The sequence below is a fragment of the Leucoraja erinacea genome, chromosome 26 (assembly GCF_028641065.1).
Source record: "Leucoraja erinacea ecotype New England chromosome 26, Leri_hhj_1, whole genome shotgun sequence".
NCBI classification, from domain to species: Eukaryota; Metazoa; Chordata; class Chondrichthyes; order Rajiformes; family Rajidae; genus Leucoraja; species Leucoraja erinaceus.
Window position 1 is genome coordinate 19,944,346 of NC_073402.1, and position 144,179 is coordinate 20,088,524.

The 144,179-nt window shown below is 42.2% G+C and overlaps 1 protein-coding gene across 1 annotated transcript; it reads left to right on the plus strand.

The window, feature by feature from the left end:
- The first annotated feature begins 4,617 nt into the window (after positions 1-4,617).
- On the plus strand, positions 4,618-108,045 carry clic4 (chloride intracellular channel 4). The gene is made up of 6 exons (XM_055656318.1): positions 4,618-4,981; positions 51,380-51,489; positions 71,183-71,308; positions 97,272-97,378; positions 103,682-103,863; positions 106,725-108,045. The coding sequence occupies exons 1-6, from the start codon at positions 4,913-4,915 to the stop codon at positions 106,887-106,889; spliced, it is 759 nt and encodes a 252-aa protein (XP_055512293.1). The 5' UTR covers positions 4,618-4,912; the 3' UTR covers positions 106,890-108,045.
- The last annotated feature ends 36,134 nt before the right edge of the window (positions 108,046-144,179 follow it).

A 144,179-nucleotide genomic window follows, 5' to 3' on the forward strand; every position in this document is an offset into this window, starting at 1 on the left:
GCATCTCCAACATTGTTCACAAATTCAGGAGTCTTTGAGATGTCTTCAGAACATTTTGGGAGATGGTATAAATACATTTACAGTGGTATGGGTTTATTTACATAGAGCACAAAAGTTATAGAACACAGTAACAGACCAACTTGTCCATGCCAACCAAAGTGCCACATCTATGCTAGTCCATCTATGTGTTTGGCCCAAAACCCTCTAAACCTTTCCTCTCCATGTACCCTTAAAACTGTTGCTTGGAATAAATATCTATGAAAGTGTCTTTGACAATGTTCTAATATTGAGAAGCAGTGACTGCAATGCCCACATGGTTATTTTTCAATAAACAAGAAATATGTTTGCATACATTGATACAGGAAGCTACATGGTGAAAGATACAATACACACTGGGTGCTTATGCCCTCTCTGGACTGCAATACCCTCCTGGATGACTGTCCTCTTCCCACCTTTCAAAATCCTAACCTTATCCTCAACGTTGCCACCTCGTACAAACTCATGTGAAGTTCCATTTGCCATTGTCCATGGGCCTTTTGAGCTATTCTGGGAGCCATTCCACAAACGTATTAATTTGCAAGCTGTCCACATTATGTACATGTTTCACAATGTTAGTGTCCCATCCCAACTCTCCGCTTCTTAATTTCTTGTGCATTCCCACTTCCTGCCCTCCACAGGGACAGCTCTTCCTGCAGCCACCTGGTGCCTTAATTCTATCCCCGAACTTCTCTCTACTCCATCTCTCTTCAACTTTAAGACACAATTTTAAACTTGCCTCTTTGAAAAAAGTTGAATTACGTGTTGTAATGCTTCCTCCGCCCCTCTGTGTTAATGCATGGCTGACTGCAATGAATTTTGGAGATGTTAGTGGTGTTAAATAGCTGCTATAATGTGACATTAATGCGGCACGGTGTCACAGCGGTAGAGTTGCTGCCTCACAGCACCAGAGACCCGGGTTCGATCCCGACCATGGGCGCTGTCTGTTTGGAGTTTGTACATTCTCCCCGTGACCTGCGTGGGTTTTCTCTGGGTGTTCCAGTTTCCTCCCATACTTCAAAGATGTACAGGTTTGTCGGCTAATCCATGTGGTGAAATTGTACATTGTCCCTAGTGTTTGTAGGATACAATACAATATGGTTTTATTTGTCACATTGCACATATAGTGTTAGTGTGCGGGGATCGCTGGTCGGCAAGGACTCAGTGGGCCAAAGGGCCTGTTTCCGTGCTGCATCTCTAAACTAAACTAAGCTAAAACTAAACTACTATTAAATTCATCTCTGGACTGTCTAGTAGCGCTGACGATTAAATGGGTTTGTGTTAATGCTACTACAGCATAATGCCCACCTCAGGATTGCTGTTTAATTTCCTGTGCACCAAAGAACCAGCCCTGGTTGCCACCGGCCTTTATTTTTCAAGATGAAGTTAACAAACATCATATTTTTTAACAATGTATATAACTTTGTTTCCCAGTGACGTCACCGCTTGGAATTCCAGACCTCAGTATAAAAAGATGTGGACATGTAGCACAAGGAACTGAAATACATTGTTGAACCATTTTGCGATGGATCATAGAGAAGAGATGCAGTAATCAATATGTCTGTAGAAAATAAACCAGTAAGGCACACAGATAAGAAAAAAGAAATTGTATTGAAAAATATAAAGTATTGCAACACTCGAGAGAACATACTTAGCTTTTAATTTTTGAGAAGTGCCGCAAAATGTTTTTCTCACTAGAGTGTCACTGGTTCACGAATGAAGCTCTTTTTAATTGCTTGCCCTCATGGAGGATCCTGAGACCTAAAACTAAATTTGAGATGCAAAGTGAAGCCCCTCCAAAGTGCATGATTAACTGCGCCAAATTGCACCACACACATAAGCCATATCCAACTAGCTTAACAGTGGGAACCAGGGCCAGGTCTTTGCTGCACAGGGACGTACTTACCATTTTGGAGGTGGGTTTGATGTTGTAGGAGCATTACCACAAGCTCATTCACTCTGCAGTGCTGTTGTGCAGCCCACAGCTGAATCTAATAGCAATGTCACATTCTAACTTCTCTATAAGTTCATAAGTTATAGAAACAAAATTAAGTCATTCGGCACATCGAGACTACTCTGCCATGATTCAATCATGATCCATCTTTCCCTCTCAACCCCATTCTCCTCCCTTCTCCCCATAATCCCTGACACCCGTACTAATCACAAATCTGTCAATCTCAGGCTTAAAAATGTCCATTGACTTGTCCTCCACAGCCTTCTGTGGCAATGAGTTTCACAGATTTACCACCCTCTGACTAAAGAAATTCCTCCTCGTCTCCTTTCTAAAGATACATCCTTTTGTTCTGAGGCTTTGGTCTCTGGTCCTTCAAATGTCCATTCTAATTTGAAAAGGGGCAATTTATGCATCATCTTTAAATGTATTAAAAAAATTAATTCTGTACAAATATAAGTATGTAGATCACCTCATTAAAAAAAATTGAATAGCTCTAGCAATATCTTTGTGATGAAACACAACGTGCTGGAGGAACTCAACGGGTCAGGCAGTACTAGGGAGGAAACGGATCGATTTGAGTAGAAGGTAAAAAGCTGGAATGGAGAGGTTGGTGTGGGACAAAGCCCAGCAAGTGATAGGTGGATACAGGTGAGATGGGGTATGATGAGCAGATAGGTGGTGTAAGTGACGAAGGCTAGAGGTGAAAAGGAGTCAAAGGGTGTCAGACTAAGAGAAGAGAGGTGGAGTGAAATGTAAAGCCATAGTGTCTCATACAGCATGGAAACAGGCCCTTCAGCCCAACTTGCCCATGCTGACCAACATGCCCCATCTACACTAGTCCCACCTGCTTGCATTTGCCCCATACCCCCCCTAATCTATCCTATCCATGGACCTGTCTAAATGTTTGTTGATCGTTTTGATAGTACCTACCACAACTCCCTCCTCCGGCAGGTTGTTCCATACACATACCACCCTTTGTGCAAAAAAAAAAGGTTGTCCCTCAGTTCCCATTAAATCTTTCTTCCCTCACCTTAAACCTATGTCCTCTGGGTTTGACATCCCTACTCTGGGTAAAAGACTCTGTTAGTTTACCCTATCTATTTCCAATTCCAAGCCAGAAGGAAGGATGTGGATGGAAGGAGACAGGTAGGAGGCATAAGGACCGGTGTTACATCTCCTGCAGAGATAAGGAGGAGGAGGAGGAAGCAGGTTAGATGGGAAGGGATGAGTGACCCAAGGAATTGCAGATCAAGAGTTGCAATTCAAATATGTCTGAAGAACATGCCTAAAGCTGAAACTGATTTGTGGTAGCACACCAATGTAAAATATATAAAATAATAGGGGGGTTGCAAGTAAGGTCATCGGGTCAAAGGGCGTGATGCACAGAGCCGCTCAATCCATGTGGAGTACAGAGCAGCCTACGGCATACATTGTTAATACACAAAACGCGTACTTTTGTACCTGTTAAAAAATGGCAAAATGGTCCATTTTTTTGCGCTGTAAATAATTATGGAAATCGCGGTAACTGTGAGAGACATCTATCCTACTTCAGAATTCTAAAAGTGAGGAGAAATGATGATAGAGAGAAGCGAGAGCTGAAGGGACAACAACAGCTAAAGTGGTTGGCAAACATTGGACGTGCAGATATCAAGATTGAAAATATTAGCAATTATCGCAGACAACAATGCTGGTGAAACTCAGCGGGTGAGACAGCAACTATGGAGCGAAGGAAATAGGCAACGTTTCAGGCCGAAACCCTTCTTCAGTCTGAAGACGTTTCGGCCAGAAACGTCACCTATTCTGCAGTTGTATTAATGCAATGATATCATTACCAAAGTAAAGTATATTTTGATTGATTGAGTTGAAAGAAACAGCATGGAAATAGGCCCTTCGGCCCACCGAGTCTCCACTGACCACCCGTTCTCACTTGCTCTATGTGATCCCACTTCCTTGTCTGCCCCCTACACAGTTGAGGAATTTTACCGAGCCAACTAACCTACAAACCTGCAAGTCTTTGACATATGGAAGGAAACCGGAACTCCCGGAGGAAGCCCACATAGTCACCGACAACGTGCAAACTCCGTACAGACAGAATCGGAGGTCAGGATCGAACCCGGGTCTCTGGCGTTGTGAGGCTGCAGCTCCCCTAGCTGCGCCACTGTTCCACCCTTCTACGGTGCTTCATAGAACAGGAAAGAGAAAGAATGCAAGAATCTAGAGAGGAAATACTGTTATTTCTGGGTTAAACTGTTGACCTGTTAATTAATTTATAAAATATGTAACAGTGAGAGATTAAAGTTTCTGTTCAGAAGTATGTGGGATTTCCCCAGCTCCCTTGACCTTTTTTCCTCTGATCATTGAGCTGAAGAGGAATTACAACGGATAAGTTTAGGAGCAGCCCAGACTCACACATGCTTTTTGGTCCAGCTCTATCTGATTTGTTAACTGCTCATGCTTTGTGCTTTGACGCTGTCTCTCCACAGGCCTGCCCTGTACCGCATGACATCACCAGCTTTAAATATTCCAGCTGGGTTTTTTTTCCCTCCCTCTAGCGAGTTAGTGCTTACACAATGACCATGTAGAGTGAGCAAAGGAAACTGCACAGCGCTAGACTTCACCACCCAGTTTCCCAGGACGTGGCTAAAGAAAGCATCTGAACTAAGGAGGAGGGGAAAGGGGGAGAGAGAGGGAGGGAGGGAGAGAAAGAAAGAGAGAGAGAGTCAAATTACTAAAGACAGACAGATTCTGAACAACACTGAACAGGCTCAGAAACGCAAAAGCGAATCTCTTTATTACCGGAGTGTAGCTCGCTGCAGTTGCTCTGAATCGAGACAGAGGGAGGGAAAAAAGGAGCAAGATTGCAAACTTGGGCAGAAAGTCAGAGGCAGCAGACTATTGAAGAGAACTCGAAGTTGCTTCAACATGGCTCACTCAACCCCACTGAATGGAGTGGACGGACACAAGGATCCTTTGATAGAGTTGTTTGTTAAGGTAGGATCTGCCAGAATCTGACTCTTTATTCCACAAGCAGCCTGCAGACAACTGTCTGGAAACCTCGACTTTGCCGTTTATTCCCTTTTAAAAAAAAAAAAACAACTCGCAATTTACTTTATATTTGGACAAGACTGATGATTGTAGTGCAGAAAACTGACTCGAGTTGATTGAATTTCTGCTCAAAAATAGAACTGTAGTCCGCGCTGCATCATTTGTACCAATACAGTTAGGAATTTGACACATTGTTTTTATTGGTGTGTTTTGTAGTGCTGTCTTCCTCGTGTGATATTCTCAAGCTTGTGTGAATGAGTTGTGGATCAGTAAACATTTTAATGAATTTTATTCATGGCTGTCAGCCAAATCATCGCGAACCAGTTATATGGAACGCATTGACTGTTCCCGCAGAATCGTTGCTCTTTGTGTAGAAGTTGTGCTGACAAAACTCATTGTGTTGAGAGAGTGATCCAAGGGCTGTTTCTTCAAGAACTTGTTTCTTCAAGAAGTGGTTTTGCAGATGGACTGTGGCGCTAAATCTGTACCTGGTTGATTAGAATTGGCGCTTTTCCCTAAACTCTATCTCGTCAGCTGGGATCGATGGACGATGTATCCTTCTAGCTGAGAGTGATAACGTTAAATCAATGAAAGCACTTTTTGAACATGCATAAAATCATTAACTCAGCCTTCAGAAAATGCTCTGATCTCAGTCACCCACTACTGTACACACAGCTGTGATTTCAGATTTTATTGTGCTATCAAAGAATTATGTTAATATCAATATTGCCTGTGAAAAATCTTTGGGTGTGGTTTATAAACAGTGAGATTAAATGCATTGCTCACAAGCAACCATCACTATCATTTATGGAAGGGCATGATAGAACAGTAAGGCATTTATTTGGCCTGTGTTTCATTAGTTTTTTAATTTTTTATTTTGGAAGAACTTAATCACGTAAGCTCTTTGTCATGTTTTCTGGGAAGTAATTTGCCCGGGCAACAGGCATCTTATTGAAACACTAGAATGATTAAGTACAGCGTCTGGACATTGAACTGAGTCATAGAGTCTATGGGGGCCGGGCTGTGTAGATCTCAGCTTATATGGGGCTAACAGACATTTCAGTTGTCATTGTGTCACTAGGGATGGCAAGGGAAGGGAAGTTTAGGCACGTTTGCTCTTTGTTTCTGTCCACTATTTTTGGAAAATATGTATTTATGAGTATTAACAATGCACCATTTGGGCTTGCCAGTGAGATTGCCATTATTGAAAATCTTAAATATTGATATAATTACACAAATATTGGAAACACTCAACTGATTGGTGCAGCAGTAGAACTGCTGTCACACAGTGCCGGAGAGTTTGATCCTGATCTTGGGTGCTGTCTGTGTGGAGTTTGCACCTTCTGCCTGTGACTGCATGGGTTTCCTCCCACATTCCAAATACCTGGTTTGTGGTTTAATTAGCTTCTGTATATTGCCCCTTGTGTGTGGGATATGAAAGTGGGATAATACAGAACTAGTGTACGGGTGATCCATGGTTGGTATGGACTCGGTGGGCTGAATAACCCGTTTTCATGCTGTATCTCCAAACTAAACTAAAGGTCAGACAGCAGCTGTGGGAAGCAAACACATTGCATGTTTCAGGTCAAAGATTTTTCGCCAATTCTGATGAAGGAACTTTGACCTGAGACATTAGCTCACCCTCCCTCTTTCCACAACGCTGCCTGATCTCCTGGGTATCTCCAACATTTTCTGTTTTGGTTTTAGGTTTCCGACATCTTCAGTATATTGATTTCCACTTCGTTAAGAACAAGTTTTTTTGTTGCACCTTATCACTAACCCAGTATATTTAGTGATTGTGAAGACAAGGATATGGGCAAATTCAGGCCATTGTAGTGCAGTTGCAGAAACAGTGTTGATAGGAAGATCAGGGACAGAGAATGAGATTTAGTTTATCGTGGCACCCTGTTTGGCACAGACATCGTGGGCTGAAGGGTCTGTTGCTGTGCTGTACTTTTCTATGTGTAGAAAGGAACTGCAGATGCTGGTTTATACTGATGATAGACACAAAGTGCTGGAGTAACTCAGCAAGTCAGACTGCATTCCTGGAGAAAACGTATGGGTGATGTTTTGGGTTGGAACCCTTCTTCAGACTGGGTGCTGTCTATGTGGTCTGCAGACTGATGGTTGGTTTTGACCCTAAACTTTTTCTCCAGGGACATTGCGTAGCCTGCTGAGTTAGTCCAGTGCTTTGTGCCTATCTTCTGCATTTATCTATGTTCGATGAAGATCCCACATTCAGCAAACAAATGAATAATCAAATCTGTATTATTGATGGGGATTTGGGGACGATTTTGGGACCAGGAACTCTGCCGTGGAATGATTGCCCTGGACAGGACAACATTTTGACGTGCCATGGACCTGGTTGAATCCATTTGAGTGGACACACTGGTCCTTTACATCTAATAAATGGCATCTCCATCAATGCTGAGCTTCTGAACAAACATATCAAATTGGACTGTATGTAATCTGTAATGGGATCCAGACTGTCAAACTTTTGACTCGGAGGCAAAATACCACCAAATGAACCAGGTTAACTTTGTGTAGAGGAGAGGCTACAGCCAGCAACCTTGGCTCGCACTAGCATTTACAGTATTTGTCTCTCAGTCGTAATGACATCCAGCTGCTCAGCTTCTTCCCAGCTTGTCAGTACGCTTCATGGCCCCAAACTGAACTCTATAGTCTACTTCAAAACCCATTTTTCCACCTCCATAGCTTTCTCAGCTTTTCAGCACTTTCCCCAGTGTAGCCATCACCAAAGCATGCTTCTCGCAAATTGATTTCTAGATTCTCATCAAAGCCCCTGGGATGCTATGTTGCTGAGATCAGTGATTTCTTCGTAAGAGTCACCAGTTTAAGGCAGTCCTGGCTTGACACTGTTTCAACGCCATCTTTAGACCATCAAAGGTTTTGCTCTAAGAAAGCAAAGACCAGATGATGGTGAATTCTTCTTCCTGAAATTGTAGGGAAGGGACCCGAATGATCCAACCATGCCTTGTACAACCTGGACTGGATCTTTGCATTTTTCTACTTCCTCCCTGCTGTCAAAAACCTGCTCAGTTCTTTGGCCTATTAGCTGAAAGTTTTATTTAACATTTTAGAGCTACAGTGTAGAAACAATCCCTTTGGCCCACCAAGTCCTCACCGACCAACAATCACCTGTACACTAGTTCTATCCTACACACCAGGGACAGTTTACAGAAGCCAATTAACCTATAAACCTGCACATCTTTGGAATGGAGGAGGAAACTCACACATGGTCACGCGGAGAACTTACAAACTCTGTACAGCAGCACCCGTAGTCGGGATCGAATCGGTATCTCTGGCGCTGTGAGGCAGCAACTCTGCTGATGAATTTCCACGTTCATTTTGGTGACGTATTTCTTTGTGAAGCTTTATTGTAATTGAGAAGAAAATGTGTGGAGTATGAACATAAGGATACACTAAATTGGCTTCACTTTGAGTGTTAGGCTCTGTTTATTTCTCAATAGGGGTTGAAGCCCAGTATTTACAATTAACAATATGTAAGGAGCTAAAATAAAGATGATCTATGACTCTATGATCACTTCCAATAACGTATCACATTTCTTATTCACGTCATTAAGAATCTTAAGCATTTTTGACATAGATTACAGAAATCCTGTTCATCAGATACGTTTTTTGCCTTCCATCACAGTGAGGAGGAGATGCGCTGTGATGGATGTCTGTGTAAATTGTGTTGTGTCTTGGTTCTTTTTCTTTTTGTATGTATGACTGCAGAAACGACATTTCATTTGGACCTCAATGAGGTTCAAATGACAAATAAAATTGTATTGTATTGTTAAAAGGAATGTTATCAACACTGCAAGCACTAAATATATGAGCACTAAATATATGTGCACTCAATAAAAACTTTCCAAACTGTTGTATAGATTCACACCAGGATGAAAAATTGCATTCAAAGTACAGTAGCAGTAGCTTTATATTTAAACGTCAATAAAACACTGCAGTTTTTTTCATCAGGCTAACTGATTCCACACAGTCAGGAAGTCTAACATTTAGCTTCTTATATCTTTGGTGCCCTCTAATTCAAAACACTAGGGTGAACGTCAATATTAGTAAAGATATCTATGATTTATATTCAAGACATTAAACATGGTTTTACAAATACACTACAGATAGCACCGCTTAAATCTTCTTTATTGATTGGAGAGCCTAGGCGACAGTATGTCTGCACCTGAGAGAATAATCCATTAAAACATTTGATTGAATGTATACAGTAAGCAGAAGTATCCACACCTTTTTTTTCTATCCTAGTATCATGATAGTTTTTAGAAGAAACAATTGCTAAAGAAAAGTTGTTTTATAGATGCTGAATTCGATTGAAGATAGGGTCATACAGCACAGAAACTGCCGCTTCAGCCCATCTTGCTCCAAGATGCCCATCAACACGAGTCCCACTGCCTACATTTGGCCCAAAAACTTTACTACCCATGTACATGTCTGAGTGTTCTTAAAATTGTATTATGGTACCTGCCTCAACTACCTCCTTCGGCAGCTCAGTCCATATCCCCACCACCCGTTGCATGGACAACGTTGCCCCTTCAGTTTCCTATTAAATCTTTCCCATCTCACCTGAAGATATTGGTTTTGGAGAAGAACATTTGCTATCCTTTTTTGTCGTGTGCTATCCAGTCAGTGAAAAGCCTGTATGTGATTACAATCAAGCTGTCCACCGTGTACAGATAAAGGTAAAGGGTATAACATTTAGTCATGTCATTAGGAATAGGAGTAGAATCAGGCCATTCGGCCCATCAACTCTACTATGCCATTCAATCATGGCTGATCTATCTCTCCCTCACCCGAGGTCAGGATCGATCCAGCTGCGCCACTGAGCCATTCAGCAAAACAGCATCGCAAAAGTACATTCATTTCCACCAAGTGGGCAAATATAGACGCTAAAAATGTGTCCAATTAAATATTTGAAAACATAGTTAAGCAGAAATTTTAGCAGCTCACATTTCCCATACTGTTACATTCCAATGTGTGTTCCTCCTGTCCATCGTGGCCTTTACAAGGTCGAATGGCCTAATTCTGCACAGGAAATGTCTGCGATTCTGTGATTCTATAAAATAATTCACTTTCTTTGTTACTCCAAAACAGAGATCTGAAGCTTATTTTTTCCTGGCGTCTGCCAATAGAATTTAAACCTTCACTTTAACTACGGCATCGCTATTGCCATAAAAAGTGCCCCTGCTTCCAAGTTTCCATCTATGGCAACACAGCTTAAAGAAGGCACTGTCGTATGCCTGTTAGAAACTGCACGCAAGTCAAGATAAACTGGCATATTTTAGGTTTCCTGGTTTATGTTGAAATATTAGGGCGTAAACCTTTACACACGTTACAAAAATGGGCGCCTCTTTCAAGTGGGATATAACAAGAAACTATTATTGACTGCTCTGATGTTAACCAGCTTAATTTAGGACGACATCACCAGTGCTTGTGAATTCAACCTTTTTTTGGAAGCAGATTTAAAACAGATGGCAATTTCATCATCTTGTCATTTATGGCTGAAGAAAATTCTAGCTGCATTATGTGACAGCATTTAAATCTTAATTCTTTCGTGTTGTGGGATGTTTATCAATTGGCATAAGGGAAAAAAACATATTTGGAACAAGCTCTTTTGGAGATAAATTTCCACTCTTGTGACATTTATGTATTCCAATCAATTAAAAAAAATATCAGTGAGTTCTTTCAATAAATATTGATTACAAAATGGATGACACATTGATGCAATTCAGTGCCCAAAGGGAGAGCTGTTTAACAGTGGCGTTGGTCGTCAGTCACCTTCTGAAGCATCTAATTACTTTAAAAATACTCGGTACTATTTCACTGCTAATCCAATCACTTCTCAGATCTAGAGTGTGAAGTGGGTGATGGTTAAATCATTAATGGACCACAATACGTTAATACCTTCTGTAAAATCAGGTGAAGTCTGGAGCTGTTGATCATTTCTCTTGCATAAAAATCAGAAAATGCTGGAAAAACCCAGCAGGTCAGTCAGTATCTGTGGAAAGGGAAACAGTCAATGTTTTGGGTCCATCACCCTTCATCAAATGATAACTCTTTCCACAGATGCTGGCTGCCACGGTGATTTTTTTCTGTTATTTTCTGCATGTTTACTTCAGATTTCCAGCACCTGTTTAAAAAAAAATATTATCTGCCTCTTCTTATGAGGGGTAGGAGGTGAGAGTGAAAATGAGGCATTCATAAATGTAACAGTTAAATTTAAAGTCATCAGTGAATGATGTGGTGTCTTCATTTGAGGCCGAAATTATAAAAGGTGATGTCAAGAAAAGTTTTGCTGCCTCTGTTCAGCCTGATTATCAACACATTTGCTTATGTTTGTGTTGTTTGTATCGGAGCAACGTGGCCGTTCTTTTCACCAGCATCTCTTGGGATGTGTGCGATATGTGTGGATTCTAATTTACAGTGGTGCCTCAGTCTCACGCGAGTTGTGTCTGGTATGCCCAGAAACCTCACCTGTGCTCATTCAGTGCCAGAAACGAGATTGATTTTGGCTCATTTGTAAATGACTAGCAGCTGATTTTATTCCAGTGGAAATTCATCGCAAGCTGATCTGGTGACAATGACTTAGATATTGCTCTGGGCATGATCCAGACGGCTATTATTGTTCAGCTTTTTGAAACCAATTAACCTATGCACAAGCAAAATAACTTTTATAGCTCAGAGAAGGATGTTACGGGGAAGGTGTACAATAGAAAGGTCAGGAAATATGACCTTATTCTTTCATAAGTTTGTGTTCATGTCATAGGAGCAGAGTTACGTCATTCAGCCCATCGAGTCTACTCCGCCGTCCATTCATGCCTGATCTATCATTCCCTCTCGACCCCATTCCCCTGTCTTCTCCCTTTAGCCTTTGACACCCTTACTAATCAAGAACCTGTCATTCTCCGTTTTAAAAATATCCAAAGACGGCCTCCACAGCCATATGTGGCAATTAATTCCACAGATTCACCACCCTCTGGATAAATAAATTCTTCCTCAATCCTCTTTCTGAAGGTACATCCTTTTATTCTAGGGCTGTGCTCTCTGGTCCTAGACTCTCCCACTAGTTGAAACGTCCTCTCCACATCCATTCTATCCAGGCTTTCCATTATTCGGTAGGTTTCAATGAGATCTCTCCTCATTCTTCTAAACTCCAGTGAGTACAGGCCCAGGGCCGTCAAACACTCCTTATACGTTACCCAAATTCCTGTGATAATGATCCTAAACCTCCTCTAGACCCTCTCCAATGTCAGCTCCTCAACACCAGCTGAAGTAGGGGGACCTCTTGGTTATGTGAACACTGTTATTGCCCAAGTAAGCAGATACAGGCTCTAAGCAGACTATATTTATGTTGTGAATCATTGCTGAGCCCTTTGTTCCTCTCATCACCTCATGTCCAAACACACTTCTGTCATGAATTGTTTCCTAGCACATGGCTCTCACAACCTGGCCATTTTAGTCTTGTTAATGAGGGAGTGAAAAATGAGGGAGTGATTACTCAATGAGTTAACTCCGCACAGCCCTGGGAGTTGAACCCCAGAGCTTGTAGTTCAAGCTTATATTTCCACGTTGCCTTACAACATAGAAGGAGGCTATTCGATTTGTCAGCTCTATGGCAGCTCGTAGAACAATTACATACCCCAATTAATTTGCCCTGTAGCCTATCCTCCCCACATTCCTGCCAACTTCGCCACATCCAACCATTCATCCACACTTGAGGGTCAATTTACAGTGGCCATTTGATGTATCAAGCTGCATGTGTCTGGGGTATGGGAGGAAACGAGAATCCAGAGGAAACCTATAGCCCACAAACTGCTTACATGTGCAAACCTCTTACAGATTTGTACAAACAGAGTTTAGGGCCCAGAGGTTAGGATTGAACTGGATCACTAGAGCTGTGAGGCAGCTGTTAGGGCTTTCTTGATTAGTACAGGTGTCAGAGGTAATTGGGAGAAGGCAAGTGAATGGTGTTAGGAGAGGGAGATCGATCAACCGTGATTGAATGGCGGAGTAGACTTGATGGGCCAAATGGCCTAATTCTGCTCCTAACACTTATGGCTTTATGAACCTGGGCTAGATACCATCGTACCGTGGTAATTTATCCACATTAATGCTCTTCAAGAGTAGACTTGATGGGCCGAATAGCCTAATTCCACTCGTATTCCTTATGACCTTATGAGCTCGTTCACTGTGCCACCCATTGTTGATCCCTTGTGAGTTTTGTTGTAGTGGAAGACTCATTGAAGTATCTTTTTTCTTTTCACCCTCATTTTTATTTACATTAGAAAAGTCATTTCTTTCTTGAGATCTCTGGCAGTGGGAGATTATTGTCGTTGATTCCTCCATTATCTGTGTCTGTGCACACAAACCCGGTGCACTGTTTTAAGACTTTGCTATGGTGACAGTGCATCTGCAGCTCTTTACATCAGGTGCTCTAATTGATGGTGTGATATCCGTGCATCCTGAAGCAAATATTTAATCATTCCAATAGCTGATAATTGAAAAAGCACAAACAATTCCGGCTCATTGTGTGGATGTGTACACATGTCTCCTCGTGTGTTACTAGGTGAACGTACATTATTAATTCAAAAGATCTGGTGCCTTTGTTTAACGAGATTAGTTGAAGCTGCGCTTTTGTGATTCAGGGCATGGTCTTGGTTATGACAGGTCAGTGGGCAGGTGTCTGTTGCTCATTAGATTACACCCCGTTCTGTTAAGTTTAAAATGTTCACGCACTGGCTTTAAATAATAGTTAGATGGTACCCACATTGTGATATTGCACTGCTATGTAATCTCTATTTCCTGTTACAGGTATTCAGAGGGGATATTCACTGCTGGCTCATCATTTTTCTGCAGGGAGCAGCTGAGCTCCTCGGCCCCAATGGTCTGAGATTTGAATCAATCCCGTGTTGTGTCAGCTTATCTCTGACAAGCCAGGAGCATGGACACCAAGTGATTTCAGCAGGGAGGGAGAGGAGTATCAAGCAGGGCGCACCCAGGAGTAATACAGGGAGCAAAGTCTCTGACATCTTGGGCAATGGCAACAGTGACATTCAAGTCTGTCACTGGTGGAGCTGCCCACTGTGACCATGACCATGTAGGTCCTGGACTTCCTTAAACAGGGGGAAGCCATTTCACACCAGTTGTCACATGGAGTGGACAATGGTTTGTGTACACGAGCACACTCGCACAAATGCACTGACACTGATGCACATGCCTGCACGTCGGCACACACGTGTGCACACTCACTCAAATACATCGACCCCATGATATGCAGACACTGTTGTACATGCAAACGCATGCACACTCGCTCAGACACAGATATGCACATCGCACACAGATACAGACACTGATGCTTACACATACATACACACACACTCACACTCACACACACAGTCACTGGTGGCCTTGTTTATTGCCACCACCTCGTCTCCCCCCCCCGCTCGCACACTAACTTCTGGAAGTCTACCGCTTTCACTTTTCTGACCTGAATCTCTTCCTTTACCATGTCCTCCCCTACTCTGGTTCCATTCCTGTCCTCCCCTACTCTGGTGCATCCTGTCACCTCACCCCCTATTTCCCTCAGTATGGGTTCTCTTCCTTCCATTAAATTCCTATGTGACACCCTGACTAAAGTTCACAGCACTAGGTCTGGCTGGAAGGCGGGGCTAATTGATGGTGTTGTCCAGGTCTAAGAGCAAGGCAATGGCGCAGCTTTTGGAAGGACAAACCAGAAACAAAGCACTGTCTTCATTGGGTAAATGTTGCCTTCAAGAAATAATTAGTTTAGCTTGTCATTGAATCACTGGATAGGATAAGTCAATGTGTCAAGTCCCTTCAGCCCACTCTAACAAGCACTACAATCATCACCACATCCTCCCCAGCTCAGGAGGTACTGCTGTTGGACAATCAATACTGATGGCCTCATGGTCCCTTCAAAGAAAGTGCTTCAAAGACTGAACCCAAAAAACAGGAGACACAGAATAATCAGGACTGCCCTGGAATCAAACAGCATGAAGGTTACACAAAAAAGCATGAATTTTGGTTTCTCTACCAGAAACCATCAATTTTGGTTTCTCTACCAGAAACCATCATGTTGATGACAATGACCAAGAGCTAATTAACAGCATAAATGGAGCGTTCTTGGATTGTAAACTCACCCATAACTATGGGATAAAATAACAGGTCTGCAGGCATCTGTATGGCAAGGATGAACAAAACACACATGATATAAGGACAGATGATGAGTGGAAAGAGCATTGTAGGCCAGCAATAAATCTAACACATAGATCTCCAATTCATTCAAAGCCATGCGTAGCCCAAACATCCAAGGGTGAATCCCAGAGAGACCCAGGAACTTGGAAAAGGATGGAAGGAGCAGATTGAAAAATCCTCAGCCGTGGCTCAGTCCTTAGGATGAGCACCCTTGGCTCCATCCCACAGCAAACTATCCAGAGCAACTATGCTCCCACTTAAAACGAAGATTGAGAAACAAGGCCACGGGAGCAAACGGTATTTCTTTTGAAGTTCTGAAACTTGGCAGAGAGGAACCTGTCATAATTTCACAACCCACACAGCCCGCCACAAACCTTTCATGTATTTAGCAGCAGATCATATTTCTTTGATGATTTCGAGAGAGCTCAATAGGTTTATTTTCTGGATGAAAAGCAGATTATCTTTCTCAATGTTTCAACGCCTGCCTTTTGATTAAAAGGTGCAGCATAAAGAAGTTTTAAAAAGGATAATTTACTGTTAAAACACAAAGTACCTGGGCTATAACACCAGGATAAGCACTCAACCAAGAAAGCCAAGCCCAATGCCAAAGTATTATCTAAACTGCCTGTACACACTGATGATATATATGACAATAACCAGCCCTATAATGCCATAATCAGTAAATAGGAAATAAGAATTTTTATCTGATTAATTGCCTTCATTATTTCTGATGGTAATTATTTTAAGAAAAATAATGAACTCATCAATATTTATATGTAATGCATAATTAAGTTCCATCATGGCATTCAGGGAATTTAAATTAAATTAATTGGAAATTAAGAAAAATTATCTCAGTAAATGAGAATGAAACCAGCAGACTGCCATAAAATCTCATCTTGTTCATTAATGTTTTTCTAGGAAGGAGAATGCCCATCATTGCCCTGTCTGGTCTGCCTGCTGCTCTAAACAAATAACAGTGTGGTTGACTCTTAATAGTTCTTGCAATGCCCAGCAAGCCATCCTGGTGTATTAAAGCAGCTGTGTTGCAACATAATTGGAGACAAAGAACTGCAGATGCTGGTTTATTCCAAGGATAGAGACAGTGCTGGAGTACCTCAATGGCTCAGGCAGCATCTAGAATTTAGAAGATTGAGGGGAGATCTTATAGAAACTTACAAAATTCTTAAGGGGTTGGACAGACTAGATGCAGGAAGATTGTTCCCGATGTTGGGGAAGTCCAGAACAAGGGGTCACAGTTTAAGGATAAGGGGAAAATCTTTTAGGACCGAGATGAGGAAAACATTTTTCACACAGAGAGTGGTGAATCTCTGGAATTCTCTGCCACAGAAGGTAATTGAGGCCAGTTCATTGGCTATATTTAAGAGGGAGTTAGTTGTGGCCCTTGTGGCTAAAGGGATCAGGGGGTATGGAGAGAAGGCAGGTACAGGATACTGAGTTGGATGATCAGCCATGATCATATTGAATGGCGGTGCAGGCTCGAAGGGCCGAATGGCATCCTTTTTCTCCAGAGGTGCTCCCTGACCCGCTGAGTTACTCCAGCACTTTGTATCTATCTTTGAAAGTGTACAGACAGACACTCAACATCAGACACTCAACGATACAAGATCTGAGCAAGGAGAAGTTGTTTCCAGTTCTGCCAACTAGCAAATTCTTCATCTTAATCAACTGATGTTAATCATTTGATGTAGACTGATGTTAAACTAAGGAGTACTTTTCCACAGGCTTGACAAACAAAATCAGATATGTGTACTCTACGAATTATACAGAACATGTCAGTTGCCAGCATGGAATCCCTGTGAATGTCCCTGTGGGACAGACCCGAGAGGACTACATTGTTTTACTGGTGAAGGGGGGAGAGGCCGAAATTCATCCACATTTACTTCACACCCCATGAAGTCTCACGGCATTGGAAGAAGGAAGAAGTTTGACAGCAAACCATGCCTACACAAAATATAAATCTGAATCCAATAGAAAGGGAATACCAAATAAGCAGAGATCTGTTTGTTGTCGCTGTGTAGACAATGCAAAGCTTTACATTGTTTGTAGTTCTCAGGACTTAGAGTCATAGAATCACACAGCAAAGAGCCTTTCGGCTTAACTTGTCCCTGCTGATGTAGATGCCCTATCTACACTAGTCCCACCTTGCCTGCATTTGGCCCATATCCCTCTAAACCTGTCCTATCCTTGTACCTGTCCAAATGTTTTTTAAATGTTGTAGCCCCTGCCTCAATATCTTTCTGCTAATTCTGTGCTCCCAGTTCAATGTTCTGCTTGGTGGAAGCATTAGTTGGATACCGAGTTACATTTATGGTAGAGTTCTCCAACCCTCAATTCCTCAAACTCCAGGTAGCCACATAATCTCAAAATCACCCCTTGTATCTTTTAACCTGAAGGGTTATTTGATTGCCTGCGGTCCTTTCCCCTGAGATGATAGCATTTTTGTTCACTTACTCATAAATGTAGCATATTTTGCTAATCCAAAGTACTATAACATGCAGAAGCAAATATTAAATTGTATAATTTTTGGTTGTATTGTAAGTGCAATAAGAAAATAGAGGAAGATCTTTTCAGACTTTCCAGAAACATTTCTAATGCGTACTTGCCATTATGCCATTTATGCCATTAACCACATTATTGGATTTTTGATTTAAAAAAAAACAACTTTAAAATGTGGCATTGTACAAATTGGTAGTTTGGGTCAGGTTTGTGTCTATTACAATAGCCACTTTTAAAACACATACCTTTGGTGCTGCGGGTCTATAGAATAAAGCTAGTGCTTTAAATTGAAACAGTATTGCTGACTGTGACTTGTAATACTGAGCAGATTATGATGCTGATTTCCTTTAAAGCACTGGTCACATATATCTAGTGCCTTTATCCAGCAAGAAAAACCTCTTAAATGTTATCACATTGGAGCATGCATTTTGGTTATTTTCAATAATAAAATTAATAACTAAGTTTCACACATAATCTGTACCTCGCTATGATAATGTTCAATAAAAATAATTAGCAAAATGATGTGAGGAATCTCATTGGGACTCCCAGTGCACTAAGTAACTTACAGTGCAATTTTCAGTTTCATTACTGATAGATAATTGGCAAAGTAGATGCTGAAAGGTTGTTTCTTGAGACCTGGAGAATCTGGAGCCAGGAGGCATAGCCTTAGATTATTTGGACTATAAATCTTTGAAATTCTTTACCCCCGAGGGCTTTGTTAGCTCGGTTATTAACAACAGTCAAGGTAGGGTAGGGTAGAGAAGGTCGATGAAGTGCATGAGGGGCAGCACAGTGGCGCAACGGTAGATTTGCTGCCTTATAGTGCCATAGCCCTGGGTGATCCGGCCAATGATTGCTGTCTGTATGGAGTTTGTACATTCCACCTGTAGCCCGCGTGGATTTTCTCTGGGTGCATTGGTTTCCTACCACACTTCAAAGATGCACAGGTTTGTAGGTTAATTGGCTTAGGTAAAATTGTAAATTGTTCCCAGTGTGCAGGATAGTGTTTAGAGGGATATGGACCAAATGCAGGCAAGGTGGGACTAGTGTCGATCAGGCATCTACATCAGCAGGGACAGGTTAAGCTGAAAGGCTCTGTGCTGTGTGACTCTAAGTCCTGAGAACTACAAACATCTTAGTCTAACAATTACTTTTAATCTAACGAGAATTCTGGGACTAATGTTAAGTAAAAACAAAACATCATTCTGATATTGGTGATCTGTGCAGAATGCCCACAATTTGGATTTTCAGAAAAAATAAAATATATATTTATTTAAACACAATCTTGGGAGCGAAATGACTTTTTTCTCAAAAAGGTTTAGCCTTATAAAAAGAACAGAAGAAATAAAAGCAAGTCTTTATAGATACAGCACCGAAACAGTCCCTTCAGTTCACCGAGTCCGTGCTGGCCAGCGATCGCCCCGTACACTAAGATCTCGGGTGAAATATTGTTCTGATTTCAGCACAGCAAGATTCCTTCTGGATATTAATGACTGGTAATCAGAATAGTTAAGATGCATTCAGATCATCTTGTGGGCATGAACAATTAGATTTAATTTTAGATTCAGATTCAACTTTATTGTCATTGTGCAGTGTACAGTACGGAGACAACGAAATGCAGTTAGCATCTCCCTAGAAGAGCGACATAAATATGAGCAATAAATAAATCTATTTACGTGCCCAGAATTTTATTATGCAAATAAATAAATAAATATTTTAGTCTGGAATCCAAAATACCGAGTCACAATGTAACCTCCAATTCTGAGCAGACGAGGAGTTCTGATCCAGCAAATTGACCCGAAACATTGATTAGCCCTCTGCCTCCACAGATGCTGCTTGACCCACTGAGTTCCTCCAACAGTGTGTTTTTTCCCGTTCCATAGCCAGTCTGCCTGGCTCAATAGTATCAATAGCTTTAGACTACTTGGTTATCATTTATAATGATTGGAGTTCAGGTGTCATTGCCAAGTTACTTGTGACTATTCCATGATAAAGTGTGTGGATCTTTTGGAATCTATAAATGTGTGCTTTGGCAATCTTACAAAAAAGATCACACAGAGGGTGGGTATATGGACTGAGCCACCAGAGGAGTTAGTTGAGACAGTTACTATAACAACATTTAAAAGGCATTTGGACAGGGACATGGATAGAAAATGTTTAGAGGAATACGGGCAGGTGTGACTAGCGTTGTTGGGGCATCTTGGTCGGCATGGATAAGTTGATTGGAGTTTGGACTGTTTCCACGCTGTGTGACTAAATGATCATATTGTCCCGTGGTAGTTTCTAGTGGAAATTGAAATAAAAGGGGGTATAAAAATCATGACATTTCGACATGCTTGTTGCAACATTACAACAGCTTGTTATGCTGTTTTTGTGTATTTACCCATATACAACATCTTGGAGCTTATGTTTTTTCTGCTGTGCTAACAACTAACTACAACATGGCAGCAAAGTCATACAGTTGAATTATGTGTGACATGTGTTCTTTGATGATAAACTGCAGGCAAGCTCCTTGTTGCACATAATAGATACTGCAAATGCAAAACATGTGAAGTTATACTTCCAGGATACAGGAAGCACTCTGCTATTATAAAAAAAAAGCCAGTATGCACTTACAATGACAACAATGTTGCTATAGAATAAATAATATAGGAAAAAATGGCAAATGTTGTAAATGGGAATAAAAGATGAGTGCAATTCCCAGAACAATTAGGTTGTTGTGAGTCATTCAGCAGATGCATATTTACTTGTGCGTTCATGCTAATTTGCAGTAATTTGGAACAAAGCGGGAAGTTGTTCACATTTTTTGCTGCAGATTTTGTGTTCGATTTAAAAAATAAAGCTGATGAAGTTTTGCAGTTTCTCTTACATCTGTGGAACTCTTTCCCCAAACAGCAGTTTTGTCCTGAACAGGCATTAAAAGGCATTTGGAAAAGGACATTTTGTCCCGAATAGGTGGCACAGTGGAGCAGCGGTAGAGCTGCTGCCTTACAGCGCTTGCAGAGCCAGAGTCACGGGTTTGATCCCAACTACGATGTTGCCTGTATGGAGATTGTACGTTCTCGTCGTGACCACGTGGGTTTTCTTTTTCGGTTTCCTCCCAAACTCCAAAGACGTACAGGTTTGTGGGTTAATTGGCTTGGGCTTGTATAAGTGTAAATTGTTCCTAGTGTGTGTAGGCTTATGTTAATGTGCGGGGATCACTGGGCGATGTGGGCTTGTTGGGCCAAAGGACCTGTTTCCATGCGGTATCTCTAAACTAAACCTAAAGAGAATGGACAAAGGCAGACGTTATAAAAGGTGCACGTGGTTTGTTTCGTGTGGCACAGACAGGCGCTTGGCCCCATGTTTACTTTTGTATTTCAGGCTTTGGATTCCTTATTTTATCCAAAAGTACCCTGCCCACCAAAATGATCAGTTGCGTACCTGTTTTGCACTTTGTAAATTAGCGTACTGCCTTCAAATCTTTCAGCTTTGCCGCCCTGATTAGTAGATGCACAAGATAATGTTTTGGTTCAGAGGACTTTTGGGTTTACCAGTGTTCAATAAATAGTATTTTGCGTAGGACTTGATGCATAGTATTTAGAGATTCATACTTGTTTACACTTATACCAATTATACAAACCCAAGCCAATTAAGCCACAAACCTGTACGTCTTTGGAGCTTGTATAGGGTGATTTCACGAAAGGTCACTGGAGCGTAGATCCGCACCCACGTGACCGAAAATTTTAACTGGAGGACACTTGTCACTTCCGGTACATGTTAGTGAATGGGAAAACACGCACATTCACACCCGTTAAAAACATCGAAAACGGACAGTTTTTGAGCTGCAATTTACTGTGCCAGTCGGGGTGACCGTGAGGCACAGCTACCTAAATTTACAGTCCAAAAAAAAGATAGAAACTAAGGTAAATTCAAGAGGGAGCTGAAGGTGCAAAAACAGCGGAAGTGCTTAGCGGACATTTGTCGTGGAGATTTAAAGATCCAAAATATCGGGAATTATCGCGTTTGCTCGCTGCATTTCATCAAAAGTAAGGCATTATTGACTTTTTTATCTTTATTCATTTGTTATATGAAAAGTTTTAAAAGTGAAAAATCCGTCAGTAAAATTGCAAAATCGCCCATGGTTCTCAGGTGGGTTTTAACATGCAAAATGAAAACGCTTCTGAAGCTACATTTACCATTTAAATAATCGTAAACTATCAATGCGTTTTGAAATAAATTTTACTCAGATGCAAGCTAAGGAATGGGATAATTGTCAGCTGTTAGTTGGACAAAATTAGGACATTTTATTATTTGCCAAAATATATTTCTCAATGTTTCTTGTTTAAAGCCTGCACAATCACCCAAATAAATAAATAAATAAGCAGTTTGGGAGATTGTGCAGGCTTTGTTTGAATGCTGTTTCCCTTTACAGCAGTTTTTACGGTATAGGAAGGATGTCAACTGGTTATGCTAATCAAATCACATTTGCATTGATTATGCATTCAAAGTGTAATTACAAATATGCAACACAAATATTGCCACCTTATTTTACTTTTGTTTGGTTTCTGGTGCATAACTAATCAAGGATTAGACTTGTTAATATCTATGGACACATCATCAAAAAACTCGTTTAGGTTTGTGAGACACAACCTCCCAAGCACCAAACCATGCTGACTATCCCTAATCAGCCCTTGTCCATCTAAATGTGTATATATCCTATCCCTCAGAATACTCTCCAGTAACTTTCATGTAATTCTCTAGTAACTCCTACATATCTGCAAGACCAAGCGTAGGCTCTGCAATCCCTCCACTCAATCCGCCAATTCCTACCTGGCCTCCCGGTTGCTAAACACTTGAACTCCCCCTCCCATTCCCATCCCCATCCTGACCTTTCTGTCCTGGGCCTCCTCCATTGTCAGAGTGAGGCCCAGTGCAAATTGGAGGACCAACACCTCATATTTGGCTTGGACAGCTTACACCCCAGTGGTATGAATATTAACTTCTCTAACTTCAAGTAATCCCTGCTTTCCCTTTCTCTCCATCCATACCCCCTTCCCCGTTCTCCGACCAGTTTGACTATCCTCATTTACATTGTATCTCTGTTTGCTTTGTTGTTACCTTCACCGAGCTAACTATGATCTATTCCACAAGAGGGGTTTCGACCCGAAATGTTGCCTATTTCCTTTGGTGCAAGCTAAGGAATGGGATAATTGTCAGCTGTTAGTTGGACAAAATTAGGACATTTTATTATTTGCCAAAATATATTTCTCAATGTTTCTTGTTTAAAGCCTGCGCAATCACCCAAATAAATAAATAAATAAGTAGTTTGGGAGATTGTGCAGGCTTTAAACAAGAAACATTGAGAAATATATTTTGGCAAATAATAAAATGTCCTAATTTTGTCCAACTAACAGCTGACAATTATCCCATTCCTTCGCTTGCACCAAAGGAAATAGGCAACGTTTCGGGTCGAAACCCCTCTTCAGAGGAAGAATGTGAGGTGTGAGGGGAGGGGGGGGGGGGGGGGGGGGGAAGAAGAAAGGAGGAGGTGGAGCCGCGGGCTGAGGGAGAGCTGAGAAGGGGAGGAGAAAGTAGGGACTACCTGAAATTAGAGAAGTCAATGTTCATACCAAATTTTATATTGAGTTGCCTAGTGCACCACATGGCTTCATTGCTTTAAACATGTCTTTCAAATCTCCCCTTAATATGTGTAAAGCAAAAACCTGCAGGTGCTGAAAGTCTGAAGTAAAATGTTCAGTTACTGTGTATGGAGAGAGAAATGGTCTCCATTTCTGGTCACTGACTTTTGATCAGAATTGATGTTGATGAGCCTGAGATGTTACATCAGTTGCCTCTCTCCACAGATCCTATGTGAGCTGCTGAGTATTTCCAGTGTTTTATAGTTTTCTTCCTTTAACCCTCTTTGGTCCATCTTCATAATTGTCATCCACACATTCTCAAGAGCAGTTCAGCAAATCTCTTGTTCACCCTCTGCAACTGCATCCTGTTGTCCATGGTTGAACATGAGACAAAGAGCTGGAGTAACTCAGAGGGTCAGACAGCATCCCTGGAGAAAAGGAATAGGTGACGTTTCGGGTGGAGACTGTCTGACCTGCTGAGTTACTCCAGCTTTTTGTGTTTATCCTTGGTTTTAATCCAGCATTTGCAGTTCTTTCCTACACCTTGAACATGATACTACTCCAGCTGTGGTCAAAATGGGGTGTTTCATCTGGGTTCAGCATTTGTATTGTAAATGGGGTGATTGAAAACGTGAAGTAAATCTCAAGCTGTTTCCTTTTACACGTTGTTGTAGTTATATAGTTCTCACTCCTCAGCCAATGCGGCATTTTTATGAACACTGAGTCAAGGTTTTGTTCCTGCTTTAGTTTCCATTGATTATATTGTCAGATTGGTTGATATCTAGCAAACTTTTTCTTTTGGAGCATTCAGAATGCAATACTTTATTTATCTATTTCAGCTTTGCATATTGAGTCAAAATGATTTGTTTGAATGCTGTTTCCCTTTACAGCAGTTTTTACGGTATAGGAAGGATGTCAACTGGTTATGCTAATCAAATCACATTTGCATTGATTATGCATTCACAGTGTAATTACAAATATGCAACACAAATATTGCCACCTTATTTTACTTTTGTTTGGTTTCTGGTGCATAACTAATCAAGGATTAGACTTGTTAATATCTATGGACACATCATCAAAAAACTTGTTTAGGTTTGTGAGACACAACCTCCCAAGCACCAAACCATGCTGACTATCCCTAATCAGCCCTTGTCCATCTAAATGTGTATATATCCTATCCCTCAGAATACTCTCCAGTAACTTTCCAGTAACTCTCTAGTAACTCCTATATATCTGCAAGACCAAGCGTAGGCTCTGCAGTCCCTCCACTCAATCCACCAATTCCTACCTGGCCTCTCGGTTGCTAAACACTTTAACTCCCCCTCCCATTCCCATCCCCATCCCCATCCTGACCTTTCTGTCCTGGGCCTCCTCCATTGTCAGAGTGAGGCCCAGTGCAAATTGGAGGACCAACACCTCATATTTGGCTTGGACAGCTTACACCCCAGTGGTATGAATATTAACTTCTCTAACTTCAAGTAATCCCTGCTTTCCCTCTCTCTCCATCCATACCCCCTTCCCAGTTCTCTGACCAGTTTGACTATCCTCATTTACATTGTATCTCTGTTTGCTTTGTTGTTACCTTCACCGAGCTAACAATGATCTATTCCACATTATCCGTTCCCCATCCCCTTTGTCTTGTTTTCACACCTTACACTTCCTTATCTCTGTATCCCTCTCCCCTGACAGTCTGAAGAAGGGTCTCGACCCGAAACATCACCCATTCCTTCTGTCCAGAGATGCTGCCTGTCCCGCTGAGTTACTCCAGCTGTTTGTATCTATCTCTAGTAACAGTTGTCAGGACTCTATGGCAGAACCATAGGGAGAGGTTGAGCAGGCTAGGACTCTATTCCATGGAGTGCAAGAGGATGAGGGATGATCTTATAGAGGGGTACAAAATTATGAGAGGAATACATCAGGTAGATGCACAGAGTCTCTCGCCCATAGTTGGGTAGAACCTGAGGACATGGGTTATAGGTAAGGAGGGAAAGATTTATTAAGAACCCGAGGTGTATTTTTTCCCCACAAAGGGTGGTGGGTGTATGGAACGAGCTGCCGGAGTTGAGGCTGGTACTATCGCAACATTTAAGAAAGATTTGGAGAGGAAACATGGATAGGACAGGTTTAGAGAGATATGGGCCAAATGCAGGCAGGTGGGACATGTTGGTTGGTGTGGGCAAAAGTTACGCTGAAGGGCCTGTTTCCACACCATATGACTCTATACGTTCAGTAGTCTGCTAACAGCGAGGAAGAAGTTGTCCCTGAATCTGGTGGTGTGTTTTTAAGCAACTGCCTGGTGGAAAAAGGGAGAAGAGAGAACAGAAAGGGTGAAAAAAAAGTCCTTGACTATTTTGACTGTTTTCCTGAGGCAGCATGGAGTCAATGAGAGGGGGGGGGGGGGGGGGGGGGGGGGGGGGGGGGGGTTAGTACTGGCAGGACAGTACACCAGCTCATGGGAGGACCCTTCAGATGCCCGATAACAAAGGGGGATAATCTGCTCCTGAATCTGATGGTGTGCACTTTCAAACCTCTTGTATCTTCTGCCCGACAGGAGCAGGGAGAAGAAGGAATGACTGAGGTGGGACAAGTCTGATTATGTTGGCTGCTTTTTCCAGGCAGCATTCAGTGTTGGTGGCATCAATGTTGGATGTCTGATCTGTGTATTGGACTGGGCTATATCTACTACTCTCTGCACAACGTTCTTGCTGGCTTAAGCAGAGCTGTTCCCAAACCAAGCTGATGTGCAATCTGACAATATGCTTCTATGGTGCATCTGTAGGCAACCTTCCTCCGAGATCAGTGGGGCCTATTGCACTCCCTGTGTTTATATCAGAGTACTGGTTAAGCAATCACATAGGCATTCGAGGATGAATTGGTGAATTCCCTTTGATGAATTCATTCTTGGGTCCTACCAAAAGGATATTATTCATCAATTGGAGCAATTGAGGGTTACCTGAAAGTCACAATCAAACTAAACAATTATGAATCGCACAACTATGGAAATGCTACCCAGTTTTGATCATTTCACTGTGTAGTTCCAGTTCATTCATGTACTCCTGTCTAACTGGAAGGACAACATGGGGACCCAGAGCCTGGAATCTCTCAGCCACGGCAGGGATGGTGGTGAACATCAGCAGCTTCATCCAGATAAGCGGTGGATGGAAATGCTACCTGCAGGGGCGGTAGATGACAGAAAGTTACCTTTTGTAAGGAGCCTGCCAAGGCGTGTTCTTCAAAGCTAACCACATGATCCTCTACATCCTCTAATCCTTAACACCAACATCGGATGCCAAAAGTCAGATGAGAGAGCTCAAATGATGCACAAAATCCCTTTACACCCTGCCCTGCAGGCCTGACAGTGCTGATAACACATAAATGAATGGAATCCTGATTCAATTACTTAATGCCTTGAAACAATATCTCTGTATTTCACGATGTGTGGCGGTTGCCTTTAACAATAATAAACTTTGTACAAAAAACCCACTTTGTACCAACTTAACTCTGCACGAGTAATAATCGGTTGAGAGTTTAAACTCCTGCTGCTCAACACCAATGGTGACCAGTCAGTGTTATAGCCAAAGATAGGCACAAAGTGCTGGAGAAACTCGGTGGGTCAGGCAGCAGCTCTGGAGGAAAAGGATATGTAGCATTTCAGGTTGGGACCCGACCCAAATCGTCACCGATCCTTTTCCTTCACGGAGTTGCTCCAGCACTCTGTGTCTATCTCCAGTATAAACCAGCATCTGCAGTTCTTTGCTTCTACGAGTGTTATAGCCGATGCGGCTTAGTAATGTACTCGCTGTATACAGCTCATATTGGCAAGATGGGTGGGGAGATGCACTGAGTGGTTCAGGTTTCAAACCTATGGAGTCCACACTCATTAAGCAATGATAACTTCCTCATGGGACTCGATGAGCCTTGCCATTATATTCATTGACCATTTCCAGATACACAATGGAGCAGATCAGCTGAAGTCTCGGCAGTGGAAGTACCGCGTCTCAGGAATTGTATGTGATTGATATTTTTGCACGATTTTCTGCACAGGCCAACACTGTCTCAACGCATCCTGTTGAGTAAGGAGGAGGAAGGACGTGAGCTCCTATGGAGCAGGACACCAAAACACATGTTTCAATTCACAATGCAATTTTATCTTCATGTGGGACTTGTTCCCTGGGAACGTGCAATTATGAGTTTGACAAAACAGAAGCAAGATGGAAGAAGTATTGTGAGATGGAAATTAACATCAATTTGGAGGTCATTCACGCCATTTGCAGAATATCATGGCAGCAATGGCTTAAATCACATTTATTTTACGGTCATCTGTTCTGCTGTAGTGAAACTATCACTTTTAATGGGAAAACATCACTCACTGTCTGGAAGCAATTAAGGTTTTTCTTAAACATGTTCACATGGCTCACATTACACAAGGCATCATTAAGTTGGTAGTTTTGTCAACTGCCATACTAGTGTGATTATTCTCTGGGCATGATATGCTTCACATACGAACACCTCTGAACTGTTGCTTGTGTTTTGATTTATAACATTGAAATAAGTCAATGCGTATTTGATTATTATTGTCGCGTGGTACTGGGGTACAGTGGAACGTTTTGTTTGCATGCTATCCAGTCAAATCAGACTATGCGTGAGTGCCATCACACCAGACACAGCTACAACAGGTGGTGCAAAGAGAAAATTACTAGAGTGTAGAATATGGTGTGGCAGCATAGTGTTGCAGTTATAGAGAAGTCCACAATGAGGTAGGCTGGAAGATTGGAACTACACCGTAGCTAATGGGTGGACCATTACATAGTCTGATAACAGCAGGGAAGATGCTGTTCCTGAATGTGGTGCTTTCAAGTTTATGTATCTTCCACCTGACGGGAGAGGGGAAAGTAAAGAATGACTGCGGTGAGAAACGTCCTTGTTGTGAAATTTGTCTCGGAAGTTGTATACCTTATCCTTTTGTCAGCCATATGAGTTAATTTTGATATCCCAATGTTATGTTCCATTATTCTCTCTGTGACTAATGCTTTGTTGCTGGAAGATGGATTTCCTTACCTCTGAGTTTGCATGGATGGCCTTTAGGACTTGGAACAAGCTCTTGCCTTCGATGGACTCGCTTCATTCTGAGCCTGGCAAATTAAAGGAGTGCTTCGAAGTCACGGTTGTCGGCTGCAGTTGCATATGTTGCCCGTGAGGCTGTAGTTGGTGGTGAATTGGTGTCCTTGAGAAGGGACATATCAATGACTTGAACATGGACTGGTGTGCATCGTTCTGACGTATTCTGCTCATTTGTCATGATGCCAGCTACTGTGGGATGTCGGGTCTTGTGAACAACAGCAGCCTTCATCGTTGTCATTCTTTTTGCTCCTCTCCCCCGCTCTCGGCAGCAGCTCCCGATGTTTTGGTGAAGGGAAAGGGCCGGCCTCTCTTCACACCCTGCCAAGGTGAAGCAGAAGACACAAGAGACTGCAGATGCAGGAATCGGAAGTGAAAGAGACTATCTTCTGGAGAAACTCAGTGGGTTGGGCAGCATCTGTGGAGGGAGATTGATAGTCAAGGTTTTGGGTCGAGACCTTTCATCTGAACCAAAAGATCGGAGGGAAGATAGACAGTACAAAGAGGTCCGGGAGAAGGCTGGGGGCAGAGCTGGCAAGTGATGTGAATCCAGATGAAAGGGATTGATTATTCCATAGAGTCTAGTGGGGGAAAGATAAGTGGAGATAACGAGAGACTGGGAGGTGATAAGTGGAGATAACAAATGATGCAGGTTATGAAATCTGATAAGAAAGTAAAAGTGGAACACAATAAAGGATGGTATTAAATGGAAACATTGCACGTTGGGGATAGGGGACAAGTAGGAGGAGTGTGTGGGAGATGGGGCAGAGAAAGAAGTTGGGGGTTGGGAGGGTGTATTGGAAAGTAGAGTATGCATAATAAGATATGGGTAGATTAGAAGGAGAGAGAAAGGGACAGAGAAGGATCAGATTACTTAAAATTGGAGAAATCAGGCTTTATGTCATCATGTTCAGGGCTACCCAGGTAGAATATGAGGTGTTGCTCCTTTGGTTTGCATTTTGCAGTTCCTTTAGTTTGCACAGGTGCTCAGCAAAGAGGTTGCCTGGTGTGTGTGGGTGTCACCGATGTGGAGGAGACCACATCGAGAGCATCAAATGCAAAAGATGACGTTGGCAGAGTTGCACGTTTAGTTTAGTTTAGAGATCGAGTGAGGAAACATGTAGTCCGCGCCGATCAGCGACCCCCCTACACTAGCACTATGTTACACACGAGGACCAATTTACAATTATACCAAGCCAATTAGCCGACAAACCTGTACATCTTTGGAGTGTGGGACGAAACTGGAGCACCCGGGGAAAACCCACGCGGTCACAGGGAGAATGTACAGCACCGGTAGTCAGGATCAAACCCAGATCTCTGGTCCTGCAAGGCAGCAACTCTACCACTGTGTCACCCAGTATGGCAAGAGCTGGCAAGCGATATGTGGAACAGAATATAGTTGCACGTATAAATTGCCAAATTTTTCTCCAAATCAATGCAGCTTTAGCAGTAAGGGATGAATTGATAGATGTTGGATATCCCCTTCATCACTCAATATTTGGAGGCAAATCTTGGAGAGGGATGGGGCGGGGATAGGTAAAAGGAGTAGAATAGCAGTGATTGAATGAAGATGAGGTGCGTGTAGAAAGAAGGTGTATGTATTGAAGAGGTGTTTTTAAATAATTGGACAGTAGTTTTTGTGTTGCACGGCTCATCGTGACATATTTATGAAGCCATGAAGTTTTTTGATCATTGCCCCACTATTCTGCGGAGAATATTCTCGCCATCTCCTGCTGGTCCTTTGCATTGATCCCAACGGGTGTCTGGGTTTCTAGTATAGGGGACCTCCTCCTGGGATGTATCATGCTAGTGAATACTCCAATGCCCCTTTCTGAGAATCTGTACGTTATCTTCCTCTATCCCCTTGCGTCCTTCTCTTCAAGGGCAGCCATAATATGTGTGGTGTTGGTGTATGGTTGCCATGGGGAGTGCCTCTGATTAATGGCTGCTGTTCTTTGACTGCGGTGAAACAAGAAGTCAGCAACAATGCTGAATGGAGTTATGTTGGGAACCACACAGGTTGTGTTATGGTGTTTCTTTCTGAAAGCAGAACACTTGAATGGTGTTTCAAATAAGTGTTTTTGACCAATTTCCTGATTTATTTATTTTTGATAGGTAACTGATTTGGCATGAGTGCTAAAGGCAACATTATTTCAGTGTGCCAGAAATAAAGAAATTCCTATTTCTACGCCATTTGGATTTCAAAAAAAGCTATTTTTGGTTCTAACCTTTGCCTTTAGCTCAAAACTATATCTGTTCCCCTCTGAGCAGACCCTACGGTTACCACAAGCCACACTGCACCCTAGTATTTTAATGGGCAAATGATCCCAGATTTCCAGCTTGGAAAACATTCTCCATTCAGTGGGTCGGATGTCTGCTGTCAGACTCGTAGATGCCCGTTCTCAAAAGTGGTGGATAAACGTGAATGATAAAGAAAGGCAGACACACAATGCTAGAGTAACTCAGCGGGTCAGGCAGCATCTCTGGAGAAAAGGAGTAGATGGCATTTTTGGTCGAGATCCTTCTTCACTCAGTCTGAAACGTCACCTATTCCTTTTCTCCAGAGATGCTGCCTGACACGCTGAGTTACTCCAGCATTTACTCCAGCATAAACCAGGGACAGATATGATTGGATTTAGTCCACTGACTGAGTCTGAAGAAGGGTCCCACACCGAAACATCACCTATCTATGTGGTCCGGAGATGCTGCCTGACCCGCTGAGTTACTCTATCACTTTTGTGGCTTTTTTTTGTAAACCAGCATTTGCACATTCCTTGTGTCTCTGATTAGATTGTGATCTTTGGTGGCTGTCTAACTGGCTTGCAGATCTGAAAATTGTTAATTATGTAAAAGTAACGACAACTTTGCAAAATCTAGAAATAACCTTCAAACTTATCGGAAAATAAGTGGTAAAGGATTTCACGTTGGAGGATTATTCAACATTCTGAAATTCACCGCTAGTGGCAAAAGGTTTCCACTTGACTTTTTTTAACAAAATCCCATTTAATACGCTTGCTGTTTTGAGGTCAACATCTGAGTTGGTAATGGCAAAGCATGGGTAGCTCCAAAATTGCACGCCCCATTTCAATGTTCTGCACCACACCTTAGCTCGGCAGACTGATTATGAAACACAGCAAAACCCTTTCATAATTCTGCAGACTGTGTGCTATTTTTAACACTGCAAAAATAACTTTGACCAGAGACAATAATTACCTCTGTGTGAGTTATGGGTTTTCTATTCCCCAGTTAAAAGTGTATTTTTCAATCTTTTAAGCTGCAGAGGGATATTCTTTTTTAAAACCCCATGTTATATTATTTGTACTCAAGAGTTCATGTGCGCAGACTAATAACTGGCTCAGGAACAATAAGATGACTAGTGAACCAATTTAATTTTCTTTCCCTCAGACTCCTAATTGATTTAACCACATCAGATTCACTCCTCAGCTAAGCTCACTTAGAGGGTCACCCATTTACTCAAGTTGTATGGTAAAGGGCCTGTCCCACTTACGCGATTTCTTTCGGCGACTTGCTGGCACCCTTCATAGTTGCAGCAGGTTGCCGAAAATTTGCAACAGCTGCGACCATAAAAAGGTACGACTCTTTGGGCGACTACTCACAACCATACAGGCGTCACTCAATGTAATTTAATGAATGTAAATTAAAAGATACATTCTAAGCACAGGCCAATGGTTTTGTTTTGTTCAGCTTGGATATATTATTGGTTGGTAAATTGCAAATTATGTTCAAACGTAGGAGTATTTTTGGATTTCAGAATTGTGGTGCATATTACTACTTCAGCGAGTGACTTTCCCATCTAAACAAGCCCAGGAGGGTAAAAAGTTATTTGTGATTACTGACACCAAACAGATGATATATTTCTTAGTCACAAAAAAAATGGAGAGCAGCTGGAGGAACTCGGCGGGTCAGGCAGCATCTGCGGAGGAAAATGGGACAGTCAACGGTCCGAGTTGAGACCCTTCATCTACACCAGAATACTATCACTATGCTCTCTACTGATGGCTTCCACTGACCTTGTGGAACAGGACGAGAGGGGCAAGCATTGACAACCAATAAAAAACAAAGATTAATCTTTACTTCTGACTCCAAGAGGTGAAGCCCAAGAAATATTTGTTCTGTGGTGAACTTACACTCCAATCTTAATAGAAAATACAATTGATTTTACTTCATTTCTTTCAAATAATAATTTAAATAATGTTTTTCTTAATTCTGATAAATCAATGTAGAATCTGAAATAGAAGTTGGGACATCAAGTTACAAGATGTTTGTAAGGACACATTTGGAGTACTGTGTTCAATTTTGGCCACCCTGTTATAGGAGGTATGTTATTAAGCTGGAAAGAGTGCAAGGAAGATCGACAAGGATGTTGCCAGGAATCGAGGGGCTGTGGTCTAGGGAGACGTTGGGCAGGCTAGGACTTTATTGCCTGGAATGCAGGAAGTTGAGGGTGGTCTTATAGAGTTCTATAAAGTGATGAGGGGAATAGATAGGGTGAATGCACAGTGTCTGTTATCCAGGGCTCAAAGACTAAACGTCCCAAGTAAAGGTGAGAGTGGCACGTTTTAATAGGAAATAATGGGCAACCTCTTTACTCAGTGGGTGGTGGCTATATGGAGTGGGCTGCTGGAAGAAGTGGTTGAGGCACTAATGGGGCGAAGAATGGGGTAGATGCAGGAAGATTGTTCTCGATGTTGGGGAAGTTCAGGACAAGGGGTCACAGCTTAAGGATAGAGGGGAAATCCCTTAGGACCGAGATGAGAAAAACATTTTTCACACAGAGAGTGGTGAATCTCTGGAACTCTCTGCCACAGAAGGTAGTTGAGGCCAGTTCATTGGCTATATTTAAGAGGGAGTTAGATGTGGCCCTTGTGGCTAAGGGGATCAGGGGGTATGGAGAGAAGGCAGGTACGGGATACTGAGTTGGATGATCAGCCATGATCATATTGAATGGTGGTGCAGGCTCGAAGAGCCGAATGGCCTACTCCTGCACCTAAGTTCTATGTTTCTATGTTTCTATGATAGATCAGCCCCATGATAGGGAGAGATAGACCAACCAGTATAATTCTACTCTTATAACTTATGAACCTATGCAGTTGATTGTGTACTGGAAAGCTTTGTTAATTTACCTTGGCCAATCCCCGTTCAACTGCATGTTTCAGTGTCAAATATTGCTGGGTTAATCCGATAAATTGTATCAGACAAATTATTGATTTGTGTTTTCAAAAAACATGATATTTTTACTGAAAGGCGAGTATCTTAACATGTATGAAGCCGTGCAAAGTAATTGTGAACCTCTACTTTCCTGCCATGTTGGATTAAAATATACAGAAAATAGTACAGGAAAATCATTAATGTCATCGGGTGAAAAATATAAATTAGTAATGCACAAGATCTGGGACAGAGATCTGTACCATATGCATCTGATGTGAGTAAATGGCATATTTTGCTTTGAAAGACCTGGACCTGGAAAGGTGGTCACCTCTATTTTGGAGTGCGGGTGTGGAGTGCTTTATTGAGGCCTTGTTTTTAAGGAGGACATATAGAGATTAAGAGGCAGATCCAATAGTGATGTATTGATGAAAAGCAAACTGATATTTTCTGGTGAGTTGGACATAAAGTGCTGGAGTAACTCAGCAGGTCAGGCAGCATCTCTGGAGAAGAATCCCAACCCGAAACGTCACATACGTTTTCTCCAGAGGTGCAGCCTGACCCACTGAGCTACCCCAGCATCTTGGATCTATCTTTGGTATAAATCAACAGATGCAGTTTCTACCTAATATTTTCTAGTGGTGGACCTCCGGTGGGTGAAATAAAGTCTCGCTGAGCAAAGGAGTAGCTTTTGAGTCTCAAAGTGGGAAAGAGAGGATAAGTGATTTAGGGAGGGAATTCTAGAGCTTAGGCTCTTGGCAGCTGAGCACACAGCTGCCAACACTGGAGCAATTAAATTCAAAGCTGAGCAAGAAGCCAGAATTAGACAGTAAATATCTTGTAGGATTATGTGATTGAAAGAGATGAGAGAGGCAGAAAAGGGCAAAACAATGGAGGGATTTTGAATATAAGGACGAGAATTTCAAAATCGAGATGGAGGCCAGTCAACAAGAGGGATGCGCAAATAAGACGGTGCGAGTTACGCCGGGACAGAAATGATTTGGATGATTTCAAGTTCACAGGTAGTTAGCCAGGACTGAGCGAGAATAAAAGTGAGGAACAAAAATATGATAGATAAGGGTTTCAGCTGAGTTGGGGCAGGTTAGACTACTGAGATGAAAATGACAAATGCTTTCAAGTAACATATCCAAACTTCACCCCTGGGCCAAACTTTATACCAAAATTACAAAGAGTCTGTTCATTTTGTGAATTCAGTGCCATTTGTTTTTTGTGAAGAACCGTTTGTAGAATAAAGCAGCTATTTTAATGCAACCCACTGTGTTATCATGTTTAAACCACACATGAATGAAGGATTGAGTTTGGTCTTCTTATGATTTTGAGATTATGAATGGATGCTATTTTGTTCTTCTCATCCCATCACGTGCTGCACTCTACCAACGTTTATTTGTGAATTATATGCATTTCTGTGGTTCCAGGTAGTGACAGGATTTTTTAATACAGAGCGTCAGTCTCCAACTGCCTATGACAGAGAAACCCTTTGTGCATAACGACAGCATTTGAATCCTCCGTGTTTAATTAGCAATTTATAGGTTTCCACGTCATTCCCGGTGAAATAGATTGATTATAATGAGACTCCCAGTCACTGGCATTTAACTGTTTTTTCTCCCTTCAGGAAAAGGAACTAGCTTCCAACTAGCACCTGTTTATAATTTAAATAGAGCCTATGAGACTCGTCTTAGCAGGAAAATCAGAGCAATTCTTAAAGATATGGTCTCCTTTCATTGATTTATTACAAGTATAGTATGGTGCAAGACAACTCTGGAAAGTAACCGTTTGTGAACTGGGTGATGGGTTTGGCTATGGAAGTAGGGATATCCCTTTTCTGTTTCTGTTTCTTTTCTTCTTTTTTTTCCTTCTTTTCTACTTTTTTTTTTTTTTACAATTCTATGGGTTTTTCTCTTCATCTTTCTACAGGCTATCACTTGCTAACCCCGGGAGTTATACTCCAGGGGTTTACACATCACCACTTCCTTCACTCTTTACTTTTCTCGCTTTCTCTTTCTTGTGTTACCTTTCCCTTGCTAAATTTAAAACAGAAGTTGTACACAAAATGTATAATGTTTTATGCCATGGTTTAGACTACTGTCACTGCTCCTAATAAAAATACAAATTAAAAAAAAAATAAAAAAAATTTCAATAGCCATACCATCTTTCTATATTTACCTAATTAATTTTGAGACATGGGTAATGCTGGCATGTATTACTCACTTCTAAATGCCCTCGAGAAGCTAGTGGTGAGCTTTCCCTTTAAATCCTGCAGTAATTCTGGCAAAAATGGTTCCAAGATACTCTTGGGTAGGGAGTTGCAAAATCTAGAGCTGGTGAAAATAACCAGCAATTTAGTTATAAGTCAGGAAGGAGTTGTCGAGTTATGCTTGTAATAAGGCTCGTACGACGACATAAACAGAGTATACCTTTAATCTGTACAATAACAGCAGCAACTGCAACAGCCTCGTGTAAGCCCAGGCCTCTCTCTAACTGCCCACACCCTGGGTTCCAGTCACATCCGGTTACTGGAGCCTGGCTTCTGGCAGGGTCCTAGTGCCCCTCTGCTCAGCCTTACACTATTATTGCATAATACCACATCTCCCTTTCTTTGAGAACAAAGGGTGGACTACCTTTGTCTCTGCAGGTCTTAAGGGGTTTATTCTGCCCTTTTGCTGGAAGACCTGTCCCTGATCTAAGCATGCAAAATACAAATAAAATAACTTACACGTTACCATACTGTGAACTATTCTTTCAGGTTTCAGGTAAATGTAACAGGTTTACAGAACATTTTCACATCACATTTCACTCTCTCTTTTTCTTTATTGTAGAAAACAGATCAATAAATCACAAATCAAGTCTCTTCGGCTGTCTAACCTCTCTCCCACACCTTGTCCGCACAGTCTCTGTGGTGGGGCCCTCTCCGCTGGGTGATGCTGTCACTGGTGGAGCTGGGTCTGGTGGAGCTGGCTCTGGTGGAGCTGGCTCTTCTCCCACCGGTGGCTCATCCGCATCGACTACCTCACTGTTGGTCTGCAGCGGCACCAAGTGCTGCCGGTTCCTCCTCAGTGTGCCCTGAGGCACCTGGACGATATAAGAGCGAGGTGCATTGTGTGTAGATAGCACTTTGCCCTGGACTCGTGCATCGGTGATCCACACATCCTCCCCAGGTATTAGTGGCTCCAGATTTCTCGCTCCGTGCCTCTTGTCAAAGGATCTTGCGTCGTTCCACCTCTTCTCCCTTTCTTTGGCCCCCAGCGCGTTGTAGTCAGGCAAAACTGGATTCAGCAGGGTTGGAAGGGCAGGAACTGTAGTGCGGAGGCGGCGCCCCATCAACAGCTCGGCCGGGCTATAGCCGTTCCGTAGAGGGGTTGCTCTGTAGGCCAGCAATGCAAGATATGGGTCTGACGCCTTTGTTAGCAGGTTTTTCACGGTTTGTACAGCGCGTTCCGCCTCCCCATTGCTCTGAGGAAACCTGGGGCTGCTCGTGATGTGCATAAAGCCATACTCTGCTGCAAAGGATTTAAAGTGGCTACCTGAGAACTGGGGCCCATTGTCACTTTTAAGAAATTCACAAATTCCATGACGAGCAAATATGGATTTCAGGTGCACAACCACATCTGTGGACCTTGTCGGTGATAGCAGCGCAACTTCCACATATCTTGAGAAATAATCTACGACTAATAGATAAGTCTTGTTTTTCAGCGTGAATAGGTCAGCTCCCAAGGTTTGCCAAGGCCTGTCTGGCATCTCCGTTGGCATCAGCGGCTCTTTGACGTTCCTTCTCTCTTGGATGCAGGTTCTACATTTCAGCACCATGTCATTCAGCTGGCTGCTGAGTCCTGGCCACCATACCGTCTGTTTGGCCCGGCCCCTGCACTTTGTCACCCTCAGGTGTCCCTCATGTAGTCTCTGCAGCACATCACCTTGTAAGGCTGATGGGATGACGAGCCTCGTGCCCCGCAGCAGCAGCCCATCGTGCACAGTCAGCACTGCTCTATCAGCCCAGTAATGTCTCAGCACTCCCTGCAGTTGGCTTTTGTCGGGCCAGCCGTCTGTGCAGTACTCCATCAGTGCAGAGCATGTGCTGTCTGCCTGTAGGTGCTCACGTAGGCTGCTCAGATAATCTCCACTGACAGGAATGTTGCTGATGACAGAGTTTACATAGATGTTGGTGTCCTCTGATCCCAAGGTGATGCCGTCAACCCTGCACACAAGCTGAAGCCTTTCTATGGCAGGTCTTCCCAACAGTGCAGTGTGGAGGTCTTTTACTACATAAATGTCCTCTATGGCTGTCTTGTTGCCTCTGTGCAGTGTTTCTCTGGCTACGCCCAGGACAGAGAGTGCATTGCCCCCTGGCCCAAACAATGGGCGTGTCGACACTGCCAGGCACTTCACATCATGCCCCCCTGTAATGTCATGGTACACCTCCGCTGGCATGGCGGTGACATCAGCACCAGTATCTATTTTAAAGCACACTTTTTTTTGTCTCACTTGTAGCTGCACCGTCCACGGGTCTTTTCCAGCATCCACGGATCCCAGGAAAAAGCTCTCTTCTTCCTCTGTAGTGACAGCATTGAGAGATTTTGCACTGTTTCTGCACACTTTGCCATAATGTCCCTTTTTGCCACAGTTGTGACACACAGCATCTTTAGCAGGGCATTCCAATTTTCCATGCGAGGGCATTTTTCCACATCTATAGCAGGCCTTTGAACCTGGCTGTGGCTGTGTATTAAATTTATTTTTGCCTGGTGTTTGTGCTTGTGGCTGAGGCTTTGAGGGAAATTTGGGTTTTCTGTAGCTTTTAGCATGCACAGCATCAACATTTGAGCACTTGCTAGCACCGCTATTTTCTCCTCTTAAGTCAAACCGCTGTCGTCTAACTTCTTCAGACTGCCTTGTCTTTGTTATAGCCGTTTCAAGGGTTAGGTCTCTGTCTAGCTGTAGCTTTTCGGACAATGAGACGTTTCTCAGCCCAACCACTAACCTGTCGCGGATCAGCTCGTTCTGTAACTGTCCATAGTTGCAGTGTTCAGCTAATCCGTATAGAGCAGTGATGAAGGAATCCACCGTTTCTCCTGGCAGTTGCACACGCTGATTGAACTTGGCTCTTTCATAGATTACATTCTTTTTAGGCACAAAAAATGCATCAAAGCCTGCCTTGACATCCGTGTACACCCTCCTCTCATCTGCAGTTAGCGTTAGCCCCTTTAGCACATCTTCTGCTTCATCGCCCATGCAATACACTAACGTGTTCACCTGGTTTTCTGCCGACGTCGCGTTTAAATTGCTTGCAAGCCTGAAGCGGTCGAATCTCCTGATCCAACGCTCCCATTCTTGAGGCTTGGTAAAATCGAATGGCTCTGGAGGTTGTATTGTGAACGTAGCAGTGGGTGTAAGTTGCGCCATATCTGCCAGCTCGTCTCCTATTTCCCGCCAAAACGATACACCGTCCTCTTCTTCTTTAATTATTTTCTTGCTTACAAGTCTCCCAGTTCTGGCACCATGTCGAGTTATGCTTGTAATAAGGCTCGTACGACGACGTAAACAGAGTATACCTTTAATCTGTACAATAACAGCAGCAACTGCAACAGCCTCGTGTAAGCCCAGGCCTCTCTCTAACTGCCCACACCCTGGGTTCCAGTCACATCCGGTTACTGGAGCCTGGCTTCTGGCAGGGTCCTAGTGCCCCTCTGCTCAGCCTTACACTATTATTGCATAATACCACAGGAGTGTGACTCGGAAAGGAATCTGCAGGTGGTGATGTTTCTAAGTACTTGCTGCCACAGACCTTCTCAGCAGCCTGCCGTGCAGTTTGTCAATGATGCACACTTGCCGCTCTGTTGTCTAAGTGGTAGGAGGAGTGAATGGGAGATAGTGGGGGTAGGTTCTATGCATTTGGCCCATATCCCTCTAGATCTTTGCTATCCATACATATATATTGATCTGCAGAGCGATGCATAATGATATTTATCATGTGCACTATGCGAAAGTGCTGTTTCGCTCATGGATTAGAATTTATATCATTGCTAGTTCCATTGTGTATGTTAATGTGTGTGTGTATATATACGCACATGCTCACATGCACACACACAGGAACTTTCAATGAATTCATTCTAATCCATGAAGAAAACAGCACGTTCTCATTGTGCACATGGTGCAGTATTATTATGTATCCTTATGCAGATCAATAGTTGTACATGGATAGGAAAGATTTAGGACATGGGCCAAATGCAGGCAGGTGAGACTTGTGTAGATGGGGGATCTTGGTCGGTGTGGGCAAGTTCGGCAGAAGGGCCTGATTCCTTGCTTGTGTGAGTCGGTGACTCTAAACGTGGAATGTATATCGAGTCAGAAAATGAAATTACAATGTGATCGGCTTTTGTCTGTTCGACTGAGTCAATAATTCCCAGGAAATTGTGGTTTAGACATAAGAAAAAAAGTTACACATGTGCAGTGCATTGCTTAAGCCTGACCAAGAAAGGAAAAATAATCAGAAAGCAAAACAATCATCAATTCTGATGACTCGGGCAGGATTAATTAGGGCATCAGTGGAGAGTCTGAGAGCTGGCATTACACAGGAAAACTGGCAGCCACTACAGTCTGAGCATGTTCCTTCCATCCCATCGCACAGTCATATTTCTGGCGCGAGCTATGAATAAACCTTTCTGCCATTTATCTCACACCTTCTAAACTAACTCTTTCAGCACCACTCACGAACAAGTTCATAGTTACTTGGTAAAATTATTTATACTCAGTCATTAACTGTTTCAGTATAAATTAAATAATTGACAATGTTTTTAAAGTTATTTTGATCACAACATTTGTTTCTCTTTCCCTCCCTTTTTCTCCTCACTCAGCCATTTTAGACATTGTACTTCCTATTTTGTTTTACATTTCCAGAACACGTTTCCTGTTGGTCCTAAATAGTTTCACCTGACACTTGTAAATCAGTGCTCCAACTAAACCAAGTAAGAAACAAAGGGAGCTGTGACCCTCACAGGAAGCACAGGAAATATAAGAACGTAAAAAAACAGGACCAGGCTATTTAGTCTTCTGTGGATATTCCACCACTCAGTCAGTTCCAGGCCGATCTTCATTTTTTTTAATGTTGTTTTAGTTTTACAGATACAGCGTGGAAACAGGCCCTTCGGCCCACTGAGTCTGTACCGACCAGTGATCCCCGCACATTCACACTACCCTCCTCACACTATGGACAATTTAAGCCAATTAACCTACACTCCACACTCTGTATGTCTTTGGAGTGTGGGAGGAAACTGAAGATCTTGGAGAAAATCCACGGGGAGAACGTACAAACTCCGTACAGATTAACGCCCGTTGTCGGGATTGAACCCGGGTCTCTGGGGTTATAAAGCAGCAGTTCTACCGCTACGCCACCAGGCCACCCAGTAGATATATGACCAAACTTTCCATTTTTTCCCTTGAATCCCTTAATACCTGTTAGCAAACAAAAATCTATCAATCACGCATTTAAATTAACAACTGATCATGCCTGGTTTTTATAGAAACTAATCCAATATTTTTATGAATCTCACTCCTGAAAGATCTGGCTGTAATTTTTAGAGCAGCTTTAAACTTCCCAATCAGAGGAAATCCACCTTAATATCTGAAACACTTCAATTTAAATCTTAATGTTTCACGATAGAAGGAATAAAACCCCACGGTGTGGATTTTCTTCTTGTGGTTTGACTTGGAATTTAGAAATGATTTTGATAAATCTATACTGTATTATTTAGGAGCACAGGAGGGTGAGGAGTGATCTTATAGAAGTGTATAAAATCATGAGAGGAATAGATCGGGTAAATGCGCAGTCTCTTGCCCAGAGTAGGCAAATGGAGGGCAAGTGGACAGAGGTTTAAGGTGAAGGGGAAAAGATTTAATCAGAATCTGAGGGGTAACCTTTTCACACAAAGGGTGGTGGTGGTATGGAACAAGCTGCTAGAGGAGGTAGTTGAGACTACCCCAACATTTAAGAAATAGTTAGACAGGTACATGGATAGGACAGGTTTGGAGGTATATGGACCAAACGCAAGCAGGTGGGACTAGTATAACTGGGACACGTTGGCCGGTATGTGTGAGCAAATTGAGCTGAAGGGTCATTAATGTAAATGGTCAATTCTCAGTACAACTGCTGGTATTGTTAATCTTTCTCTGACACAGAATGTAGTTGAGGCCAGTTCATTGGCTATATTTAAGAGGGAGTTAGATGTGGCCCTTGTGGTTAAAGGGATCAGGGGGTATGGAGAAAAGGCAGGTACAGGATACTGAGTTGGATGATCAGCCATGATCATATTGAATGGCGGTGCAGGCTCGAATGGCCAAATGGCCTACTCCTGCACCTATTTTCTATGTTTCTATGTTTATCTCCCCACCTAACTCTAAATACTTGGAAAATTCTCAGAGGGAGTATTCTGTTTTAATTTTTTGTTACCAGGAACGCACATGTGTTTTTCAAGTCTCTTTCTATGCTGTATCATTCTATGAGTCTATGACTCCACTCTCTTGTCAATATGCGTTTGGCAATTAGTGCAGAACACAGTTCCACAGTGGAATTGAAGTCTGGGGAAAATTGTCCTGGTACCAGTCCCCTCTGCCCTTAGGTGTCTCCAGCTCACTATATTTTGCTAACCCATGGAATTTGAACTGACTAAAATGGTGGTTCGTTGACTTATCCACAATGTTGGTTTTACTCAAGTATAACCCTTGGCTGTTGATGTTTAATGACATTCAAATGTGCATTATTCATGCCACGTTCGCCTAAGGAATTGGTCCAGGTTTAATTTCTTCCGCTATTAAAGGAATGTATTTGCGTATTGCTTAAATATGCTGGTAAGCATAGTGCACCAAATATCCTGGTCCTTTCATTGGCTCTTTGTTCAGTTGGTTTTTCATGCATTTGGGTGTGTTTCATTAGTCACCCCCTGATTCCCCCCCCCTCCCCCCCCTCCCCCTCCCCCCCCCCCTTTTCCATGAGCTTCGTCCTGACTCTTCCCACACAGAAAACCGCGGGCACCGACAGTTTCTTCATGTAAATGGTCAATTCTCAGTACAACTGCTGGCATTGTTAATCTTTCTCTCCCCACCTAACTCTAAACTACTTGCAAAATTCTCAGAGGGAGTATTCTGTTTTTAAAAAAATGACCAGGAACGCACATGTGTTTTTCAAGAATGGCTTTAATTAATACTTTCTGTCGGCAGTAAAATTTGACTGAACTTTATCAGCATTGGATATCAACAAATTCACTCTCTGCATTAATGCATGCAACCTCTAAAATATTACAAAGGAACATAATTTGTCTTTATCACATTATTAAAGTGAATAACAGGCAAAAATGACTGATTTTCACTTTTATTCCGGTTAGTAAGCCCTGTTTTTTTTTAAAAATCTTGGCAACATTTCATGTTAGCTTAGCTTTTTGTGTGATAATGTGGGTGAAACAGCATAATGTTATTCTTTCACGTGTGGTATATGCCAAGCCTTGTTTTTTCATGCCGTTTGTGATGGCAAGGATCCTGTTGAAACTATCTCGCTCTACCCCTTTCCCAAACAAAAAGTGTTTTGTCACCTTGACACTTCAGTAAATATATTCTGTGTGTTGGCACACGAGCTACGACAAAATATTTGGTGATGTAAGGGTTAACAGGATGCGCTGTCTCCAAAAGCCCTCGGAGGAGATGGATGGTGATTAATAAACTTGGGTTGCTGAGAACCATTTTTTTTTTTACAGCTGGAGTTTCTTGGTACACTAACTTCTCCAGAATGCATTGGGTGTGTATCTTGCTGCAAATTATCTGGCCTAGGCGTACGGTATGAATGGACTTAAGGCTCTGATTCATACTCTGTGCCATGTTGGCTTGGAGAAATGTTATTTTTAAGTTGAGCTAATGTTGTGTGTTTTGAAACAGTGCCACATGCCTACTTAGTGAAGCTTTGTCTGAAATCTGAGGTGGGAAGGGAGGAATGAGAGTCTGTGGCTTTCCTCTACATTCCCAGGAGCAGTCGACAGCAAGGAGAACTGCTTGTCTGAAGGAATCCTAGTTCCCATACACAGCTTTTAATTGTGCCCCAAGGCTGGTTTGGGACAAGAAATAATTAACTTTAATTTGTCACAAAAACTGGAGCACTTACCTCTGCCTGGTTGGAGATAAGATCACTGTTTATCCTCACTGGTTCTGTGTTGTGGCAAGAAAGAAAATGACTGCTCCTCACACAGCGATCCTTGTTGGTTTCATGTGCTTGGCAGTTTTGATTTTATTCTGTGTTGTTTCAATAAAAGAATAGGCAATGGCTCTCATTGGCAAAGTTCACATTAAATGGCGATTGATAGATTCTAGATTTTGAATTAGTAAGGGTGTCAGGGGCTATGGGTACAAAGGCAGGAGAATGGGTTGAGAGTGAAAGATAGATCAGCCATGATTGAATGGTGGAGTAGACTGTGGGCTGAATGGCCTAATTTTGCTCCTATAACTTATGAAGTTATGAACTTATTATGGCTGCTTGGGTCATTAGCATGTGCCTGGTATTGGTCTAGACACACCTTGCTAATGATACATTGCTTCAAGGTGATGAAAGATTTAAAGAGTAAAGATTGTGTGATAATATGATAAATAATGTTCAGAACAGCCATTATAATTTCTCATGAATGTTACTTTTAGCCTTAGTGTAGTTTACAAATACAGCAAGGAAACAAGCCCTTCAGCCCTCCGAAACCACAGGCGAAACCATACACCATCTATCACCCGCTCACAGTAGTTATATGTTATCCCACTTTCTCATCCACTCCCTGCACATTAGGCGTAATTTTACAACCTACAAAACTTGCATGCGTATGGGATGTGGGAGGAAATTGGAGCACCCAGAGGAAACCCACGTAGTCACAGGGAGATAGACACAGAATGTTGGAGTAACTCAGCGGGACAGGCAGCTTCTTGGAGAGAAGGAATGGGTGACATTTCAGGTTGCGACCCTTCTTCAGACAGGGAGAACGTGCAAACTCCATGCAGATAGCACCCAAGGTCAGGACCGAACCAGCTGCGCCACTGAGCCACCCATCTGTAAAAGTGGTGGCTGTGACATTAAAACAGAAGAAAATCTGTATCTCAGGTCTTGGTGCGAATGAGCCCGATTAGAGATAAACATTTCAAGGTTAGCAGGGGAGAGTGGAATGAAGAGAAATGATTCAAGGTAAAATACTTTTTTTTAAATCGCCCACCATCATCAAAGCCAGGTCAGGATCGAACCGAGGTCTCTAGTGCTGTGAGATAGCAGCTCTACCAGCTGCGTCTTTGTGTCTTGCGTCCTGCACAAGTTATTGTTTTAAAACACTTCCTTCAAGGATATTCAGACTCGATGAGTCCTTCAAAATACCTGCACACAATCACCGTTCCGAAGACCTATCACACAAGAGCGAAGAAGGTGGTCTATATGTACAGGACAACATTTATATTAAAAAAAAAAGTTACGGCTTTTCTGAACAAAAGTTTAAAAAATAAAGACTTCATTGACAGAGGCAGTTCCTGGTGAGCTTGCACTCTGGTCTGTTTACACAAATGTAGTACAAGACAATGTTTGACCCCAAGAATTTTAAAGGAACAGGATGCATCTGCTGCTTACATCAGTCACTGTATTCTCATTAACCCCTTAACCGAACACCTGCTCCTGAAAAGTAAGTGAAGACATTCAAGGGCTTCATCATAATGCCCTCACCGACCTTGCACTATCTATCAAGGTTAGCTCGCCTTTGTTTCTCTACCCATCCTCATTCGCTTACACATCTTCAGATAATTGGATTGATATTGTAAAGGACAAATGTTTCCTCAAATAGTTCTTCTCTTGAGTGCAAAATAAGTTCAAGGAATAGTTAAATGTTATACTTTCTTTTCCCTTGGTGCAAATATATGTAAACAAATTGGTACAGTGATTTTTGAAGATGACCGTGAGTGAAGAAACAAACAAGAAGCAAGTTTTATATTAGCAATAGAACACAAACGCTGGTGATCATAGATAGGCAAAGTTTCCAGTCGGGACCCTTCGTCAGATACTTGATATTTCATAACTTCGTAGGTTCTAGGAACAGAATTAGGCTATTTGGCCCATCAAGTCTGCTCCGCCATTCAATCATGGCTGATCTATCTTTCCCTTTCAACCCCATTCTCCTGACTTCTTTCCATAGCCTCTGACACCTTTTCTTATCAAGAATCTATCAATTTCCACTTTAAATATATCCATTGCATTGGCCTCCACTGCTGTCTGAGGCAATGAATTTCACAGATTCACCACCCTCTGACTAAAGCAATTCCTCCTCGTATCCTTTTATTCTGAGTCTATGGCCTTCTTCTTCTTATCGAGTCCACACACAAGATTAGAAGTTGTTCAGCCAGAGCTGAACACACGTCTTGGAATCTGCATACAATGGTGTCTGTCTTGCGCTTCTTGTGCTTCTTGTGTGTGGTGGTGGAAAGATTGGCGAAAACAGGGCCGCGACGTGGACTCTCTGTCCTTGACCCCAGTCTATGGTCTCTGGTCCTAGACTCTCCCACTAGTGGAAACATCCTCCCCACATTCACTCTATCCAGACCTTAGACTAACCAATGCAAGGAAAATAATGGCATGATGCTGGAGCCCTTGAATGTCCTCGTTTGCTGCCTGATATCTGGTCGAACTCTTTAACATTGATGTTTGTGACCCCAAGGTTTAGATGCCATTGAGATTTCAGACTTAAGGTCTTCTTCCCTTGTGTTCTCTGTACAAGCTCTAGCAGCTTCTCATCGCTAAGATCTTGCCACGGACATTCTGCTGACAATATAATTACACTGACTAGAAGAATGGAGAGGGATAAAGTGATGGATGTGTTTCTCTTGGACTTTCAAAAGGTTTCAATGAAGGCCCTTGACAAAGGTCATAGTGTGTGGGTCAAGGGGCAGGGTAACAGAATCGATTGAAAAATGGATGTACAAAACTGTTCATAACTTCCAAGTTGCTTTAGCTGAGCTCCTGTGCTATTCTGTTAGAATCCTTCATTCTTAGACCCCCAGCTAATTATGAAATACAGAATCGCACATACACACAGTAAGGGAAAGATTGTAGAACACTGATTTTTTGACATTTTCCAGCCCCTTGATCTCGAGCAGCTTGGTTTCTGATTTTTCACAGCACAATATAAACAATGTACTCGCCATCTATGAGCTTGTTCTCCATAGAGAAATAATATGAGTCTTCTGGCCTCTAATCATAATTTGAGACTAAAACTCACTGCATAAGAACAGCAAACAACAAATATACTCCAAAGGGAGACACCATGTTAAAATGATTTGCTGTTCTTTTGACAACGCCAAGCTTCCAACACACAGCTGTCTAGAGCTGCCTGCAACATTGCTGAGGATTAAGAATGATTCAGTGTTTGGAGGGTTAAGTCCACAGTTTCATATGACACATCCCTGGGCTTTGTTCCCTGTGATTTATAGCAGTGCTACCAATTATGCTCCAAAGTCACTTTCCCATTTCAAACGCTAGCACCAAGAATCGACCAGACTCATTTAAAGAGGAGATTCTTGGCACCTTCCCAAAGATACTTTAAGAATGGCTATTGTATACTTATAGAGATGGAAACCCAGAAAAGGTCACCACGCGTTGTGCATATAGTAAGCTGTTAATGGATGGTTCAAGTAGCTTTTAAGTCTGGTCTCTGTTCTCGTTTGATTTTCTTTCCATCCCGTATTGTTTCTCCGAGTCAATCATTAAATATAAACATAAAATGCCAGGAATACAGAATGATTTGGACAGCATCTGTGGATAGAAGAACATAGTTAATGTTTCAGATCAAGAACCTTTCATTGGGTGATTTGTATTTATAAAGAGTTCCAATCAAAGGCCATTGGCTTTCACCCTCCACGGATGCTGCCTGACATGCTGAATGTTTACAGCATTTTTTACTTTTATTTTACATTGCGAGAATCTGTGGGAGTTTGCTTTTCTGCTTAGAGTTGACTGTTCCGTTGGGTACACACAAGCCAAGCAAAAAGGTGCACACTAAATGACAGAGCTTTGTTTTTAATGAGGCCATTTTATAGCAATTCATAATTTGTTCAGTTATACACATTTGCTGTTTTCTAGACTGGTATCTGAAATATTTAATTCTTCACATCAATAAATAAAAATGCCTGAGGTACTTGTGAGCAGAACTCTAGTGTAGCGATGAGCAAGACTGGCAACATATTGGCTGACCTGACACTAGCAGATTGTGACCATGGACCCAATGGTTGATTGCTCATTAATTTTAAAGGCACAAATTCAAAAGCAAAAATAGAGAGTCTCAGTGTTAACAATGATGGATTCAAAAGGGATAAATGTTTAGAGGCTTTGCAGAAACCTTATGCAATTAGAATGTAATATTCTCACTTACTTCTATGTGAGGCTAAAATGGCAGACCAACTCAAGCTATACCTGTCCTATAGTATATAAAATGTATTATCTTTTGGCTTTGAACAGGAATATATGTTATGCCTGTCTTAAGTGGAGTCAATGTAAAAGCATGCATACGTCTGTAAATATATGACGTCAATAGAATGTAAAACGTTTTGCTTTAGTTTATTATTATCACATGCACTGAGATACAGTGAAAAGATATTTGCTTGCTGTCCAGTCAGTGAATAGACTATACATAATTACAATCAAACCATCCATAGTGTACAGATACGGGATACAAGGAATAGCGATTAGTGTGAGATAAAATCCAGTAAAGACCGATAAAATATACTCCAAGGGTCTCCAATTAGGTGGATGGAAGATCAGGACCACTCTCTCATTGGTGATAGGATAGTTGAGTTGCCTGATAACAGCTGGGAAGAAACTGTCCCTGAATCTGGAGGTGTGCGGTTTCAAACTTCTGTGTCTCTTGCATGATGGAAGAGGGGAGAAGAGCGAGTGACCGGGGTGAGACTCGACCTTGATTATGCTCACAAGACTGACATGTAAAACTTTGAGGTCAAAGGTTATCCTTGGAAGTTGTAAATGTTTAGATTTTTGCTCAGCTGCCATGTTAACTAAATAGTTCCAAATTGGATATTCCTTCAGTGTGGGAAATGTAACAACAGTGGAACTATCTGGGGACAAGATTCAGAGGAAATGGGAAGTCGACCAAGGAATGGCAGATGGAATTTGTCGGACATTTGTAAGGTGTTGCATTTTGATAAGCTTAACCAGGGCAGGACTTACTCAGTAAATGGTAGGGTCCTGGAGATTGTTGTAGAACAGAGAATTCAAAGGGTGCAGATCATAAGTCCATGAAAGCACCACACAGGTTGCTAGGATGGCAAAGAAGGCATCTGGATATTTATCTTCATTGATTAGGACTTTGTGTACTGGTGTTAGGTGTTAGATCATCATATTACAACTGTACAAGTCAGGTCTGCAACTATGTGGGCATGTGCCAAAAGGTCTGTTTGTATGCTGTATGTCTCTGTGACTTGAACAAAAACATCATAAGTGAGTCATGTTTGTTGAACATAAAGATGGAGCACAATATATTCCAAAGCAAGAACTTCAATTAGCAATGTTACAAAATTTTGAGATTTAAAAAATCAAGTCTGCAATTTATCCCATCAGATAAAGCATAACAATAAGTTAATTTGACACCTAATTCACTTTCATATCTCAAGTAATAAAAAAGTTATGGCCATTTTCATACTCTGAAATTAGCATCTTGTTCCCTATTGATTTTCTATGGACACAACAAAAAAGCTGTGATCGTGGACAGTCAAAAGCCCATAACCTTCTTAAAAATTAAGAGAACTGAATGAAATTTTCAGTTATCATAGATTGAAGCATTCTGAAACAAATATAAAATAATCTTACTTGGATGACCTGAAATTAAAGCATATAATTAGTTAGTTACCCAATTGTAGCTAATTTCAAACTTCAATTACTAGTCTAAACATCTATCCATTTCTTAATAAATGATTAACATTTTTAAATAGCCTAAGTGTCCAAATAATATTCACAAATAATTCACAATAAAACATGATTTTTAAATCTCATTTACATCAATTTATAGGCCAAATGGAAGGAATTTAGTGTTCATTTGCTGTAAATTAAAGTCAATTTAAATCGGCTTTCTAGTGGGTTCCTGTGAACGCGCTTGTTTAGAACGTTCACATTGCGCTGGATTTGTGCCCTCAAGTGCCCAGAAAAATACTGCGGGATATAAAGAGCCCAAAATGAGCTACTCGCTATAGAAAACTTTATATACAGGGTTATAGACAAGCCTCATTTAATGTAAAAATAAGGTACATACCTTTAATTGTTTGCTTTATAAAACCCTGGGGCTGCGAGAGGTTGCGGAGTGAGAGAGTGATTTTTAAACTACTATAAATATTATACAAGGCCATAAAAACTAATAATACCTTTTGCGACGGGATCTTTCATCGATTTTCCGTTAATGATTTACTAGGCTGAACATTTTCGATTGCAACAGCCTAGTAAAAATCGCGTTTTAAACCCGCCCCCTCTAAACAGCGCCAAAATCACACACAAGGGGTGGGGCAGATGCTCAGCCACGATTCAGGTACGTTTTGTAACATACCTACTTCAATGGATAAAAGAGTGATTTCCTACTATTTATTAATAATTAAGAGTGAACGTCTATTTCTGGTTCTTTAAAACTTAATAAATTACATTTTTTCCAAAGCTTTTTGAATTGAACTTAACATTTCTAAGCATTGTCGAAAAAGAGGACTTTGCCGTCCAGCTGTGTTTATTGTCCTATCACCATTTCCCTATATTGCACATTCTCTTATACCTACGCTTCTAGGTCTGGTCATGCCTAGAGTTATAGTCAATTTCAGCAATGGAGTATCATGACAGCACTGTTCAATGTAAGCAAAGATTCAGTGCAAGCATCAATCATGGTTCGTAGACAAAAATGCTGGGGAAACTTAGCAGGTGAGGCAGCATCTATGGAGCGAAGGAAATAGGCAACGTTTTGGGTCGAAACCCATCTTCAGACCTTCACCGTTCCAAATGTTACCTATTTCCTTCACTCCATAGATGCTGCCTCACCTGCTAAGTTTCTCCAGCATTTTTGTCTTCAAGTAGACTGTTGAACATCATTTTCTAAAGGGGATTAGGGATGTGCGTTACATGTTCATCTTTCCAGAAATATCTAGATTCCTAGAATTTAGTTAAGAAAAAAGGTTGTTAGGAAAGATGTAACAAGAATAATGATGAAGGGATAAAATATTCTTCACTGGTGACACGTTTACCTGACATTTTATGATCATCAAGAAATGGACTTGTTTAGTTTAAAGATACAGTGTGGAAACAAGCCCTTCGGCCCATCGAGTCGACCCTGACCAGCGATCCCCGCACATTAACACTGGTCTACACACACTGGGGACAATTTTACATTTATACAATTATATCAAATCAATTAATCTACAAATCCGTATGTCTTTGGAGTGTGGGAAGAAACCAAAGATCTCGGTCACGGGGAGAACGTACAGACTCCGTAAGCACCAGGATCAAACCCGGATCTCAGGCGCTTTAAGGCAATAGCTCTATGGCTACACCATCGTGCCACCCCTACAGTTCTGCAGTACTGATGAATGCTTTCTTGTGTTTAATTTTCTGCAGGCTGGGAGTGATGGAGAAAGCATCGGTAACTGCCCCTTCTCTCAACGACTCTTCATGATCTTGTGGCTCAAGGGTGTGGTTTTCAATGTCACAACAGTTGATCTTAAGAGGTAAGCGTTTTTTATGGCCATGGGCTTGTAATATGTATTTGCCAATCGACATTGCTGTAGAATTAGATAACCAACTCACTTGAAGTAAGTTCTTCCAGTGTGCGAGATTATGACCTGAACTTTATAGTACATTTATTCCGCTGGACGCAGAATCTGAAATTATATAGTGCAGAATAAGCCAATCTGAATCATCCTCAATATTCAACTTTGCACAGGTAAAAACTTCCCAAATTAGATAAAATAAATGTCACTGACATTTTATGGTCCCAATGATGGTAGGTGCAGCTCACTGCTTTTTCAGCAATGAATTGAACAGCAATGAGTTGAATTGAAAGATATAGCAGGGAAACAGGCCCTTCAGCCCATTGAGTCCACACTGACCATCGATCACCCGTACACACTGGTTCTACATTATCCCATTTTCGCATCCAATCCCTACACACTGGGGCAAATTTACAGCAGCCAAATTGCCTACAAAATCGCACGTTTTTGGGATGTGGGAGGAAACTGGAGCACCCGGAGAAAACCCACGTGGTCACAGTGGGCGTGTGCAAACTCCACACAGACAGCACCTGAGGTCGGAATCAAAGCTGGATCTCTGATACTGAGAGGCAGCAGCTCTACCCGCTGCACCACTATGCCGCTCTGTGCAGCAGCTTCTAGTGTTGGCATGTGCAGGGTTAAAGTAAGACTGTTGGAATTTTCCATCTGTACTTCTTGTTCCTTTACATTAATGATGTGTTGCCTCCATGAAAGGAATTGATACAGAAATTGTGTGTGAATTGTGTTTATTACATATTGTAAAGGTGTAAAGAAGTTAGAGCACGTAAAAACAGTTGTAACAGAATATTATCAGTGGAGTAATTGGAGGTTCTACTGAAAAATATTTTGGGCTGAGTACATTTATGGCTAATATTTTTTATAAAGTACTTTGTTTTTGTTTTTTCTATTTAATATTTTGCTCCCCTAATTTCAATTGTTTGTCCCAATCTTTTATTTTGCTTCAGCATGATTTACATAAAGTTTATCTGTTCTGCTTATCATTATCTGTTTTTTATGGTCTATGTATCAGAGAGGGTTCTGCTTTCTGGTTGTTGAGCCTTTCTACCTTCTGCACTGCTCACAAATTCACGCAGATGCCCAATGACTGGAAGCCTTCACTTACACACCTGCAACGAGTCTCTGAGCAACTGTTAGTTGGGCGAAGGCCAAAAACAGCTCATTAATTGCACACAGTGAAATATAAGCCAATGTTTGCTGCTCCAGGATACAGTATCAATGAGTGTACACAGTGAGTACTCGTTATTGATTGTAAAGCCCTTCTGGATGTCCATAGGTATCGCAAGAAGCCTGGAACAGAAAACATGGAAGCGCTTGGTATTTTGCACAGCTTTTTTCGGGCGGCATAGTGGCACAGCGGTAGAGTTGCTGCCTTACAGTTGCAGAGACCTGGGTTCGATCCTGACTAGGGGTACTGTCTGTATGTAGCTTGTACGTTCTCCCTGTGACCACGTGGGTTTCCTCTGGGTGGTCTGGTTTCCTCCCACACTCCAAAGACATACAGGTTTGTAGGTTAATTACTTTAGTAAAAATTGTAAATTGCCCCTAGTGTGTAGGATAGTGGGATTGGTATTAGGGAGAGCAGTATGGTGGCAGTGTATAGGGTGATTTGCTGGTTGGCGTGGACTTGGTGGATCGAAGGGCCTGTTTCCATTCTGTATCTCTAAAGTCTGAAGTGGTCTAATTGCTCTGTGAGAAGCAATTTTGGTTCTATAGAGGTCATTTTTAATTATTTTGTTAATTATCTTGCCAGATTTTGCTGGCAAGCCCAGCATTTAACGACCATTCCTAATATTCCTTGAACCGACTGACTTGTTATCCCTGACATGATGAGATTTCTACCCTTTTCCTGTTTTTTTTTATTTTTTTTATTTTATTTTTATTAGAAGTACGGTAAATTACAATCCTACACAACACATATATCTTAATACATTTTTTGTACCGCTTCATTTTTTTTGAGCTTTAAGAAAAAGGTAGAAGTAAGGAAAGTAAAGAAAGTGCAAGAGAGTCGTGAAGTGCAAGAGTGTTGGGAAAAGAAAGCCCCTTAGGAAAGAAGTTAGAGAAGGAAGTAAAGTGAGAAAATAGACCCTAGAAAAGAAAGAAAGAGAAAATAGAAACAATCGCTCTATTATAACATTAAACTCCGCAGAAAGGGGACTACCAACCAAGTCTGTTTTTGTTGTTTTACCTCCCGTTACCAGGTCCTGATACCACTTATTTATATATTTGTTTTTTTTTAATTACTATTGCACCTCATACTTGTAATAGGTCCAAAAACATAGACCACGTCTTTTGGAATTGGTCTGCTTCCTGACCTTTTCCTGTTTTTAATGCAGATTTCCAGCATCTACAGATTTTTCCTTTGCTGTCTTTGTAGATGAGTCAATTTGAGTTTTATCATGCCGTGGTGCGGCAGGATGTTGGAAAATTCCTTAGAGCTTTTTCCACTGCCCTTATCTCCACTGATACCAGGACAAAAATAGAGCAGCTCCAAATGACCCTTGCATGAAGTCTGTGATCCTCCTTTCAATTACAGCTACCACCAAACCTAATTTAAGAAGCACAGTTCTATTCTGAAAATTAAAATTAAAAGGGAGAAAAAGTAAACAGCAACTTATCAAGTAGAACACACATTTGCCATGGAACTTGCTTCTCATGTTGGACAAAACCAATCAAAGTTGAACAAAGCAGTAGTTTGTAAGAACAGCAGGGCAGTACAGTGGTGCAGCAGCAGAGCTCGGCACAGTGGCGCAGAGCATCAGAGACACAGGTTTCATCCTGACTATGGTGCTGTCTGTATGGAGTTTGTACATTCTTCCTGTGACCGCATGGATTTTCTCCAGGTGCTCTGGTTTCCTCCCACACTCCAAAGATGTACAAGTTTGTAGGATAATTGCTTTTGGTTAAGATTGTAAATTATCCCTAGTGTGTCGGATAGCGTTAGTGTACCTGGTGATCGCTGGTCGGCGCGGACACGGTGGGCCAAAGGGCATGTTTCCGCACTGTATCTCTAAAGTCTAAAGTCACCAGAGCCCGGGTTTGATCCTGACCTCCGGTTCTATCTGTGCTGAGTTTGTATGTTCTCCTTGGGATTGTGTGGACTTTCTCCGGGTGCTCTGGTTTCTTTCCACATTCCAAAGACGTGCAGGTCATAGGTTATTTGGCTTCTGTAAGTTGCCCTAGTGTGTAGGAGGTGAATGTGGGATAACATAAAACTAGTGAACTGTGCTGTGGACTGTTTCCAAAGGGCCAAAAGGCCTGTTTCCATGCTGTATATCTAAACTAAACTAAACTAAACTAAACACAGCTTTACAAGGTTGAGGAATTTCCTGATATGAACTACCTACCTGCTAAAATTATTAAGGTTTTCATATAAAATAGCAACATACTGATGGATGGATGACATTATACTCTGCCGGGGACTTTGAAACTGCTTTTTAATTTAATTTTTATTTTATTTAATTTAATAAACTTTATTTCAGACTCAAGGTCCAGACAAGGGACAACATTACATAAAAATACATTGCATATAAAAACAATATAAAATACCAGATTCAGATTCAGATTCAATTTTAATTGTCATTGTCAGTGTACAGTACAGAGACAACGAAATGCATTTAGCATCTCCCTTGAAGAGCGACATAGCAAACGATTTGAATAAAAAATAAATAATAAGTGTCCGGGGGGGGGGGGGGGGGGGGGGTGATTGGCAGTCACCGAGGTACGTTGTTTAGTAGAGTGACAGCCGCCGGAAAGAAGCTGTTCCTCGACCTGCTGGTTCGGCAACGGAGAGACCTGTAGCGCCTCCCGGATGGTAGGAGGGTAAACAGTCCATGGTTGGGGTGAGAGCAGTCCTTGGCGATGCTGAGCGCCCTCCGCAGACAGCGCTTGCTTTGGACAGACTCAATGGAGGGGAGCGTGGAACCGGTGATGCGTTGGGCAATTTTCACCACCCTCTGCAGTGCCTTCCGGTCGGAGACAGAGCAGTTGCCATACCATACTGTGATGCAGTTGGTAAGGATGGTCTCGATGGTGCAGCGGTAGAAGTTCACCAGGATCTGAGGAGACAGATGGACCTTCTTCAGTCTCCTCAGGAAGAAGAGACGCTGATGAGCCTTCTTGATCAGAGTAGAGGTATTGTGGGTCCAAGAGAGGTCATCGGAGATGTTGACTCCCAGGAACCTGAAGCTAGAAACACGTTCCACCTCCGTCCCGTTAATGTGGATGGGGGTGTGCGTGCCACCTCTGGACTTCCTGAAGTCTACAATGAGCTCCTTGGTCTTCTTGGAGTTAAGGGCCAGGTTGTTGTCAGCGCACCATGCTGCTAAGTGCTGGACCTCCTCCCTGTAGGCCAGCTCATCGTTGTTGCTGATGAGGCCAATCACCGTTGTATCATCTGCATACTTGATGATGGTGTTAGTACCATGTACAGGTGTGCAGTCATAGGTGAAGAGGGAGTAGAGGAGGGGGCTCAGCACACAGCCCTGAGGAACGCCGGTGTTCAGGGTGAGGGTTGAAGAGGTGTGCTTGTCTAACCTCACAGACTGGGGTCTGTTGGTTAGAAAGTCCAGTATCCAGTTGCAGAGGGAGGGGTCGATGCCCAGGTTACCGAGTTTGGTGATCAGTTTTGATGGAATAATGGTGTTGAATGCTGAGCTGTAATCGATGAACAGCATTCTTACATAAGTGTCTCTGTTGTCAAGGTGGGAGAGGGCGGAGTGAAGTGCCGTTGAGATGGCATCCTCCGTACTCCTGTTCTTGCGGTAGGCAAACTGATAGGGATCCAGTGTGGGGGGTAGGCAGCTTTTGAGGTGTGCCAGGACCAGCCTCTCGAAGCACTTGGTGATGATGGGGGTAAGTGCAACTGGGCGGAAGTCGTTGAGGCTTGCCGCAGTGGAGTGTTTTGGCACTGGCACGATGGAGGTGGCTTTAAGGCAAGTGGGGACAACTGCTTGGGCAAGTGACAGGTTGAAGATGTCAGTCCAGCCGTCTGTCAGCTGCGCAGCACAGGCACTGAGCACGCGCCCGGGGATGCCGTCAGGGCCAGCAGCCTTACGTGCATTAGTCCTACTCAGTGCCACGTACACGTCGTAGGGGGTGAGTGTGAGGGGTTGGTGATCGGCAGGTAGCACAGCCTTGATGGCTGTCTCTAGATTGTCCCTGTCGAAGCGGCCATAGAAGTGGTTAAGCTCCTCAAGGAAGGAGGCGTCGCTGGATGTGGGGGTGATGTTGGAGGGTCTGTAGTCCGTGATGGCCTGGATGCCTTGCCACATGCGTCGGGGGTCGGAGTTGTTGTTGAAGTGCTCCTCAATCCTGAGCTTATGGCAGTGCTTGGCCTTCCTGATGCCCCTCTTCAGGTTAGCCCTGGATGAACTGTAGGCTCGAGCATCGCCTGACCTGAAAGCGGTGTCCCGTGCTTTCAGCAGTAGCCTGACCTCGCTGTTCATCCATGGCTTCTGATTCGGGTATACATATAACATCTTAGTATATCACTCAATAAAAGCATCGTAAATTATATATTTAAAGAAACCCCACAATGCATAAATTAAAACCCAGAATAAAAAATAAATAAAATAAAAAAGAAGAATCTCCAAACCATGTTGAACACAATTTGCAGCAGAGAACAGCTTTAACCATAAAAAAAACAATTGACCAGTGCACTTTCTGCATTTGTCTGTACAATCTGATCTGTGGCAGGATATTCCTGGATTCGGGGTGCAGCTAATAATTTTACGTTAGAAATAATGCTTTGTGCAGTTGAAGAAGATTGGTACCTACATTGATCAAACAGTTTTTAAATATAACCCTTCAACTTTTATTCTTTAATCTTTTCTTATTTTAAAGCTAAATCATGGGTGTATTATTGAAGTATCCTAGAATACCACGGCACTGCATATAATATTCTATGCACATATTGCATTAATAGAACAAGCATGGCTTTGAAGTTGGTGATGGCAGAAGAGAGGTTCTGTAGCTTTGTGGGTAGAATGCAAAGACATTAGTGAATGGACTAATAACTTCAATCTACACTGTGATATATTTACACTTCCATCACTTCATGGTGAAGTGCGGTCAGCATCATAATAAAGTGACTAAGAGGGAACTGCAGATGCTGGAGAATCGAAGGTTACACAAGAAAGCTGGAGAAACTCAGCGGGTGCAGCAGCATCTATGGAGCGAAGGAAATAGGCAACGTTTCGGGCCGAAACGTTGCCTATTTCCTTCGCTCCATAGATGCTGCTGCATCCGCTGAGTTTCTCCAGCTTTCTTGTGTAACCATAATAAAGTGACTGTGGGTTGGGGTAGGGGTGCGCGGGAAGATTGCCTCAAATTGAGATCTTGCCCTGAAAGGATAATTTAAGTGCGCTTGTTCAAAAATGGCATCTTGGCAAAGGAGTTGTGTTTGGAATATCCACCCACAAGGAGTTGATTCAACACCCAAAGTGCTTACTGACATTTGTTAAAGAGAATACCAAATCTGTGGCTGACAACATTTTATCAACAGCATCTCCGAACAAAGTCCCACGGCATTAGGAGTAAACACAATGCTGATGCCAATCTCACCGCCAAAAAGGATTGTTTACGTTAAAAAGTCACTGAGGACCTCATTTGAGAAGACCATGTTCCACAACATTCACGACCAGATGGGAGTCACCTAGGGAAAGAATGTTGTTGCGTGGGAATTTGGATGAGTTTTCCCCTTGGACTGGATGGATGAGGGAGGGGAAGAGGATGTGGGCATAGTCAGAACAGCACCAGCAGATTCAAGGCAGCAGGCAGGTGAGAGAGAAGACTAAGTCCTTTCCATCAGCAGGTATATGACATCCCTTTTGCTCTTGACCGCCTCCTTTATTGCTGTATTTGAGTAGAGGTGCATTGTTATCCTCCACTGTGTACAAGTGAGTTTTGTTTTGTTTGTTCAATTTAAGGATGTGGGTGTTGCTGGCAATGCCAGGAATTATTGCCCATCCCAAATTTTAATTGTGGGATACAACCTAGACAATAGACAATAGGTGCAGGAGTAGGCCATTCAGCCCTTCGAGCCAGCCTACTTGAACCTTTGCATTCCTTTTAGTGATGGTCAACCCGGAGCCGTATTGAAAAAGGAAGTTTCAGGAATTAGACCTCGAGATGATGAAGGAAAATTTGTTTTATTTCCAAGTCAGGATGATGTATGACTTGGAGAGGAATCTGCAGATGATGGTGCTCCTAAGGTTCATAATGTTTTTCTTTGTGGTAACAGTTGCAGTTTTTGGGAAATGTGGTGGTTTAAACCGTTTAATGTTAATGCTATAAACTTAATGAGTTTTATATCCACATTGTAAGGAAGATTTTTCAAGAAGGACTATTTTGTTTTTCATGCAGGGTCATTCATTTGGCTCACATTTGAAGTGGGTGCCCTCTTTGCATGTAAAGTGTTGGAGTAACTCAGCAGGTCAGGCAGCATCTATGAGGGAATGGACTGGTGATGGTTTGGACCGGGACCCTTCTTTAAATGTTGCACCTCTCCCTGGAAATGCTGTGAAATTCCAATCTCACCACTTTGGAGCATAAATAAGGGACCAAATGAAGGAATTCAGAGGTTCAGGCAGCAACTATGGAAGGGAATGGACAATGACGTTCCGGTTTGAGAGCCTTCGTCAAGATGAAGGGTATCAAGACAAATGTTTACCATCCATTTCTATCCACAGTTTAGTTTAGTTGTTTAGTTTAGTTTAGAGATACAGCTTAGATACAAGCTCTTTGACCCACCGATCCCGCACCCACCAACAATCACCCGTACACTAGTTCTAGTTGAAGATGCAGGAATTTCTAATCAAATCGAAGGTGGAACTTCTGCAGGATCTGGTTGGAGTCATTTCAATATCTGACTTCTGCCCCCACAGATGATTTATGTTTTTGCATCCTCCCCCGCACTTCTGAGTTGGGGACCTGCATCACTCCCACACTGCCCAGGAGGTTAATATATCATTTGGATAAAGTAATCCCTTCTCATGGCTGATTTTAAAAGAATGTTACTAGTTTACAGGTGATCTGCGTTTTTATAAAATGATATTTGGAACTTTCACAATAAATATACATAGAAACATTATGAACCATGCCTCTAATTGGCTAAGAAGAACAGATCTGCAGAAAGTGCCCTGTAAAAATTTGAATAACATTGGCATCGTTACATTAAGTTTTTCATTTTTTAAAAAAATGCAGCAAAATCACTGCGTTTAATTTAGTTTAGTTTAGAGATACATCACAGAAACAGGCCCTTCAGCCCTCCGAATCCGCACCAATCAGCGATCCCCGCACATTAACACTATCCTACCCACACTTGGGACAATTTTACATTTATACCAAACCAATTAACCTACAAACCTGTACGCCTTTGGAATGTGGGAGGAAACCAAAGATCTCGGAGAAACCCCACGCGGGTCACGGGGAAAACATATAAACTCTGTACAGACGGCACCCGTAGTCGGGATCAAACCTGGATATCTGGCGCTGTAAGATATCTACTCTACCTTACAGGCTGAGCCACCGTGCTGCCCTGAGAGTTTCTAGAGACGGAATCCAGTTCTGATTCAATATTGTACTCGAGACGAAGCAGATTCCGGTTCCTGGTTTTGAAAGTCACTGCCATATGTACTGTGGACATGTTAATCTTTGGTGGAAATTATATGTGGTGCAGCAGCCACAAAATCAGATTACACATTCCACCATTTGGTCTTTGCACAGGCAAGACAGAAAGCTCATTCATACCAGTCTCACAGCTCTGTAGTGGAGAGCTTTGTACAAGTACTGAGTCCATCTGTAGCCTCAAATTCTTTCACATAATAAACACATCAAATTTTCCCTCAGTGACCACAGCCCATTCAGCAAATGTTGGGTCAAGTGTCCAAATCCTCACTTTATTCTGATTGTGGTCAATTCGTACAACCTTACTTCAGCCTGTCGCATAATGGGGGCGATTGAATTGTGTTTTTAAAAAAAAAGACCTTGGAGTTCTTGACATTTTTTATCCCTGCAAAAGCTAACTTTTATTTCCATGAATAAGGAAGTTGAATCTAGTGGACAGATTCTTAATGTAGGAATGTAGCCTTTCAAAACAGAAAATACATGAACTCAACAAAATGGGCCCAAAGTTGGCTGAACCCTGTTTTTACTATTCAATCCAATCAGTTTGATTCTCTCCCACCAAATGTTCTGACAAATGCCAGAGGGCGATTTCTATGACATTTCCACATCCAGAGCTGTTTTTTTCTCCCGTTGGAGCTGAAACAAAGTGTGCTGGCAGATCATTTTAATGTGAAGGCAGCAGTGGCCTTACACTGTGTGTGCACACACTAGCAGGGTGGTCAAACCTGCAGGGACATAGAGCTGGAATTCCATCAAGTAACTTTCCCAAGGAATCATAAATGCATTACAGCATTGATCTGGCTAGAGTCGATGTGGAGAGGATGTTTCCAAGTATAGCCTCAGAATTATAGGACATTCTTTTAGGAAGGAGATGAGGAAGCATTTATTTAGTCAGACGGTGGTAAATTTGTGGAAGGTCATGGAGGCCAAGTCAATGGATATTTTTAAGGAAGATATCGATGGATTCTTGATTAGAACGGGTGTCAGGAGCTATGGGGAGAAGGCATGAGAATGGGGTTGAGAGAGAAAGATAGATCAGCCATGATTGAATGGCAGAGTAGACTTGATGGGCCGAATGGCCTAATTTTGCTCCCATCACTTGTGAAACCCATCATGTCCATCCCATTTCCCCGCACTCAGCTTGTAGAATTCTATGCCAGGACATTCCAATGGGTCATCTAAATACCTTGTAACATTGTGAAAGTACCTGCATGTACCACACTTGCAGGCAGACTTGGGTGAAAGAAAGTCTTCCCTAATTCCTCTCCAGCTCTCCTATGAAACCATGCCCTCTAGTCAAGGACACCTCTGTTGAGAGGATACATTTCTCATTCTCTACTCTATGTGTACATCTCACCCTCAAGCACATATTATTTCATAGAGTGCTGACCAGAACTACACACAGTCCTCCAGCTCTGGCATAAAAATAATTGATATGGTAGTACCATAACCTCCCTGTGCTTATATTCTTTGTCCCAGCTAAAGGAGGAAAATATCCTCGCTGCCTTTGTAATTGCCTTGTCTACCTGCTTTTGGCCAAGCATTCCAGAACTCCTCTGTTGCTCAGTACTTCCTAGGTCTCTATTATTTAGTGGGTATATCATCTCCTCGTGTGTTTTTATGATTCAATCTACTGTCTCTCGGTCAATTTTACCAACTGATCAATTTTGATCAGTGGCAGAAGACTACAATCCTCACTAAGAACAAATGTCGACTGTAAAGGGCCTGTCCCACTTGTGCCGTCATTATCGCGACAGGCCGGTAGTGACGGTCCCGCGAGAATCGCGCGCGTCATCATGCGCCTGCACAGCCGTCTGGAGCGCGTGACATCATTTGAAGATAGACACAAAATGCAGGAGTAACAGCGTCTGGCAGCATCTCTGGAGAGAAGCAATGGATGATGTTTCTGGTCGAGACTTCTTCAGTCTGAAAGAAGGGTCTTGACCCGAAACGTCATCCATTCCTTCTCTCCAGAGATGCTACCGGTCCCGCTGAGTTACTCCTGCATTTTGTGTCTATCTTCAATCTTCTTGGCCCCGCTCTGGGAGTAGGAGTGGGGGCAGATCGGGATCTGTAATGGCCGTGAGCCCTAGGCTGAGTTCAACGATCGTTTGCCTGCTTCTGCTGCTGTTGAAGGTGAGACGTTGCGCCGCGCCTGAGTCTTGGGCCTGTCCCACTTTGGCTGTCAGTTACGTGTCAGGCCGGTGGAGCGCGAAGATTTCGTTCAGGACGAAGTCCACACTCCTCCACACCACTCCATGTGCCCGTCCCCATGCTACCCATGCGCTACCCACACGCTACCCACACGCTAGCAGGTCGCGTAAATGGTGCGCGAAAGACAGCCAAGTGGGACAGGCCCTCAAGCTTTAAAAATGCATCTCATACATTCACATCCAACTTGTTAATATCGATCTTGAACATGTTAAAGGACAGGTTTAGCGTTTATTTACAACTGCCTACAGTTAAATCATGTGTCAGCTCGGAATGTGACTAGGACTTCTGGATTCAGGCAAGAATGTTATCAATGGAATCACAGAACGCAAGCATATATTTATGTTTGGACCTGTTTGCATTATTCTGCACACATTGTTATATCACTGCTTCATTATCATATCTGGCTAAACCACTAACCCTGGCAACGTGTTCCTGGCATTCAGCACCCTTTGTCCGGCACAACTACTCTCACCTTATGCCACACCCTCCAGTATTTGATTTCTCCATCCCAAGAAAATGGTTCAGAGTGTCTAAAAAAGGTTTGTCAAAAAAAAAAGATTCTAACTGCCTAGAAAAGGTTCAGACTGTCTTAAAAAGATTCTGACTGTCTAGAAAATGTTAGATTTGTCGACACCCAAGCTTTCCATACTGACTGAATTCTGAGCTAAGATAGAGCTATACCCCAGACTGCCTACATTTAATTTCCTATCCAAAATAAAATCACCATCACTTCCTCATTTAAATTCCCCCTTAAAACGCAAATGTAATTATTCACCATGTAAGAACTCTTTTTATATTTCCTGTTGTGATGAGGCACACTTATTTACAACACTAATAAAAATGACCACATTTTCCATGCTCAACTTCACAGAATTCCAATTCAAGTCTTTCTAATGTGGGGCGAAGCAATTTGGAGAAGTTCTGATGGGTTAACAATAGGGTTGCCAACTGTCCTGTATTAACCGGGCCAACCTGTATATTGGGCTAAATTGGTTTGTCCCATATGGGACCGCCCTTGTCCCGTGTTTGACTGCTATTACTCAGGTCGAGGGGACTATCTGGTTGGAGCGCCGCTTCCGGCTCAACCTCACCTGTCCCGACGTAGTGCATCCCATGGAGTGCAGCAGCAGCGCCTTGCCCGTGGCTCCGTCGGGTGGCAGCCCGGCCAGCTGTCCGACTTTCAGACCTTCGCTTACCGCCAAAACCACCACCCCTCCTTCTCATGGCCGATCATCAGTTCATGAGTCGGATGGGGTGTCAGACTTTGCGTGCAACAGAACACAAAGCCCAGCCAGCGGGCCAGCTGAGGAGTTTTGGCCCGGGCCACGCGACGTCACGCGCAAAGTCCGGCGCCCGGGCCAAAACTCATCAGCTGGCCCACCGGCTGGACTTTGTGTGCAGTCCAGCACCTCATCATTCACCCAGCCATGGCCAAGTTGGTCAACGAATTGCCGTCGGGAATTTATCCCTTATTTTGACCTTTTGTCCCTGATATGGGAGTGAGAAAGTTGGCAACCCTAGTTAACAATGAACTGTGGAGATCATTTTCAGTTTCATTTTACTGTCTACATATAATTACTCTAATCCAAACACCCCACACACTGAGTGACGATACAATTCAAGTGACAGGCCGGTAAGATTCTGTATGTTAGAGAGACCATCTGTTTGGAAAATGTAATCATTGAGTGAACTAAAATAGAAACTGCCATTAGAGTGGGCATTGGTTTAGCACTTTCCACAATGACAGGTTGAAAGCTTAGTATAATGACAGCACCATGCTATTATATATTAACTTATCCGCACGTGTAATTTGGTAATCATTTGTTTTTATTGTGATCTAGGATTCTCTGATCTGGAATGGATGTGTTTCTAGCTGTGACTCGGTGTCAGCATTGATAAATCTCAAGACATTTAACACAAGGCACAGCAGAGTAAAGCTTCCCACTGACATGTCTTGTAGCATTAATGTACAAATATGCAAAGATATGCATTTGGGAAAGGAGTCGGCTGCATGAATTATATGACTGTGACCTCACCTCTGCATTCCTGCCTTCTCCTTGTTAGTATTCACTCCCTTGCTTATCACAAATTTATCTAATTCTTCTGTAAGAAATATTCAAAGACTTTGTGTTCTCCACGTCTTATGACTCTGCAAGGGAGAAAATGACCATGTCTCTCTTATTGGGCAATCCTTTATTTTTATTCATTGACGATGACCCCACCCCAACACACATGTACACACCCTGCCCTGGTGTAAAGGGCCTGTCCCACTGTATGAGCTAATTCAAGAATTCTCCCGTGTTAAAAAAAAAAAATCAAACTCGTGGTAAGCACGTAGAATGTACTTAGCGGGTATGTCGGAGCTTGGGACATCTCTTAGCGGCTCGTAACGTTAATGGCAGGCACTCGGGAAACGCGGTAAGCTCGTGAAGACTCGTGAAGATTTTACAACATGTTGGAAAATGTTCACGAGAGCCCCGAGTAACTATGAGTGGCTATTACCGTAGTTTTTCGAGTTTGAATCGGGGGAAAGTCGGGAGAACTCTTGAATTAGCTCGTACAGTGGGACAGGCCCTTTAATCTCCAATTCCATCCTGCCAAGACCAAACTAAATTTTAAATGTTTCAAATAATTTGTCCTTCACTCTTCTGAACTCCAGCAGGCACAAGCCTATTCGGTCCAAGCTTTCTGCATATGACGAACCCACCCACTCCAGGTATAAGCCTAGTAAACCTTCTCGAAATGGTTTCCAACTCATTAACCCTCTCGATTAAATAGAGGTGAAAGTTACACAATACTCCAAATCTGGTCTTGCCATTGCTCTGCACAGCTGAATCAGAACCACCCTACATTTATATTGAATTCCCCTCACAATAAAGAATAACATTCTGTTATTTTTTCCAACTGCTTGTTGGTCTGCTTACTAGCCTTTTGTGCATCATCCGCTAGGATATGCAAACCTCTCTGCAATTCAGCTTCGTAATCATGTGCTGTTTTGATAGTACTTTTTACTTTTCTTGCCAAAATGGACAATTTTGCATTTTCTTGCCCTTTAACCTATCCACATCCTTTAGCAATCTCCTTTTGCTCCCTTCCCAACCCACCTCCCTGTTAGCCATCATATCTTTCATCAATGCTTACAGGTGACCTCCTCCTCCACCATCACATTTATTTGCCATTTGAACCTTTGAAGTAGCATCTTATCAATTGCCACCTGTAAACATCGCTGGTTCCTCTTCATCCTCCGCGTACATTACTCCTTCAAAGAACTTGATTAACTCAGTAAAACACAATTTACCATAGACACAACCGTACTTACAGTGCCTGATTATCTAAAAATGTATCTATGTCTACTGCTGTAATTTCTTTAACAGTATCTTCAAAAATGTTACATAGGAGAGATGTTAAGCTAACTGGACTATCGTTGTCTATTTTTCTGTCACCCTCTGTTTTTAAAACATAGATCAGGCCCTTCGGCCCACACAATGTATCCTCTCCAATAGCTTCTCGATCACAGACGTGAGACTCCCCGGCCTACAATTCCCGGGATTCTCACTACTTCCCTTCTTAAACAAAGGAACAACATTGTTCCTCAGTCTACTGGGATCTCACCTGGGGCTTGGGAAGTTGCAAAGATCTTCATTAAGGCTTCTGCAATCTCCTCTCTTGCTTCTCTCAATAACCTTGTGGTGGGTGGGTTGTTTTATGAAGGGTAGTGATTCTGTGGACCTCTTTGCCACAGAAGGTTGTGGAGGCCAAGTCAATGGATATGTTTAAGGTGGAGATAGATAGATTTGTGATTAGTACGGGTGTCAGGGGTTATGGGGAGAAGGCGTGAGAATGGGGTTAGGAGAGAGCGATAGATCAGCCATGATTGAATGGTGGAGTAGACTTGATGGGCCAAATGGCCTAATTCTGTTCCTAACACTTATGGCTTTATGAACCTGGGATAGATACCATCGTGCCATGGGAATTTATCCACATTAATGCCCCAACACCACCACCTTAATCTCAAACTGACCTTGAATATTAGAATTGTCAACTCTCATGTCACCATCCCACACTGTCCTCCATGTAAATTGAACAAAGAAGTTGCATTCACTATTTTCCAATCCAATCGAAGCTTCCATAAATCTATGGAATTTTGGACCATTAAAATCATTAAGAACTATTTATTTAACCACTTATCTGAAATCTTACATTTGTTATTCTGTCTTATTTGCAATGTCAGATATCAATCTGTGCCAAATTATGGTCAGTTTGTGTCAATAATTCAATACCAATGTGAATGTCTAACCAAGTTCTTTGTACAGTATAGTTGGCAGCATAGGTAACTTGGATAATGTTGTGAAGTCGCTAATAAATTGCTAAATCTACACCGGAGGTGGAGATTGCATTTGCAAACACATCTGAGATTTCATCAAAATTATTTACTTATGAATGTTTAATGCAAACTCAGTTCATATCTCGTATTACATTTCACTACATGGTATAGAAGTGCACAGTTGATGACAAGTTTAAGTTTAGGGTTTCAGAATGGGAAAAGCTTTTGTATGATGAATATTGAATGTGCCGACCACCTCAAGAATATTAGTCATCGAGTCATACAGTGTGGAAACAGGCCCTTCGGCCCAACTTGCCCATGCCGACCGACATGTCCATTATACACGAGTCCCTCCTACCTGCGTTTGGCCCATATTCCTCTAAACCTATCCTATGAGTCATAATGTTTCTGAAACATTGTCTAAATCTCTCTGAAACGTTTGTTGGTTGTTTGAATTTAGTGTTTGTGTTAGCTTTTGAGCTGAGGATATTTGAAGGCTCGTATAATAAATGAGTTATGGCCGTAAACTCCAGAACCTTGTGAGCTGGTACTTTTTCTTCGGTATGAATTATATGCGCATCGGAATTAGCCTCTCCTCACGTGATGCGGTCATTGGGCAAAAGCTACGGTGCAGTTGGTAAGACAGCTGTTCAAGATTCAAATCAAACTGGTAAAACAGTACGGCAGCAGAAAACAGAAGGTTGTGTTTGGTTTTATAAAATCACCAGCTGTTGTTGTCAGTGTGATGGGAGGACAAAACTCAATCTCAGAGTTGTAGCAATCTTACAGATTGTTCTTGGGTGACTTTTCACCACAGCTGGGAGCAACATTTAAGCCAGCTACATGCTTCTTTTTCAGGGAAACAACGATGGGACGAGCTCCATATTTTCCTTCCTCTTGTGCTAAAGGATTTTACAAATATGGTTAGTTAAACTCACAACTAAGAAGCCAAAATAGAAATGGAAAATGATGAAACACTCAGTCAGTCAGGCAACATCCAGGGATAGAAACAGAACTAACGTTTCAGGTTGAAAACCTTTAGTCAGAGGTGGTGAAAGGTCTGCAATCTGAAACATTAACTCTGTTTCTCTTTCCACCGATGCTGCCTGACTTTTCCAGCAGTTTTTTTTTGTTTTAATTTCAGCATCTGCAGTTTTTTTTAATTTTTAATCGTGAACTCAAAATACCTTTTAAGCAGGAGGAGGACTGAATTTTTTTTTTTAATAAGTAGTTGAATTTCCAGACACATTTCTGTAATGTTAAGTGTTTGCAATGAAAGCTGTGTAACCCTAGGGAACTGTAGGCTGGCCAAGAATGGAGATAGTTTCTGGGCTGTGGGACTGAGTAGTGATCAGTTTTGGCCAAGGTTGTCTGAATTGCCGTTGTTCTTTAACCCCCAATGCTGTCCGTATTAGATAATTTGTGTTTCAAATAATTCAGTTTACAGATCAACACAGGAACAGCCCCTTAAGCCTACAATGTCTGTGCTGTAAATGATGCCAAGTTAAACTAATCTCCTCTGCCTGCATATGACCCCCACCCCCCCATACACTGCATATGCAGGTGTCTATCCAGAAATGTCTTAAATTGCACTCTCATGTCTGTTCCAACATTCTGCATTTTGATTGATACTCAGTGACCCTTAGTTACCATCCTTGTGCATAAATTAGAAATAGTTTTCAACACTGACTCAGATCTTGGTAGTTTATTTTTAGTTTATTGTCACGTGTACAGCAAAAACCTTTTTGTTGTGTGCTAACTAGTCAACAGAAAGACAGTACATGATTACAATCGAGCCATTTCACTGTGTACAGATACACGATAAATGGATCATGTGCAGACAAAAGGATTAGTGTCATTTGCCACCGTGTTCTGTACAGACATTGTGGTTTAAAGAGCCTGATCCTGTACCATACTTTTCTAAGTTCTATTTATATTAATTTTCAGGCACTGTGTCTTCCTCACAAATTACTGACCCACCTCTCTTTGTATAGTAAAATAAATGTTATATTAGAATTGGTTCCTTCATCCAAGTTATAAATCATAAATAGTTGAGACCCCAGTAATAATCCCTACAGTAACTATTAGATGACAGCAAATCCACAAATGAGCCAATTAGCCCAATTCTGAAGAAGGGTTTTGACATGGCACATTGCCTCATCATGTTCTCCAGAGATGCTGCTTGACCCGCTGACTTATGCCCCTGTCCCACTTAGGAAACCTGAACGGAAACCTCTGGAGACTTTGCGCCCCCACACAAGGTTTCCATGTGGTTCCCGGAGGTTGCAGGTGGTTGCTGGAGGTTGCAGATAGTGGAAGCAGGTAGGGAGACTGACAAAAACCGCTGGGAACCTCCAGGAACCGCACGGAAACCTTGTGTGGGGCGCAAAGTCTCCAGAGGTTTCCGTTCAGGTTTCCAAAGTGGGACAGGGGCATAACTCTAGTACTTCGTGTTCTTTGCTCAAAGTTCCAACATCTGCAAATCCTTGTGCAAACAGCTAATCCAACTGTTCTTTGTTAGTTCGCTGCTCCCCTATCCATGCCAGTGTATTACCATCATCCCCATGTGTTCGACTATCATATGTGGCATCTTATCAAAGTATTCTGGAAATCCAAATGCATTACGGCTACTGGCTCCACTTTTTCCATCTTGTTTGATATATCCTCAATGTACTTTGGCAAGTTTCCCAAACACACTTTCCCTTTCATACTGTAAATTCCGCTTTGATTGTCTTATGACATTTAAATATCTTTATGTTACCTCTTAATAAATAATTCCACCATTTATTCCACTAAGAATAGTGAGGGCTAATAACCAGTAAATAGAGATGTGGATTGTGCTAATGTGGTGAATGTGGAAACCACAGACAAAGTCGAAAGGTAGAGACATGGAATACAGCAGTGATGAAACCCAAGTTTCAGGAACTTCATTGATTATGTTGCAGCTTGCACCCATCGTCATAACAAACAATTGGAGCTACTGTCAACTAAATTAGAGTTGTGGATAATCATTTTATTATGCAATCAAGATCTAGTTTGTTACCTCATTAAGCCTTTCTCTAGCATCCACTCTGTAATCAAGACCTCGTTTTATTGTTAATCATGTTTCCGTGTCTGATGTAAAAGCTGTACCAAAGTCGCGCTCAAGAGATCAGCTTTGATTGGCCTCCTGGTGCGGACCAGCTTTAATAAAAGACCCTTTACTTTAAACACCAACTTTGCATTGGCCTTTCCATTTGCCCTTGCATTAAGAATGTGCAGAACAATTTGGTCTCAGCGTGTTGGTGACAATTAAATTGAATCTTGAATCTTGAATCTTGGTGTTAAAGTGAAGGCAGGAGCACAGTGCTCCCCTTTCCTAACCTCCAGGTAGCGAATATTCACTTTATTTTTCCATTGGATGTACATTGAAACTTTCTGCTGTTGATATAATTTTTTTGCTGAATTTATTGGCTTTTAAGTAAATGTCAGGATTGATCACGATGTCACCTTTTCCCCTGTATTTACTCAGTCGTGAACTTTTTTTTATTCTCAGTGGTCTTGAATAATTATTGCTGATTTATGTCAGGGCTTTTTTGCTGTTTTAATATTTGACAGTAAATTGTCTTGAAACCTGACTGTTAATATGTTGCTTTGGATTTTTTTGAGGTGATCTTTTAGTTACATGCGTGCCAAAGTTTTTAAGAAGCCACGCTACTTTTCAAAGACTTTCTTTGAACTTCGTAGAGGTCTCCCAATTAATCCCATCAAGGATTAATAACAATGTGCACATGCTAAATACAATTACAGTCTTTATTTTTTTCCACTCCAGAGTTAACAACAAACCCATTGCCCTGAAAGCACTGCTCTCTGAACCTGGTACAAAACAGCAAAAGATTAATTGTCAGAATTTCATTTCACATGCAATTCTCTCGTGCTCTCTCTCTCTCTCTCCCCTGCTCTCTCTCTCCAGCTCGCTCTCCCACTCTTTCTCCCCCTCTCTCTTTTCCCCCCTCACCCCTCCCCCCCCGCTTCTCTTCATCTATATTATTTCTGTTCATCTCTGTCAGCATCAGATTGTCCTTGTGTGAATATCTGCTTGCCTCTTTTAGTTTGTTTATTTATGTGCCAGCACCTTTCTGTTCTGCGTTTATATTTTTCCTTTGTGATTCCCTGTTTATTGGGCTCTTTGCTTTGACTGGATGCCAGTCTGTGGAAGGGCAGGTGGGTGCTGGCAGTGGTGGCAACCGACCAGGAAGATAGGCAGGTGCCAAATAATAGATCAGGAGCTGTATCTCTCCTACTGATTCAGACATCATCAGGGCTCAGTGTAATGCAGATGGAACCATCCTCACAGTCTGCTCATGAAGCACTGAGCTTCATTCCTACAGTGTCAGCATCTTGTGCCCTGCCTGCCTTTGAAGGGGGACGTTTAATTATTCTGCTGATGGTTAATTGATGACACTCTCTTGCTTTTTAAATTAACAGGAAACCAGCTGACCTGCAAAACCTGGCTCCTGGAACACACCCACCATTTATAACCTTCAACGGAGAGGTGAAAACCGATGTTAATAAGATCGAAGAATTCCTTGAGGACGTCCTGGCTCCACCTAAGTAAGTGTCTGCACAAGGACTCAAGATAGCATTTCCCAGATTTGCAGAAGTCAACTGCAGCATCATGCAGAATAATGCACAGCACACGGTGCATGTACAGTGATTTACCGCAGCAAGCCAAAAATGGAATTAGTCAATTCTGCAGCAATGAAACTTCTAGAATTCGCAGAAGCCACTTTTGGTGGGCAACCAGTGCGTGATGTCATTGTGGCAGAGCTCGTGAGGGTCCTCACAACTCCAGTAATCTGGGTTCAGTCCTGACCTCTGTTGTTGTCAGTGTGGAGACTTTCAATTGTTCTCCCTGTGACCACGTGGGTTTGTTGTGGGGGCTCCGGTTCCCTCCCTGTGTTGGTAGGTTAATTGACTTCTGTAAATTGCTTCCAATGCTTAAATGGGGGATCAAATCAGGGAAGTAAAAAAAAGTAGGATTGACGTTGGTTTACGGTAGATGGCTGATCGGTAGTCCATGTAGTATCTGTTGGTTAAAGGGCCTGGTTGGATCTGATGGCCATAACAAGAAGACAAACTCTTGACTGATCTTCCCTGAAGGCAAAATTGGTCATATACATCGCTACGCCAATAGAGCAGAACATCTTGTGTTCATAAAGTCATAGGTGATAGGAACAGAATTAGTCCATTCGGCCCATCAAATCTACTCCGCCATTCAATCATGGCTCATCTATCCATCTATCCCTCCCTCCTAACTCCATTCTCCTACCTTCTCCCCATAACCCCTGACACCTGTACTAATCAAGAATCTATCTATCTCTGCCTGAAAAATATCCATTGACTTGGCTTCCACAGCCTTCTGTGGCAAAGAATTCCACAGATTCACCACCCTCTGACTAAAGAAATTCCTCCTCATCTTCTTCCTAAAGTAACTTCCTTTAATTTTGAGGCTATGACCTCTAGTCCTAGATTGTCCCACTAGTGGAAACATCCTCTCCAAATCCACTCTATACAAGCCTTTCACTATTTGGTATGTTTCAATGAGGTCCCCCCTTCATTCTTCTAAACTCCAGCGAGTACAGGCCCAGTGCCATCAAATGCACTGTCATAGCACACTAATACTCAATGCTTAAAAATTGTTATATGCATTGGGATCGACACAACAAAATTCCTACTTGCTGCAGCTTACAGGCCTAGCACACGTAACGTCACAACAAATACGTATGGTATAGATTATCATTCTAAGTAGCTATTCTATTGGCTTGTGGGAAAGATTCACCACTTGAAAAAGAATAGGGAGCATATTCTGGAATAAAATTCATCACTATCAGATAGAGTCGAAGAGTCATTGAGTGATACAGTGTGGAAACAGGCCCTTCAGTCCAACTTGCCCACACAGGCCAACATGTCCAGGCTATACTGGTCCCACCATCCCACGTTTAGCTCGTATCTCTACAAAACTGTCCTATCCACTATCCAGTTCTGTGAAGATCTCGCTCGCTCACGTTCTACATTGATGGTTGAGGTTGCATCACTGCAGTCTCCCTCTCCAACCTCCTTGTTCATCCTCACGTTCAATCACTGATTACTGTTTCTTGAGATTCGTGCTATAGCTGAAAGCTTTAATAGAAGCATTTAAATTGTTCCATTTGTAATTATGGAAACAACATGCTATAGTTGGTCAAATTCCCCCATTCAAACTGTTCCTTAAATCTATCAGTTTGCTAAAGAAACAAAAGTATTTTAAAAAATGTTTCTCACCCATTTCTCTGACCTCATCTCCTGTAATTGTCGATCTTCGATGGAAGTAATTTCAGGCAACTGAACCACCCTACCAACAACCAGAGTGCAGTCCCAAGCTACTATCTACCTCATTGGAGACCCTCAGACCATCTTTACTGGCTTTATCTTGCACTAAACATTATTACTGTTAATCCCTTTATCATATACCTGTACAATCTGGATGGCTCGATTATAATCGTGTATTGTCTTTCCACTGACTGGTTAGCATGCAACAAAAGCTTTTTACTGTACCTCGGTACACGTGACGATAAACTAAACTCAAACTCAAACTCAAGCTCAGAATTGCAGACAAAACTCTGGTTCCAGTTGTGAGCCTGGATCATTAGTATTTACAGTCTATTCCACGATGGATGACATCACATCCAGGTTTAATAGTAAGATTAAACGAGTACTTACCAGTACGAAGTTTGATCTGTATTTTATGAGGAGTTACGGTGAGGGATTAAGTGAAGACCCCAGCTCCAGTGCGCATGCGGCATACTTCGAAGCAGCGGTGTGAAATCACAGAATAGACACAATATTTGAAGTAAGATAGTAAAGATCACGAGACATCAGTTTATTAGCTTGATCTGTATAATGAGGGTGGGAGCGGCGGGCACTTAATCCCTCACCGTAACTCCTCATAAAATACAGATCAAACTTCGTACTGGTAAGTACTCGTTTAATCTTACTATTTTACTTCGGAGTCACGTGAGTGATTCCGTGAAGACTTCAAAGGTCTGTGATTTCAAACCGTGTAACAGTTTTTATTTCACTCACTGCCGAAGTTTATGAGGGAGGAAGTGTTATCGTAATCAACCAGTGGATCTGCTTTCAAAAGAAACAGAAAGGTATTTGTTAACAATAACAACATAACAGAGCTCCTCTGAGCTTAAATTAATATTGCAGTTTGTAATATTCACCTGCAATTAAATCAGGTTTATCAACGGTTTATAATAAAAAATGTTCTGAACGCGGTTCCCTTGACCATTCTGCTGTATTGAAAATGTGGTCAACCGGGATGTCCATTCGTTCAGCCGCTGATATCAATGCTGCCCTAGTGGAATGGGATTAAATGTATTATTATCTATTCCGGCAGCTTTCAGTACCTGTTTGAGCCACCTTGGAGTGGTTTGGCTCGTACCCCGTTTTGGGTTACTGTGGTTGACCCATAGGCTTTCCTCTCCCTCTAAGATAGTGGGTTGTGTCTATATATAGTAGTAGATGGGTCACCACACTCAACCTGGACTCTGGTGGGTAGGCCCGGAATCCCACCAGTGAATCGGGCGTTCCTGGTCCATATAGCCATATAACGACTACAGCACGGAAAACACAGGCGATCTCGACCCTGCTAGTTCGTGCCGAATCCATATACCTGCGAGTTAGATTTTACCAGACCTAAATATGAACTTGATGCGTCTGGGGTAATCACCATGTATCCAGTCTAGTTTATGGAGTGACCGGACTCTTTGAGCGTGTACGAGAGCCATAAGCATGAGCCTTTTTTAAAACATAGATTAAGCAAGCTGAGGGATCTGGCTGGTGCCATTCTCTGAGGTATGTCAATATCACACCAATATCCCATACATGGGTATATACCTGGGTGTTTGGGGCTTATATTATAGTTGCCCTTCATAAGTTTACCTTCAGTGGATGGGATCCCATGCTCTGCTGACATGCGGTTTTAGATAAGCAGATAAGGCGCTCCATGCTGTATTTACGGCACTGTAACTCACCTTTTAGTCATGGTGTAGATGTTCCAGGAACTCCAATACGTCAGTGGTTGAATAGTTCGTTGTCCCTGCGTCGTGGCAGTATTTTACCCATGTTAGCTTTTAGTGACTGTTCGCAGGGATGCCGACATGGTGGTAATGGTTCCTTTGGATAATCCCAGTCCCTGGTAAGGTCTATTCAAAACCTGCACCCAGGAGTTTGATGTTTCCCTGGCATGGGTGGCTTATGCCTGATACTGGGTTGAGTCAGCAACCATGGTCCACTAGGGAAATCCATAGGTGACTCGCCCACCGTGTCGTGATGAACTGGGAACCATGGCTGTAGGCCGGTCGGGCACGTTCAATATCTCGGAGACAGATCCCATCTGTATTGCGAAGTGCCCGACGGATGAGGCAGAAGGGAGGAAGGCAAAGCAGAAATTCCCCCTTCCAGCGTATAGGCATCTATCGCTGCTGCCTCTAATCTGGTTCCTAAGTCACATACATGGGTTACTGGTGATTCCGTCTTGTGCAACCAAATTGATATCTGGCTTTCAAACTGCTTAATAAATTTAGCAGATATTTTGGGTTATGACATCTATTCAATGTAATCATAAATTGTACCCCGTGACATGGTGTCTCCTACTGTGTTCTAGCTTCCTAGGACATAGGCAGCTGATAGTTAAAATGTCTTTTGACACACCATTGACAGATTTGTTTGACCAATTTGTTGCACAATAATGATTATTATGCTCCCCATATGGTTGATATAAGCCACCACCATAGTATTATCAATCCGTAACCACATATGTACGTGCTGCATTTGAAATGCATATGCTTTTTAGCCCAATAGGCGATCACCAATCCCAAGAAGTTGATGCCCGGTATGTGTAGTAACGATGTTTGTGACTTGGTCCATCTGTTACCTGTGCTGGATATGGAGTTTAGTTGCTCCCCAGCCTAAAGTACTGGCATTGGTTTTTAAAAATAACCAAGTTGGGATTGGTGATGATAATAGGGCTGAAAACTATGCCAAATATATGTCTGCCCACCACCTTAATTGTGATATAGCTTCAGTGGGTACATTCATGATTTGATTATAGTGACCCAAGTGTCTTGGCAAAGTAACAGTCATATGGACGGAATTGTTATTGAAGCCCAGATAATCCTTGGTAGTAACGCTTCAATTCTGGTTTATCTGGGCGTGGGATGAACCTCAGCTTTAGGGAGCTGTTTCGTAGCTAGAACTGCTCCACAGCTAATTCCTTTGTTTCCCCTAATATGAGGATATCATCCAATATGTGCCATGATTATGCTTGTTTTCTTAATATTTTCATGGCCATTTTTAATAGTTTAGGGCGGAGGTTTAGACCATATGAAATGCTATATGCTCCCATGGTTGCCCTAACCGGGATATCCATGATCCAGGTAAATATATTTAGGTATCTATAATGATCCTAGTGTATGGTATAAGATAGTTAGCATCTCCCATATCAATGCTCCCCATAGGTATCCTAGGGAGATCAGATGTCTGGCAGTGACAAAACTCCACCTCCATCTTAAAGTGGATATACTCAACAGATTTATTTAGTGATATTAGATCAATGATGATGCTACATTCATCATCTTTTATAGTTTTGGTGAATATATTCGATACAAATTCCAATCCGTTTAGTAATGTGCCTGTTTAGTTCAGCTTGCCTTCTCACTTCTCTTTTCTTAGAGGGAGAAAACAGCCCTTTGGGCGCATTGCTGAACTGGCAGTAAAATGCCCAATTTGAATTCGTTTTTATCCTCTAATGCTGTTGAGTATATTTTGGTTATTTGTGACAGCATCCCATGCTTAGCCCACTCCCCATGCAGTTTAGTAGAACACCCTTGTTTTAGTGTAAACTGGGAGGAACCAGACTACCTACCTCCATGCTTGTTGTTTTTCATGAAGGCGTAGTTTGCTGGTATGCTGGTGCTGTCGGTGGGGCGGCGCATCTTCCCACGGCTCCGCTCTGGGCCCCGTCTAAAAAGAACTATGGGGATCTGCAGCGGTCACCAGGCTTTCACCAGTCCTTGTTTGATATTGCTGGTGGATGCCGAGGGGTGCTGCCAGCTGGGTGTTGGATGTGATGTCCTGCTCGTCCCATAGCCTGCTCCCTCTTCCCCGCAGCAGCGGTTTGCATAGCCCCATATATTCGGGGTTGCGGGCAGGTCTATATGCACCATCGTTCAGTCGAGTATCCCAAATATGGGAACATCTTAGGCGTCAGCACCAAAGGCGAGCAAAGGTGGTAACATCTTGACCTTCTGTAGAATTCGCTGCTTGTCTGTGAGTCTACGAGACCCAGCTGCCTGCGGATTTGCCTCTGGAAAGGCCTGTTCCTGCAGGGCTTTTGTTGGGAAGATGGTCGCGTGGAGGAGCCATGTAGTGGCCCACGACACCCAGTGGCTCTTCCTGATCCTGCTCCCCTGGCATACTGCTGTTCTCGTCCGCCTGCCCAGCACTTAAGCCAGCCCAGCCCTGGCCTCCTTAGCCCTTAAAAAAGGAGCATAAAGGATGCGCTAAATGGGAGGAGGCAAAGCACTCCACTCCACTGTTGCATCAATCCCTCGACAAGGGAGATGGCTAGTGCAATAGCACTGGGGTAGGAGTCAGCTCCCTTGGCATTCAGCCAGTGCCCCTTTACACCGGCGGCACAGGGAGCGGCTCGGTGTCGAGTGAGCGGGAGCATTGAAATAGCTCCACCGCTACCGGTGGCTGCCTCCCAGATAAGGACCCTCGTGTGGAGTTGGGCAGGCAGTCCTTCTCCTGGAGGTGAACTTCATGACCTCCTCTGGCTTGGGGAGACAGACATACTTATTTTTGCTGTCTCCAACCTGTTCCAGCTTGGAGGAAGATGGCTCCTGTAGAACCTGTAAATTGGTAAGATTTCCCCTTACCTGCATGTAGAGGCTGCCTGCCGTTTTCCAGGCGGCGTTGTGGCGGTTCCCGGGCGGTGATTCTCCTGGTCAGGAGTCTGCAGGGCTGCCGGTCGGGTTTTTTAAAATTTCCCGCCGGTCCGCGGCTGTACGGAACAGCTGTTCTGCGGACCGGCATTAGCGCAGCTCCTAGCAGCGGTCCGCAGCGTTAGCGGTCCGGGTGGCACCTTTGGTCCGCAGCGTTAGCGGTCCGGGTGGCACCTTGTCCCCGTCACTGTCGGCCCCACGCTGGAGTCGAAACGGGGCCCGCTCACCATGCCTCACTTTGCTCCCCCTGGAGCAAAAACCACAAGGCCCGATTAAGGTAAGTACTTACCTCTCGTCCTTGGATGCGGGAGCGCCCGACTCCCGCTGGCTGCCGCGTTCTGCACGCTGTGCGATTATGTCGCATGCGCACTGGAGCTGGGGTCTCCACGGAATCACTCACGTGACTCCGAAGTAAAATCTTAATATTATCTGGGTATTCTGTGGTGTAACCTAGTTTTTATCCTGCAAATGATCCAAGTGGAAACACAACTCTTGTGACGTTAGTGGCTGCGGTCTCTCACTGTGTAGAATCAAGCCAGACTTACGGAAGCACAGAGACACGAGAACTGCAGAAGCTGGAATGTTGCAGAGAACAAAAGTGCTGGAGTAATTTCAACGGGTCAGGCAACATCTCTGGAGGAAATGGATAGATGGCGTTTCAGGTCGAGACCCTTCTTCAGACTGATCGTAGTGGGGGAGAAAGTTGGAGAAGAGGTGTGGGCGGGACAAAGCTTAGCAAGTGATAGGTGGATACAGTTGAGGGGGTTTTGATCAGCAGGTGACAACAACACGAGATGAAAATGAGACAAAGGGATGACAAAAGGAGACCAAGGAGACAAAAGGAGACACGGAGACAAAGGCGTGTCAGATGATGAGAGAAGAGTGGTGAAATGTAAAGCCAGAGGGACGGTTGGCGTTGGAAGCGATGGGGGAAGGGAAAGGGATGATAGTGGGAGGAATGGGTGAGGGAAGAGAGAGCAAAGACATACAGGATTCCAGCACCTTCAGATTTATGGGAACTTAGTTGCAAAACAAAAGATGTTAGCGTTGCCTCCAGGCACAACACCAGCATATATTTATGAAGGAAAGAGGATAAAATCTGAAAAAAGAATATCTTACGTTACAGTAGCATGGCAGACTGCCCAACCTGAATTTAATCGTATCTTGCTTCATTTAAATCAAAGCATGCAATGGAATAAGACAATCTAACCACACGGTTAGAAGAGGAATAATGGGCTGCAAAGAAAAAAAAAACTTACAAGCAAAGACATCGAAATACTAATCATGTCCTGCTGTTTATTTTGACAGGACATGAGGGAAGATGATTCTTCCAGGTTCCTCATATGCCCACAAGTCTCCCTCTCTGCTCACCCCCCCCCCCCCCCCCCCCCCCCCACCCCACATCCATTAAAGCACATCTTATTAACATAGTGAGAAATGTGGTCAAGAAACCAGATCATTAAATATCCTTCAGATGTTATGCTTTTAATTTTTAATTTATTTGAATAGATTTCGACTACCTCTAAATATCTGTGATCATCAGAGAGATTCAGAAGTATTGGAAAGGACCCTCCACCAGCATAACTGGTTAGGAGTCCACTCACACAATCCATGGACGGAACTCCTCTTTGGGGGGATGGGGCGGGGGCTTGTAATTGTTGACTACTTACATTGGTCCACTTTGTGAAATGACTGTTGTCGGAAACCTCAAGAATGGGCGATACGTAGGTGCAAAGTTAAATACAACAACAGGAATCCATTTGAAAACGTTTTTCCTCATCTCAGTCCTAAATGGCCTATCCCTTATTCTTACACTGTGACCCCCTGCTTCTGGATTTCCTCAACATCCTGCATCTAGCCTGTTCAATCTAGCCATGAAGAATTTTATATGTTTCTCTCAGATCCCCTCTGATCTTTCTAAAATCCTGTGAATATAAGCCCAGTCGATCCATTATAAGCCCAGTCGATCCATTATAAGCCCAGTCGATCCATTATAACCCAGTCGATCCATTGGATAATTAGGATCCCCGCACAACTACCAACAAAGGCAACGTGAGATAGGAACATATTCAGATTGGCTGCATTGTTTCACTGGGATGATCTGGTTGATGTTATTGCTTATTACTAAGAATGTTCACACACAACCTTTAGCAGGTCTTCAAAAAAAACAATGTGATAGTAATCATCTCAGTTCAAAGCACAATCCTGCAATCTTTTATAATGCAGTTGAAGAGCTCATTTTAAATTGCAATAAAATAATGAGTATGATTTAAGTTCAAGATATCTAATAAAATGAACTTTAATTCGGAAAGGGCTATAAATAGATTTTTTGATGTATGGGAACTACACATAACTAAATAACATATCACTACAGTTTCAAAGGGGGAATGAATTTCACTTTGAGCTGCTCCACGTTAAAACCACTTTTATAATGATTTCTGTTGTGTTTATGTATCACGTGAGTGTTACTTTAAAACCTGCGCAATATGTATAACTGTTCGCCAATCTAGAAAGTGTGGTTTAAATTGTGTTTGAAGACATTATGAATGAAAAATAGGATTGGGGTTTTCTAAGGCGCTCTCTGACCTACGCCCAAGAAGCACGTCTGCCGAGGGAAATGTGGAATTGGTGCATTTACTTAAAAATATCGATGGTTTCAATGGAGAAATTCCAACCACGTTACAGTCAGTGCACTCAGATCTGCTATTTCCAGATTAATAATATAGATTATTCATGGATCATAATGGACCATTAATTTTCTGGCACTGAAGGACACCTTAAACATATTGTGCTCTTGCAGAACAAAAAGTAAAAACTGGTTATGTACTTTGATATTTTTGTTGTTAAATCTTGTGTTAGCAATGATATCACCTCATGAGCTCATGTCTGGATAAGGGTTGGTGCTTCTACACTCTTTCTGGCAGTGAGTTCCAGCCCCACACCTCTCTTAGAACGAATTTTGCATTTCGTTTTCAGATACAGCGTGGAAACAGGCACTTCGGCCCAATGAGTCTGCACACTATCACCATCCTACACTCAAGGGACATTTTTTTAAACATTTATACCAAGCCGATTTACCTACAAACCTGTTCATCTTTGGAGTGCGGGAGGAAACCGAAGATCTCGCAGAAAACCCACGCAGGTCATGGGGAGAACGTACAAACTCCATACAGACAAGTACCTGTAGTCAGGATCAAACCCAAGTCTCTGGCACTGTAAGACAGTAGATTTACCACAACGTCACCATGCCACCTTCATTAACCACCTTACTTCACAGTCCATCCACCTGCAAAACCTTCAGCCATTCTCTTAAATATTTATCCTTTGGTTTTTGACCTTTCCATTAAGGGACAAATCCTTCCTGTTTACATCCCGTCTAGACCTTTCGATGTTCCATGCGTCAATTAAACCTTCCCAAAGGATCAAAGCCAAGTTCTCCACATTAAAAACTCGAATAGGGACTGTCTTGTAATTATTTGTTTTTCTTGTTTTACACCATTGGAAATGTATAATTTTTCTCAACTATAATGGATCATGAAAAATAATGAGAAGCTTTTAGTATGGAATCCAGCCCCATTTAACATGAGACGGGGCATCCTAGTAACCTGATACACTTTTGTGAAGCACTAGAAGCGTGGGCGATGTAAACATTGAATAATTTAAATATTTATACATAAATAAGTGAAGTGCCGAAGAGCCAAAAAGCTGCATCAAGATCTCAAACCATTCTCTTCTGGTTTGAATTGAGATGGGCAAAAGGTTCAGTTGCAGTAATAAAATTGAACTGCAGATGCTGGTTTATACCAAAGATAGACACAAACTGCTGGAGTAACTCAGCATTCACTTGCAGTATGGGTTGGCAATTTAAGACGGCCACTTCATCATGGGCTTATATTTACTGGAATTTAGAGGGATGAGAGGGAATCTTATAGAAACATGTAAAATTATTAAGGGATTGGACAGATGCTAGATGCAGGAAAAATGTTCCAAATGTTGGGGGAGTCCAGACCAGGGGTCACAATTTAAGAATAAAAGGTAGGCCATTAGGTGCAGGAGTAGGCCATTCGGCCCTTTCGAGCCCTACCACCATTCAATATGATCATGGCTGATCATCCAACTCAGTATCCTGTTCCTGCCTTCTCTCCATACCCCCTGATCCCTTTAGCGACAAGGGCCACATCTAACTCCACATCTAACTTTCTGACAGTGAAACGCCCTACTGCAAATAGAGCGGTCATTTTTAATTGTGAGCTTTGAATTCATTTGGCGTGGATTCTGTGCTCCTTGTAGTGAAGGTAAATTACGTTAGAAGTTGAACCACGATCCACAAGGAAACAATCACATTATTGATTATAGATTAGATGTAGTCTAGAACTGTTCTCTAGAACACGTTCCAGACTGGGTCAAACTTGAATCGAAGATCTGGGGTTGAAAGGGCAACATTGAACATATTTTTTCATCAACTGCAACATATATCATTTTCTGAGCAGTTTGAAGTATTTGTGGCAAAGTGGTGGTTGTTGACCCACTAGACCGGTATTTTGAAAGTGAACTGTCAAATGTTCAATTTTGAAAGTGAATCCAAATTTGTTATTACTTTAATATTTCACAAATGCTTGGCGGCACTGTTCCACCTTGCAGGCCTGTTGACCTTGACAGGCCACCATTTGTTACATAAATGTGCTGTCTGCTTGAATCAACGGGAAAAAAAAAGTTGCGTCATTCAAGGGCCTGTTTCCACGCTGTAAGACTCTATGACTCGATGACTATTAAAAGAAACTAAGTGCTGGAGTGACTCAGCAGGTCAGGCAGCATCCCTGGAGAACATGGATAGGTGGCGTTTCAGGCCGGGACCGTTCTTCAGACTGAAATCACTGTAAACTTACTTTGAATATGACTTTGTTTTTTCCAACAGTGGGTGAGAGTTTAATTTGTACATCTTCATAAAAGCACATCTTCACCCACAGTGAAGCCACTATTTAGCACAGAAGCGTTGGTTGGTCAGCCTGTGCCTGGATTTATGTTCCAATTTGTTGCAGGATTTGACATCAGCCATCAATCTCCACTCAGTGTAAGCACAACATAAACACTAAATAAAAATCAGGTGGAACTCAGCAGTCCAGACTTTCCATTAACTATATTTACCCCTGGTGATTTCTGAATGGCCATATCAGCCTTAAACCTGGGAGATCAGGACTTGTAACACCAATGAATGGCATCACCTTATGCCACAGCAAATCTCAGAGTAGGTAATACACCAACCTTGTGAGGTCTCATGATTGTTATTAAATGGAAGATATTACTCAAGCAGGAAATAATACTGTGGTTCGTACCTTTGCCACATAGCACCAGTGACCTGTGTCGCTGTGCCTCCAGTTACAGTGACTGGTGGGAAAGCATTTAAACGAAGTAGCAGAACATTTTAATATCCTCTACGTTCAAAGGAGTCCAGATTGATTTCTAACAGCAAACAAGACAAAAGTGATATGCCTGTGTAAAACACAGTGCTGGAGGAATTAAGCCGATCCGGCAGCATCCACGGAAGGAATGGACAGGTGACGTTTCAGGTCGGGAGCCTTCTTTACACATAGGAATGAAAAGAGAGGTGGGGGCGGAACAAAGACTGGAAGGTGCTAGGTGGATATAAGTAAGTGGGCTTTGGTTGACAAATGGATGGAGTAAGTGAGAAAGGCTGCAGATGAAAAGATGACATAAGGGCATCCATATAAGGAGAGTTGAGGAGTGAAATGTAAAGCTGGAGGGAGGGATATGGATGGAAAGAGATGGGGAAGGGGAAAGATGGGGCAATAGAGAAAGGAAGGGCTCAAGGATGGAAGATGAATATTTCTAGGAGGGGAGAGAGGAGTATGGTGGATGGGGTGGGATTTGGGAGAAATGGGATTACCCTCGATTACCTACGACTAACATGCCGACCTACTACGAGCTGCTTTGACTAAACATACGAGTAAAAAGAATATCGATTTTTTCCATGGCTTTTTTTTACTCGTGGGCATTTGTCAGCATGTTGAAAATACGCCGCGACCTAGCTGAGGCCTCGAGTACGCGGGGACTATTCTCGAGCATGAAGGAGAGTTACAAAGACCACCTAGGACCTCGTGTCGACCATGCTGCGAGTATGAGTCGAGGGAAACTCTTCTAAACTTGCCAATTAGGTTGCCGCTGTGGGACAGGCCCTTAAAACATGCTTAACAACTGAGGAACCATTGAATTCGAGGTTGAGTCAATTGTCAATATTTGCTGGACTACAGACGTCCCAGAGGTTTATAAGGCCTGGAGAGGTCAGAGATAAGAAGAGATTAGATGATAGATTTGAAAACAAGATTGAGAATTTTTAGAGCAAATAACTGTAGATGATCTAAATTATATATATTTTTAAATGGAAAACCTCGAACGTGCTCAGCATGTCAGGTGGCGTCTGCGGAGATAGAAACAGAATTAATGTTTCAGATTGATGATCTTTCATCAGAACAGATTGTTGATCATGATTTCAACTCCTGTTTCACCCTCTATGTATCGACTTACCAGCCAATGGAGACATTCATTTTTATCTAGCTACATCAGCAAACCCTTTGTTATCTTTTCAAAACAAAAGTGATTCATTTTTGTCCAAATTGTGCCATGTGAGCAGTTTGTGAGGGTAGGTGATTTTCAATTGCACACAGACAGCAGAATGTCCCTAGAAAATTGGTCACAAAGCAACAATCATGACCAGAGATGTAAGTAGGTGCAATCTTTTTATAATGAGGCTCTGAAATGACTTATTGGAGTTGGCTTTCTCATTTGACCCAATCCTAGTGAAAGTAAAGACTCTTTTGTACTCATCGTCATCAAAAATCACTCAAAGTATGATTGTTGTCCTGCTGGGTCCTTTCTGTGGGTCTTGTGATGGCTGAAGAGACTGATCCTGGCGTCACAGATATTAATCCTCCAGGGAGATCATTGTGTGTGACATGGAGTGACTGGTGCACGGACAGCCATCAGATGGTCCTTGGCAGAGACAGACCCAGATCTAAGAGCATGAACTCAACAACTGTTGGGAGTCCCTCCCGACTGCAGCCTTCTTCCGCCCTCTCAGCTGTTGTGGTGCTCCACCTGCTGGCTATCAACTATCCTCCGCCTGTTCCACCATTGAGGCAAAAAGAGACACAACATGCTGGATTAACTCAATGGGTCAGGCTGCATCTCTGGAGAACATGGATAGGTGACATTTCCGTTTGGGACCCTTCTTCAGTCTGAAGAAATGTTACTTATTAACACTCTCCAGAGATGGTGCAATGCCAGCACTTTGTATCTTTTTTTGTAAAACAACATCTGAGTTTTTTTTTTTCCCCTACATTCTTCTGTCATCGAGGTCTTTTTGGGTCATGCTCTGTCATGGATGAGCCTGCCAGGATCATATCTCCAGAATCTTAGCTCTCAGAATCTTAGCCACTCACAAACTTCACCACCACCACAAGGTAACCACCCTTAGAGTAGATCATTGCACAATTATATCATACGATTGCGGTCTCAATCATTAAGATGTACAGCGTTATTTGAGGCCTGATCTCACCACCCTTCCCCACCCAAGCACAAGATGATTCATTACTGAAGGAATGGGCTGTTACTCTGAGACATCGGTGCTGCTACTTCTGGGTAGACATCAAATGTGACGTCTACCATTTTTTAGCATTTTTAGATTCAATTTGCTTTATACTAGAGCAGAAGAAAAGACCTGAAATGGAAGATTTCTCATGGAGAAGGTCTACCCCTGATTATTACAAAGCCTTGGGGAGAACGTGAACTTTTTCCTGATTAACGGGATCAGAATGCATATCTATCGCTTGTGATTTTCCTGTTATCTTGTCTCATCCACTTTCTGCGTTCCTGTGGACCGACATTTCTGTCTTAATCAATTTTAACCATTAAAACCAACTATTCTGCCTGCGATGTAAAATTTTGTCAGCTCATTGTTATTTTTCATTTATCCCCTTCCTGAGTTTCTGTGTTCCTGTTTTACTTCCCTCCTCTGTGTGTGTGTGTGTGTGTGTGTGTATCTTTCTTCTCCAACATAGATCTTTTTTTCACCAGTTGCTCAGCTCAGTTAACTCCACTTCCCATTCCCACACTGACCTGTTTGTTCTGGGCCTCCTCCATTGTCAGAGTGAGGCCTAGCGCAAATTGGAAGAACAGCACCTCCTATTTCGTGTGGGCAGCTTACACCCCAGCGGTATGAACATTGACTTCTCTAACATCAAGTAACCCTTGCTTTTCCTATCTCTCCATCCCCTTCCCCATCCCAGTTCTCTGACCAGTCTTACTGTCTCCGACTCCATTTTATCTCTGTACCGCCCACTCCTCTGACATCAGTCTGAAGAAGGGTCTCGACCCGAAACGTCACCCATTCCTTCTCTCCTGGGATGCTGCCTGTCCCGCTGAGTTAGTCCAGCATTTTGTGTACATCTTTTTTTCACATTCACCCTATGCCCTTTTCCATATTGGCCTACAACGTAGACTGAGACTGTTTCGCCCAATGAGTCTATGCAGGCTCACAGAACAATCACAGATTTTCACTGTAACAGTTTTGGGCTGGGTTTCTCTATTCTGCTCAGGCCCGTACTTTCTCCAGCAATCTCTGGCCCCTCTCAACTTTGGACTGTGAATGCCAGAAGTGGGGATCAAAGTTCAAAAATGCTGGAATATAAACTTTTGTTTCCACCAGAGATCTCTGCCAAACTTCTGGCCTCCCACTACACATTCCTTCTTTCCGCAGATGCTTGAATGGATGAGAGGACGGCTAAAAGTTGCTCTGTTGGGCTTTTGGCACCTGAACAGTTAATTGATACATATTTTATGCTTGACACTGGTGAACCTTTGTGCTTGGAGCCCCTGTAATCATTGGATTTGAAGCTGTTTTAACCAAGGAGAACAGAGAGGGAGATTACAGAATCCTTACAGTGAGATTTTGAACAGCATTTGGAAATCAATACCTAAAATTTCGATGTCATGAGTTACGGTGGAATTAGAATCCTATTTTCTCTTCTTCGGGGAGAAAGAAACATTTTGACCAGCGTAGTGAGAAACGACAGGGTTCCTGACAAAAAGAGGTTAATGAGGTTTGGTCATTGTGACACACATTGCTATGACATCAATTAAGCGCTACATATCCTGAGTGTGGGGAGTACGTGTTGTATTGGAAATGGAATTTGAGCTGGTTCTGCAGAGAACTTATGCACAAGCAATTAAAAATGTTCTTTCCCAAAGAGGAGAGTGGTGCTGGAATATATCCAAGTTACATTTGGAATGTGATAAAGTTCATTTGGCTGAAACTGCTGGAATAAAACAAGATAGTTTGCTCCAATGCAGTGAACACAATCAGATGGTTCAGGAGGTTTGATGGAGAAATATTTTGTCACTTGTATTGTGCATTTGGGGTGGAATTTGGATCACCACCACCTGGACCATCGTTCTCCAAAGCACACACAGCATCCTGACTTGGAAAAAATATCTCCTTGTCCTCAGCCTCATGAGGTTAAAATGTTGCAACTCCATTCCTGGCACATTTGTCGGTTAGCTAACCGCTACCTGGTAGCTGGGGATGGCAAATTAAATGCCCGCACCGCTGCAAAGCCCACAGCCCATGAATGAATGAAGATATAAGAATGGATACAGCTCCAACAATGTTTGCATGTCTCTCTCTGTGACAGCTTGTTTTGAGATGCGAGTCACAGGTTTATTTTTCGTTAGGTTTAGTTTAGAGTCACAGCGCAGAAATATACACTTCGACCCACCAAGCCCACGCTGACCAGCGATCCCCACACACTATCCTGAACACGAGGGACAATTTACAATTTTACTGAAGCCAATTAATCTACAAACCTGTACGTCTTTGGAGTGTGGGAGGAAACCGAACATCTCGGAGAAAACCCATGCAGGTCACGGGGAGAGCGTACAAACTCCGTACCGACAGCACCTGTAGTCGGGATCAAACCTGGGTCTCTGGCGCTGCATGTGCTGTAATGCAGCAACTCTACCGCTGCACCACCATGCCGCCCACACTCAGCACACTGTTTGATTTCCACACAAACACAACAGCAAAGGAAACCACAACCGTTCTAGACTGGGTCGATCTTGAATTAAAGATCGAGGGGTATCGTAGAGCAAATGTTATCATCAATTTAAACATATATATCATTTTCTGAGCTGTTTGAAATATTTGTAGCAAAGTGGTGTCGGCTGACCAGCGAGTGTTATTTTGAAAGTGAACTGTCAATGTTGAAATTTGAAAGTAAATCCACTTTTGTTATTACTTTAATATTTCCCGAATGCTTGGCATCACTGTTCCACCTTGTAAGCCTGTTGACTTTGACAGTCCACCATGTGTTACTCATAAATGTGCCGTCGGCTTGAATCAACGGAAATAAAATAAAAGTTATATCACTTTTAAAAGGCACAAAGTGGTCCCGTGATTGAGTGGGTCAGGCAGCAGGCAGCACCGGCAACTGAATTATCTTACCTGTTCATAGCTTTTTGCAGGTGGACGTAGGTTGACGTAGGTGGATGTCCTAATGAGTCGCCGGTTGTCAGTAGCTTGATGTTGACTAGATGGTAAGTTGTTGTAGGCCCGTTTTTCGGTGACCTGCTACGACTATGACACCCAAAAATCACCTAAGTGGGACAGGCCTAAATATAAACTAAAACTATTTACATGTGGAAAGGAGCTGGCACATCATAACTCTCCTGTACATTGGATTGTATTTTGAACGCAGAACTAGATCCCAAGGGAACATCATGTTCGGACTGACAGAGACACTATATTTGTTGAAGGAGCAGTTAGGTAATGCTTAATGAACTCCTGCACCTGACTGTACTGTCATTTTATAGTTGGGGTGTAACTCATCTTTAAAATGATGATGCCTACCACAGTCGCTGTTGCTAATTTGGTCCATGCTAAAACTGTTGGTAGCTTATGATAGACAAAAAAAGCTGGAGTAACTCAGTGGAACAGGCAGCATCTCTGGAGAGAAGGAATGGGTGACGTTTCGGGGCGAGACCCTTCTTCAGACACTCCTTCCTTCTCCCCCCCACCCCCCATCAGTCTGAAGAAGGGTTTCGACCCGAAACGTCGCCTATTTCCTTCGCTCCATAGATGCTGCTGCACCCGCTGAGTTTCTCCAGCAATTTTGTGTACCTTACGTCTTCAGCTTATGATCTGTTTTGTGGGTAAAGGATAGACACAGAATGCCGGAGTAACTTAGCGGGTCAGGCAGCATCTCTGGAGAAAAGGAATAATGACGTTTCGGGTCAAGACCGTTCTAGACATTTCGGGTCGAACCACCATCTGCAGTTCCTTCCCACAGAAGGGTCTCGACCTGAAACATCACTTATTCCTTTTCTCCAGTGATGCTGCCTGACCCTCTGAGTTACTCCAGCATTTTGTGTTTATATTCGGTGTAAACCAGCATCTGCAGTTCCTTCCTACACATGAGGGTAAAGGACCTGGTTGATAAAAACAGATGGAATTTCTTGATTCTAATTGAGCTCGCTCCATGTGAGAATGCAAGGAACCAAAGTGATAGCTTCCCTGGCCCATTCTTCATTGTGTGACTTATTAGTGCTCATTTGCTTTCTGGCATTGCATGTGTTGAGATAATAGCGAAGCAAAATGAGATAATCAGGAAGGAGGTGAAGAATTAAGTGTCTGACTGCTAATAAGCAGCATTGGGCAAAGCATTTGCAAGATGCAGTGTATATGTATGCACTGTTGGGTTTGGATATAGTCATAGACATACAGTGTGGAAACAAGCTCTTCAGCCCAACTTGCCCGCACTGGCGCAGCGACACTAGTCCCATTTGCTTGCGCTTCATCCATATCCCTTCAAACCTGTCCTATCCATGTACCTGTCTAACTGTTTCTTAAACGATGGGATAGTCCCAGCTATCTACCTTCTCTGGCAGCTTGTTCCATACACCCACCATCCTTAATGTGAAAAAGTTACCCCTTGGTTTCCTATTAAATCTTTTCCCCTTCATCTTGAACCTGTCCTCTGGTCCTCGATTCCTCTATGATCAAGAGACTCTGTGCATCTACCCGATCTATTCCTCTCATGATTTTGTACACCTCTATAAGATCACCCCTCATCTTCCTGTGCCCCATGGAGTAGAGACCTGACCTACTCAACCTCTCCCTATAGCTCACGCCCTCTAGTCCTGGCAACATCCTCATAAATCTTTTCTGAACCCTTTCAAGCTTGACAATATCTTTCCTATAACATGGTGCCCAGAACTGAACACAATATTCTAAAGGTAGACAAATGCTGGAGAAACTCAGCGGGTGAGGCAGCATCTATGGAGCGAAGGAAATAGGCAACGTTTCGGGCTGAAACCCTTCTTCAGACAGATGTGGGGGGGGGGGGGGCGGGAAGAAGAAAGGAAGGGGAGGGGCAAGTGGGCTGAGGGAGGGCTGAGAAGGGGAGGAGAAAGTAAGGACTACCTGAAATTAGAGATGTCAATGTTCATACCGCTGGGGTGCAAACTGCCCAAGCGAAATATGCGGTGCTGTTCCTCCAATTTATGGCGGTCCTCACTCTGGCCATGGAGGAGGCCCAGGACAGAAAGGTTGGATTCGGAATGGGAGGGGGAGTTGAAGTGCTGAGCAACCGGGAGATCAGGTTGGTTATTGTGAACCGAGCGGTCTAAATGTGGTCTACCAAACGTCTTATACAACTGCAACATATATATTTGCTTTGCAGAGCAAATATATCTTTGCTTTGGTCAATTTGGGACATTTTGATTTTTCAAATACAAAATTAGTTGTTTTAATAGTTGCAGGAAAGGTTATCAAAGGACCCTAACCCTCAAAGCCACGGGATTCTGGAACTTTCATCCTATTCATACGTGGCACTCAGAGGTCAGATTGCCCTGAATCTGCCAAAACCAGATCTGTATTTCTAAATTGTTTATATTGTGTGTTCTTAATTGGGCTTTTGTGAGCCAGACTCACCACAGGGGTAGGTCTCAAAGCAGTGCTGATGCAGAGGCTCGCAGCCAAATGCCAGCATTAGTTGACAGCAAACCGACAACTGAATTATTTCCTAGCTTCAATACCTCTCCTCGTGGTTGCAACAGCAGCTAGCTTTTCTGTGGTACTTGCCATAGTTTCGTTTTTAGTTTAGAGGTACAGCGTGGACACTGGCCCTTTGGCCTACTGAGCCCGCCTCGACCAGCGATTCCCGCACATTTACACTAGATTCAGATTCAGATTCAGATTCAGATTCAGATTCAATTATAATTGTCATTGTCAGTGTACAGTACAGAGACAACGAAATGCATTTAGCATCTCCCTGGAAGAGCGACATAGCAAATGATTTGAATAAATAATAATAAGTGTCCAGGGGGGGTGGTGATTGGCAGCTTGGGACAATTTTTACATTTACACCAAGCCAATTAATCTACAAACCTGTACATCTTTGGTGTGTGTGAGGAAACTGAAGTTCTCGGAGAAAACCCACTGGGAGAACATACAAACTCTGTATAGCCAAGCACCCGTAGCCAGGATCGAACCTGGATTTCTGGCACTATAAGCACTGTAAGGAAGCAACGTTACCGCTGCACCACCGTGCCGTGCAGATGGATGATGCCACAGCCATTTGAGCACTAAAATACAATTTAGGAGGAACAGGAATTACATTTACGTGACTTCCGCTTGCAAGTTTAATTTAAATGAAATATCTCTGGAGATTCAGCATTCTCTGGGACTGGTCTGTGAGCTACGATTATCTTGATTTGAAAAAATGTATTACACTAATATGTCTTCATTTAATTTTATGCATTTTTGGCACAGGGGTGCAGCGGTAGAGTTGCTCCCCTACAGTGCCAGAGACCCGGGCTCGATCCTGACTATGGGTGCTGTCTGTACAAAGTTTGTACATTCTCTCCATGACCGTGAGGGTTTTCTCTGGGTGCTCCGGTTTCCTCCCACACTCCAAAGACTTGCAGGTTTGTATGTTAATTGGCTTCGGTAAAATTGTAAATTGTCCCCATTGTGTGGGATAGTGCTAGTGGAAGGGGATTGCTGGTCCGCACGGACTCGGTGGGCCGAAGGGCCTGTTTCCATGCTTTGTCGCTAAAGTAAAGTCTAAAGTTGAGTGGGATCTTCTCGTGGTGCCTATCTCTGTCAAATCCACAAAATAGACTGAGCATAAATGTAAATGCTAAATGATTCACAATATATGTATCATTGTTAATGTATCCACTGAAATCTGGTCATGAAAAATAATCAAAACTAGACCCATTTAAGCAATAATTGCTTAATTATTAATGCTTAATGCTTAATAATCAAGCATTTAAGCAATAATTGAATGCAGGTGTGGAAATATTGGATATTTAGTTTATTAGCATCTTGGTTTAATTGTTGTAAGCATTGTTTTGGTTATTGGATGAGTAAATCAAGCTACTACTTGATTATTTTAAACATTGTTTATACATGTTTCCAGAACTTGGATGGAAGTGATGTTGTTTGCCCGGGACATTAATTGGTGCTAATCTTAAATTGTTTTCAGATTTGTGGAGAGATAGCATCACACTCTCAGCACGGCAGTTGTGTTTTACAAACTTACAAAATTCTTAAGGGGTTGGACAGGCTAGATGCAGGAAGATTGCTCCTGATGTTGGGGAAGTCCAGGACAAGGGGTCACAGCTTAAGGATAAGGGGGAAATCCTTTAAAACCGAGATAAGAAGAACTTTTTTAACACAGAGAGTGGTGAATCTCTGGAACTCTCTGCCGCAGAGGGTAGTCGAGGCCAGTTCATTGGCTATATTTAAGAGGGAGTTAGATGTGGCCCTTGTGGCTAAGGGGATCAGAGGGTATGGAGAGAAGGCAGGTACAGGATACTGAGTTGGATGATCAGCCATGATCATATTGAATGGCGGTGCAGGCTCGAAGGGCCGAATGGCCTACTCCTGCACCTAATTTCTATGTTTCTATGTTTCTATGCTTTTTACCATTTCACTTCAGGGAAAATAATAATGATTTAAAGATGGTAAACATCAACCAGTCACGGTACCTGTGAACTGTGTCCAAGAATGAGTCTGCTTAAATTCAAGGACAGGGAATGCAATAGTCCAGCTGATTGCAGTCCATTGCAGGGAATGTCCGTTTCCACCTGCAGTTTGCCAAGAACACACACGAACAATGCAGCAGGAGTGGGCCATATGGTCCCTCCAGCCTGCCTCACCATTCAATGTTAATACCAGGTTAATTCCCGGGATGGCGGGACTGACATATGATGAAAGAATGGTTCGACTGGGCTTATATTCACTGGAATTTAGATGGACAAGACGGGATCTTATAGAAACATATAAAATTCTTAAGGGATTGGACAGCCCAAATGCAGGAAAAATGTTCCCAAAGTTGGGAGGTCCAGAACCAGGGGTCACAGTTTAAGAATAAGAGGTAGGCCTGGAGTAACCTCAGGGCTGATTTTTTTGTTTTGTTTGTATTATCTGATAGAAAATATAGCTTTGGACGCTTTAATTCTTAAAGATAAGAAACCTGGCTAAGGTGCTGTCTGTACGTAATTCTCCCCATGACCGGGTGGTATTCCCCGGGTGCTCTGGTTTCCTCTCACAGTCCAAAGACGTACAGATTTGTAGGTTAATTGGCTTTGGTAAAGATTGTAAATTGTCCCTAGTGTGTGGGACAATACAGGGATCGCTGGTCGGCGGGGACTCGATGGGCCGAAGGGCCTGTTTCCACGCAGTATCTCTAAACTCAACTGAACCAATTGATCTAAGTAGTTTAGAATTTCTCAAAGCAACTGCACTTAATCAAGTCGTCCCTAGATTTGGAGATGTACAATGTTGCAGCTGAGTCATATCACTTTCAAAATTACAGAATTATATTGATCGGAAGACAATGTATGCAGTTGAATTTAAATCCCTAATCCAACTATTGCTGCTTGGGGAGAGGGAGGGGGAGGGGTGTGGATGGTACTGTCAGGAAGATGTCTTAACAGAGACATCTCCAGAAGTTCAATGTGAATTAAATTTGGAAACTTCTATTGATTTTTGCAAAGAGCCTGCAATTCATTCTAAGGTAAAAAGTGCAGCAGGGTTTTCTTATTTTGAGACTCTTAATGCTGAATTGGAAGATTTGCGTCATACAGTGGTGACAGCCTCATGCAATCGTTTTAATCCTTTGAGCCATCGTGTTTTTGAGTTTCATTCTCAGGTAATTACATTTTTGAGAGCATTCTCAATGGTGATGATCTTGTTGGTGCTGGCACTGAATCTGCAATATTAATATCAGTGAAGCTGCAGTATGCAAATCTATCAGAAACAGATGGTGTGTGTGCAGCAGCAGAATGAATAATGTGCCACTATAATCCTCCTGTTAAAAATATGGTCAGTGTTTTTGAAGGGGTTTTGGGATGTGCTTTCAATAGCTTTCACATTCGGGGAATGAATGTGAGACATTTTTTATTAGTATGTAATAGGTCAGATCTGATAGAGGCCTCATAAGATATTCTGCGGAATATATTGAATGACAGAATGCCTGACGTTTCCAATCTGTTTTCTTGAGACAGTAGTTGGAATTCTGGATTAGTACTTCGCTCACTTTGTGAGAGCTAGCAGGGGATTCAAGCCAAGACCATCTTTCTGGAACAAACAGGAATGACTCCTGTGATCAACCTGGCCTATAGGTCACAACATCTCGTCATTAAATTTACTAAACTATTTGGGGTACAGGTCAATAAAAATCCCTGGTATACAATTGAGAAAAAGAAAGCCCCTCAAACAATATGTTTAAAGCATTTTAAATCTAAATCTCAAACTAACTTTTGACAGTGGAGAGAAAAGCTTACTGACACCTTGTTCGCATATCACGAGGTTATGAAAAACAATATATTTTGTTCCTTCAGGGAGTCCATAATGCATTTTTTAACTATTGTCCCCATGCCCACTGTCTGTGGTAATCTCCCAGTACTCGCTGTGACCACATGGGCTTTCTCTGGGCTGCTCCAGTTTCCTCCCACGTTACAAAGATGTACATGTTTATAGGTTAATTGGCTTCTGTAAATTGTCACTAGTGTACAGGATAGAGCTAATGTATGGGTGTTTGTTGGTTGGTGCAGACTCGGTGGGCCGAAGGGCCTGTTTCCAGGCTGTAACTCTAAACTAAACTAAACTAGTGCAGGGAAGAACTGCAGATGCTGGTTTAAACCGAAGACAGACACAAAAAGCTGGCGTAACTCAGTGGGACAGGCAGCATCTCTGGAGAAAAGGAATAAGTGACGTTTCGAGACCCTTCTTCAGACTAAAGGGCATGTCCCACTTGGCCATTTTTTCGGTGACTGCCGGCGACATATCAGTGTCACCAAAAGATTTTGAACATTTCAAAATCCAGCTGCGACTAAGAAAATGTTGCGACACTTGAAAAAACACCGCGCGTCGTACGTCATAACGCCACATCACCGCCGCGTCATACGTCACGCCGTGTTATTTTTGGTGACCTGATACTTCAGTCAGTGATGCCGGCAGTCGCTGAAAAAATTACCAAGTGGGACAAGCCCTTAAGAGTCAGGGGAAAGGGGAATGAGAGATGTGGATGGTTCTTAGGAGAAATGAATGGAAGATATGCAAAAAGCATTGATAATCAAGGAAATGTGGGCAACACAAAAGGCTATTGTTGGCTGTGGGAAAGGTGATAACAGACAGAGTTACACAGACAGCGGAACTCAACAGGACAACAATAAAACTAGGACGACAACCAGGTTGGGGGAGGGATGGGGAAAGAGGGGATGCATGGGTTACTTGAAGTTAGAGAAATAAATATTCAATAAATCTAGGCTGTAAGCTAGTATCTGCTTTGCATACGCTGATTTGAGCACACCTACTTGGAAGAGGGCTGAGAGCTCCATGCATATTAACTGCATGTAAGAATAGGAGCAGCAACCTTTTGTGAAATTTGCTTTATACCGATCAAAGAGATGTTGCAGCAGTGCCCGACAGCAGAAGAAGAACATTACATGTTGCTCCATCCAAAAGTCGGCTACTGCAGATTATGGAAATCTATAATAAAAACTGAAATACCCAGAATCAGCAGAAAGACAAAAATATAATGTGTCATCAACCCATCAAATGTTATAATCTGCAGCAAAAAACAAACTGCTAGGTGAACTCAGCAGGTCAGAATTTGTTAACAAATTCATTTTGCTTCATTTTCCACAGATGCTGTCTGACCTGTAATTGCATGTTTATTTCATGTCATTTAACCAAGAGACTTAACGGCACTTGCTATCCCGTAGTTCCTTCCATCATTCAATCAATGGTGTGAAATATTAATAGTGGAAAGAAATAAGAATTGTGGCTCTGTGGTTAATAGTGGAATGCTGAATATTTAAGGAAGGTAATTCAAAAGCAATCTTACTGAATAGATAGATCATGCACATGTGGTGATGTTGTCCAATTAAACATTATTGTTTTGTGAGAATGGAACTGCCTGTGAATGTATCGATACTCATTATTGCAGCTTTCCATGTTATCTCTCCACCTTCTAGACAGAAAATATAAAGGGTTTCCTTGATTGTCTACTAAAATTGTGGTTGATATATGGTTGTCATGCAAGTTGTAATGAGTTCATTGTCACAAGTCCAATCCCATTGATTACTTTAAATTGGATTAAGTTTCATTCATTTATTGCTCATACTCTTGCTGACCAGAGCGGTTCCTGATTAGTCAAGACCTTAATTTTAACATTTCCTTCATTGCTTTCACATTCCTTAGTGGTCTTGCAGATCCATAGCCTTCTCCAGCCTTGAAACCCTTCAAAGTGACCCTACCCCTCTAATTCTGCCTTCATGTGTATCTTGACATTAACCACTGGACACCCTGAATTCTAAATTTCCCTCACCAGAACTTCACATCATTACTTCCCCTTCTTCATGAATATCTGGCCTTTGACCAGGTTCTTGGTCTTTAACCTGTTACTTTGTTTTATTGCACGCTATTGAGTTTTATTTTTGTAATGGTCTGATCGCTCCAGTCCACCTACCAGGCCCTTTACTGCAAGGGAAACTAAATAACAATACAACCAGCATGACTTTAAAACATAGGAGGAAACAGGGCCTGGGATAGACACCTATGGTCAGAGGAAGAAAGCACAAACTCCACAAAGATAGCACTCGAGGTCAGGATAGAACCTGGGCCGTTGGAACTATGGAGTGGTAATACTATTTGTTACACCATCAATGAAAGTGATTGTGGATTAAATCCATCCCACAACAGTAAAATGGTGGGGTCAAGGAAAGAGCGTTCACGTCGCGGCCTTTTTTCCAGCAATCTTTCCACCACCACGCACAAGATGCACGAGAAGCGACAAGACAGACATCATTGTATGAAGTTGATGAGAAGTGTGTTCAGCTCTGGCTGAACAACTAATCTTGTATGTGTAATCGATAAGAAGAAGAAGTAAAATGGTTCTGTTTTTTAATTTATTATTCAATATTCATTTTGTTCCTAGGTACTTGAAGCTCGGCACAAAACACCCAGAATCCAACACAGCCGGGAATGATATCTTTGCAAAATTCTCGGCTTTCATCAAAAACTCCAAGCCAGAAGCTAATGAAGGTAAACTGTTTGTTAGAAGGGCAGTAGTGATCCTTCAAGTACTGCTTCCAATTCAGGATATAATACATTCTGAATTGGAAGCACGGAACATATTCTTTCAGTAAACTGGCCGAATGTATTCTTGATGAGGATTCACTTTGTGCTGTAATGAGTGTGTGGGTCCTATCGCGCATATTGTTTACAGATTAATGTTGTCCTCTCTGTAGAGTATATTTGGGACCTTGTATCCAGCCAAGTTGAAGTTCAATCTTTGAAGAAGGGGTTGGGAAACAGAGTTGCAAGAAAATTCTAAGCCAGAATAAATGAAGGGGCCATGATTAAGTGTTGGTAGCCTGATATTTAAAGTTTGATGTATTCTAGAGAGAGTTAGATATAGCTCTTAGGGCTAATGGAATCAATGGATATGGGGAGAAAGTAGGAATGGGGTACCGATTTGGGATGGTCACCCATGATCATCTTGCACGCCGGTGCTGGCTCGAAGGGCCGAATGGCCTACTCCTGCGCCTATTTTCTATGTTTCTATGTTTAAGGCTGTAGGAAGGAAAAAGTGGGAAAGTGAAGTGATCCACAGAACTGAGATTCTGGGAAAAGATCTTTGAGTGAAGGATTGTGCAATGTCTCTTGATTTCAACATAACAGGAATGTATGAAGACTTAAAAATATTGCATTCTGCACTAAGAATAAACAAGGGGCCACTTCAAAGAAGCATTAAACATACAAATGTTGATGTAATTAAGGCAAGGAAAGTTCAAATGAGAGGGAGTTGTGGAATGTCACAGCCTTAAGCAAGGATTGCATTTTTTGGTGACAAATTGTTCTTGTATCCTGTTCAAATACGAAACTTTAACACGATTGATATTTAATCACCAGTCCTCCCATTGACAATTTCCAAATCTTGTGACTTCCCATCCTAAACTGAAAGAAAAAAGTAAATGTATCAGTAAATGTAGCAGAACCAGTGATGTGCCATGCAGCAAAGAAGCAACTGTGATGATCTGAGTCATACAGCACTTTCACAGTCTCTTTGGCCAACTAAGTTGGGTGGCACAGTGGCACAGTTGTTAGACCTGCTGTCTCACAGCACCAGATACCCAGGTTTGATCCTGACCTTGGGTGCTGTCTGTGTGGAGTTTGAATGTTCTCCCTGTGATTGCGTGGGTTTCTTCTGGGTGCTCCGGTTCCCTCATATATTCCAAAGATGTCTAGGTTTGTAGGTCAATTGGCCTCTAAAATTGCTCCTAGTATGTGGGGAGTAACGTGGAATAACACAGGACTAGTGTGAATCGATTTATCGATGGTCAGCAATTGTAAGCTGAAAAAGGATCCCGACCTGAAACGTCACCTATCCATGTTCTCCATTGATGCTGCCTGACCTTCATGAGTTATTCTGAGTTACCCTCTGAGCACTTTGTGTCTTCTCTTTCATTGGAAGTAACATGTTGGTTGTACGGGTGGGAAGGTATGCATTGAATTTGCAATGCTGACAGGCAGGTTTGCTAGTGCTAAACGGCTGGGTTTAATCTAGATTGCCACAGGGGATATGATCCAATGCAGGACTGAGGGCAGGTGGAAGACTGGAAGTCAGTATGGAAGGTGATGACAGAAGAGTCAGTGAACTGAATAGGTAACGGTACAGCAGGGAGCAAGAAAGGATAGTTGGATTGAATGGGCAGGTGGGACTAGTGTAGTTGGGGCATCGTGGTCAGCATGTTACTACGAAGGGTCTCTTTCATGTTGCATGACTACATGAAGTAGCACAATATCAGGTCAAACATGGGCACTAAAGTTTCCACCAGATTGCCACAGACTTAGAAGAAGCATTAGAAGTATCAAAAAGACTGAATTTACTCTGACTGGGGTGTATTAATGCCCTTCATCAAGAATGGTTGGTAATACTACCAGAGACCCAACCAGCCAAGAGCTGGTAGACCGGTTTGCAGCAGGTAGTGCATGAAGCAACATGAGGCACCTCTTTCTCACCACCCTCCCTGTAGCAGGTGTGCCTATCCATGCAGCAGCTAAGCAGGAACATCAGCATGAAATGAACAAAGTTAAGCGAACCCCACATCAATGGATTCATCTGAAGTCCTCTCACACCTAGTAATGAATGGGTGTAGACAATTAAACAGATGACAGAAGGAAATCCACATTAAACTGCATGGCAGATGCAGTTTAATGTGGATACATGTGAGGTTATCCACTTTGGTAGCAAATACAGGAAGGCAGATTATTATCTAAATGGTGTCAAGTTGCGAAAAGGGGAAGTACAACAGGATCTGGGGTCCTTGTTCATGTCAATGAAAGTAAGCATGCAGGTACAGCAGGCGGTAAAGAAAGCGAATGGCATGTTGGCCTTCATAACAAGAGGAGTTGAGTATAGGAGTATAGAGGTCATCCTGCAGTTGTACAGGGCCCTAGTGAGACCACAACTGGAGTATTGTGTGCAGGTTTGATCTCCAAATTTGGGGAAGGACATTCTTGTTATTGAGAGAGTGCAGCGTAGGTTTACAAGGTTAATTCCCAGGATGGCGGGACTGTCATATGCTGAGAGAATGAAAGCGGCTGGGCTTGTATACTCTGGAATTTAGACGGATGAGAGGGGATCTTATTGAAACATAAAATATTATTAAGGGTTTGGACACATTAGCGGCAGGAAACATGTTCCCAATGTTGGGGGAGTCCAGAACCAGGAGCCACAGTTTAAGAATAAGGGGTAAGCCATTTAGATGGAGATGAGGAAACACTTTTTCACACAAAGAGTTGTGAGTCTGTGGAATTATCTGCCTCAGTGGGCATTGGAGGCTAGCTCTCTGGATACTTTCAAGAGAGAGTTAGATAGATAATTTAAAGATAGCGGAGTCAGGAGATATGTGGAGAAGGCAGGAATGGGGTACTGAAAGTGGATGATCAGCCATGATCGCATTGAATGGCAGTGCTGGTTCGAAGGGTACTCCTGTACCGATTGTCTATTGTTTATTGTCTATTGAAAATAATTTAGGATCATTGCCAGTGTAGGCAAGGATCAAGTTATGGGTGGTAAACACGAGGCTGAAACGTCCATAGTTATGTTTAGTCTAAAGTGCTGGGTAGATCATCTACCTTGGCTTCCTCTTGAGATCTCACAGCTGAAAGTGTACGCAGGAGCCAGAGCGACAAGCACCCATGATCAGTGAATTAGAACAAAGCAGTACAGGCCTACATCAGTTGGATATAAATCATGGTGGACAGTTAATGGGCGGGAACCATCCAAAACCTTCCCTAGCCCCAGTAATGTTGGAGCCCAGTGTGAGTCCTGAACATAAATCCTGAACACAGATGCACACAGTCTCTTGCCCAGAGTAGGGGAATCAAGGACCAGAGGACGTAGGTTCAAGCTGAAGGGGAAAAGATTTAATAGGAATCTGAGGGGTAACTTTTTCACGCAAATAGTGGTGGGTGTGTGGGATAAACTGCCAGAGGAGGTAGTTGAGGCTAAGACAATCCCAACGTTTAAGGAACAGTTAGACAGGTGCATGGATAGAACAAGTTTGGAGGGATATGGACCAAACGCAGGCAGGTGGGACTAGTGTAGCAGTTGGGCCGAAGGTCCTGTTTCCACACTGTATCTGTATCACTCTATACAATAAATTCTATACAAATATATATGTTTTAATAATCTGAAGGAACATTATCAGATTAAAAATGAGCACCGACATATTGCAGCAGTGTTACACACAATAATGAAATCTTGGCATATTTGTACCATCTCACTGGGATTAAGCGCTTTCTAATAATCTTCTGTTCATTCTTTGCTCTTGGAGGACTCCACAAATAACATAAAGAATGTATCCCCATGTTTAAAGATATTTACTCTTTGATAATATAGTCTGACCTAAGAATCTGGCGGACTGAGATCGCCTCACCAGATTTTGATAAATACAATTATACTTTTGAACTCAAATCTTACATTGCTAAATGTAAATGGTGAATATATTTTTTATATCAGATCAAAATCTGCAGGTTTAGACTGACTCTCACCCCTCCCTGCATTCATTGCTGGATAGTGGGAGTGAGAAAAATCATCTTGCTTTTGATCATTCAAAGATTATGCTTGCCTGCAAAATGCCTTACATTATCATTTCATACTGCACTTAAGCAAAGTAGTTTTCAAGGCCATATTCCATATTTGATCATTTCTGTACACCATGATATTCAATCAATAGGAACTGCACCAGAAAAAGCAGCAAATTACTGTTTTAGTGAAATATGTTTCACCGCCATCATGATGAATGCCTTGGATGTAATCTCTATGAAACCTGTCTTAAAATAGCCCAGTAATGCTTGACAGGATAAATTCACCGATGTCAGCAGTATAAAAGAGATTATTTTGCATGATTATAATAAGTGTGGAGCATTCAGTTCGCTAAACCATCAGGAGTAATTTCAGTAATGAGTTGACCAATCTTACATCTTATAGTCAATTCCAGCATTTTACCGTGTTTGTGCTGAAACCTCACCCTGACATTGAATCTGGATTGAATGCAAACAGCCAATGCAAAATGTTTTTCATTTTTCACACACACACACACACACGCGCGCGCGCGCACACACACACGCGCGCGCACACACACGCACGCACACACACACGTCTTTAAATGTTGTGTTGCTCTGGATCCCTTGTTACATGGTGTTCAAGTTTAGTATTTGTCTTAATAATGCCAGGGAAGAATGTAAATCAGAGTGGAAACACTGTAGTCCGCGCCGACCAGCGATCATCCCGCATACTAATGCTATCCAATACACTAGGGTTCATTTACAATTTTACCTAAGCTAATTAAACTGCAAACCTGTACGTCTTTGGAGTGTGGGAGGACACTGGCACATCTGCGGAAAACCCACGTGGTCACAAGGGGATCATACACGCTCCATACAGACAGCACGTAGTCGGGATTGAACCTGGGTCTCTGGCGCTGTAAGGCAGCAACTCTACCACGACATTATTATGCTATACACGCAGACAGTTAAAATATTTTGTTAAACTCAATTTGTCAAAATCTGCCTGGTACAATAACTATTTTCAACTATGGATATGCCTGCCTTAATCTACATTTATAATATTTTCTCCATTTCTATCAACGATAGCCTGAATTTCAGTCTGTGTTATTTTCATCAACAACTTTAATTAATATTGTGCATTTACAATGGAGGAAGGGTCTCAAAGTCCTTAAGAGAAGCAAGGTTGAAAACGCATTGGCAGTGTGCCAGGACTGAAGAGCTCCCCAAAGATTTAGCTGGAGGTTATTGAAAATGCACCAAATGCAATTGTGTATGAGTGTAGCCTCCTGCAATAGTTTTAATGATAATGAAGGAGAGGCATTACAGGAGGACAACGTGATGAGCTGTGTAATGAAGGGCGAGATTGTGCACCAGGAGCACTATCACAAACTGTGCCATTTTTTATTCTCATTGGGGAACCTTTGGTGCTGTAGCAGTATTCAGGCCCAATTACAGATAGTCACTGCTGCACCATGTTATTTTTACATATGATCATCATGCAAATATGCAAATAAGGAGCAGGAGTCATCCACCCCCCAGGTACTTGTCCCCAGAAGGCTCTCGACCCGAAACGTCGCCTATTCCTTCGCTTCATAGATGCTGCCTCACCCGCTGAGTTTCTCCAGCATTTTTGTTCACCTTTGATTTTTCCAGCATCTGCAGTTCTTTCTTAAACATGCGACATTATTTAGTAAGATCATGCCTGATCTGAATGTAAACTTAACCCCACATTCCTACCTCGGTCACGGGGAGAATGTACAAACTCTGTACAGACAGGACCTGTAGTCAGGATCGAACCTGGGTCTCTGGTGCTCTGAGGTAGCAACTCTACCGCTGCGGCACCATGCCACCTATTGCACCACCGTGCTGGGTCTCTGATAGAATGGCTGCATCACAGCTCTGGCGACCAGGGTTCAATCTTGACTTCAGGGTGTTTGCATATTGTTCCTTTGACCATGTGGAGCGTGGGTTTCCTCTGAGTGCCCTGGTTTACTCCCACATCCAAAAATGTGTGATTTTCGGCACATGAATTGGCCACTAGAAATTGCCCCTAATGTGTGGTGAGTGGTAGAATCTGAGGAAATTGATGGGGAGAATGCAATGGAATTAGTGCAAATGTGTGATCAATGATTGGTGCGGAATAGGATTTGGTGGGGAAATGGGCCGAAGGTTTTGCTTCCACATTGTGTAACTGAACGAGTCTTTTTTTTTAAATCTATTGGTTGCATATGTTTAGTTGGAATGCACTGCATTTGTTTTGTTTTTCAGCTCTGGAGAAAAGCCTGCTAAAAACCCTGCAGAAGTTGGATGAGTATCTGAACACAGCCCTTCCCGAAGAGATTGATGCTGACAGCATGGAGGATATCAAAGCCTCCAGCCGCAAGTTCCTGGATGGAAATGAGATGACACTAGCAGACTGTAATTTGCTCCCCAAACTTCACATTGTCAAGGTACGATGAATTGTTTTTCATTGTGTGCAAATCCGAACAAGCAGAAACATCTGGACCCCTGCAGAATGGGCCAGTCAACCTAACACATAACCTGGCAAATGGCTTTGGCAGTACAGTCTGGCCCCGTTTTTTGTTTAACTTCAGAACTGCAGTAGAACTTGGCACCACTGCTCTTGCACACTCATAACATAAACTGAGTTTAACAAGAAAGATTTCTCTTTCTCCTTTTCTGTACCATGATCTGGGCAGAAAGCTGTCTTTGTTGTTTGACCCTGGTAGGTGTAGCCAGGAGGGTAACCATTGGCTTCCTGTTCATCTCCCCCCAAACAAGATATTGGACCCTGATTATATTACGAGAGGATTCTTTTGGCTCTGCAAATTACCATTGGAGGTGAGCAGGCAGCACTAGGTGAGGAAAAATAACCAAAATGCTGAAGCTCAATATCCGAAACAAAAGCAAAACCAAAAATGCTTGAAAGACTCAGCTAAAGTGATTTGTGAAAGAGATGTTACCATCGCTGAATGCCCTGTGGTCAACAACTTGCGGATCACCATTGACCAAAATGTATAGGCCACAAAATTATGATGACTGCAAGGGCATGTTTGAGGCTTGGTATCCGGTGCTGAGTTACACACTTCCTGACGTTCCCCCCATCTACAAAGCACAGTTGAGGTGTAAAATGGAATATGCACCAAAACCGAGATGATCTTAGTTTGAAGAACATTCAAAAATCTTAAAAAGGCACAAATTCCTGGAATAACTCAGCGGGTCAGGCAGCATCGCTGGATCCATGTTCTCCCTGGAGCCAAGTTCTCCAGAGATGCTGCCGGACCCGTTGAGTTACTCCAGCACTTTGTGCCTTTTTTTGTACATCAGCATCTGCATTTCCTTGTTTCTACCTTCAAAAGTCTTATCAGTACTAAGGTTGCACCTTGTACCTTGGCTTGCACTGTAATGGTCAGCTTTATTGAGAATAGCCGATGATTTATTGTGTATTTATTTGTTGTGTTGTTGTGCTTGATGTGCCTATAAAGCTGCAGCAAATAAAAAAAATCATTGTTTTGGTCCCAGTATAAATGGCAATTAAATACTCTTGAAACTTGGCATTACCCAGAACGGAGAATGCATACTTGGCATTCCATTATCACCAAGCAATTAGTTCTACGATCGGTGTAGCGTAACTGCAGCATGCACCAGCTAAAAGAGGCAATGCATTTACTTGTCAAAGCCACATTAACAACAACTGGTTTACAAGAATGATCCCAGGAATGAGTAGGTTAAGCTATGATGAACATTTGTCGGCACTGGGCCGACCTCATTAAAACATACAGAATAGTGAAAGCCTTGGATAGAGTGGATGGGGGCGAGGATGTTTCCACTAGTTGGAGAGTCTAGGACACGAGGCCATAGCCTCAGAATTAAAGGACGTTCTTTTAGGAATGAGATGAGGAGAAATTTCTTTAGTCAGAGGGTGGTGAATCTGTGGAATTCTTTGCCACAGAAGACTGTGGAGGCCAAGTAGATGTTTTTAAGGCAGAGATAGATAGATTCTTGGTTAGTACAGGTGTCAGAGGTTATGGGGAGAATGGGGTTTGGAGGGAGAGATAGATCGGCCATGATTGAATGGTGGAGTAGACTTGATGGCATAATTCCACTCCTATCACTCCTATCACTAATTAACTTATGAACTGCACAAAAGCTGCCGCCACTGCTGGTTATAAGGATGGGGGCAGCAGGTTAATGGCAGCACCTGCCACCTCCTTCCCCGCTCCCATACACGGCCTATATTTCTGCTGGCTCATTCAAGAAGCTTCAATTCCAGTGACTGCAATGACAGCTGATGAGCTTTCTGGTTTCCCCCACCAGCTGCAAAAGCTGCTTTGGAGGTACAGCAGTCTATTCACACTTGCAGGAGGGGGGGGGCAGGAGGGTAGGGGGGGGCACGTGTTGTTCTGGGATTTTATAATCACACGTTTTCTCAGTGGAAAGCTGCCCTTGGGGAAGAGAACTGTCAGGGATGGGACTGACCAAGCAGAGGCAGAGAGAGCCACAATATAAGGCAGAGGTAGACCAGTTCTTGATTAGAACGGGTGTCGAGGGTTATGGGGAGAAGGCAGGAAAATGGGATTAGGAGGCTGAGATCACCCATGATTGAATGGGGGAGTAAACTAGATGGGCCAATGGCCTAATTCTACTCCTATACCTTCTGAACTTGTTACTACTTCCTCTATCATAAACTGGCATCTCTTCGAAAGGTTGAATGTTCACCTACTATCCATGAGTTTTATTACAACTGAAATCATAATCATTTGTTTATTCAGGACATTTTTTAAGTAGAAACATAGAAAAGTAGGTGCAGGAGTAGGTCATTCGGCCCTTTGAGCCAGCACCGCCATTCAATATGACCATGGCATCCCTTGATTCCCTTAGCTCTAAGAGCTAAATCTAACTCTCTCTTGAAAACATGGACATGCAGGGATTGAAGGGATATTGATCAAGTGCAGGCAGAGAGGATTAGGTTAACCTGGCATCAGAAGGCTGTGGAGGCCAAGTCTTTGGGTACTTTTAAAGCAGAGATTGGTAGGTTCTTGATTAGTAAGGGTGTCAAATTTTATGGGGAGAAGGCCGGAGAATGGGTTTGAGAGGGAAAGATTGATCAGCCATGGTTGAATGGTGGAGAAGACCCGATGGGTCGAAAGGCCTAATTCTGCTCCGATGTCTTATGAACTTATCATGTTTGGCGCGGACACTGAGCTCAAGGATCTGTTCCTGCGCTGTACTGTTGTACGTTTTACGCAATGATTAGAGTACCTGCAATCCATGACAAGGCAACATGTCAATGCAATTTTTTCCTTTTTAGGTTGTAACAAAGAAATATCGGAACTTTGACATTCCAAAGTACATGACGGGAATTTGGCGGTACCTGCAGAACGCTTACACCAGGGATGAATTCACAAACACCTGCCCTGGAGACAAAGAAATCGAAATTGCTTATGCGGATGTTGCAAAACGCCTCAGCAAGTAATGACCAGCAGGGCCAGCACAAGCACCAACTAACAGAAAAGCTTTTGTTAATAGACAATGCTTTCCTTTTATTGCATGGTATGGCAAGTTGTCAGATATAATTTTATATCTTTTATTGGATTATAACTTCAGGTATCTCAGTTTTTACATTTTTTTATATATACATATTTTAGGAAGGGCTTTCAATGTTCCTGCCAGGCAAGCCAGCGATTGCTCCGGTGATCATAACAATAAGGTGATTGATACGCAAGAAGGAGTCGATTTTCCGTGTGACATTGTTATTATAGGAAGCTGTGCCTGTAAGACCTTGCACTGTGAATGGTCATTCTATCAGCTACGTCAAAAATAGCAAAATGACTTTGTTTATCTTACAGTCAATTTTGATCACATTTAAATATAGATATTACAAACCAATCTTGGCCTCAAAAATTAACAGTTTGCAGTGCCTAACTTGTTAAGTTCACAGCAGTTATCACAAATGCCTAAGTGTAATCACCTTTCATCAAGCAAGTAACTTGAAAGCCCTGGCATAGGTATTATGAAGGATATACACATTAAGTCACAAAATATTATAACAGTATTCTATGGATTTATTTTATTAATATATCTATAATGCTGCAACAATCCTCTAATTTGTGGTTGATTGACTACTCATGAGCTTCACTTGCCCCACTATTAAATTTAATTCGTAACTGTTTTGATGTTTTCTTTCTTTTCTTCAGTCTTACTGATATTTTGATAAGTTAACAGAAGAATCCGTTTCCGTGGAATCATATAGTTGCTGTAAGGGCCAGGTAAATCAGAAATGGAATGAAATCAACTTTGAAGTAAAACGTAGTCATGAGTGGCGGAGTGGGCCATGCAACTTTGGAGTTTATGGGATCTTTTGTAAGATTTTTTCAAGCGAAAGTTAGTCTTAAAGGGCTAAAATAGAAACAACTGGATTTCTCTCTCCATGTACTCACGTAATTTCAAAAGAGATTGGTTTATTTGAATCCATGCAGGCAAATTCAATGAATAACCTCAACTTGTGAGGATATATCTTGTGTTTAAGAGGGAACTGCAGATGCTGGAGAATCGAAGGTTACACAAAAAAGCTGGAGAAACTCAGCGGGTGCAGCAGCGTCTATGGAGCGAAGGAAATAGGCAACATTTCGGGCCGAAACCCTTCTTCAGACTGATCGGGGGCGGGGGTGGGCGGGGACAAGAAAGGGAAAAGGAGGAGGAGCCCGAAGGCTGGGGGATGGGAGGAGACAGCAGGGGGGCTGAGGAAGGGGAGGAGACAGCAAGGACTAACAAAATTGGGAGAATTCGATGTTCATGCCCCCGGGATGCAGACTACCCAAACGGAATATGAGGTGCTGTTCCTCCAATTTCCGGTGCTGCTCGCTGTGGCCATGGAGGAGACCCAGGACAGAGAGGTCGGAGACGGAGTGGGAGGGGGAGTTGAAGTGCTGAGCCACCGGGAGGTCAGCTTGGTTATTGCGGACCGAGCGGAGGTGTTCGGCGAAACGATCGCCCAACCTCCGCTTGGTCTCACCGATATAGATCTATAGGATATATCTTTCCTTTTCCTGCACAAAAAACAGCTGATGCTATTCGTATTTTGGATATTCTCGTGGGAGATAGACAAATTGTGAAGTTCTAAGCGGTTCTCTCTCCACTGTGGGCTCTGTTGCTTCACAGAATGTGCGGGTCAGGGATATCTTGCAAGAAACATTCAAGTTTCTTTGCCATATTTTCTTTCTCCTTATCTGCAGCAAAACACGCAGCATCACTGTATGTGTGAATTACATGAAATCTATGACTGATTTGAAGTATAAAATGAGAGAATTTCCATTGTCGATGATCTCATTGCTAAAGTAATTCCTTGTACTTTACCACCTACAGGCTGTTTAACCAATGGAGACTTAGGGATGAAGTTGTGATCTGTAAAGATAGGTTTCATCTGAAATTGTTTCAGGGTGACGTGTTGATTTAAGGCGATTCATTTGTGATTATGGATGATTAAAAACCAAGCTGTCATCTTCCAACCTATAAACAAGTTCCACTTGATACCATATTATTCTTATCCCAGTGGTGACTTTAAACACGAATAAAAACAAAATTACTCATAATGGTTTAAATACTGGCCAAAGTGATAGTTGCAGCATTATAAAATAAACTATATGAAATGCATTAGTAATGGAGTTACACCACATTATTATTATTGCAAAACTCTCATATTCTTGAACACAAATGATAGTCATGTAAAATGCCAGATCATTTTTTCCCAGTTTATGTGCAGAACTGGGACAGCTCAGTGGCACAGGTGGTAGAACTGCTTTCTCATAGTGCCCAGGTTCGATCCTGACCTCGGGTCCTGTCTGTAGAGAGTTTGTACATTCTCCCTGTGACCACGTGGGTATTCTCCGGGTGCTCTGGTTTCCTCCCACATTCCAAAGACGTGCAGGTTAGCAGGTTAATGGGCTGCTGTAAATTGCCCCTAGGATGCAAAAGTGAGATAACGCAGAACTAGTGGGAATGGGTGATTGATGGCCAGCATGGTCAACTGATGCAAAACTCAGTGTATTTCATCTACTTGGCACTTTGGAGAACACTGAAGAATATACATTTTGCTCAAATAACAAGCAGTAGAAAACAAACAGCAGCTTTTCTTCTGTAACTACACAGATCAGAACATTTCCTGTTGGTGTTAACCGTACAACTGCATTTTCTCATTTAATGCCAGTAATATATTTTATTTTCCCTTGATATCAGAGTTACTGAATTGTGGATCGGTTTCCTTAAGGAAAACAGTTCATGTGAGATGAATTTCCCAGCGAACAAATCTGCAAAGAACCATGCAGTCAATTAAATAATGGGTCTCACCTGATTGTTATTACCCCACCCCACCCCACCTGCAATCATCAAATGGGTCAGCAAGCAAACTAACAGAGTGAGTTTCTCATGAGGTGACAACGTGCAATGATTCAAGCTGAATTTATCTGCAACTGCTGGTAAGGGAGCACATGTAGATTATTATATTTGTTTTGGCATACCTCCATGTTTCAGTAAATTTATTATTCAGATTTTATATGATATACAATTGCTTGTATTTTGTAAAATGGGATAATTCTCACTATGATAATTTCATTCAACACTCCATTTTATTATGAAAAATTATATACTTATAACGTGGTTGTTTTAAAAAAAAAATGTATATTGTGGTGCACCATTGTTAATGTGCATTCCCCAGTTGTAAACCATTTAAACTGCCCAATTCACCCTGAAAAATATCACTGTCTCTTTAAACTAGAGTATTAAACAGATTGATTGATCAATCAATTGATGTCATACAGATGAGGTAGGCTTGTGGGTCACTCTTGCAACACATGCAAGGATGAGGAAATGTGCATCTGTTTTAAACTGAAATACTGAAAATTGATTTGTTGGTGTCTGGTGTCAAAAGGTAACAAATGTATAATTTCAGAATATTTGCAATGATCTGTGAGTACTAAAAAATAAAGTCACAGGAAGAGCTATTGGCATGAAGTATGTAGTGAATTTGCTTACATTGTCTAAAAGTCATTTACATTTGATAACTGGATGTTGTGCATCTCCTGTTCATGTGGTTTTGTAACTTTTTGGTTCGGCTTTCTCATGTTTCAATAAATATCCCTTGTCTATTTGTTCTGGCCTTTTGTAAACACCAATAGTTGGCTTCAATGCAGATTCCAGTTTGTTAATCCCCACACAAATCTGGCTATGTTTACGCAGGGTGTATTATTGCAAATAATTGGATTAAATGTGATTTGAGCTCTGTACAAATACTTGCAGACCACTCGTGAACAAATAAGGTTTTCTTCTCTGGATCATTTTAGTTCTGAGCTGATATGAAGTAACCATTGGCTCTGTTGGCTGGGAGAGGAAGTAGATGGAAGAAGAATAGTCTCACTGGGAGTTTGCTTGGTGAAGGAATTGCATATGGTGACTGTATTTAACCATTCTACTGAATTAAAGGAAATCTCTCCAGCTCTCTTCTGTGGTAAATAGGTAGCTTCCTTTCCTTTTGAATTGATGAGTTAATATTTGCTTTAACACATGATCTTCTAGAGTTTGTAGCACTTCATTGCTCATTGTATTTCACCCTAATATATTGAGAGGTGAACGTCCTCCTGAAACTATTTCAATTTTTTCTTTTTCCTCGTCATATTTAACAAATGTTTGTTTGTAGGTGTGAGCATATAGGATATTTAAACTGAGCATTTCCCACACAGTTCTAGCCGAAACAAAAATAAGGAAATCGGTAGAAAGACTTTATGAAAATCTTCAGTAGAATGACAACCAATATTGTATTCCCCAACCAAGTATAGGGATTAGGACTGGTTTTAAAAATTGTGAAGAAGCAAAGACAAGATTCTTCCTCAAATATTATGATACCACCAAGCTGTTAGGCTTTTTTTTTTAATGAACTTTGATCAAAGCTGAATCATCACCAATAAGTATGAGCTAAATGGGGCTCCAGTTTAAAGGCATGGAAAGTTGGGGAAATTAAGGTTAGATTTTAAACAGCAAGAACGTTAGTTTAGCTTGTGGCCCCTAACGCCATGTTACTTTTTCATGACTGCTTATTAATGATGAGATCAAAAAAGCAATCGGGTGATGTCTAAATATATGAGTAGAAATCACTCAAATGGTATATTTAGGATCTGGCACAACATAAGGACCTCAAAATGGTATGTTTGGTTGAATGATTCAACTGCAACATAGACAACAAAATTAAATATGCATTTGCATTTTGTAAAATAATGTTTTTAAATTTCAATAATGAAATACAAATTTGGATTAATTTCGCCAAAGTTTACATGCCTTTGGATTCCACAATAAATTTGGTGATTGGCTATACTTCAAGAGTTAATTTCTAATGATAACGGCACACCCAGTGGTGTGTTACATACCATACAGTGTATCCATTTCAGAGAAGGGGCTCCATACTAAACCTAAAAGACTATCTTCTTGACATTTGAACTGTTAGCCAATTGTGGCAATCTCTGAGCTTTGTTTTATTATACGAGAGGGCTGTACACTAAAGTGCCGCCAGATTTTAACATTATTAGGCCCAATGTCAATTGGCTGTTGCTTTAATTTGAAATAGGAATATGTAAGTTAGCATTTGTAAAATATTGTAAATCTCTTACACCGTTTAGCACCAAGGCAGTTAATAAGCAGCAGAGGACAACACAAAGAGATTCTTCACACCCAGTGTAAGGAGAGAAGGTGCAAAGAGAAGGTGTTATATCTAGCTTTTCCATTAGTGGATACATGCTAAACAGTAAGCTTAGGCTTTGGGCAAATGTGTGTAACTTGCTTCATTTATTTAAAAAAATTAAATGAATATTTTTTTCAATTTGTGAAAAACTGAAACGATATGTAAGCTGTCACAAAATGTAATAGCAGTAGGAAAAACTTTTAGAGTAAACTGCGATCATCTGTTCAAAAGATTCAGATGCTTGGATATCTTGTCCTTCATTTGCTTTTTTTGACATTTTTTTTGCTAATGAGTAAATAAAGATGTAAATCAAGATGTCTGTTCTTGCCCTCGGGGGAGTTGAATGACTACCATAATTCTGGACTGCAAAATTCTATTCTATTGTTTAATAATACAGTAATAATAATAATGGATGGGATTTATATAGTGCCTTTCTAGATACTCAAGGCGCTTTAAGGTGATGGTTTAAAAATGCATGTTAAACTAAGTCACATGGGACTGTATTTGAAACAGATCACTAACGTGTTTGTAAATGTTTAGATCTGAACACTGATTGTCAAATGCTTGCTGACATGTTAATTCTGATATAATAATCATTGTAGTTATGTGAAATGTTAAATCTGTGCACAACTTGTAAAGCACTTGGTGGAAAGGAAGCCTTAGACATTCAAAAGATACTCGCATTAATCTCTGTTCCTACGCCACTTCAAACTATGCATGGATATGAGTAATTAGAAAATAATTTTGCCATGTTAATTTATCTTGTATGATTTATCATACATTGTATTCTTTTGGAAATAATTATGCATATTTAATGTAATGCTTATGTTCACTTTTAGGGGCTTTTTTAACAGCAGAAATTAGTTCACAGAGCAATGACATTAACACTGATCAGGTTATATCAAAGTAATGCTTCACAAGAATTATTGTCATGCCTGTAAACTGCCAAGGGGCACACAAGTCTTGGGTTGGTGCACATTGTATTAGTCGTGTTGGAATGGATTGTAAGATTTCATAATAAAGCACCTATTTGAAGTTTTCAAAGTGAATGATTTGGAAAAGATCACTCTACTAATGCAATTCAACACCACAAATGATATTGGACACATTTTGGATTATTTTGGGTTGAGGCAACCCACATTTAAAGTGCTTTATAAATCTTCATGGCTGCAGATTAGTAATGACTTCTGGCTGATAAGAATTGTTGGGAATGAATGTCTAGCACTGAAACCAAGTTAGCAAATATGCTCTCTCTCAAATCAAATATGTTCCCTCTCAAGTCAAAGCTAGCCTGAGATTGTCAGACTTGATTCATCAAGGAACAATCCTTTATCAAGGATTGACCAGTCGGACATACTGAAAGCAGCATCTTTGCCAAGTCTTTCTAAAATTGATTTATGCTTTTGGGGTGATGAGGAAGATTATATCTTCAACACTGATATAATTGAATAATTGCTTAAATAAAGAAAGTGAATAAATGCATGTCAGCATAGATTATGAAGCAGATTTGGACTTTATCATTTAGAAGACAGTTGAAAATGTTCATTGGAAGATAAGTTTAATGTTTTCAAATGCTGGAGACTACATATCAATTGGGATATTTTTCACTCAGGCCTACCTATGTTTCAGTCCCTGTTGTACAATGTGCTTGCATCTCCTCCTGTATGTTGAACATATTTTGCAAAATACCCCAGTGTACTGCTGGCAGACACAACATTCTGGAGTAACTCAGCGGGACAGGCAGCATCTCTGGAGAGAAGGAATGGGTGATGTTTTGGGTTGATATCCTTCATCAGTCTGAAGAAGGGTCTCGACCCAAAACGTCACCTATTCCTTCTCTCCAGAGATGCTGCCTGTCCCTCCAAGTTACTCCAGCATTTTGTGTCTACCTATGATTTAAACCAGCATCTGTAGTTCTTTCCTGTATAGTGTACTGCTGGCATTTGTTTAAAAAAAAAAACATATATTTTCACATCCAATATGTGTTTCCTGCGGCATATGTATGGTCAAAATACCAATAAGCAAAGGGTCTAATGGGCCAGAAATATGTGGTGATATGTTTTATGCCAGCACTCTCCAGCAAATTTGCCAATGCACAATAGAGGAGCTGACCCCCCATTTCATCAGCACTTTCTCTATTCATCATTGATTTTGAAGATCTTTGCATGGTTTTGAAAATAAAAACTTTTCAAACGGTGTAATAACATTGAGAACTTCCAATCCTGTGTTTGCAGCAAAAAACAGTAATTTCCATAAACACATCTGTGTTTCCAATAATATGGAATAATTATAAACCTTGAGTCTGTAATTAAAGGAAACTTAACACAGGATTAACAAGGATCAACGCAGGGAGGCAGAAACAAGCAGCCCATTGTTTTGAATAGGGACAGGTCCAGATGTTGGGGGAAGACAGATTATAATGTCATTAGGCAGGAGCGAAAGAGGGTAGTTTGGGAGCAGTTTCTATTGTGTAAATCTATAGATGACATATGGGAGTTGTTTAACGGCCATCTGATTGAAGTGCAGGATCAGCATGTTCCAATAAGGAGAGAAGGGTGACAAAGGTAAGGGAACTACGGATGGCCATGGAGGCTATCAATTTAGTCAGGAAGAAAAAGGAAGTGTTTGTTAAGTCTATGAAGACGGCATCAGAGGAATATAAAGCAAGTAGGAAAGATGGGCGATAGGAAGGGCCAAAAGAGACCATTGGCGATGCACTGTCATTGGCAAGCTGAATTAAGGAACATCCAAAGGCTTGTATCTGTACATTAAAAACAAAAGAGTGACCAGGGGGTAAAACATAGAAACATAGAAATTAGGTGCAGGAGTAGGCCATTTGGCCCTTCGAGCCTGCACTGCCATTCAATATGATCATGGCTGATCATCCAACTGAGTATCCCGTACCTGCCTTCTCTCCATACCCCCTGATCCCCTTAGCCACAAGGGCAGGTAGGACTGCTCAAGGATAAAGGAGGGTATCTATGCTTGGAGTTTGAGGACGTTGGTGAGGTACTAAATGAGTACTTTGCATCTGTCTTCACCGGGGAGATGGAGATAAGATGTATGTAAATGATTTGGATGTAAATGGAGATGGGTTGGTGAGTCAGTTTGCTGATGACATAAAATTGGAGGAGTTGCAGCAGAAGTTACTGCGGGATATAGATCAACTACAGCAGTGGGAGGGGAAATGGCAGATTGAGTTTAACCTGAGTTAGTGTGAGGTGTTGCACATTGGGTGGTTGAATGTAAAAAGAGAGAACACAGTAAATGGAAAGACCTTAACAGCATTGATGTGCAAAGGGATTTTGGAGTCAAAGTTCATAGCTCACTCAAGGTGGCAGCACAGGTGGATAGGGTGATGGGGAACATTAATAGTGCGCTTGGCTTCATCGCTGGGGTATTAAGTACAAGAGTCAGGAAGTTGTAATTCAGCTCTATAGAACTTTGGTTAGGTCGCTTTTGGAGTATTGTGTGAAGTTCTGGTTGCCCCTTTACAGGAAAGATGTGGATGATTTGGAGAGGGTGCAGAGTATGTTTACCAGAATGCTGCCTGGATTAGTGAGTTTCAGGTGCAGGAAGAGGTTGGATAGACTTGGTTTGTTATCTGTTAAACGTCGGAGGTTGAAGGGAGACTTGATAGAAATATATACAATTATATGAGGCATAAATTGGGTAGACTGTCAGAACCTTTTTCCCAGAGTGATAATGTTGAACACATGAAGGCATAGCTGTAGGGTGAGAAAGGGGAAGGTTTTTTTTATAACACCGAATAGTGGGGGGGAGGGGTCTGGAACACACTGCCTCAAGTGGTGGTGATGGAGGTCGTATGATTGCAGTGTTGAAGAGGGTTTTAGATAGGCACATGGCAGTGCAGGGAATAAAAAGGTATGGTTCACTTACAGGTATACCTTTAACTTGGCATCATGTTCGGCACAAACATTATGGGCCAAAGCAGCCAATCCTGTGTTGTACTGTTCTGTGCTCTATGAAGGAAATGTCTTCACAAATCATCTGTTTCAAATGATCAGTTAGATTTATTTTAAATGAATATAAATATATGTCAAATGATACTAAAGCATATTTAGAGGTGTATCATTGCGCATATTAAGAGGTGTTTGCACTTAATTTGAATTGCACTCTGATGATAGTGAAATTTTATTCGGAATCTATTCAATGTAACTTTCAGGTGAGTGTGACAACTGGTACTGCTATAACATGAATGTAGGAATTATTATTAGGGGAAATGCAGTGGACAATAACTAAATCAAATAGGCTTTTGGATCACTTAAAATTCATCAGGAATTTGTGACTGAACAATATAAAAGATGATTTTTAGTTGCGCAGAACAGAATAATAATTAAAGCTCCTACGTGATGGATATTTCTGGACAGCACATCCTAGACTTGTCAAACTCATGCCTGTTCAGTCACTTAATTGAGTATCTCGAGTATCAGCCAGGCTTGCTGACTGAATGTCCTGATTATCATGACTTTCCATGGATTGCACCAGTCATTCAAATTCTGCCTGTTCTCTCAGAATGGTAAACATGCATATTTTGATGATTCCCGATTCTGAGATTACGAAGTCCAACAGCTATTTACAAATGATAGTAAAAGTATTGTCTTCCCTCCATAAAAAGGCACAACAACTCTGCAAAATGTAGCTCGATTAATTCTGTTTTTATTTTGTGTACGAAGGGACTGCAGATGCTGGATAACACCGAAGGTAGACACCAAGCTGGAGTAACTCAGCGGGACAGGCAGCATCTCTGGAGAGAAGGAATTGGCGACATTTCAGGTCTCAACCAGAAACATCACCCATTCCTTCAATCTGTCCCGCTGAGTTGCTCCAGCATCTTCTGTTTTTATTTGTCTGCTTTATAGGGACATGTAAAATTTGAGCTTCTGGAAGATCCCTTTTGTCCTGTCACATTCCTTTCCACATAATTGTATATAATTGTAAGAATTTTCTGTTTCTAAATTCCAATCGCCCTTGTAATAAAGGCCAGTATGCTGTTTGCCAGCTGTTTGCCATCTTAACTACACACTGCATCCGTCTTATTGTGATTCATGCACAGAACACCAAGAGTCCCTGATGCTTCACTCATTTGCAATCTCTCTGTATCAAAATAATACCCTGCTTTCTGAATGATGCAACCTCTACTGTCTCCAGAGGGCAGACCACGACACATTTGAAGATGAACCGTAATCAACGCTTATCAACAAGCTGATTCAGTATTCCATTTGTATTCTTTTCTTTGTGAAAGGATATACTGTATATTTACTGTATATATTTCTTCCTTTTGCGTGATACAATTGTATGATCAGTTGTTTGCCATTAACTCTCTTTGTGTGTGATATCTATTTCTTTACAGTGTACACTTGCATCAATTCAGTTCTTTAAGCATGTCTGGATATCCAAATTATGTCAAGCTTGCAATTGTTCCTTTGGCCATCTGAACATTTTCCAAAAATGTCAACATCATCTCCCTGTGGGGGCATCGAAACTGGCTACAATTTCCTGAATGTTATACAAGGTCAATATGGTATCTGTCATTTTGTAATGGAGAATCACATGAATTTAGTCCAGCAACATACACTTGGTTATGAAATTTTAAATATTATTTATTTCTATATTAAATATGTATTACTTCTGTCAGAGTTTTGGCTCTTTTCCTTTTATGGTGCCGGTATCCTTGACTTTAGTACTGTTCAAGTCAATAACAGCCCTTCACATTAAACACTATATGCTAAACCACCCAGCACCATGTGATGTGATTGCAGCTGTTGAGTGTCTTCAACCTGCACAAATACTCACCTCACCTGCATGCTTGTAGATCAATAATCCAATGACATTATAAAGTCAATTTCTTTCCTGCTACATTACTCCTGTAAATCTGTCCTTTTACAGTCTGTTAGGATTTTGTTTCCAATTTAAAAAAAAAAAAGATAAGCTGTATAATATAATATACCACTCTTGAAACTCTTACTTTGATATCAAGAATCTCATTTTTAAAAGAATGTGCAGAACGATAAGAGTTGTTCTTGGCGTTATGTTCGGCACAAGCATTTTTTGGACTGACAAGCCTATTGCTGTTCTCATCAATGTAGGAGATTTTCTTAAAATATTTGATTACTGCTCTTTAATTTACTGTTATAAAGTAAGTAATTTATGCATTTGGAATTGTAGGGAATTTGGAGACAATCCCTACAAATTCCATACTAGTTATCTACCAAAATACAAAATTAGAAGGAATGCTGATTAATATGTATTTGCAAAACATTGCCAGTCATTCCATAACAACTTCAAAAATATTAAATTGCCTATTCATTTTACTATTTATTTAAGCTTGTAAGGGGAGGCTTGTAAACACAATGCATATAATTTTTAATAAACAATAAATTAAGAACCCCAATACTAGTGCCAAAAAAAAAAAGCAGAACTCCTTAGTATCAGCAAAGGCAGTCTATAATTCATGGTTGAGGTTAGTGTTGTGTCGGGCACAAGAGCTTGATGGTTGTTGGGAAGAAAATGTTCTTGAACTTGATAGTCATAAGGCAATAAGGTCATAAGAGATAGGATTAGAATTAGGCCATTCGACCCATTAAGTCTACTCTGCCATTCAATCATGGCTGATCTATCTCTCCCACCTAACCCCATTCTTCTGCCTTCTCCACATATCCTCTGACAGCTGTACTAATCAAAAATCTATCTATCTCTGACTTAAAAACATCCATTGATTGTCACGGTTTTCTGACTCCTATAACACTTACCCAATAGTAGGCGTGAATTGAGTGCGTTGCCAGGGTGACGTGGGTCTTTGATGCTGGCTGCCTTTTAGAGGGTGGGGTGGTCTGAAAGAAGAACATTAATCTCTGCCACAACCATGGCCAATTCTATTTGGCTGATAAAAGGAATATCCTTTGTGGAAAATGTTTCCACGTTAATTCCTTCAGAAGATTGCACTGCACCCTGAGTTAATTTTACCCAGGGTGTAGAATAGAACGAGTGTATGGATGAGCACTGGCCAGCATGGACTTGGTGGGCCAAAGACCCAGTTTCCCAAATTAAAAATAGTAAATGGATAAAGAGAAAACTGAAACCAGCATCAGAAGCAGGAAACTTGCAATCATTATTGATTACTGCTTGTTTTTAGGTACGAGTAAATACTGCACCACCATACCTTCTGACAATGTTGATAACGCTTCACCAGCTATAAAAGGCACCACATTCACCAGCATCAGGGTTCATTCCCTTCACCACTGGTGAACAATGGCTGTAGTGCCTACCACCCACAGTTGCTCACCTAAGTTCCTCCAGTCAAGTTTACAACACCTCCCACAAGAAGGACAAGGGCAGCAAATGCCTTGGAACACCAGCAGCAACAGGTTCTCTTCCACACTACGCACTAGGCCAATCTAGAGATGTGTCACTGTAGCTTCATTATCTTAAACTATTAGAGTAATATTACTGAAAAGCATTCCAGTTAGATCCAGGGCGATCTTGTTGAAACAAGGAAGATGCAGGTTTACAAAAACAGACACAAAATGCCAGTCTTCATTTGTTTTCTAAACTGAGTACACAAGATATTAGTGCTTTATTTCATAAAATATTAACACAGCACTGATCTCATAAGATGGGGTCTTGACCGGAAACATCACCCATTCCTTTTCACCAGAGATGCTGCCTGACCCTCTGAGTTACTCCAGCATGTCATGGCTTATCTTTGGAGTAAACCAGCATCTGCAGTTCCTTAGTGCATGCAGGATTTCCTTGAACAGATTATGTTTCATCTGACTATTCTTAACCAACATACAAGAAACACAAATGGCAAAAAGAGCAACTGATGCTACTTAATGCGGTTTGGTTACAGACACCACCGTCTGCAATATCTTGTGAAATCAGACTTTGCAATGATCGTGCACAAACTTTCGATGGTTCTCGGAACATTGATATGAAGTGTGTTGCAAAATGGAATTCCTCTATTTTTGGATCTAATCTATTTGTTCACTTTTTGCTGTTTCTTCTGTCATGCTGACCAACCAACCGGGAGACCCACAGCGTTTGTGACTCCACAGCACCAAGGTGTGAGTGCTGACAGATACAGCAGCAAATTTATGGCAACCTAATGGAACTCCTTAATGGCAGCACGACAGGTTCAACTCTAATCCACCTAGGACTAAAGATGCCGGCCAACTGGTCAGGAAGACTGCAGAGGGGAATTTGTCACCTTCACGCAGGGTTTGGAAAGTGTGAATCCAAAACAAGAACCGGGTGCAAGCAAAGGGGAAACCATGGAAACGCTGCCATGAACTCATCATTTCCCCACATTGGTTTAGTTCTTTATGATTATTATTGTCATGTGTACTGAGGTACAGTCATAAGTGATCGGAATAGAATTAGGCCATTCGGCCCATCAAGTCTACTCAGCCATTCAATCATGGCTGATCTATCTCTCCCTCCTAACCCCATTCTCCTGCCTTTTCCACCATAACCTCTGACACCTGTAGAAAACGTTTACCTGTGAAAAGCTTTGTTTTGCATGCTGGTCCATCAAGTCGGATAATGCTACTCATAAATAGAATCAAGCCCAACTCGAGTACAACAGGTAGAGCAGAGTGCAGAAGATAGTTCTCAACATTGTAGGGCACCAATTCCACTAAGGCCAATGTCTGCAAGGACGTAGAGGTGTTGGGATAGTAAATTGTTGGAGAACTCTTATTTGTATCTTGGGGCTAGGATCCTTGAGTGGTTCCCATAAAGCTGTGTGAGCATCTAACTCTCTCTCTGTCTCTCTATATCTCTCTCTCTCTCTCCCTCCCGCTCTCACTCTCCTCTCTTGACCTAACTTTGCCTCTACAGCTTTCTATCTTGTCACTCTTTATCTCACTATATCTCTCTTCCCACCCCCTTGTCTCTTCCTCTCTATTTATCTGGTCCTACTTTTCTCTATCTTGCTCCATCTCTTTGTCCATCTCTTTGGCTTCAGGAGATTTGCGGCTTTAGTTCCTCGTGTACTAAATTCCTCTGAACTGCCCGAAATTGGCCTCTGCCTCTATAGCTCCAACCACAAGGCTAACAGCATATTTTCAGACGTGGAATCAAGCATCATAGCACCAGCCCTTTCTCAGAATCTCATGACCGCGGCCTCATGATGACACCAGTTTTCCAGAATAAGACCATACTCTGGAAACACATCCCATAAACCACTCCCTTATCTTCACTGCGTTTCATCAATTCTAGGGTTTTTATTTTCACCCCTCCCCTTTTTGACCCATGCAGCAGCTCACACAGAGAAGGTCCCATCAAGGAACATCATATCACTCTAACTACGTATAGTAGATACAGCAGGAGGGTAACTCAGTGTTGCCCAGTCTCATCCATAAAGAAATGGTGTTGGGATATACCAAGCTACTGTTCCTTGCACATATAGTGATTGACGAGTTTGTGTTGGAGGCCCTCAGATCTTAAATAAACAATTGAATACAAAGGTTTTTAATCAACATGAAAATGAAGAAAGTCACCAGTCTAAGTTCTCTGATGAACTCATAACTAATTTATCTGCTGTGTTGCTAGTTGTTGTGTTTTTGGAGAACAGAAGATGGAACAGTCAACAACCGCTGGTATATTTTGGTTTCCCCATTCTGACTTGTCCACGATGTCCACAACCAAGCTTTCAAAGGGTGTCAAAAAATATCAGGACCCGTGGAGCAAGATAGTCCCCGAGACTTTTCAGATGAGAGGAGGGCAGAAAACTGTTGTACTTCTGCACAAAGATCCTATAGCAAGCAAGATAGATCACTCGACGAAAAAGGCGTAGGTAGTATGGTCATGGGCAGATTCATGGGTCATTTTCGGACACGTGTCCGTAAGCGGTTTCTGTCTCCGCACCAAAGATCCCATGGCGGAGCAAAGATAACTAGTGCGGAGACGGAAGCCGGTTAATGAAACATCCTCGTAAAAATAAAAGTTCTTTGGTAAAAATCTTCCCCTCATTTTCAGAATTATAATTTATTAACACAAACTGTTCCCCCGCAATGTTGATTACACTGCAAGTCGGGTGGGGCAAGTCGGGTGGGGTCGGGTCGGGTTACTGAAATGGATGAAAAAAAGGCCCACGTTCCACTCCGCTGCGCACTACACGTCAGCCCATTGCATTTAGAAGCAGTGGTCTATCTCGCTCCGCTATAGGATCTTTGCTTCTACATGCCAAGGCTAGAGAGCTTCGGTAATCCATTTCCAGATGCCCCCTTGTGGACTGTGCTACCTGCAATTACTCCACTTGCTCCCAATGCTCCAAGGTGATCCTCTAAATTGAAGGTGCACCAGTAAAAGAGTACCTGACCTCTTCTGTTTCCCCTTCATATTTTGAAAGATTAGGTAATAATCTATAAGAAATTACACCCCCAGTCCCCTGAGTTTTGTTCCATTCTCTGCTGAGGAAATCCTTTCTACCCTTAGATTGTGTCAAGCACAGTATTTGAATGTAGTTCCTTTTGAATATCCAGGCATGTGATAATTGCATTTGTATTAATTTGTGTACGTTGCCTTCATGATGGTAAACAAAACAGCATGTTGGAGGCCACAGAAGAAAAGGTTTTTGTCATTTGTTAGGTCTGTCCATGTAAAAAGCTAGAACAAAGGACAGGATTTCCTTGCACTTAGGGTACATTTTTTCAGCTGTAATGAGCAGTGTAAAGGCTTCTGTGAAGTGCATTAACATGTGTACAGGGCTCTGGTGCTCTAAGCTAGCTTGAAATGAACGAGCAGCTTCATTATTTAAATATAGAAAGGCTCTGAGCAAAGATCCAGAAAAGACATTTGCCTTTGGATATTTAATGAACCTTTAGACCTGAAGAGAACAAACCAATCTTACAACATTGAGGGTGGCAGAGCGTAGGGAAGGATTGAAGTCGGTACTTAGTCTTAGAAAAGTTACAGCGAGATGCATTGAATCGGAGTCGTAGAGTCAGTGGGAGATACAACACCGAGTCTGAAGAAGAGTCTCGACCTGAAACGTCACCCATTCCTTCTCTCCAGAGATGCTGCCTGTCCCGCTGAGTTACTCCAGCATTTTATTTGCCTATTTTCGGTTTCAACCTGCACCTGCAGTTCCTTCCTACACAGAAACAGACCTTTGAGCATCAACTCGGAAGAGGACCCTTCAGCCCACTCAATCCATACTGACCGTTAAGCACCCATTTTACACTAATCCTCAAAGAGCTGATGTAACACAACGGGTCTGGCAGCATCTCTGGATGACGTAGGCAGGCGACATTTTGGGTCGGGACACTTTTTCAGAGTTGTCCTGATTACACTAAACCTAATAATTTTATTCTCCCTGCATTTCCTATCAACCTCCCCCCAGTTTCAACAATTTGACCTATAAACCAGTGGGAATTTAGAGTGGTCATTGAACCTATTAATCTGTAAATCTTTGCAGAGACCTGAGCACTCGGAAGAAGCTCGCACCCTGCAAAGAAATTCCCATTGAACTTGCTTCAGGGACAAAGAAGTGACGAAATGGCCTTAAAACAGCTCACAAATCACCAAGGGAGCTTCCGTTTAGTTTAGTTTAGTTTATAGATACAGCGCGGAAGCTGGCCCCTATGGCCCACCGAGCCCGTACTGACGCTAGGGGCAAATTACAATGACACCAAGCCAATTAACCCACATACCTGTACGTCTTTGGAGTGTGGGGGGAAACTGGAGATCCCAGAGAGAACCCACACAGGTCATTGGAAGAACATACAAACTCTGTACAGACAAGCACCCATAGTCAGGATCGAACCCGGGCCTCTGGCACTAAGGCAGCAACTCTACCGCTGAGCCACTGTATCTCTACGGGATATCACTCAACTTGGCATTAGTGCTCATGAGTATCAAAATATCACCTAGATACCTGGGAGATTTGCTGCTGCTCCTTTCAGTACAAATCCAAAATAGCTGCAAAATGTAATACGGTTGTTCCACACTAAATTAATTTCCTATCCTGGATATCAGACCTTTATCTGATGCTCCTGTCTAAATTGATATTTTTTCTTTTTTTTCCTCCTCGGAGCATTTGTACAATCTTTCACAATGACCTTTAGTTCGACCAGCCACAATGTTAAGTCTTCTAACCATACATTCTCGTGGAACTTGAACCAAACTAACTAACTGTAATGACTAATATAACAAACTATCAGAAGTCACGCCACAAGTACACACAATTTGGGAAGGTGTGTACACACCCAATATACTGCACGCTTCATTATATCTTTCATCCTAGACACTTCATAATTATCCGCCCAGTGAAGCAACTGAAACATCACACAATTATGATATACTACACTAAACATTGGCTAATTATAGAATTCAGCAGCTTTCCATTGTGACTTGCAAAGTCAGTAACCCAGCCTAGAGTATTGTGAATGTTGAAACCCACACCAACCAACAGTTGGCTATCTGGTGAACATTCCATGGTCGCTTATACTGTAGCCTTTATGCATTTGTGTGGCATGTTTGACCACAAGAGATTTTAGGAAACCATCGAGGCCTCGCTATACATTGTACATATCTTATTAGAATGGATACCTTATAGAGGCATAGAAATTAGGTGCAGGAGTAGGCCCTTCGAGCCTGCACCGCCAATCAATATGATCATGGCTGATCATCCAACTCGGTATCCTGTACCTGCCTTCTCTCCATACCCCCTGATCCTTTTAGCCACAAGGGCCACATCTAAATCCCTCTTAAATATAGCCAATGAACTGGCCTCAACTACCTTCTGTGGCAGAGAATTCCAGAGATTCACCACTCTCTGTGTGAAAAATGTTTTTCTCATCTTGGTCCAACAAGACTTCCCCCTTATCCTTAAACTGTGATCCCACGTTTTGGACTTCCCCGACATCAGGAACAATCTTCCTTCATCTAGCCTGTCCAACCCCTTAAGAATTTTGTAAGTTTCTATAAAATCCCTCCTCAATCTTCTAAATTCTAGCGAGTACAAGCCGAGTCCATCCAGTCTTTCTCCATATGAAAGTCCTGACATCCCACGACCTTGAAAAATGCGCCCATTGAAAATGTGTCCATGAATGTTCTAACTCATTATCAAAATCATTAGGTTTCTGGGCAGTGGTGTTGGGGTTGAGCTGCTGCCTTGCAGTGCCAGAGCTTCGATCCTGACTATGGGCGCTGTCTGTACATTCTCCTTGTGGTTGTGTGGGTTTTCTCTAGGTGCTCTGGTTTTCTCCAATATATCAAAGCCAGTGCTGATTTCTAGGTTAAATGGCTTCTGTAAATTGCCCCGAGCATGTAGGATGCAAAGGTGGGATAGCATGGAACTAGTGCATGGGTGATCGATGTTCGATATGGACCAAAGGACCCGTTTCCATGCTGCATCCCTAAACTAATCAATATTCTCAACCATATTTTTCAAACCCAGCTTTGGAAATCCTATTTTGCTGTGACGCATTGAAGAGAGGATATTCCTCACGTGAGTGAGTGTGTGTGTGTGTGTTATTATTCAATGTTATATTTAGGGCCCAATCAGTAAAACTAGGGTCACCCTCTATCTTCAAGAATCCAGAGGCAGCCATGATGAAGTGAACAATAGAGATAGATAGATTCTTAATTAGTACAGATGTAGGAGGTTATGGGGGAGAAGGCAGGAGAATGGGGTTGGGAGGGAGAGTTAGATTAGCCATGATTCAATGGCGGAGTAGACTTGATGGGCCAAATGGCCTAATTCTACTCCTATTCCTTGTGACCTTGCGATCATTGGCAGAATGTTGACAGTGTTGCGTGCCAGTGTCTTTATGAACCAACTGATGAAGTCCTGTCTGTTGACAAGCTCAAAGCAGTGAAAACTTCAACCAACAATATCTGCCGATGTGGAAACAAAATAGAACAAGGGGGACTCGATGAAGTACCTTTGAATAAATGTGATGTAAGAAATGTGATGTGCCTTAAGAATACAGTATGTCCTTTCAATCACCAACAAGATGAATATAATAAAAAGGAACTGCAGATGCTGGTTTATACCAAAGATAGACACAAATGCTGCCGTAAATCAGCAGGGTTGATGAAGGGTCCCAACCGGAAACGTCACCTGTCCACTTTCTCCGGAGATGCTGCCTGACCCGCTGAGTTACTCCTGCCTTTCATGTGCAACGATGAGATAAATCTCCAGCTCTCCTGTATAACTGAAGGGTAAATGTTGGACAGTAAAACAGCCACAACAACCATGCATTTTCTCATAATATTGCCAAGTGATTGTCCATGTTTACCTGGGAGAGACAAAGCAAAATAAAAGCAGAATCAAGTAAAGATTCTGAGCAGGCCATGCGGCATCTCTGGGGAAAGAACAGAGGTAACATTTCAGGTATTTTCTGTTTTATTTTAGATTTCCAGCATCTGCCAAGTTTTATTTTTCTTGGGCAGGCACAATGTTGTTCTTATGTCTCATCAGAACCAAACCTTTTCACTGTATCTCGGTCCCCGTGACAATAAACTGAACTGAGGACAAAATCATGTACAAGGATGGCTGAAAAATCCCCATTCTGACACTGGCTCTGGTCATTTTGTTCTGGCAGTCCTGGTAGCCACCTAATACGGTCAGGAGATCCCTTGCAGATGCGAACAAGGGCTCCAAGTTAGTTTGGCGTTCGGCACCAATATGTTCAGTTTTCACCATCAACGGTCTGTCACTTATGCTCTTCAAGTACATGGCTGCCTCTGGTAAACCGTGAATAAGGACTGTAGCCCAATTTCATGCATTTGCTGCCTTCAGTTTGAATTCAAAAGTAAGCCTGTCACATTCCTCCCCCTTTGCTAATCAACGCTGACATCTTGTGGTATCATGTGCAATTGCATATTAAGGCCTGAAGCAGCAGTTCAGTTATAGAGCCGTACAGTACAGAAAGAGGCCCTTTGGCCCAACTCGCCCATGCTGACCAAGTTGCCCCCATTTGCACTAATCCCACCAGCCTGAGTTTGGCTTCAATCCCTCCCTGTCCATGTACCTGTCCAAATGTCTTTTAAATGTTGTTATAGTATCTGTCCCAACTATTTCCTATGGCAGCTCATTCTATATACCAGGCATGTGCTGTCATGGTAGGCAGTGTCTACCCTGACTAAAATTATAAAAAGGTCATTATTAAATATAAATAACGATTTCCAATTCATTTACTAAATTCTGTATTTATTATTAAATAGTTATTATTTTAATAATCAATCTTAGGTAGGCATAATTCTTGCGTGCCTTTCATCCGCAGTACATGTAATACGTGTAACTGTGTTCAACTCGCGTGCTGTGGACGCTGCTTCAAGCCTTCACTTACAACGGGCAATAAAGGCAGATGGAATCCTGCCTTTGCACCGTGGACTGCGCGCAAGGTGCTGCGCATGCCTACAGGAGAGGAGACAAATCTGTGCACGAGAAGTTTTAAAGATTTTTAAAAGTCGACTGACTGCCTACAGGACTGATCTGCACATGCGCGGTTTTTACGATTTTCTGCGTATGCGCGGATTTTACGATTTTTAAAAGTCACTGACTGTCCAGTGCCTACCCTAAGTAATTACTCACGGCACGTGCCTGCTATATACCCACCATCCTCTATATTGGAAAAAGTTGCCCCACGGGTTCATATTAAATCTTTCTCCTCTCAACTTAAACCCATGTCCTCGGGTTCTTGATTCCCCAACTCTGGGTAAAAGACTCTGTGCATCTACACAGTCTATTCCCCTTGTGATTTTGTTCATCTCAATAACATCACCCCTCGGCTCCAAATAATAAAGTTCCAGCCTGCCGAACCTCTCCCTATAGCTCAAGCCCTCAAATCCTGGCAACATCCTTGTTAAAAAATCCATGTTCTTTTTTGACTGCATCCTCATGTCAACATTCTTGTTCAAGAGTCATTGCTTGGAAAACAGTTGAATCTGAGGATGTTTTCTTGTTATCTTCTGTCTAGTATGGATTCAGGACATGCCCATGGTAGGGCATTGTCTTAGTCATAGTCATAAAGTGATATGGTGTCAAAACAGGCCCTTGGGCCCAATGCCCACACCGGCCAACATGCCCCAGCTACACCAATCACACCTGCCTGTGTTTGGTTCTTATCCCTACAAACCTGTCCGATCCATGCACCTGTCTAACTGCTTCTTAAACATTGGGATAGTCCTAGCCTCTGGCAGCTTGTTCCATGCACCCATCACCCTTTGTGTGAAACAGTTTCCGCTCGGATTCCTATTAAATCTTTTCCCCTTCACCTTAAACGTTTGTTCTATGGTCCTCGATTCCAAGACTCTGGGCAGGAGACTTTGTGCATCTACCCGTTCTATTCCTCTCATGATTTTATACACCTCTATAAGATCACCCCTCATCCTCCTGGGAATAGTCCCGGCCTACTCAACTTCTCCCGATAGCTCAGATCCTCTAGTCTTGGCAACATCCTTGTAAATCTTCTCTGTAACCTTTCCAGCTTTAACAATATCTTTCCTATAACTTTCCTATATAACTTTGGATGAGAGGTAGGAGATTTAAAGGGGATCTTGGGATAGATTTTCTGCACAGAAAGTGGCTGATATCTGCAATGTACTGTTAGAGGCAGTGATGACATCAGATACAATTACAGTGTTTCCACACTGTATCTCTAAACCAAACTACAATATTTAAGAGACGTTTAGACAGAATAGATAATGCCCAGCAGGATGTGGCCTTGTTACAGTAATTTGGGTTTAGTGGAAATCAAAAGATGTCAGCATGGACTAGACGGGCCGATGGGCCTATTTCTGTGCCACGCAACTCTGACTCTACCTCTGCCCTTTAGTGAATAAATCACTTCTGATCACCTTTCAATAAAATTGCAAGTTTGGTTTATAACTTTTGTTGTCCTTGTCACTTTTTTCTACAAAAGTGGGCTTCACTCTGGCAATAGCGGAGACCCAGGACAGAAAGGTCGGTGAGACCAAGCGCAGGTTTGGCCATTGCTTTGCCCAACACCTCCGCTCAGTTCGCAATAACCAACCGGATCTCCTGGTGGCTCAGCACCAACTCCCCCTCCCATTCCGATTCTGACCCTTCTGTCCTGGACCCCTGCCATTGCCAGAGTGAGGCCCAGCGCATATTGGAGGAGCAGCACCTCATATTCCGCTTGGGTAGTTTACACCCCAGCAGTATGAACATTGACTTCTCTAATTTCAGGTAATCCTTGCTTTCTCCTTCCTTCCCCTTCTCTTCCCATCTTTCCCACAAGCCGACTGTCTCCTCTTCCTTTCCTTTTCCCGCCCATCCCCACCCCCCCCCAGTCTGAAGAAGTGTCTCAATCCGAAATGTCGCCTATTCCTTCTCTCCATACATGCTGCCTCACCCACTGTGTTTCTCCAGCATTTTTGTCTACCTTCGATTTTTCCAGCATCTGCAGTTCTTTCTTAAACATAACTATGCATATAATGCATTAATTATTTTAAACTAGCATAAAAATTGATTTACTACATTTTAAAAGTATCAGAAAAGTATCAACCCAGACAAGAGGTTGCCTGGAAAGACCTCGGGGATGGGAGAGTGAGGGTGACCCTGACCTTGAACTTCATGCACAGAGAACCCAAGCACAATGTGTGAGACTGATGTCAACAACCACAGTTTAACCATTGGTCTCATAATAACCTTTAGTCAGGCCGTCATGAAGTGCCGGAGTAACTCAACAGGTTCGCAAGTTCCAGGAGCTGAATTAGGCCATTTGGTCCATCAAGTCTACTCTGCCTGATCTATCTTTCCCTCCCAACCTCAGTCTCCTGTCTTCTCCCCATAACCCCTGACACCCTCACTGATCAACTTGTGCCTCCTTCAGACAGTTGAACCGTCACCAACAATCTGTGGGAAAACCACTAAGTGCTGGAGTAACTCAGCAACTTGGGCTGTATCTCTGCACAACACAGATAGATAACGTTTCAGGTTGGGACCAGTAACGGCTGCTTGCTCTTTGAGTGAATAAGAACTATTATCTTTCAGACAAATGTGGTTGCAAATCATGCTGGAGTGAAATGTGGGTAGTGCTCAATTGGTGAGGTCAAGGATTTGGGGGTGAAGCTGGAATAAGATGTCCGAGGAGGATGCCACTGAATTACTCCAGCTTTTTGTCTCTATCTCTTGGAATGGACATTGCTTTTGCCTTCCTTACTGCTGATTCAACCTGCAAATTACATTTTGGGAATCCTGCACTAGCACTTCCAAGTTCCTTTGCATTTCTGAATCCTCTCCCCATTTTGAAATTAGTTTAACCCTTTAAGTGAATATATTAAATATCAAGTCAATATTTAATTAGGCTGCATATTGGTTTAATACATCTCAGATATCAGGTGGAACAAATTACTTGACTGGATTTTCTATTGCATCAGCGTCCACAGTGTAGCACTTGTTCTTATCCTGTAATCCTGCTGTCGTGCAATTGTTCCCCATAGCCCTGAAGGGAATGACATCTGTTAGGTCAAATTTGGCCCTCTCCTCCCCTCGCCCTTCTGCCAATGTGTAACTTAATTATTTGCGCAATGCAGAGTCACGTGAATGTAGATGCTGAAAGTGTACCTGTACTTATGGATGAACCTCCTCTTTAAAGTATTGAGGTTACTCTTAACACTTTATATTAAATGTTATAAAGTGTTATCACTCAGACTTACCTGGAGCCAACTGCAGAAGCATGGGGGTGAGGCCACGATGGCATTAGACTTCAGATACTCCACTGAGTATTTGCTCACAATGGGGAAAGAGAGCAGGGAAGGCACAGAAAACCTCAAGGCTCTCTACACCAGGAGCATGGAGGCCATTGGCAAAGAGTGGAAGGAGTGGCTAACCATAGACACAAATCACCCACTTGCCCCATCAGGCACCAGTTGCAGCATCTGGATTCATCAGTCATCGCAGAACCAAATTAAGCAAATTTGTCTCCACTCCAAGAGTAAAAGCACAAAATGTTGGAGTAACTCAACAGGTTTAGCAGCATCTGTCGAGGCAAAGGGATAGTCATCATTTTGGGCCATGACCCTGCATCGGGGCTTCTATGCCTGCACAAATGCTGCTCGATGGGTTCAACATCGCCAGCCATTCAATCTGTGTTGCACATGCCAACCTCTTGTGTCTCCATTTTACTACATTAAAAGGGAGCACTTCTTCACTGCATGACCTGCTGTGGGCCACCAGATGGCAGTGCACCACCACTGCACTGAAGGTGGTTTCTAGTTCATCATGCAGGTGGGACAAACACTGTAGAAAACCATCCTTGCTTTACACAGCAAGATTGTAAGCAACCAGCTATAGAACAGTGAGGGAATTGATATAATGCATGTGGAGATGGAGAACGGCTCTCCTTTTCTGCAGTTTAATGAATGGGTTGGAGAAAGTATCTACTGTTGAAGTATCTTCATGTGCTAATGACAATTCTAAAGTGCATGCTGAAATGCTAGCTTTATGTTGACTGATTATGTTTTGGTTAAGATAGAACAGCATTACTTTCCAATCTTACTTATTTACATGGGGCACATTCCTTCCCCATTTATCCCAGTTTTCACTGGGGGGTGTGGCCAAATCACTCTCCTTTATTGAAAAGTTAATGTACTGGGTGCAGAGTTTATCTTTCACCTTGTTCTGTTGATCATGACTGCCCCCCCCCCCCCCCCCCTGCTTTATGTTATGGTTTAAATTTACCATTGATCATGGAGAGCCCTTTTAAGATTACTTGCCAACTGTCGGAAGAGGTTGTGAGACCAGTTGATGTATTTAAATAGGGGAACGGGAATAGGCTAACTTGCCCCACCATTTGATAAGATCATGCCAGATCGATGATGGCCTCAACTGCTCTGTGCCATTTCTCCATAACCCCCTGTTCCTCGATCTACCAAATACGTATCCACCTCAACTTCAAATGATCCAGCTTCCACCATCGATCAAGGCAGAGAATTTCCGAGATTCACTGTGCTAATCTACTTCCCTCAGTTTTAAATAACAGGCTCATAAACTTGTGGCAATATTCCTTGTTCAAGACTCTCCCACCAGCGAAAACATCACAATAGCTATCCTGTCAAACCACCTTGGATTTATATGTTTGAATAAGGTCACCCTTCATTCTTCTAAACTGCAAGGAAAACAAGGCCAAACTATTGGTATTGGCTTATTACTGTCATGTTTACTGAGATATAATGCAACATTTAGTTTTCATGTTGTACAGGCAAATCTTACCATATGTCGCGTACATTGAGAAGTGCAGACAAGAAAAATATTCTTCTTCGTACGTATGGCGTGCACAGCTTAAAGTTGTAGGACAACTTGTTCTATTTGATTGTGCAGGCCAGGTTGATTGAATTTGTTGAAACAGGGCGGGCCACGTGAAGGTTGCAATCTCCCACCCCACAAGAAAAATAAACAACAGTTGAGAATCACATTGTTACACTTATAGAGAAAATGCTGATAAAAAGAAATGTAAGGACCTCAATGGGGTTGATTGGAAGACCATCCTAGTATGAAAGTGCAAGTTCAGTTCAAGAGGCTGATAATAGCAAGGAAGAAGCTGTTCTTGAATCCTGTACTACATGCTTTCAAGCTTTGGTACCTTCCGTCTGACAGGAGAGAATTACTGGGATGTGAGTGGTCCTTGACAATGTTAGCTGCTTTCCTAAGACAGTGTGAAGTTTAGCTGGAGTTGATGGGGGGGGGGGGGGGGGGGGGGGGGGGGGGAGGAAAAGAGGCTGGTTTGTGTGGTGGATTGGGCTGTGTTTACAACTCTGCAATATCTTGCTGTCTTGGGCAGAGCAGTTGCCATACCAAGCTGTGATGCATCAGGATAGGATACTTTCTTTAGTGTTTATCTATTTTAAGGCTATCTAGCCATAGTCAAACAGCACGGGAAAATGTTCTTTGGTCCAACTCATCCACGCTGACCCTGATGCCTCATTTATGTTAGTTCCATTTTCCTGTGTTTGGTCCATATCCTTCCATACTTTTCCTGTCCATGTATCTATTAAACGTTGTTATAATATTTGTTTCCTATGGCAGCTTGTTCCATCCATGCATTTGCCCTATCTATTTGCTGCATGATTGTATACACCTCTGTAAGATCACTCCGCGGCCTCCTGCTTTCCAAGGTATCCTATCCTGCCCAGCCTCTCCCTCGAGCTCAGGCCCTTGAGTTCTGGGAATATCCTTGTAAATCTTCTCTGCACTCTTTTCTAATGGCAGTGTGATCAAAACTGAATACAATAGTCCAAGTGCAGCCTCGCCAACGCCCTTTACAACTTCTATGGATTTTCCTTCATCTTTTCTGCTGGAGCTCTCTCATGCACCTATTTGCCCTCCTGATTTCCTTCCTGGGTATGCTCTCAATCCCCTTTACCTCTCCAGGGAGATATATATACTTGATCCCAGCTGTCTATCCCTGATCCTGACCAGACCCTCAATTTCTCACTGCGTGGTCTATCTATCTTGGTCCTCGGCAGGATTGCCATATTGACTGGTACTATCAAACTCAATGATAACAGCAAAGTTGCTTTGAAAATTTTTAATATCCTTGCAAACTAGTGGAGAAAAGTAGCAAATGAAAGAGACATTTATTTTGAAAAACTGGTCACGCATTGGTCGAGTAATTCAGTGGGTCGGGCAGTATCTTTGGAGGTTGTGGTGAGGTGACGTTTCAGGTTGGGACCCTTCAGACTATGAACCAGTATCTGCAGTTCCTTGTTTCTCTATATTTTAAAAATTGTCTTTGAAGGTCTAAGAACTGAAATGATTGCCATTCTTTGCGACTGAATGCCGACAGGTGATTAGCCCAGGGAAGCAACTTGTGAGCCTGCACCTGTTCTCACTTGATTTCCACCAACATCATATTTTGTACTGAGTTAATCTGACAACGCAGTGGTATCCTGGTTAAAGAACTGAGCTAGCAATCCAGTGAGCCCTGACACTGGTCCATATGCAATTCTCATCAGTTGAATGTCACCCTTCTTCAGTCAGGAGACATTTCAGCAAATCCGCTTCTTACCATTTTTTAAACTTGTGATGATGCAAATGGCAAATGTACCGGCATCTCTAACGTGACACGCATGTTTATTAATCGTGCTTGACTAACGAAGAACATAAGTGAATGAATTACCATGTTATAGGAAAGATGTTGTCAAGCTGGAAATGTACAGAAGATTTCTGAGGATGTTGCCAGGGCTATAAGGTCTGAGCTGTAGGGATAGGTTGAGTAGGCTGGGTCTCTATTCCTTGGGGCGCAGGAGGATGTGGAGTGATCTTATTGAGGTGTATCAAATCATGAGAGGAATAGATCGATTAGTTGCACAGTCACTTGCCCATAGTAGGTGAATCGAGGACTGGAGGATATAGGCAAAAGGTGAATGGGAAAAGATTTAATAGGAATCTGAGAGGTAACTTTTTCACACAAAGGGTGGTTGGTGTATGGAACAAACTGCCAGAGGAGGTAGTTAAGACTGGGACTATCCCAACATTTAAGAAACCATTAGACAGACACATGGGTAGGACAGGTTTGGAGGGATATGGACCAAATGTGGGACTAGTGCAGCTGGGACATGTTGGCCGGTGTGGGCAAGTTGGGTCGAAGGGCCTGTTTCCACACTGCGTCACTCTATGACTTTAATTAAAGTAATTATTTGTGCAGACAGTCTGTGTAGTCAGTCATTATATTACAAATTAAAGTGCCCCATCTTAAAATTAAAATTGGCTATACTGATGGAAAAAATTGTTCATAAACGTAGCTCGACTTTTCATTGATATGTGTACGAACATATTTTTGTTTAGAGAAAAGCTTTGCTTATGTCTACTATAACTAACACCGCTGCAGTTTAGATAGATAGATAAATATCGTCCCACTATAGGTGGTGTTTGCAGCTGAGGAAACGGTCCCAGTATCAGCATTGTGCTCATGTATTGCTTGATAATGATTTTCTTGATCTCTTCCCTGTGGAGCCAGGGGGGGAATGTGAACTGGATGCAAAGAGTCAGCAATGGGACATAATGGGCAAGAACATGGCAAATTACCTAAAATGTGAGATCATTGATTTTGGTAGAAAAAATAAGAGATGGAATATTTTTAAATTATCAAGAAACTGGTTATCTTTGTGCAGGAAAAAATCTTGGTTTTAAAATGCAAGATAAATAGCTTATGGGTACAGCATATGGTAGGCAATGGAATTGTAGGCCTTGCTGTAATTACAGAGCTACAGTGTGGAAATAAGCCCTTTGGCTCACTGAATCCATGCCGAATATCGACCACCCATTCACACCAATACAATGTTATCTCACTTTCTCATCCGCTCCCTACATACTAGGGGCAATTTACAGAGGTCACTTAACTTACAAACCTGCACGTCTTTGGTACGTGGGAGGAAACCAGTGCACCACACAGAGGAAACCTACACAGTCATGGGGAGAACGTGCAAACTCCACACAAACAGAACACAAGGCCAGCATCTCTGGAGAAAAGGAATAGGTAACGTTTCAGGTCAAAACCCTCTGAAGAATGTCACCTATTCCTTTTCTCCAGAGATGTTGCCTGACCCGCTGTGTTACTAAAACATTTTGTGTCTATCTCCGCTATATTTAGTTTTGGTCTCCACCTCAAGGAAGGGTCAACATACCTTAAATCTGTGCTGTGGGCCTTTGCAAGACTGATTGCTTGAATGGGTGTTGGTTGATATATGAAGGGTATGGCTGGCTTAGACCCATTGAAAACTCAGAGGGGATCTCATTGAAATCTATTAAATCTGAAAGTCTTTAATGGAGTAGACACTGAGAACGTGTTTCCTTGGCATGGAGAGGCAACAATAAGGAAGGGACATGGAAGTTGGATAAGGAGCTGCATCGGATAGAGGTGTGGAGAAGTTAGATTTTTTTAATCTTTGGAATTCTCTACTTGGGGTTTTGTGGTGAATACCAAAGGGAGATGGGGATCAACTATCGTGGACTATCTTTAATCAGACTTTACTAAAGTTTATCCTGCACTATATATTATTCCCTTTATCCTGTATCTGTACACTGTGGACAGCTGGATTGTAATCATGTGTAGTAATTCTGCTGATAGGATAGCATGTGTCAAAATGCTTTTCACTGTACCTCGGTACACGTGACAATAAATAAAACTACACGACATGAAATTGACTAGAGTTACTGGATCATTCATGATCTCGCCGAATGTCAGCAGAGACCTGCAGCATTACATTCCTCCTCCTGCTCCTATTTCTTATGTTCATGAATGCCAATTATTGATGGTTTAGTGCCAAGCACGACAACTGTCGCTCCTTGTTTTAAAAAAAAAATAATAATCCCATTATAAAATTCAAAGAACTTTACTGCAGCACTTCAGCACTCCAATGTCAAATGATCTTGTCAGGAGACTGTTTTTGATACTAATAAATTAGTTTATTGCCTCAAGGAGTTTGGAGTGAACTTGATATTCTCTTCAACCGAAGAATTGTGTAATGAAAAAATTAACATAGCGATCTTGACAGGAAAAAAAATAAGAGCTTACTTGAAAATATTTTAATTCAGAATGCCTTTCTTTCCATTTTAACAGAATTTATCACCATAAATATTAGAACATTAAGAGTCGGTAGTCATTTAAATATGAAAATTTCCTCTGTGTGGGCCCAAAGGGAGGTCTTCCATTGAACCAGCTCCAGTTATTTTCCGTCTGAAGAAGGGTTTCGGCCCAAAACGTCACCTATTTCCTTCGCTCCATAGATGCTGCTGCACCCGCTGAGTTTCTCCAGCATTTTTGTGTACCTTCCAGTTATTTTCCATTAGCTTTAAGCCTAGTAACAGGCAATATGAGTTGGAGACCAGCAATATCATACAAAAGTAACCAATGAGATTATACACAATTAAACAGAAGCAAGTTTATCACTTAAAGATTGGTGGATATATGGAATGAGCTGCCAGATGGGGTTGTGGAGGCGGGTGCAATTCCAATATTTAAAAGGCATTTTATTTGGAATTCAATATTTAAACGATACTTGGATCTAGGAGAAGGAATATAGGCATACAAAGCCTAAGTCTGAAGAAGGATCTCGATCCGAAATGTCACCCATTCCGTCTCTCCAGTGATGCTGCCCATTCCTCCAGCATTTTGTGTCCACCTCCGATATGAAGCCTTATGCAGGATGGTGGGATTAGTGTAGATAGGCATCACCCTTGGCATGGACCAGATGGATCACGAGGGCCTGTTTGTGTGAAATACGTTTCATGTTTTTGCGAACTGAGTATTGACAATTTATGAACATGTATCCTGCTTGGTCTCCAGTCAACAATCTGCCTATCGGGGAACCTCCTTGCCTCAGATCATCTGTTGTCTGCCCCAATTTGTCCTGTTTTATTTTCTTGTTTTTTTTTTTTCTTTCTCACTTCCAAATAAACATCAGCAGTACCTTTTTATTGCCAATATATTGTTACAGGGAAGAGCACTAGAAAATATAACCCCGAGTTTGTGAAGCAACTGTCTCACATCTCTAGGCAACTGGGCTTAGTCCTAATGGCGTCTAGTCATCATCTCCCAGTGCTCTTTTGTGTAGCAATAAATGGGCAATATGTGTTGATCGGTTAACTGGTTACTGTGAATTTCCTGTTAATTACAAAACAAATAAAAAAGAACATTTTGTTTAAGAAGGAACTGCAGATGCTGGAAAATCAAAGGTAGACGAAAATGCTGGAGAAACTCAGCGGGTGAGGCAGCATCTATGGAGCGAAGGAAATGGGCAACGTCAATGGTCACATATGAGAGAATTGCAACGATACAAGGGAAGAGGGGCAATGGATCTTTTCGTTTCAGTTTTGTTTATTGTCACATGTACCGAGGTACAGTGAAAAGCTTTTGTTGTGTGCTATCCAGTCAGCAGAAAGACAATACATGATTACAATCGAGCCATTTAATGTGTATAGATACATGGTAAGAGAATAACGTTTAGTGCAAGGTTAGGCCAGCAAACTCTGATCAAGGATAGTCCAAGGGTCACCAATGAGGTAGGTGGTACTGCACAACTGCTCTCCAGTTGTAGTACAATGATTCGGTTGCCTGATAACAGCTGGGAAGAAACTGTGCCCGAATCTGGAGGTGTGCGTTTTCTGATGTGATTGTTCTCCTGGGAGCTGGTATGGATCCAATGGGCCAAATGGCCGCCTTCTGTTTAGTTGTAAGACGAGTCGTCGCCACACTCTGTTAACAAATGGGATTGAATTTTGAGCCAAAGATATCCAACCATACGCGTTGGAAATAAATGTTTCAGTGGCACCACCGGGTCACTCATAAAGTCTCACTCTTAGAGCGTGGCAGCTGAATCATTGATGTGAACATGTTGCTCACTGACTCACTACATTTAATCAAATGTTAAATTATAAATGGTCTTTGAAAAGCTCGTGCCGAGGCATATATTCTGTTTCTGGATAGAGTGGAATGCTTTATATCTTGGAGAAAGATGCTGCGCATTTGCTGTCGTCACGAGAGTTGTTTATGACAGAACAAGTTCTATAACACTCAATCCCGGGCCTTTATAATATCAAGCCCTATTAGAGACACGTGGCACTTGGGTATTGACAACTAGGTGGAAGGACTAGGAAAATGGTTCAATTAATCCCTTCACTTTCATACAGAAATGAACTTTATTTGAGAAAATATCATCAGAAGAAAATGGAGGTTTATAAAAGTGTTGTAACTAACTGTAAGGGACATCTATACTGGTGATTGCTGAGCAAGGCTTAGAGGGATATAGAATTAATGCAGGCAAATGGGATTAGCATAGAAAAACCACAATTGTCAATTGTGGGCACTCACATTTCAGAGGACCTCACATGGTCCACCAACACCGCTGCGCTGGTCAAGAAGGCACAGCAACGACTGTTCTTCCTGAGGATATTAAAAAAGACTGGTCTGCCCCAACAGCTGCTGACAACGTTTTACCGCTGCACCACAGAGAGTATATTAACGTATGGCATCTCTGTGTGGTATCTCAGCTGCACGGAGGCGGAGAGGAGAGCTCTTCAGCGTGTCATCCACAGAGCGCAGAGGGTCATTGGGACAGAGCTACCAGCCTTGGAGGGCATCTACCACACACGGTGCCTCAGGAAGGCCGTCAACATCCATAAAGATTCATCAAACACCCCTGTAACGGACTGTTTTTATTACTTCCCTCCAGCAGACGTACAGGCCTTGTGGGCCGAAGGGCTCAGATTTCTTCCAAGAGGCATACAACTGCTGAGTGATTCTTCTAAACACAGAAGTTATGAAGCTGCAACATGGGACAGCACAGAAAAGATATTATGTTTATTAAAAGATCTAACCTCTCTCAACTCTGATGTTGGAGAAACTAACCGAAAGACACTAACCCTATCTTGAGTTGGAAAACTAACACATAGTACACATTACCGAGTTCATCATGGCTTAGTCCCACTTCTCAAATTTATGTAAGTGCAAGTAAATAGATGCTCATAGAAAAGGGTACGGTGAAGGAAATTAGTGTGTTTTTTTTTTGGGGGGGGGGGGGTTTCCCCTTCTTACAAAACCTGAATTAAAATAAAAAAAATTGGGAACACCCAGCCCGTCAGGCAGCATCTGCAGAAAGAGAAACAAGGTCAATAATTCAGATTGGAGACTTGTTCGGATGAACAATCGTTAATCTGAAATGTTAATTCTATTTCTCTGCCCTCAACTGCCGCTTGACCTACAGCTTCTGGAACAGCGGTGCTTTAAATATAATTCATTGAACTTCTACAAGCAGCAGATGGATCAGGGATGAAAATAAGCAAATCACGTACAAGTGATCAGTGCCTGGCAACATTGGGTCAGGGTCAGAGTGGCTTGTGAGGACACGGGAGCAAAGTTCTTTCTCACCCCTACACCTGAATCATTATGGATGCACATCACTCGGTATAATTAGTGTTGAACATCGCTCCAAAAATGTTTGCATTTAGAGTGTAAATTCTGGAGTCCAGTGATTTTTTTTTTCTTAATTAGTTTCTGATTTCACTTGGCTTTACATGAAGAACAGATTGTGCAACATATAGTTCTCTGCATTCTAGAGTATTAGTTCCAGAGACAAAGTCAAATGTCCACGATGGTTTAGAGGTGAATTAGACAATATCCTTGCTTATGGAAGAAATGTTCAAGTCCCGTGGGGGTTCTTAGATCATCCTCTGTCCAATGTCCGCAATAGGGTAGAGGTGAATCGGACAGGACCTAAGCTTATGGGAAGAGGCAAATCAAAGACAGCTGGCGCTGGCATGGTTGATCTATCTTGGACTGGAGTTTGCTGTCGGGGGTAGTGCAGGGGTGGTACAGTGGAGCAGCGGTAGAGTTGATGCCCCACAGCCCCAGAGACCCGGGTTCAATCCTGACTCTGGGTGCTCTCTGTACAGAGTTTATACGTTCTCTCTCTGACCGCATGGGTTTACTCTGGGTACTCCAGTTTCCTCCCACATTCCCAAAGACACCCAGGTTTGTAGGCTAATTGGCTTTGGTCAAATTGTCCCAAGTCTGTAGGATAGTGTTAGTGTGCAGGGCGGGGTGATCGCTGGTCGATGGCGACTCCGTGGGCCAAAGGGCCCGTTTCCACATTGTATCTCTTAAAGTGTAAAAGTCTCACCCTGGGAATGGTGGTATACCAACATGAAGGAAATTAAACAACCCATGGATGTTAATTATGAATTAATGCCTCCTTTAATTCGATCAGCTGAAACCAGATTTGATCCCGTAACTAAAGTCAAGTTGTCTTTGATGGCTAATTTGAGTACAAAGATTGGTCTCCAAATTGTATCATATGTGTCCTTAAATTATTTTTTAAGGTTTTAAATGTGTCAAATAAATCCTGCCCAGTAAAATAGACCTTTTGCTGGAAGGTGAGATGGTTTCTGAAATGTTTTACGGGAATAGTTGGATCTGAGCCACAAATCAGTTCATTAATAGGTCAGGAATAGAAGGATTTGTTCAAGTTCTTCAGTAAACTTGAACATAAATGCAAAGATTTGTAGCATTCCTCAAGCTGCCTGGAGGTATTAGAAGCCCTCTTAATAAGGGGTTGGCCTATCAAGACAAACATTAGCAGGGATGTCTTATATTAATGGACCACACATCTTTGGCATTCTCTAGCTCATGGAGATTTAGATGTTGAGTTGTTAAATGTATTCAGGGCTGAGATAGATGGATTGTTTGATAGATGGATTGTTTGCCTATTGGGGAATCGAGGGTCATGGAAATCAGGTAGGAAAATTGAGTTAATGTCAAAGATCTGATCTGCTTAGATCTTACTGAATAGTGAAGCTGGCTTTAGTATCTTTTAGTATCTTCCTGCCCCTGTGCCATTAATTTATGTTTGAATAATCATGGTTTAACCATTTATCCAGTAAAGAAGAATAAAATTGTTTTAACCGACACATAAACTTTACATTTCCTTGAGTTTCCAATAAATAATCTTTTTTGACTGTTCTCCTTTAAGAAGGCCAAGTCTGCTTCCCAGCTATTATCAGGCAACCAAACCACCCTACCACAACCAAAGAGCAGCCTTGAACTACCACCCACCTTATTAGTGACCCTCCGACTATGTTTGATCAGACTTTGGTATAATCTTGCATTAAACAATATTCCCTTGTGCATAGGAAGGAACTGCAGATGCTGGTTTAAACTGAAGCTAGACACAAAAAACTGAAGTAACTTAGCGGGACAGGCAGCATCTCGGAGAGAAGGAATTGGTGATGTTTCGGGTTGACAATTCAGGGAATGAATACAATTAATAGTCCTTAATCATTACTGTTTGGATATCGAGACTTCAATATCCTTGACCCGAAACGAAAACAGGTTCGAATCCATCTTGATAGTTATATGATGGGAAGGGAATGGAGGGTTTATGGTCACGCAGGTATATATGGGACTTTCCTGTGTTCGGCACGGACTAGAAGGGTCGAGATGGCCTGTTTCCGCTGTAAGTATGGTTATACTCGACCTGATATTTTGTTCTCTCCATGCTTCCTGTCCTGCTGAGTTACTCCAGAATTTTGTGTCTATCTTCCCTTATCATGTATCTGTATGCTGTGGGTGGCTTGATTGTAATCATGTATTGTCTTTCCAGTATAGCAGGCAACAAAAGCTTTTCACTGTACCTCGGTACATGTGACAATAAACAAAACTGAACTGTGCCTTCCCTTTTTCTTTAACTTGGTAGTCATGATGCAGAGCTGGAAGGTATAGCGTAATGTAGTCTTTATTTAATCAAGAGTTAAATCATACACGAGTGGTCAGAGTTGAAGTCTCGGTATCCAAACTGTTATGACTAAGGAGCAACGGGCCTGGCAATACCATGGGGGGGAAATGTCTCCAAGGGCTGAAGTCATATCTGATGCAAAGGAAGACAAATGTTGTCATCCCAGAATTTTTATTAAGGAGTTCCTCAGAAACATACTGTTGGCCAAGGTTCTGTCAAGCTCTTCTTTGTCAATTATTTCTTCTCCATCATTAGGCAAGGAATGGAACTGTTGAGTGAAAAATTGGATCCATTTATAACTCGTCCAAAAATAGAAACGTTTATGCTCGTCTAACCTTGAAAATGTTAACTTTAGATTGTCAAGTAACATTCACACCATATAAAATTCAAATACCCAAGCTTCTCTCTGTCATAATAAGTGGTATCATCATGACCCAGAACATCAACATTTTAACTGGAGCTGCCATTTCCATAGATTGTGTGAGAAGGAACTGCAGATGCTGGTTTGCACTGAAGATGGACACAAAATGTTCGGTTCAGTTTAGTTTATTGTCACGTATACCAAGGTACAGTGAAAAGTTTTTGTTGCATGCTAACCAGTCAGCAGAAAGACAATGTATAATTTGGTGAAATACTGGAGTGACTCTCTTCCTCTCTCGCTGCTCCCCCTCTGCGATTTTTCATGCTTTATCCTTTTCACCAGAGATGCTGCCTGGCCCCTCCTGTATACAGTTACTCCTGTATTTTGTGTCTATTTCAATAGATTGGTTTGACTGCTATTAGGCATTTCTCACATGTCAAAGACTTGCTACAGGGCACCTTAGGAACATGATACATTGTTCACTACTATGGTGGATGGATACAATTATACTCGAGTAACTCCACAGCATTTAAAGTAGAATAAATGAAATCCCCTATCACGGGACCCTGTGTCCACCCCATACAACACCAATACACTATGCTGGAAAGGGAAATCATTCAGCAAATTACTTATTATTTTGACATCAATCACATTCCCATTCCTGCAACCTTCACTTTCAAGATCATTATAAATGCCATCTAAACTCTACAACTAACATGCACAGATCCAATGTGGAAATCCATTGCCATTCTTTCATTGTCACCAGGAAATATATTGGAACATAACTGTGAATCACAGGTCTGGGTGGGAGAACTGTCGGGGTTATCCGCTTGAAGATGGCTCACTTGTGAGCTTCAGTGGAAAGCATATATGTCATGACGAGTTGACCTGATAGGATTCTCTCCCACTTATTCCCCATTAATAATTAGCACTGCAATATGGCCCAACTCTGTTCAGTTTGTGGATTCTGGGCATTGGTGAAATTTATGCTTCAACCCTTTAAGAACTAAAGCATTTGGCAACTGAAGTGCACTTGAAGATTCACGACTTTCAAAACTACTTGGTTTAGTCTTCGTGTTCAAGAAGGAACTGCAGATGCTGGAAGATCGAAGGTACACAAAAATGCTGGAGAAACTCAGCGGGTGCAGCAGCATCTATGGAGCGAAGGAAATAGGTGACGTATCAGGCCAAAACCCTTCTTCAGACTGATGGGGGGGGGGGGGGAGAAGGAAGGAAAAAGGGAGGAGGAGGAGCCCGAGGATGGGAGGAGACAGCTCGAGGGTTAAGGAAAGGGTGGAGACAGCAAGGGCTAGCAAAATTGGGAGAATTCAATGTTCATGCAATCGGACGCAAGCAACCCAGGCGGAACATGAGGTGCTGTTCCAATTTCCGGTGTTGCTCACTCTGGCAATGGAGGAGACTCAGGACAGAGAGGTCAGATTGGGAATGGG

Bases quoted from the DNA above. Each gene is read 5' to 3' on its own strand.
- clic4 (XM_055656318.1), top strand. From the start codon at position 4,913: ATGGCTCACTCAACCCCACTGAATGGAGTGGACGGACACAAGGATCCT. The intron at 71,309-97,271 runs GTAAGTGTCTGC...TTTTGTTCCTAG, and splicing joins GACGTCCTGGCTCCACCTAA to GTACTTGAAGCTCGGCACAA. The intron at 97,379-103,681 runs GTAAACTGTTTG...TTTGTTTTTCAG, and splicing joins CAAGCCAGAAGCTAATGAAG to CTCTGGAGAAAAGCCTGCTA.